We start from the raw sequence: 124,088 nt of genomic DNA, 5'->3' as shown, positions 1-124,088 counted from the left end.
ATTAAATTGGGACTCCTGAAGAGTCTAGAAAAATTATAAAGTGTTGAAGGAATTATTGTCTCGAGCTGCAGATCGAACAATCTACCAACACGAATCTTATCCATGATATTTATGATATTAAAAGAATCATATGGATTGAAGATTATGAGTTGAATACTCATATGATGAAGACACTAAGAATAATCATTTATCTTCGTGAGGGTAAAGATAAATTAATATTTGGTCCAGAAGTACCACATCTTAGTGAAGTATATGCTTTATTGTATTTGGCACAATACATTGAATGAAATAAAGCTTATTTATTAATATCTCCAAGAAATTATAGATATATACATACACATGAGTTAAAACAAACAAACAGGATGAAGCCTTCACAAAGGTTGCTCATGTGAAGCCTCAGTACTCGGAAGTACCCCAGAAGGGGGAGGCACTGGAGATTGATCATGTGGCACCCCAGTACTTAGCAAAACACCAGAAGGGGAAGGCATCAGTTGCTTTCGGAATCTAGCAACGAACCTCTGGTGATCACTTTGAATCCGACTTTCGGATTCCTGCAGTTGGACGAGCTTTCTTTTCATGCTCGTAGAGTAACTATTTGCAAGCACGTGTAACACCCTATTCTCGTGCTTGAGCCCTCTGATCTCTTGTTTAAGACTTGCCACCTCCGCCATCAATGATTCAACTTGGCGAGTTTGAGCAAGTAGGCGTTGGCCCATATTGGACACAGAGCCAGCACACTGAACACTGAGAGCCAAGGAGTCTTGAATGGCCGACTCTTCAGACCGTTCTGAAAGGATCTTGTTATCCCTTGGAGTGAGAAGATTCCTAGCTACCACAGTAGCGGTTATGTTATTCTTCATCACAGAGTCCCCAACCGTAAGAGGACCATTAGAAGATAAGAAGGACGGGCGCCATATATTATCCTGACGCTGCTCGTCTGTATCACTCATAAGACTCAAATCTAAGCAAATGTTAGATGGGCAAGTCATTTTTCAGAAATGATGAAGGAAAAACAGAGGTCAAATAAAATTTCAGAAGTGCAAGAAGGTGGAAATTTCTCAGGCAGCAACTTTCTGAGCATACTCTTGAACGCAATTGATGTCTCTATAAAAGAAGAGGCAACAGAGCCGCTTGTTCAAAGATCAAAGCGACACGGCTCTCCGAATTTCAAAAAGCCAGATTTTCCTGAATAAAGTTCGTTGGCATTTTTCAGACGTAATCCCAGCTTTTCAGATGTCGCGTGCAATTTTGTCAAAGATCTCTGACAAAGTTGAAAACGCGTAAATCTTACTGTTCTATTTACACCACAGTTGCTGACAAGAGTAAAAGCACAGCACCACCACTTGCTATTGAGAAATCTCTATATATGTCGACCTCTGTTCTCCATAACAAGGCAGACCTGCAACACTGCAAGAATACCTAACTCTTCCTCATCTCCGAGAATGCATCTTCAACATAGCATCTCGAAATACTCAGTTTTCTTCCTCTCCGAGAATACCTCTTCAAACATGTCACACCAGAGCAAGATTATCACATATCTTCAGGGACCAGAGCAAGATTATCTCATATCATGCAATCTCCCTGTCTTTTCCTTTGTCCATGTTCTTGCCTGCAAAGACAAGGATAAGGAAAGCAATATGTCGGAACCTCCACTCAAACTTCCGGTAAGGAACCGATTGCCTGGAACCTTTCCTGATTGCTTACCTAGTATTGCTCTCGAGTAGTCATCTTCAACGGTTGGAGTTGGGTCTCCAGTCACCAAGAAGTGATGAACCATCCAAATGCAAGGGTTTGCATTCCACTTCTGCACCAGGGGACAAATCCTACAAGAGAAGATGCCACATATGCATGGGGGGAAAAGCAGTGAAAATACTACTTAAGCAAGGGGAGCAAGTAAGGAAAGTGAAAATGATACATTGAAGCATGTGGAGACAAGCGCAACAAACGCGTGCTGATTCATCCCTGACAAAACTGAAGATCACTTGCCACATGAAGCTCCTCATGGTCCAATTTCATTCAAGATCAAGCCTCGAAGGTCCTTAAAGAAATCACAAGTCCGATTCAAGATCAAGTGTTCACTACTCTTGAATCAAATTCCGCTCCAGATAAAAGGAGTAAATTCAGACCTTTGGATGCTAGTCTAGCAGAAAGTCCTACAACCCAGTTCAAGAAAAAGCCTGTGGAAAGTTAACAACAAGTAAAGCAACTCTTTTAGCAACTCTTCTTACTAAGAGACTAAAGCAGAACGATCAACGATCAACCTAAATGATTTGAAATCTGGGGGAGATAGGGGGAGCATTCAAAACAAATCAAGATTTTAACGAGTCAATCGAAGACTTGTGGCCATCCAAGGGGGAGTGTTGTAGAAATGGATGTCCACTCAAATAATGGGCAAGTTGCCCTTCCACTATTTAGCATGTGATTTACTTGTATAAAAACAAGCCTTATGAAACACAACAAAGGGATAGGTAGATGTGAAGAGTTCACGGGAAAGAAAGAGAGGAAGGAAGGAAGAGGAAGAGAGAGAATAGAGGAAGATGAGAGGAGATAATAGAGAGAGTTATCTTTGTACTCCTATTATTTCAAATTATAATGAAAGCGCCGCTGCTGCCCCGAGGACGTACTCCAGTCACACTGACTGTAGAGGAACCTCGTAAATTTTGTGTCTTGTTTCATTTATTCCACTGCACCCACAGTCGATTTTACAACAATACCAGATTTTTGGTTTAAATTTTTACATGTATATATAGAGGGACAAGTGTGAGTTAAACTGTGTGACTTATATTGATAAGCTTACAAGGTAATATATATTGATGTCATTAAAAGATATGTAACTTCTTATCAATGACATCGGCATATTAGTTTAACATCGTATCAACGGTATATTAGTGTAACATCGTATCAACGGTATTGACATATTAGTTTAACATCGTATCAATGGTATATTAATGTAACATCGTATCAACGGTATTGACATATTAGTGTAACATCGTATCAACAACGTATTAGTGTAACGTCATATCAACAATATATTAGTGTCATCGATATAAAAGATATGTCATATCTCAACTACAGTCAAGGAACATCCACTTATTAAGGGCCATGTTACCTTATATATAACTTCATATGAGAACCTAGAACCTATTTAGGTACAATTGTTTAAAATGAAGGGACATACATCTCAACGTGGAATTTCAGTTAAAGGGAAGAGAGAAAAGAAAGTTACACATGAAACCTAAGCCTTTAGGTATATAGAATATAGAACCAATGAAAATCCCTGGAAATGATGATCTGATTCAGATGGCATATTTGGATGCTCCTTGCAGAGTGACCCAACTCATCTCTAGTTCTTTCCCTTCCATAATTAATTACATTATCATCCTTCTCCGATGCGTAGCTTAATTGCCAAAAGAGAAAGAAAAAAAATAAAAATAAATAAATAAATATATATATATATATATATATATATATATATTTGACTATGCAATTCGGATTTAATTAATTAATTTTACCTTTCCATGAGAGTGCCGTTAATTTCTTTTAATCAACTAAAACATCTGCCTTTTTACCCTAATTAATTGGTGTTACTCAAAAAAGTTTGGCACTGGTTGCCGATTAAGAGAGGACTAATTGCGAAACTGTAGTAGGTATTGGTAGGTATTTGTTCGGAGAAATTTTGTGACTATATATAACATGTAAGTACTATCTATGAAGCTATAAGTTTCCTAAAAATTCAGATATGTCACAAGATTCGGATTCGCACAAAAGTATATGCTGGTATTTCAGTTTACCCTTTTTTACTCACCACAAGTAAATGTATTGTTAATCCTCAACAGCTAGAGCATTTTTGCACAAGGTTGAGCTCATCAAATCCATGTCGTAGATAACAATATGCTTCCCATTTTCCAGAATAAGATGCCATTCTTCAATTATGCACACCCTTTAGACGTACAATTTGTCCTAATTATATACATGTAATGATAATAAACAAGTAAAGAAAAAAAAAACAAAAGAAAAAACTGATTTTCAAATTTGAACAAGATGATTTATTCTCTAAGGCATACGATGCTTGGCTATGGCTCTGAAAAAATGCCTTGAAAATTAATCATGTTAAAAAAGAATATCCCCCAATAACTTAATAAAATAATAATCACCTCAGCGAGCCATGCCATCCCATCCCTCGTTATCTCTTCAAAAAGCATTGGTTGCTGATTCAGTGAGAGCATATACTTCAATGAGTACCAATAATAATATTGGTTCAATGATAAGTGCTAAGGAGACTCTCAAAATGTCCATAGATTCTCTGACACCTCATGTTTTTCTCACAATGTTTATTCTATTTACATAGAAATTGACGTTAAACTGTGAGTTGACAAAGAGTCCATGGAAAGTCTCACTTTGAGAGAGTCTCCTTAGCGTTTTTCTAGTTTCTACTCTTTGGCTTGTAAGGAGTGGGGGTTGACCTAAGCCGCACCATTACTGCTAGGGTAGGGCGCCTCAGCCTCTGAACCGTACGTGGGACGAGTTTATGCCTCATACAGCTCGGGACGAAGATCGGAAGGAGTTTAGGAGAGATGGGAGGGTGGGTGTTTTGTTGGGGGGAGGGGGGGGGGGATTGTACAGGAGTATTATCCACCATGGAACTTTTGGCAGTGATTTTTTTAATAATGGAATATTTTGTTGCTGCTAGTATATGCTCTACTTTGCACCCTAACCCTACATATATGCATTACTTTGCATCTTACATATGCATTGTCATCCCTTAGCTTTGAAATTTGAGGCAGAATTTGATTCTCTTAAACGTGCTAAGAACCATCTAAATTTTCTCTAGTTTATTTGGGTATAAATTATAATGAAAAGTTTGATATGGATGTATGTGAAGTGTAACTGAACAAGTGACTGCCGGTACCATATGTCGGACTTTTAACGAAATAATCCACCTTGTTATGGATCAAATCCAATGTTAGGCCATCTCTAACCGATGGCTGGCTAGAGGGCTCGTTTGAGCCCTCTGGCCCTCCAAGATTCTCCAAGATATTAATATTTTAATGAACAGTACAGGGCCATATTTGCCTCCATCTCCAACCGAGGGCCAGAGGGCCAGAGGGCTCGTTTTAGCCCTGTCACAAAAAACCATCTCCAACCGAGGGCCAAAGGGTCATAGGGCCAAACATAATTTATTATTTTAAAACTACAACTTAAATTCAAATCCAACGGCTAAGTGAAGCCTCGAGTAGGCGTTTACGTTTTATGTTTTTAAATGTTTTTAAAAATGTTGTTTAAGTTTCATGTTGTTAAATGTTTTTTTTTATGTTGTATAATTTTTATGTTGGTTAATGTTATTTAATGTTGTTTCATATTGTTTAATGTTGTTTCATGTTACTTAATTTAATTTAATGTTGTATAATGGCATAGGAAGTTATAGGAAAAAATAGAATTGAAAGAAAATATGAAACAAATTTTGTGAAATAGAAGTTATAGGAAAAAAAAGGAATTTAAAAAAATATGAAACAAATTTTGTAAAATAGAAGTTATAGGGAAAAAATAGAATTTAAAAAAAAATTGAAACAAATTTTGTGAAATAGAAGTTATAGGAAAAAAATGGAATTTAAAAAAAATATGAAATAAATTTTGTAAAATAGAAGTTATAGAAAAAAAAAAAAGAATTTAAAAAAAAATTGAAACAAATTTTGTAAAATAGAATTGAAAAAAAATATGAAACAAAATTTGATTCATATGAAAAGGAAAAAAGAAGTTTAAATTCATATAAATAAAAAAACAGTTAATACAACGGCTAGTAGCCGTTATAATAAAAAAATTCAAACTATTAGTGTCGGTTATAACCGACACTAATAGTAATTAAAAAATAAATTGCCTTTGAATAACTATTACTGTCTGTTATAACCGACAATATTAAAAAATCCTTCTTTAATGTTGTTGGTTATAACCGACAGCAATAGGAAAACATTAAAAACAAAAATAGCCAACCCGGGGCTGGCCGGCTGGCCGAAAGCAGCCAGCCCTCTAGCCCTCTAGCCCTCCAGCCCTCTCCGATCCCGTGGGGCCCTCCCAGATTCCAGAGCCCTCTGGCCTAGCCCTCGGTTGGAAACGGTTTCAGGGCTATTTTCGGCCGTCTGACCCTCTGGACCCTTCGGTTAGAGATGACCTTAGGTACACGTATAGCCCCAGTTAATTATTTAATTAAGCTTAACAGTTTATGATTGCTAGAAACTGACTTGGATTATATTCTCAGATTCTTGATCGATCTGGATCATTATCTTCCAGAGTGTTGGAAGGGAAGGTATAATACAATAATGGAAATGGTCATCAATCTGATTCTTTCACTACCAACCTAATGAATTAGTACCATATGTCGCCCAAGTTTAATTGGAAGTACTATACATTATACTTGTACTTAATTAAATTTCATCCCAATAAATAAAGTTTGAATAAGCATATACAAACTGTGTAGCTCAAACTGTTAAGAGTGTTTACCTTTTAATGAGATTGCTGGGTTTTTTTTTTAAATTATTAAAGAAAAAATTTAACTATATATCAACCATCACATCATGAACGTAGTCTACAAAATATGATTTAAGTACATAATCATTCTAGCATCTCCCTTATATAAAATATGCTACACCATGTCAATTCCTTCTAGCCATCAGAATAATATGCTGAAAGCAAGATACTAATCGTGCGTTATATTTAGTGTCCACCCCAGAAGTAGTTTATAGTTTTTATACCTAGTATAATTTGACATGGATATTATAAGTTGCTGCATAGATTGAGTACTAGATAAGAGCCGGCTTCTTAATTAAGGGAATATGACTAATGCTAGGGGTGCAACTCGGATCGGTTGGGCAAGTTAGATGGTCACCTCAACCCTAACTCAACATTCTTAATTCTTGTTTGGATTGGGTTTAGATTCATGTCGGTTTGTTTGGGTTCATGTTTAAATTGAGTTCAGGTTTGCCTAACTTTTTTAAGTTCAATGTTGCAATACATTATTTTATAAGATAAATCTCAATTTTTTAATCAGATAATGTCAAAACTATTTAAAATTCATTTACACATCATCATCTATACAAAAGATAAACCAAATACTGTGTAACGCATTTTTAAAGTTTCAACCATGCAAAGTTGAAATTAAATTACACGGCAATACTAAAGTTTTAACCAAATGTAATGTCAAAGCAACATATCATTCATTATTCTAATGAAAACAAACAACAAACTTCAAGCATAGCCACTTAATACTACGGTCTAGTGATATTTCTCTTCACTTGTAAGTAAAAGGTCTTAAGTTCGATTATCGTCAAAGACGAAATTGAACCACATTATTATGGCAAGCCCATTGTAAAGCTTAGCCCACTGTCCCACCCCTTAGTGTAGATACTACCGTTTGTTCAAAAAAAAAAAAAAAGACAAACTTCAAGTCTAGCTCTTGTACCTAGCTTATATAATATAAAATTAGACGGGTTAATATGTGCATGAGAAATTCAAGCTAAAAATTGGTTGGATTTGGGTTGACATGGGTATGCAACAACCCAACACAATCCAACGAATAATTGGGTTGAGATCGGGTTGGTTGGGTGGATTTTTACTTCGTTCTAACTCGTCCAATCAGATTTGAAATCGAACTGCACATGAGTGGATTCAAATTGACCCAACTCAAATTGCACCCCTTAGTTATTGCTTCTTTTTCAAGAAGATGCATAGTATGACCATTAAATATATATGCTCCCATGATCCAAAATAAAGATCCCTGAAAAGGAAGATAAAATAATTGGGAATTAGAAGCTTCCGGCTGCCTAATTTGAACAATTTCCACTATGGCTTAATTGGGCCAGTTTGAGGTTTGTTTGAAACTATATACAGTTAAATCTCCCTATTTAATTAGTTGAGTTGAGATGAACAAAACTATGTGGTACTCAAGAAAGTTTATATATAGAACGGTATTGTACATTAAAGGGTAGGGGATTTGAGTTAAATTAAATTTAGGATCTAACTCAGTCACCATTCACATGAGTCGAATTTAGAACAAATAAAGTTAAGAATTTGGGATATTGCCTGCAGTCTCTTCCATTCAATCCAATAATATAGCAATTTTCATTTTATTAGCTTGTTTGGTGGATGTACATTACTATTAGAGGTCCTAATCTTTTTAAAAACCAATTTTGTGTGATTGGCTTGGACGTCTGACTCATAAAAATCAGTATATTTTTAGGGAAGTGTTATTGACACTCCAAATATCTCATTCTACACTGTTCACAAATGTATTTTTCTTTTCAAATATAGAAAGTTTGGAATGTAGAATGAGATTTTTGGAGTGCCAATAACAATTCCCTATTTTTAAGTGCGTGTATTAGTTTAGTCGATGAACCTAAAAACTGAAATCATGCTTCTAAACTTTTACCTTTTATGGTCGTGTGTTTCTAAACTTTTTTTTCTTTTATTTTTTTTTATGGTCATGTGCTTCTAAACTTTATAGTTTGGTCAGTTGCCACCACTTGAATTTGGATAAGCGCGCGTAATATAATTGCATGCCGATATCCATATTTTGGCTCCGAATCATGTATGAGAGACGGATGACTAACGTGTTCTTATGGATATTTGCATACGCATGCGCCTTTTAAATGTTTTCTACGTGCACGATTCATCAGCCAAAACGATCTGCACAATCATAAAATTAACTTGTACTGCCACAATTAGCAGTTTAATTAGTAGTTTCTCCGGCATGGTTTAGCTTATTAATCAATCATGATCAGATCAACTAAAGTCTAGTCTCTTTTAGCCTTTTTATCTCAATACTAATTTAGTAATTTGACATAGAATGCTTATTTAACTGACGTTTATGACCACATGCAATTAATAGATATACTTACTTGATGGAAGCAGTGGCGAATCCAGGAAATGATATTAGAGGGGTCAGTAAGAATAGCACGCGCATGGCACAATATTTTTTTTTTATCATAAATAGCATGTATATTGTCATTTCATCGAGTCTTGGTAGGCCTGAAGTCATTTGGAAAAGCATATTGCACACTGTTAATGTATGCAAGGGGTAGCACCCAAGGTATCCATGGACATTCATTGAGTCTTGGTAGGCCTAAAGTCAGTTGGAGGGCATGTATGAAGCCAACTCTAATCTTCAAAAAGGCAGCATCCAAGGTATCCATGGACGTTCACCGTAGTTTGGGGGGTCAGCTGACCCCCTGCCCCTCAATGCATCCACCACTGGATGGAAGAACCCCCACTTACATGCGATAGGAACTGGAAATACAAGTCGCGTGATATAACATTTTACATGTTATAAATGGACTATATGATTGATATGTCCATTTCTATGATATAGTAACAATAAACTCCACACGTTATAATTTGAGTGAAATATTAACGTCGTGGCCAAGTTTAGAGTACACTGAAAAAATTGTGCTGTCATGAGAAATAACTTAATTTCTATAATTAATAACGTGGCTAATCAAATTCGACTTGCCCATTATCGAAAGGACCCAGCATCAGAATTGGTTAGTTAGAATGCATGAATCCCTGTGCGGCTAACTAGAAAAAACCAGACCATATATACACCAAGAAAATCCAAATTTTAATCAAGATAATTAGTGGTATACAGACTAAGCATCCATTAGGAAATCCAAATTTGATCAGCTGAATGGTATCTTGTTCTCGGTTGAACTACTATTTCCATCTTTTTTTTCTCTCTTGGGAAATTTTAACACGCTTAGGGGAGGATTGAAGATGGTTATCATTTTTCAAAGAAAAACCAGCTGTCAACTAATATTTTCTAGCTAAGAGTAGCTTGAGATTAGTTGGAGTCAAAGGTTAGAGAGAGTAGCACACATTTTAAGGGTTCGTTTGTTTAAATGTATTTTTAATCATTTTAAAAGTACATCCAAACGAGCTCTAATTAATGTATTAAGTTTGGCAATATGAAAATGAAAGATAATAAGTGAAAACCAAATAAAAGATTTAATTAATGTATTTAGTTTGTTTGCATTTAAGCTCAAGGGCCTCAAAAGGCCAACAATTTCCATCTAGGACAAGGTGGATACATTTGGCAATCAGTACCATAATATTGATTGAAATACTTAATTGGCTGCCTACAAACAAATTACAAAGGTTAATTTTCTTGATGAATCAATCAATATACATTTTATTTTTGTGAAACAATCAATATATTTGTGAATCACACGATGGTGATCAATGAAAAGTTGAAATATCTTTGTGAGTCTTTTCAACTTTAAAAAAAATTAACAACTGTGACGAAGCTCTCTAACTACAATCGACTTGTTTTCCTCTTTTTTTTTTCTTCATAATCTCATCTGTATATAAAAGGCAAAAAAGACCAAGTCAACTTTACGAAAGAAAAGTTCAGATACCTTGACAAAGGCAACTTGCGACTCCTGTAATGGACTGCATGCGTTTCCCCACACAATCAAAAGGTTGCATGGCTAATTAAATTACGCTAACCAAAAAAGATAAAAAAGGAAGTAGCTAGGACAGGTTAGAGTTCACTTTTAATATATTAGTAGGTTAATATCTATAAAGATAACATAAAAATCATTGGACCGTCAGTGTAAACTTTAAACATCTTCGCCGCAACTAAAGTGAAAATCAAAATCAACCTCTTTGTGTTAATGTAATGTATGGACTCTTCACAATAAACTTCTCAAAACTCAATTTCTTCTTAAAAACATATAAAACAATATTGTGAAAGAAAAACCCAGACTGAGTGTTATCATTATGACGGACATTAACATTTAATAGGTAAATAATTTTTGTATTAACTTTACAAGTGGTGAATTGCCTTAGTGAATTGATCAGATTCAATCTGTTGTGCTCTATATACTCAAATTATCCCCATTTTCCTAGCCTTAGAGCATCTCTAATGAAAGATGCAAAATGTATTGAGATTGGCGTTTTCCGAATAAGCAAGATAGGATATATAAACAGAATTGGAATCCCAAATTTAGATCTCCCTCATTGTTGTAGAACTAACATTTCTGACATTTACACCTCCCATAAATGTAAAATAAAATGTAAGTGTGACTTTTACTCTCAAATTTGTATCTCTCCATTATAGAAGCTCTTATCAACTACCTTACAAAACTATGTTCAACCTCTTTTTAAAGTTTAGAAAAAAAAATAGCACTAATTATACAAGTCTTAATCAAAATCACTCATCGAATCACGTTCAATCTTTCTCTTCTCGAAAAGTGGAGGCAAATCTTAGTCTGTAAGGATTCAAACACTTGAGCTAAAGGCCAATGCAGAGTCAGCGTGTTGTCACTCGTCACTGCCCTCCCCATACGCAGGGAAACCACAAACCCTTTTTGATCACTTCGACATGGAAGCAACAACAATAATGCACCTGAACTTGACTTCCAAATGCTCCAATATTATTCCACTGCAGATTCAAACTGATTAGTTAGTCTCAGTTCATTGGACTGTTAGCATGCCCCATTTCCTCACAGTCAGAGAATGTTGCTTAGTTGGTCTCACCAAACCCTAAGATATGGAATACAAATTATACCAACTATATATGTATGTATTTAAAGGTGTGACTTTAATGTCATGTATTTTTTTGAACCATTAAATTTGATTTCCACACGATTTTGATCCACAATGGTTTTGATCTTTTATTTTTAATCTCTGTCAATCATTTTTAGGTATTACTTAGTGCTAAGTATCTATGCTAGCTACTGTGAATGCAAATTTCCGTTGTCTTATCCTTTGACGAAAATGCACATGCAAAATAATAACACCTAAGATTAAGGCCAAAAGCCTTATGCGCCCACGATGAATGGGGAGTGCTTTGGCCAAAGAATCTCCAATGCCAAAGTTAGAATTCGAGAGAGAAAGTGTTTAGGAATTTTTGGGGAGAGAATGGCCTAGCATTTTAGTGGGAAAACATAGGCTATTTATAAGGGAGTGACCGGCCCTGTTTGGAGAATAAGGGCTGGCCACATATGGTCAAATTGTGAGTGTAATTGCAAGATATTATGTGAAATAATATCTTGCAAACAATTAATCTCAAATTGAATAGGAAAATTGGGAGTTACTTTTTGAGTGAGGATTTGATGAGGAGTGATGAGAGGGTTTTGAATATATACCATTTTGATCACCTTTTACTCTTCCTTGATTGAGCCGTTATTGTCCGTTGCATGCGCGTGGGAATCCCGGTGTGCCTTGAGGGTAATTTTGTCATTTTTACCCAAAAGTACATGTGTCGTCTCCATAATTTACTTGATTATTTTTTGCTACACAAATGCCCCTACACCTGCTGGGTTGCTCGCAGGAAAGGGCAACATGTGTAGAGATCTCCAACTTTGATGCAGATTCCCACTTGGACTTGGAATTAGATTCTTCTAGAAAAGAGAAATAAATTGCCTCCAAAGCCTATTTAAGCCTACCTTAAGTAGAGGATTAAATCAACTTCAGAGATCAATTATTTATCCCTACAAGAAAGAGAGAAAGCTAGAGGATATTTGTTCTCCCTCCCCTAGCACTCTTCTTTGCTTACCCTTGCAAAGAACCGTCTTCAGTTGATTTATTTATCCTTTCTATGCCGCACCAATGTAAGAAAAACTTAATTTTCTTTGTCTTTTCTTGGGTGGTGCTGCCAAATGGCAATCATCGGGGCAGTGTGGCAAATGGGTGTCGAGGAATTAGTTTATCCTCACGCACTGGAGAGCAATTAGTTTATCTTCTCGCATTGGAAAGCAAACCCAGATGGGTGTCGGGGAACTAGTTTACCCTCTCGCACTGGAAATTAATTAGTTTATCCTCTCGCACTGGAGAGCAGACCCAGATGGGTGTCGGGGAATTAGTTTACCCTTTCACATTGGAGAACAATTAGTTATCCTTTCGAGAGCAAACCCATATGGGTGTCGGGGAACTAGTTTACTCTCTCGCATTGGAAATCAATTAGTTTATCATCTCGCACTGAAGAGCAAACCCAGATGGGTGTCGGGGAATTAGTTTACCCTCTCGCACTGGAGAGCAATTAGTTTATTCTCTCGCATTAGAGAGCAAACCCAGATGGGTGTCCAGGAATTAGTTTACCTTCTTGCACTGGAGAGTAATTAGTTTATCCTCTCGCACTGGAGAGCAGACCCAGATAGGGGTTTGTGTAGTTGTTGTTAGTGGCGGAGCCAGGAATTCAAACTAGGAGGGGCCTTTAAATCATATAAACAACATGAGACAAAAAAATATAGCAATATAACTAATGAGAGAAAATTAAAGGTTCATTTTTTGCATTGGCATGAAAAATTTTAATCAAACAAGGCTGGTAGATCTTTAACATGTATGAAAAATTTAGTATTAAAATAATTATATCATAAAAGCAAAACTTATTACGAGATTAACAATAAAGTTAACATTAATTTCAAACAAAAAAATTAAAATCATGGCTCAATACTATTATTATGAGATTTTCCTTCAACATAAATTAACCTTGTTCTGTGTCAACTAACCAAAAAACAATTGCTGATAAAGGAGGTTTAATAGCAAATTTCGAACCCCTGACAGCAGGAACACAAAACCCCCTTCAACCACCGAGCCGCAGATTCTTTAGTTACAAAACCAACAGATAGGGTATATAAACTAATATCTCAGGATAGGCCCGTGCCCATCTTGGTCTCCATGTGGCTCCGCCACTGGTTGTTGTAGACAGCAGTTAAGCCAGGCTTATGAACAACTTCTTGAATCTTCATTGAGAATAAAGAAATGGATCAACTGTGCTGGAAAGTATAAACTGCATAACAAATTGGATAATCCTCGGCTTGCGAGGTCTTGTTCGTTGAGCTGCTTGAGACTTCAAACTTATTTGGAAAAGCCTGAATGGGGTTCAGGGGGTGATGAAGATTTTCCCCAGCATTCCATCATGTTGCTACTTGATGAAAGTCAAATGCTTCATCTTTCAGAGTTGGTCGTATCTTGAAAATGCTCAGACCTGGCAAATATGCTATTAATTCGCATTGTCTTTGAGGAGGGTTCAGTGTTGGCTTTCGCTTCTTTTGTAGACCGTGTCATTGACCTGTCAAGATACTCGTCGCATCGACCCTCATTTGTCAGCTTCTCAAGGTACTGCTTCCACTTTAGGCAGTCGTTGGTAGTGTGGCATGGTCCTTGATGGAATGTGCAATACTTTGTCTGATCTAGCCTGGTAAGATCGCCCTTCATAGGTGGTGGCAGTTCGAACCAAGGTTCGTTCTTGAGCTTATGGAGAATCTGGTCGATTGAAACTGTGAACTTGGTGAATGTTTTGGGCACTGAGTATTCTCTGGTCGGGGAATGTTCCATGCGTTTCTTTTCCAACTCGTTTTTGCTAGACTGTAACGCCCCGGCCCAAAAATTTTATTTTGAAAAATAATTTCAGTGGTAGGCCAAAAATAAACTCTTGTTTAGTTAACTACCATTAAACACAATTCTTTATGTACATTTATAAATCACATACCAAATTTATAACCAAAGTTTACTTACCAAAAACATAAGATGAACCTTCATCTTATTCACCAATTTCTTTTCATCAATTCAAATTCCCAACAAAAATTTATTACTTCAAATTATTCAAGAAATTCTTAATTTCTCACAAACCTATATCTAAATTTATTTGACCAAACAGAGGTTAAATTTATACTAAACACCCAATCCTTTTTCTTCTTCCAAATTTTCGATAAAGGTTTATCTCAGTTATTTTTAAGGTTGCATCTAACTCCCGTTAGACTGCCTATGTACCCTTGAACGGGATTAAGCCTTTCGTAATTCACAATTCAATCTTAATCCATTTCCGATTATATTCCAAATAAACGAAATATCCAACATTAGTTCTAATGATTGAATCACCTCCAATGGATACCAAATTCGTATTTAGAATATCCAAATTTGTACAAAATGGCAGCATCGGCTCATTGGCCACGCGCTGCCGTGGGTGGTGGTTTCGGACGAACGGAAACCCAATTTTCTGACTAACTCTAAAAATTACCAAATTTTACAGGAAAGTAGAGTTCAATGAGAGAAACAACTTTCATACCTGGTTCAAAGTCCAATTCGGCCGGGAAACACCTCAAATCACCCTCGAACTACTAAAAACCCTTGATTTTGGGTGTTCTTGATTCGACTCCAAAACCATTCCGACGCCCCCAAATAATGTATGGGCTTTGTTCTAGACCTCAAGGGGAGTCCAAATGTGGTGGTAATTGAAGGGAATCATTTCAGAATTCACTGAAAAAAGGAGGAACCCGCCGGAACAACCGTGGGTTTATGGCTTCAATTCGTAAAATTTGATAAGAAATTTAACAATCTAACAACACAAGAATGTTGGGCTCGTCAAGAGCTTTCCATAGACACTGGAATTACTTCCAATGGACATCGGACGGGGAAGGTAAAACCGGGTCGGGTCGGGTCGCCATGGCAAGAGGATCCAGTTCTCTCTCTTTCTTCTCCCTCATTTCCCCTCATTTCCTTCCCCCTTGATTTGTTTGTGTCCCCCCCCCCCCTTTTCAATCTTTTCTTTTCCATCACAGCCATCCATTTCCTTCCATTCTTTTCTTTTCTTCTCATCTTAGCTACACACGTGGCATAATCTCAGTACTCCAGAAAATCTGGAGCCTTCTAAAGGGGGTTAAATTTACAAAAACGTCCCCGACTTTAAATGCTAATAACTCTTTTATTATAACTCCGTTTCACAAACGGTTTGTGCCTATGCGCTCATAGGGCCATGCTCTATCCAAATTTAACAAGAAATAATTTAATATGTATAATTATAAAATACACCCTCATATAATTACGTTAAACCCACTAAGGCCATTTCCATCTTTTCCACTTATCAATAAATTTTACGACGTAAAGTATAATCATTCCCGGTAACAAAATTTGAAAATTCCCCAATTAAATTTTCATAATCATAAATCGATTTATTTTCAATGTTCTCCATGTATTCATAATTATGAATATCTAATTCATATATTTAAATTTTCAGAGTATTACATAGACTGCTTGGCCTTGTCCCATAGTGTGTGTGCTTTTCCGCCAAAGTATAAGAAGCTGCTAGGATCAGTTTTTCTCCCATGATCAATTCTCTGAATAAAGGGTGTTCGGTGGGAAGCCCATTTCTGAATGATGCCCTTACTATGTCTTCGTTGCAGCCAGCAATCTTGGCCTTTTCTGCTTTGAACTTCTTGACATAGTTGCAAATTGTCTCCCAAGGGTCTTTTATGATGCTGAAGAGATGGTCGGATGTCCTTTTGATTGAGCAATTAAACGAATACTCCTTGGTGAAAACCAAGGAAAGTTCATTGAAATTCTGAATCGACCGCGATGACAGGGTGTGGTACCAGCCTTGCGCCTCGCCTAGTAAAGTTGTGGTAAAAATTTTGCACATAAATGCATCATTGTTCCTGTAAAGGATCATGGTACTATGGTAGTGCTTGAGATGTCGATCCGAATTTTCATCTCCCATGTATAGAGTGAAGTGAGACACAGTAAACCCGTGAGGTGAATCTGTCCACTGGATCTCATCAGTGAATGGTGACCTGCTTATGTTGGTCATGTCACGTCGAAGTGCATCGTCAGTAGTCTCGTTGTGCTAGAAATTACGCAATCGTTCGGTCAGGAGCCTTTCAAAATTTTCTTGAATTTTCCTCTGCTAAGGCAATGGAACTTTTAGCTGCCCCCAATCGTCACCTGTTAGTCTAGGTCACTCTTCCCTATGCTCACCCCGTCTATGCCTCGTTGCGGTGCAGGTGGCACGTTCCTGGCAAGCGAGTGGGCTACTCGCAGACTACCGGTTGAACTTGAGTCGGATTGAGTGACTACTTCTCTCCGTCCGCTATGTTGCCTACTCAGATGTGAGGTGGAAAATGTTCAGGACACCTTGTTCGGAGCACGCTGCATCTCGGTATTCTACAAAAGCTGATTCACCAAGGTCGTTTGCTGCGCGAGGGCACTAGTTAACTCTATGACTTGTCAGGACAAGTGTTGTTCACCATGCAGGATGGAAAAGCTTGGATGGTAGGCTTCTTCATATGTGGTAGAAGTGTAGTGGACTCCAAGTGCAAAATTTAAGCCGGGATAGATCAAATCCGCATAAACTCGGGGTGAAAATGCCCTCGGTTTAATCGTCGGTCTAAAAATCTGAAGCTTGAACTGTTGAACTGATCTTGGACCAGTCGGGATCACCAAGTGGGCCACATGAATGGGTTGGATTGCACTGCTAGGGTAGCGGCTTGGGTCGAGATGATTGTTAGCGCGCTTTGGGCCTATGATGCACCTTGGGCTTGGGCTGCTGGGGTAGCGGCTTAGGCCGGCTCGTGATGGGCCTTGCAGCATGGGCTACTTAGGCCGCCTCTTGGGCTGTTAGCGCAACTGCTCCCTGCTTTCTATGGGCTTGCTGCCACGAACTGACCTACTCCCCACTACCACGGTGGTTTCTGTGGTTGCCATGGTGGTGGTGCTCTGTGGTGGCAAAGTTGCTCTTTTTGCCATCGTGTTGAGCCTCGTGGATTGTCGTGGTGGGGCTATGTCTCGTCCTCCATCATTCGATCTGGATCTTTGAACGTAGGAAGTTCTGTTCGTTGTGGTTTCTGAATTTCCAGTCATTGTATTTTTTTTCCTTACATCTATTCAAAGAATAAAAAAAATTCTAGGAATAAGAAAGTACAAAAAATTTACGAACGAATGAGAAATGAGAAACTTTGAATGCGAGAGTCTTCTTCGAGCATGTGAATCGAACTCTCAATGAAAGCACCAATTTGTGGATGCAAATTTCCACCGTCTTCTCGTTTGACGAAAATGCACTTGCAAAATAATATCACCTAAGATTAAGGTCAAAAGCCTCATGGGCCCATAATGAATAGGGTGGGCTTTGGCCGAAGAATCTCCAATGCCAAAGTTAGAATTCGAGAGAGAAAGTGTTTAGGAATTTTTTGGGAGAAAATGGTCTAGCATTTTAGTGGGAAAACATGACTATTTATAGGGGAGTGACCGATCCTATTTGGAAAATAGGGGCCAACCACATATGGTCAAATTGTGAGTGTAATTGCAAGATATTATGTGAAATAATATCTTGCAATTAATCCCAAATTGAATAGGAAAATTGGGAGTTACCTTTTGAGTGAGGATTTGATGAAGAGTGATGAGAGAGTTTTGAATAAATACCATTTTGATCACCATTGACTCTTCCTTGATTGAACCGTTATTCTCCGTTGCATGCGCGTTGGACTCCCGGTGTGCCTTGAAGGTAATTTTATCATTTTTATCTAAAAGTACACGTGTCGCCTCCATAATTTTCTTGATTATTTTTTACTCCACAGCTATCACCAGACAAAGGAAGTGTATATATGAACTAGTGATCTGCAAATGGGATATGCATTATTGGAGTGTACTTATCCTAAGAAAAGTGATATAGCATTTTAAAAACCCCATCATCCATCTGTTCAATTATTAATCTAATCTTTTGGTTGATTTAACATAATTCTTATTTCTTGGCATTCAGGACCCCATCTGCTTTACTCATCACTCGATCACAACCTTCTTTTGGATTCTTTTGTGGAAAAAAGAAAAAAATGCTGCCCAACACAATCGAACAACTGCAATTTGCAACATACATTGCTTTTATTTTTGTCAAAAAAGAGTGATGGGATTGACCAAAATAGTTATCAACGTAGCCACAGTGGATGCATGATTATTTTCTTGCACATTTGTCGAATAATGGAACTAACCAATTAGGGTTTCTGTGCAATAATGTGGTATGTTGGCTGGTTAACAGCTGGGACTCATTTTTAGCTTTTCTACATTTCCTGTAACACTTATTCAGTTATTTTACGATTTTAGAGAAAGAAAAAAAAAACTTCGATATTCAATTTAGAATGTAAATTAATGGCTAAGGGGGTGTGCCAACATCACTCTGTCGCAATGAGAAAATATGATAAATGAATGAAGTTTGTCACCCACCATGAATTAAGATTTTTGTTAAGGGTAAATCGCCAAAATGGTCTCTGAGATTTGCATAACTCATCATTTTGGTCCCTGAGATTCCAAATCGATAAAAGTGGTCCCTGAGATTGTCCACCATCCATTATTTTGGTCATTCCGTTAAGTGTCCCGGAGCTCTTGGTCGGAAGTTTGGGCAATTTTCAAAGCTTCGTAACTCAATCGTTTCTTAACCAAATTCGACCCATAATATATCAAAATGAAGATAGGAAAGTGTAGAATATGATTATACCTATTTCAAAGCCCAATGGTTGCTGGAGATGGCCGGAAAATAGCCTTAAAGTTGACTGGTCTGAGTGAAAACTTGAAAACTCGCCGGAAACTGGGCAAACTTTAAACGTTCATAACTTCTTCAATACTCAACGAAATCACGTGATTCAAAAACAAAAACCATACTTCTTGATGAGACGAAGAGAATGATACCTTTTTAGATGGCTAAATCACCGTGGTTTGGCCGGAAAACGGCTCGAAATTGGCTAACTCGAGACCAAGACAGTCACTTTCGAGTCGTTTTCCGGCTAAACCACAGCGAGTTAGCCATAAAAAAAAAAGGTACCATTCTCTTCGTCTTATCGAGAAGTATGATATTTGTTTTTAAATCACTTGAATTCGTTGTGTATTGAAAAAGTTATGAACGTTTAAAGTTTACTTAGTTTCCAGCGAGTTTTCAAGTTTTCACTCGGACCAGTCAACTTTGAGGCTATTTTCCAGCAATCTTCGGCAAACATTGAGCTTTGAAATAGGTATAATCTTATTCTACACTTTTCTATCTTCATTTTGATATATTATGGGTCGAATTTGGTTAATAAACGATTGAGTTACGAAGCTTTGAAAATTGCCCAAACTTCCGACCAAGAGCTCCGGGACACTTAACGGAATGACCAAAATAATGGATGGTGGACAATCTCAGGGACCACTTTTATCGATTTGGAATCTCAGGGACCAAAGTGATGAGTTATGCAAATTTCAGGGACCATTTTGGAGATTTACCTTTTTTTGTTAATTCCTATTATTGTTATGTGAACCATGCTTCGTTGCTGAAATAAAAGTAACAAGTGCTGCTAAAACTCAATCACAAATGGACAAATATCTAGTGGCGAAGCCAAAAACTCATTCTAGGAGGGGCCTTTTTATTCCATATGAAATAAATTAGATAAAATATGGCAAATATAATCAATTGGGGAAAAGCTAACGTGTTTTCTTTATTCCTGGCAATGAAAATTTTAATCAAATACGATGATAAAACTTTAAAAAGTGTTTGAAAAAGTTAGTATTGAGATGATTATATAATAAGAACATAACTTATTTACGAGTTTTAATAAAAAAAAAGAAAAAAAAGATTAACACGTTAAATTCAATCATAAATTTAAAGGCATAACTTAAAATTGCTGGAACTCTCAAACTCAAATTGCCAATAGGCCACATGCTTATTGCTGTTATACCTTACAGACAATGTTATAAATACAATTCAGGATGGGCCTGCACCCATCCTAGTCTCTATGTGGTTCCGTCCTATAATAGTTTTCAATTTCAATTATTCAAATACATGTCTATTTGTAATTGATTTTTCAATTGCTTTTCTTTCAGCAGCAAAGTATGGTTATTGTTATGTTTTAAGGAAAACTAATAAAAAATGTTTGAAAATTTTAAATTTTAACGATAAGGAAAAAATAAAAGATAAAGTGAATAATACTAGGATTGACTTTTTAATGTAAAAATATGATTTTTTGTTAAAATAAACAGTACTGGTAACTTTTTGTTAAAGTTCATATGTTTTATTCGTGTGCTTTGCTTTCATGAGACAAATTCAGATTCACTCCCTTACTCTTCAACCCATTCAGGTCCACAAACAAACATCTGGTCTGCAATTCCAGGCCCATGGACCTTGACAACATATTTTGGAGACAACGAAGCGAGAGCCCATTTACTTGGACCAGCCCGTTTAAACAGAGTTATCCAATTGAAAGTGACAACCCAGTAAAATACGATTCATTGTTGTTCCAAGAAATTTGGCACATGATTTTTTACCCAGCTACTGCTATGCTATTGACTACAGTCCAAGAAATGCTGACTCATGTACGCCTTCGTTGTAATCCAAGCACTTGTAGAGCGATCCAACCTAGGGAATGTTAGGTTTAACATAAAAACTTGGATGTGATTCAATATCGGCGGTCGGCTCAGGTCTTTCAATATAGGTAAACATAGTGACACGTTATAAATTATTAACATGTCACTTATATTATTGACGCTGTCGATATTTCAGTTGCATGATTAAACCCAAAGTTATTCTCTTGATTTACATGTTTGAGTTTCTTTTGTTTCAAGTTATGCTCTTTCCATTCACCCAAAAATAAAAGTTACTCTTATTCTATCGTTTATTGCTAGTTGTTTATCTAATGAATCTATTTTTTCAAAGATGCGTAGAAGGAAACCACAAATCACTTATTCCAAATTTTTCCACGCAAGACATTGCAATAGCAAAAAATCAGTTTCAAAGTGAAGTCCGTAAAAGATTTGCAGCTCAAGTGAATACGAGATAATAAAGGCCAAATAGCTCCACAAATCACTTATTCCAAATTTTTCCACGCAAGACATCGCAATAGCAAAAAATCAGTTTCAAAGTGAAGTCCGTAAAAGATTTGCAGCTCAAGTGAATACGAGATAATAAAGGCCAAACAGCTCCTTATAACACTCATAGCCGTTAAAGTTAAACAAAGCTAAACAAAAAAAAAGACAGGGGAGAACACAAAAAAAACAAGAAAACTCAATGGAAAACGACCAATTCCAACTCCTCCAAAATCAAAGTTCAACAGCCCATCACGGCACCCCACGTGGCACACAACTGGCCTTCACCAACCCCCTCTCTCTCTCTCTCTCTCTCTCTCTCTCTCTCTGTGGTTGGCTTCTGCATACGAAAGAATGAACACTGCAGTTTTTGAGAAAATGGATTACTTTTCTCCCGTTTCCCGTTGATCTCCAAATCTGATAATTCCCCAGATTTCCCCACTGCCCAATAAAAATTCCCAGAAAGGGGAAACAGTCGGTTATTACAGTTATTCACGAAGCACATAGCTCATCAGGATTTGCTGCCAAGTATTGTGTCTCTACAAAATGCCATCGCAGCAGATTCTGCCCATAACATATCACCCCCCTTCAGAGAAATCGCTACGCAAAGAAGCAGAGGACGACCCGACAACCGGGCTTCTCTTGTACTCGAATTTCGAGGATGAAGAAAAGAACACGCCTTTCAAGCCCCTTCTCCCCAGGGTCTCCAGCTACACAACCACCAGCGCTGCCGCTGCCAACAACCACCAGCAACGGCGGCGCCGGACCGCCAGCGACAGCTCCCTTTCTTCCCACTCCGATGAGGGTAGCCGCCACTCCTTGGCCGGCGATGTGGAGCACGCTGCTGCCGAGACGTTCTTGGTGACCCGGTTGAGTTTGAAGCTGTTAAAATATCTTGGGTACTCAAAATTTCTCATCTTTTTTGTGTTTGGATTTGATGATTTAACTGTTTTTTAGATGTTTTTGAATAACCATTTTGTCATTTGGATTGGAACTTGAAGGTCTTAAATTTTGGTCTGAAATGAGTTAGAGCTGTAAAAATTGTATCTTTTGAAGTGACCTGTAGGAAAATTACTATGGTGGCTGAATCTCCTTTGAAATTGGATTAAATGTTGGGTTGAGATGAAGATCTTCAGAAAATAAATTTTTAATTAAGGAATAGATTTTGGTGGAAATTTAGATGAAATTATTGATTGGAAATTTGGAAGAAATCAGATATAGTCTTTTTACATTCATGTAACTAGGGAAACTCGAGCGTCAAGCGATTATGCTCACATAAGAACCAACACCATCCTAAACATTTCACATTAGAAAGAGAGAAGATTTGGCTTCAGAAGTCCCTTCTGTTGTGTGTTCTGTAAAAAGAAAGACGATTTGTTGTGTTACACGGTATTTGGAATTTCAACTATATGTATCTTGTACTGTTTCTTCGAGATTCTTTATATAACTTATCCGTGTGGTTAGATGCTTCCTGATCGTATATTTTTATTCAGGGTAGGCTACAGATGGATTACAAGATTTCTCGCCCTTGGTTGCTATTCGTTTTTACTTATGCCAGGTTTTATTCAAGGTTTGTTACTTTCGTACATTTATGCTTGACCTCTTGCATACCTTTTAGACATTATACATGCTTTTTTGGTCCATTTCAGACATTAAATTTGTAGGCATTATCATGACCATGACATAGAGGACTCGTAATCCAGGGGAGCATGACTTAATCCACCTTTCTTTTTGTAGTTGGCTATTATTATTTCTTCTCCCGTCAGGTTCGCAGAGGTATAGTTTATGGTGATCAACCAAGAAATAGGTAGGATACGAATATATGTTTTTTATGTATTTAGGAATTCATTTGTGTTGCAGAATTAATACCTGAAGTTTTGTTCTGCAGGCTAGATCTGTATCTACCCAAAAATAGCGATGGGCCAAAGCCAGTCATTGCATTTGTAACTGGTGGAGCCTGGATTATTGGGTGAGTGATGTTGCTCCTTGGCAGTTTAGTTTTTAATAATTCCATGAAAAGTCTAAGCTAGCAGTAGCTTACATTTCTGTTGGTTTTCGGAATGTTAATCTTAAGCAGTGTGGCTGAGAGGTAACTTTTCTGGGTACTGTTATTCCTTATAACTGAATTGTAGATTCAGTGTCATAGTTTTGGTTCGTTTGTTCAAATATGATCTTAGTTGCCTTGTTCTCATAACAGATTCCTGCTTATCTATTCTTAACATGTTTTTCGGTAATGCAGTTACAAAGCATGGGGTTCTCTTTTAGGACAGCAGTTATCAGAAAGAGACATCATAGTGGCATGCATAGATTACAGGTGAATATTTAAACTTCAAGCAAGCACACATACTACAAATAACTCATGTCGGGTGTCCGAATGAAACTCTGTTCTGCTGAAGTTCCTTACTAAATACACGGAGATTTGAGTCTTTCTTAAAAAGTTAATTGATTTGACATCTTCATGCAGAAATTTTCCTCAGGGTACTATCAGTGATATGGTAAAGGATGCTTCTCAAGGCATCTCATTTGTGTGCAATCATATTGCTGATTATGGAGGCGACCCAAATAGGTAATAAAATCTTTTCTATTGTTTGTATAATTTTTTCCGTTGTGGAGGCAATCCTAGTGGCTAAAAGTTGGTGTTTTTCCTGCTATGTTTGTGCAGGGTTTATGTAATGGGACAATCGGCTGGTGCACATATTGGTGCCTGCACCCTCGTTGACCAGGCAATTAAGGAGGCCGGCGAAGGAGAGAGCTCTTCTTGGAGTCTCTCCCAGATAAAGGCTTACTTTGGTTTGTCTGGAGGGTAATGACAGTTTAAGATTATTATGACTATTTCTTTGTTCTTTCATCTAATTCGAATTTAAGAGTTCTGCAAGGAATCATACTTATTTCTTTATTCAATCTTGTGTTTCTGATTTCACCTTCTGCACTTTTTCATGTATTTTTGTTAGTTATGAGTTTTCTGATTCCGAACAGGTACAATTTGCTTAACTTGGTGGATCACTTCCACCGCCGAGGTCTGTATCGTTCAATCTTTTTAGGGTACGGACTTCTTGGTCTCCTAAAATGTTAATCATACATATGCTCTTATACTCTCATAGTTTTAGTTCGAACTGCATTTAATTTTTATGACTTCAAAACCTCTCGCAGCATAATGGAAGGAGAACAATCTTTGCAACGTTTTTCTCCAGAACTCATGATTCAGGACCAGAATGTTAGAAATGCTGCTTCTCTCCTACCTCCTATTATTTTGTTTCATGGTACTGCAGATTACTCCATACCATCAGATGCCAGGTATACGTTTCTCCTGAAATGAATGATTTGATTGCCTGCAGTTATTTCTTAATCGAAATAGTGCAAATCTATAGTTGGCTCTTCAGAAATAAACTCTTATAGTTCAGTATCTAAGTTTCGTATCGCTTAATATCACTATATTAGAGTGGAAAATATACTATTCAGAAATATGGTTCTATTGCCACAGGCTTTGACAAACATGTTCTCTGTGCAGCAAGAATTTTGCAGAAACTCTTCAGAGACTTGGAGTGACAGCTGAGTCGATTCTTTATGAAGGGAAGACTCATACGGATTTGTTTCTTCAGGTAAGGGAGCACCAAAGATGGTTCATTTTTAATTCTCATGCCAGTTTTTCATTTTCCTGTTCGATAAGCCCCCTCATGAGGAAAGAAAGAAACAATTTAAAAAAGAAGAGTTTCATATGTTAAATTTAGTCGGTGGATGTGTTGTTCAGGATCCAATGCGTGGTGGTAGAGATGATATGTTTGAAGATTTAGTAGCTATCATTCATGAAGGTGATTTAGAGGCTCTCGCCAAAGATGCTGTGGCTCCGCCAAGAAGGCGCCTTGTGCCCGAGTGCATGTTGAAGTTGGCTCACCGTGTCAGCCCGTTCTAGCCAATTTTTGTTAATCATTTATCAACCCTAAAACCTAGTTTCTTGGTGATTGATTGTATTCATTTTGTACATATCATTAATGACACGTGAAGTTTTTACCCCTTAATTTTTGTCCAACGTTCAGAATTACCCAATTCTCGTCTCAATATCAAAGATTTTCTCTCCCTTATTCTTGTTCATACCAAACTTTCTGTTAGCAATTTATATTTTGTAATTTGAAGTGAAATAGTTTTTAAACTGCACGTAATTAGCTCATTTACTTGAACATGTTCGCTTAAATTTTGTAATCTCGGACCATGCCTTCGTTGCGGTTTATTTGAGTTTGATTCTAGACAAAACCAGCTCCATAGCTAAACATGAGTTGTTATTTCATTGGGATGGTTTACGTGGATTACATCAAAGTTACCATACTTACACACCTTGCTGATTACAAAATCCAAAAAGACAAAATATTACGAGAAAACGAAATGAAATCGTTGCTTTTGCTGCATGCTTCATCAGCAATTTGGTCAGTTCTTTGCTGCAGATTTGCCACCTTTACCCTGGTCAATTATCACCGGTTTGTTAGTGAAACCAAATTCACATGACGCAAGAAGATGACGGAAATGCAAAAACGAAGCCATGGTGTTTGTGAAAGTAACTGATAGTATATATATATTTATACCTTCTTCTTGGGTGCCGGAGACTTTGGTGCGGCTGCAGCCTTCTTTGGGGTGGCTTTAGATGCCGGAGCTTTGGCATCACCAGCCTTGGCAACGGCAGGTTCTTTCTTGGCCTGCCCAAACAGCTGAGTGCCGACTTGCCTTTCCGCCTTCATTGATGCCATACTTCTCTAAATTAACTCTCTTTTCGCAAATATACGAAAAATTTAACGTGTGTGTTGTGAATATTGGCTGCTTCTGAAACTACCCTTTTTATAAGTGCAGGGCACAAGTGTAGAAATGGAATTAGAATAACGAGTTATGATAAAAGGTGTTTGGAAGAGAATGGAATAACCAGTATTGGCAAAGAAAGCATAGCTGCACTTAAAAGGCTGTTGGCATCAGATGCTTTTGCTTGCTTACTGATATATACTGAAATTATGAGAGATCGAATTTCACCAAATGGGTTGTGAATGACGTTTTACAGGAATAACATGCGATCAAGAACTAATTATATGATTCTTTTCATAAATAATTGTGTGATTCTTGGACTTTTTGGGTCTTCTGGAATTTCATTATGTAATAGCAAGTGCATTTAGTAGTGAAATTACACTAATCAAGAAACACTATTATGATCCATTGCTCCTAATCCGATCAACGAAACTTCTGTAAAATTAAGTAATATCCCAATATTTACATAACTAAATGTTGAAGACTAGTCTTTGGGGCTCAAAAATCACATCCATTGGCAAAATTGAAAACCCGCTGAGTGATAGTGTAACATACATTATTCAAGCAATACTCTAATCTAATCTAAACGACGTGGATGGGAATTCGAACTTAGGTGCAAAGGGGTTTGACTGCTCTATCTTGTCAAATTGGCTATGCACAGGTCCTCACAGAGTGATTTAAATTATTAATTTATGTATGGTGACAGTATATACAACATTCTCTAAGGGAAGGGCTGAGTTGAATGCTCATTTCCATACATTCTTAGTTTCATTTTTTATGAGAAAAAGGAGATCCTTTTGTATGAGTTGTAGAAATGGAGATCGTTAAGTATTTCTTCATTGTCTTAACTGGCTAGGAATGAAGAAGGTCCTTGTTATTCTTCTTCCCTATTTTGATTTTTGCATTGACATTGTAACTTATTGGGTTGCATATATCTGATTTTATCGAATAACAGGCCGGTATATGCAGAGGATCTTTAGCCAACTAGAAAACAGAAGAAAAAAGCTTGGTGCATGTTTTTCATGACAGCTTATACAGCACTGCAGAGTCTCTCATATTTCCCGGTCATACGATGCATCAAAGTTCGCAAATTTAGTGCCGCGTAATCTCATAAATCTGCTTTCTATTTCACCTTTTATCAATTTCTCTTTAGCATATTATTTTATGTTTTACTTTCAACATGCGTTCAATTCTGGCATTTATCTGTTGGACTAGTCATCCTTTAATTTTTAGCACAAAATCAAACCCCTAATTTGTACCAAGAAACTTCAGTTCTATTGAATTTTGATATCTTTAATTTCTTGTGATCCTTGTGATCAAAGTTGTTCAGTTCACTTAAAACATTGTCTAATATTAGAAAGTAAATGGCCGATTCCTTTTGGAGGTCTTCGGATACTGAAAACATACAGAATCTGCCCATTTTTTAAAAATATTTTTTAAATGGTTTAACACTTGAACTTTCTCAGTATCTTCATATTCTGGTTCATATTTATGAACACCCTTCTGAATGCTTTATGTTTGCAAATTAATATTTCATGTAGTTTAAGCAAATACCAAGCAAATGTTCCTCTAAAATAAAGTTCTCTTTTATTTATCAGGCCAAGCCTAAAAGGAGAGACATATTATTATCAGAATATGGAGGACCACAGTGATTCAGCATCTTCATGCACTCCTCGCCTCACACCGTTTCTTTCATCTAATTCTTGGCTGCAGGCTTGCTTCCTGTTGTCTGATAAAACCGTCGCAAAACAAAATTTAAGGTGTTAATAAGCACATGTTTGGTGCCCAATAAATATGAAAATATATGGATCGATGTATTTAGGCACTTACCCTCTTCTTAAGCTCCCTAGGCTTTGTCTCAGCCTTCTTAGGGTCGGGTTTGGAGGCTGGAGCTTTGGGTGTGGTACAACAAGCTTTTGGAGCAGGCTCTTTCTTGGCCTGCCCGGCAGTGGGTTGAGTGGAAGTAGGTTTCTCTTGCTTGAGTGATGCCATTTCGGTTTTGTTAATCTTACACGCTAAAGTGTTTGCTTCCTGTTGTCTGGCCTCAAGTGTTACCTCTACTAGGGTTCAACCATTTTATAGTCGAAGTTCATAATTGTGACACGGAATTAGAATCCCTACTTGCAGCAGATATGAGGTGAATAAGATGTGATTACACGAGCAAAGGGGGATAAAATGGACTGGTGGCCTGTTGGGAGATGGTGCTGAATCGGATGCTTAATCGAGACATGTGTAAATTGACATCATTTGATGCGTATTCGAGTGCGTGTATTGGTAGATAGTTGATTTTGATATGCTTAATTAAACCTACAGAGAAGTACAAACACTTCCTATAAAGAAATTATGTACATTTTCAAATTATGTAGACATCAATCCTATTAGAAATGTATTTTTCATTTCATCAAAAAACAATAAGATTACATTTGAGTATATATACATGTAAATCAAGTCTAACAAACTATCCTAACTAAGTCCAACAATGACTAACTGTCCTAACAAACCTGTAACAATTACTTAGTCTCTAAGTTTTATCTAATGAGGAGATATTTACACTTTCATCCTTAATAGCCCCCCTCAAACTAAACGGAGGAACCCAAAGAGAGAGTTTGTGTCGGGAAAGGTAAATCTGGACTTGGACAGAGACTTGGTAAAAATATCTGCAACTTGATCTTGTGTACACACAAATTGGATAGCAAGTTGCTTGGCTAACACTTTCTCCCTTATGTAGTGATAATCTATTTCAACATGCTTCGTGCGAGCATGAAAAATAGGATTCTTCACCAGAGAAATGGCAGAGATATTATCACACCACAACTGAGGTGAACAAGGAGGAAAATAGCCAATATCAACTAAAAGCTTGGAGATCCATGACAACTTTGCGGCATTATTAGCAAGAGACCTGTATTCGGCTTCAGTGGAAGATCGTGCTACTGTTGGTTGCTTTTTAGCACTCCAACTAATAATAGAACTGCCAAGGAAAACACAGAAACCACCAGTGGATCGCCTGTCTAAAGAGCATCTTGCCCAATCAGCATCAGAGAATGCTTGAAGTGCCAAAGGAACAGGGCATTTAGAGAACCATAAACCCATATCAATAGAGCCTTTTAAGTACCGAAGGATTCTTTTAACAACTTGAAAGTGAGAGACTCAGGGACTATGCATGTACTGACAAACAAGATTAACAGCAAAACTCAAATCAGGTCGAGTCCAGGTGAGATATTGTAAGACAGCTACCAAGGACCTGTATTAAGTAACATTGTCAAGAAGTGGAGACTCATGATCAAGCTTTTCTATATTGAGAGGTGTGGAACATGGTTTTGCTCCATCCATGTGAGACTGTTGCAAAAGATCAAGAATGTATTTGGTCTGATTAATAAAGATCCCAGATGATGATCACTTGACCTCAATGCCGAGGAAATAATGCAAAGAGCCAAGATCTTTAACAGGGAACAAACTACTCAATTGTGTAATCACCTTTTGACATTCTACAGAAAAGGGTCTAGTGACTAAAATTTCATCCACATAAACCAGTATGAATACCAACTGCGAATCCCTTTTGATAAACAGGGAATGGTCATTTTGGGAGCGAATAAACCCCAAAGAAATCAGAGCACCATTCAATTTTTCATACCAAGCTCGAGGAGCTTGTTTCAAACCATAGAGAGACCTGTGAAGATGACAAACATGATTTGGCTTGGTGGAATCCTCAAAACCAGAAGGTTGTTGCATAAACACATATTATGTGAGTGTACCATGCAAAAAGGCATTGCTAACATCAAGTTGGTTAAGAAACCAATCAAATTGACAAGTAAGAGTGAGAAATATTCGAATGGTAACTGGTTTTGCCACTGGACTAAAAGTCTCAGAATAGTCCAAGCCCTTTTGTTGATTGAAACCTTTAGCAACTAATCAGGCCTTGTATCTGTCAATAGACCCATCTGGCTTTCTTTTGATTTGGAATACCCACTTGTAGCCGACAATATTATGAGAGGATGTAAAGGGAACTAAAGACCATGTACCTGTACTGAGAAGAGCATTATATTCCTCCTGCATTGCTTGGCGCCAGTGAAGATGTTTTGATGCTTGCAGATAGGTGTTAGGAGTATAATATGAAACAATATAAGGTGAAAGTGGATGCTTTATGGCTGTGAAAGCCTTGGGTTTAAATATCCCAGACTTTGATCTTGTCTGCATTGGGTGATGATTAGAGGAAGGTAAGAGATATGGTAAGGTTGGATTAGAGGGTGATGAAGCCTGTAATTCTGTGGAGAGGGAAGTAGGTTGCGGATAACTAGATAAGGCAAAGGTTGTAGGTGGGGGTGATGGTAGGTGAGGTTGAGGTTGTAGGTTGGAAGTGGGAGTGGTAAATGTGAGAGATGATGGGAATTGCTGAAGAGGAGAATTGAGAGATGTGGAAGAAACAGGGACTAAAAAATTATGAAAAGGAAAACTTGTTTCATAAAAAAGAACATGTCGGGATGTGTAAACTTTCTTGGTCACAGGGTCAAGACATTTATATCCTTTATGATGCAAGCTATATCCTATGAAAACACATAATTTGCTCTTCGGATGTAGCTTGGAATGAGAGTATGGTTGTAACAAAGGGAAGCAAGCACAACCAAAAACTCGAAGAGTACTGTAATTTGGCAACCGTTGAAATAATAACTCCCAAGGTGAAAATTTGAAGGCAGTAGGTAATCGATTGATCAGATAAATTGCAGTTTCAAATACATCAACCCAATAGAAATGAGGAACACGAAAAGCTGCCAACAAAGTCATTGCAGTTTCAACCAAGTGCCTATGTTTCCGTTATGCACACCCATTTTGCTTAGATGTATGAGGACAACTAAGCTGATGTTGAATGCCATTGGCAATAAAAAATTGAGAGAAAGAACTACTCAAGAACTCACCCTCAGAATCAAATCTAAGTGCAATGATTTTAGTACACAGAGAGTTTTAAACAAGATTCTTGAAGTTAACAAATATAGAGAATACCTCAGATTTGTATCTCAAAGGGAAAAACCAAGTATACTTGGTGTAATCATCCACAAAAAGTACATAATATCGAAAGCCATGGAGAGAAGACACAGGTGCAAGCCCCCAAACATCAGTGTGAATAAGCTTTAGAGGTTTACTGGTAGTGCAAGTTACAGATACAAAAGGAAGTCTAGAACACTTGCCTAATGCACATTCGAAGCAAAAAGACTTATTTTTACTATGAGAAACTAAGATACATGATATTGCAGCCAATTTATGTAAAATCTTCACAAAGGGGTGGCCCAACCTTTGATGCCACACTTTATTGGAAGCTTTAATAGTTGCAGTCAAAGCTTTAGAATGCACAACATGAGATGAAAAGGAATGAAAAGAATAGAAACCTTATCTGACAGGACCTTTAAAAAGCATCATCCCTGAAGAAAAATCCTTCACAGTGAAGTGAAAAAGATAAATATGCATTAAGCACCAGTTATCAATCAAAAATTGATTTGCAGAAAGTAGATTTTGCTTAAGAGCAGGGACATGAAGCACATTATGTAAGTGAAAATAATAATGTGCAGTAGGCAAAATAGAAGATCCATAATGAGAGATAGGTAAACCTTTTCCATTGCCAATGTGAACTTGTTCAAGTCCTCTATAGGCTTCTGAATTCTGAAGATTGCCAGATGAGTTGGTCATATGATAAGTAGCACCTGAGTCTACAATCCAAGTATGAGCAGAATTGGAGGTGTTGGCCACCATTGCAGAGTGAGATGATGGAGCACTGTAAATTGCATTTATGCAATGAAGACAATTCCAAGCTTCGTGATCAAATTGTCTCCAGATTTGACAATGAACTTTCTTGCCAAAAAGTTGAAAAGTGTTTCGACCTCCACGATTATTATTGTAGCGTTACCGCTGATTGTTGTTGTGATATGAATTCTGCCATTAATTGTGATTGTTGTTTGAACGAAAATTGCCTCGATTTTGAGAATAATTCCTGGAATTTCGATCCATGCCACGACTGTTGTTTGTAGAATTTGAGAAATTTTGAGCAGTGAAGGCTTGAGAATTAGGGTTTGGGTGTGACAGTGTAGGCAGAATACCAACAGACGATGAAAAAGCTTGAAAAGGTGTCGCAGATGACAATTTCTTACGATGATTGAGTTGAATCTCTTTGCTTATCAACAGGTCATGAAGTTCATCAATCGTTGTAGATCCAAGTCGGGAATTGTATCGCATCCACAAACGAATCAAATTCAGGAGGCAAGCCATGAAGACTGACGGAGATGAGATTAGAATCATCAACCGGTGCTCCAGCACTGGCAAGTGCATCAGCAATTTCTTCAATTTTCTGGAGATATTGAGCAGCAGTGGATTCACCTTTGGAAAGATTGAGAAGGCGAGAATGGAACTTATGAATATGCGACTGAAAGGCAGTGGCAAGACGTGATTCCAATTTAACCCAAAGCTCACGAGCAGATGTAACGCCAATAGTGTAGGGAATAAGAGACTCCGAGAGCGTTGAATTTAACCAGATGAGAATGTTCTGATCATTCTCAAACCAAGTCACAAATTCTGGTTTCAAGGTTGTAGTACGATTTCCTAAGGCATCAAAAAGAAATTTAGGCGGTGCCGCCATGGATCCATCGATCAAACCAGGGAGATTATATCGACAGAAGATCGGAGCGAAAAGAGCACTCCAAGTCAGATAATTCGTAGTAGTGAGCTTAATCGGAACTAAAGATCCAATATTCTGAATTGTGATTGAGGTAATTGCAGAGGAATTAAGGCTTGGAATCTCCGAATGAGAGAGATGAACATGAGAATCTGCATCAGATAATGGAGATGCACCAGTCGCACCAATCGCCATGGCTAGGGTTTGAAGGCAGCAAGCAAAGATGAGGCAAATCGGAGAAGAAGATCAGAGCAGGAAACGAAAACGTTGAGATCGAGAAAGAAAGGCGGTCGTTAGACCAAAAAAGGCGGTGATACCATATTAGAAATGTATTTTTCATTTCATCAAAAAACAATAAGATTACATTTGAGTATATATACATGTAAACCAAGTATAACAAAATGTCCTAACTAAGTCCAACAATGACTAACTGTCCTAACAAACCTGTAACAATTACTTAGTCTCTAAGTTTTATCTAATGAGGAGATATTTACACTTTCATCCTTAATAAATCCGTGCATGTCGACTAACATGGATGAGTCTCGTTTGAAATTTTGGTAAATTTGCAATTCAATAATTGTCTGAAGTTTAGGCGCGTACATTTTCAAATATGAAGCATTGCAGAACTTTTTACTGCATAAAGCAAGTAAAAAGTCAGCCAAGCTCATGAAATGCACCATGTTGATGCACAAAATCGGAGGGGTCTTGGAACAACGTAAATCCGACCGTGAATCTGCAAGAAAGTAAATAACACAAGATGTATCGTGGTTCACCCCAATGTCTGGGTTACGTCCACACTGATTATTGTATTTCTCTGAGAGGATTGTGAAGGAGAGAGATTTGTTCTGAATATGAGAGGGGATCTCAGGCCTAAGAAATTGGCATTTCCTAATGAGGAGGGTGAAGAGTCCTTTTATAGAATAAGGGCTCATCGCTTATTACATATTTGCCCCTTCCTTTATTACATAATTACATTTGAGTCCCCCGAGTATTTATATGAGATCTAAATATGGAGGCCCTAAGTATGGTACAAACAGTAGTCCCCCAAGTCTTCAGTCAAGAGAGTCTTTTGAATCTGAGGTACCCATCATTTACCCATGTGCTTTTGTGGTGGAATCTGGGGGATAAATGCATGCTTTTTCTTTTCACCTGCAGACATACTCATCCGCAGCCTTTCTTTTTCTTTTTCCTTTTCACTTTCTGCCTTTTCGACATGTGAACACATGACTGCACCCCTTGAAGTTTGATCATTGGTTGGTGCTTGCCTCCCGCAGGAAATCCAGACATGCATGGAACCTGAGGCTAGATAAATTGTAGCTGGGAAAACTGCAGAGCAAATCCCCTGAATGACGGATGATGTTGGCGCCACTGAAGATGCAGTGCAGCAAATATCAACTAGACCAAGAACACAAGATTTACTAGTCTGAAATGCAACATCATCAGCATCCTCTCCTCTCTTTATTACTGCCCTGCTCCAATTATACATATTTATAACAATTTTCCCTGCTGCTTCAAGGGCAGTTGGACATTTTGAAGCATACCGAGGAATGAGATCAACAACAATGCGTTGTACACTCGTACAACCTCTGGAAGCAACGATGAAAGAGAGATAAGCTTGCTCGAGCTCCGACGTGAGAGCAGAACCTTCATTAGTAAGTTATAGACTCTGACTGTAAGACTACCACCTTTGCGAAGGAGAAAACCATAATGATGAAGAAGCCCATTAGAGTGGCGTAAATCTCTTGCTTCAACTAGAGCATTGAGCAGACCAAGAACAAGAGGTGCTGACAATTTCGGACTTCCCACTGCAGTGCCTCGCTCCACAGATTCAAGTACATAAAATGCGTCATCAATTCTCCGTGCCACGCCCAAACCCTTTAAAATGGTTCCATATGTGATAGTATCAACGCCACAGTTTCCTGGCTCAGCCATTTCGTCGAACAACATGAGTGCAGAGTCAATATCGCCGAAATGTACACAAGCCTCAACGACCGCGTTCATCACAACCGTGTTCAGCTTCCCGAATCGTTCTTTAGCGACTCTATCTCCTTTTGAGACAGAGATTGCGGAGCTAGGGTTTGCAGTGGTGGCGGTGGTTGTAATAATGACGGCGATGAAGGCAGTTCTGGTTGGGATTCGTGCAGCTTCTGCTTCTTCAGAGGTTGCTTTCTCGAGTCTATGGCCGGAGAGAGAGAAAGGGAGGACGGTGGCTTGTTGAGATTCTGGTGAAAAAGCGATGTGGCCGGCGGTCGAGTGCAGGAGTCCACATGATCCTCTGGATGAACAAGATGCGGCTTATATTGGTGAACTTTTTAAATCTGTTCAGATGGTTATAGATGCAATGGAAGCTCTTGTCAAGAGAGTTTTACTGGCACAATCTGAAATAGACAGCGACTACGAGCTGCAGAAAACGAACAGGAGAGCGGCGTCGTTCGGTAGGTTGCTGACGTCAGTGCATGTAGGCTTGTAGACGTCGATGGAACCGATTTTGGTGTCCATGGGTTTCTGAAATGGGTTTTGATTGTACTAAAAAACTGTTCTTGAAAACTACTCGGAAAACTGAAAATATGGGAACTTTGCAATGGGATTTGAAAACTGGGATTTGGGTTTTTCTGGGATTTATGGAATTTGGTTTTTTTTTGCAAATTCACGGCGGATGTGAGAAAATGAAAGAGAACAGACATAGTTTTTTGTGTCAATTCCCACAGACGGCGCCAAATGTTGATGCACAAAACTGGAGGGGTCTTGGAACAACGTAAATCCGACCGTGAATCTGCAAGAAAGTAAATAAACAAGATGTATCGTGGTTCACCCCAATGTTTGGGCTACATCCACACTGATTATTGTATTTCTCTGAGAGGATTGTGAGGGAGAGAGCTTTGCTCTGAATATGAGAGGGGATCTCAGGCCTAAGAAATTGGCCTCTCCTAATGAGGAGGGTGATGAGTCCTTTTATAGAATAAGGGCTCCTCACTTATTACATATTTGCCCATTCTTTTATTACATAATTACATTTGAGTCCTCCGAGTATTTATACGAAATCTAAATATGGAGGCCCTAAGTATGGTGCAAACACACCATATTGCAGCACTGCAGAACTATTTATTGCTTTATGTAGCACTTGAAAATCACAAACAATATAAAACGATAAGAATATTTTATGAATAAAAAAATAGGGAAACGTTGCCGAGGCGACTATATAACTCGAAGCGATTACATCTTGACAAACTTGTTATTTTACGATTTACAGAGCATCCTATTCATAGAGAAAAACTAAAGAACACCCTAATTATTAACGGCAGATAACTCATAAACTTGACGGGCAAAGAATCATTATCTTTGGCCCACAAGAAAACCAATAAAATAACAATAATAATAAAATGAAATAATTTTCCAACAGTAACAACTTCTGAACTTTGATCAATTGCTAAAACATGACGGTTTGGTTACCTCACCTAAACAAGTCCAAGTGGTTCAAGTAAACTCATGTAGCATCCCCCAGAAAAACTGGTATATAGCCTTCAAGTTCAAGAAACTGAGCTCCGGATACGGAAGACCTGGCTACGTACATTTGTACGAAGCTAAATACAATTCGATCAAGAACTTGAAATCAACTCCCTTAGGTTTCGGTGTGGGGTTGAGGAAGTTTTTATTTTGATCCCTTCATTTTGTGTTCTTTCACCAGCTTCACTTGAAGAATCTTTGCTAGTAAATCGTCTAATATATTCACATTTTCACCCTTTCGCATTTTTAAGCATGGATTAGGATCATAAGTTAGAACTTTGGCAAACACATTAAGGGGAAGGACATGGGAGTTTAGGAAGAAGAGACTGATAGTTTTGACTGGAAAATTTACAGATTAAAATTCTCCCTGTTTATTTAATGGGTTTTGAGATTGGGTTGGGTATGAATTTACTGCTTTGGGTCGATTATGTCGAGCTCGTTTCAATTAAATTAGTTCCGTCAATACCTGCCGAAATATTTTGAAAGGAACCGAAATATTATGTAAACAACCTTTTTGTTATTAAGGTTTTTTATTTTATATATTTTTTCTTTGTTCGGATAATGGAATAAGGCATGTCATCAGCAAATTGAATTTTTTTCAACAAATCTAACTATTTATCATTACCATCATATCCATTTCCTTGTAACGGAATACAATTCATTACAATTTCTCCAGCCAGAATGCATGAAATCTTGGTTCACAATATCAGTTCAAAACCTTCGATTACTCGATAAAACTGGATATCCGAACGTATGTCATCAAGTTCTCTTGCTGCAATAATATGCTGCATGTCAGTTTCTGATCTATCATCATCAAGATTCAAGAACTCAGTGAGGTTGCCCCATCCTCAATGCCACATAAGCCAAAACCCTATATCCCACCAGCATCACAGCCAATGCAGCTACATCTATCCACATATCATCAAGACCTACACACTTAATACCAGGAAAGTCCAGCACCCTACAATGCACCCCCATCCCACACTCATAAACCTCATGCACCGAGTATTGCACTCCCACAAGAAGCTTGTAGCAGTAATGGCTGTACGAAATGTACTTCAACCAAGCTATGAAAGGCGGCATGTGCTGAATGTAATATCCGCCTACAAGTAAAAACACCAGCGTTGTCACAGAAGCCAGAGTTGTGCCTTGTTTCACATCCATTAGAATGGCCCCTAGTGCTAGCCCTATGCCTTGGGCGACTAGCACATTGTAAAGAACAATGAAAAGGGTTAGTGCAAATGTGACTATTGAAGGCTTGAGACCACTCATCCAATAGCATATTGTTACGAAGACTGTTGGGAGAACAAGCTCCATTGGCAAATCACCAACCGTTCGCGCAAAAAAATAGGATGAGAGACGGTACATGCCCGAGGAACGTTCTTTTATCAGCATTGGTCTTTCCATAGGGAATGAAAATATGGCATTGGATAGAGGGAAGAAGCCCCAAAATATGGAGAAGAAGAAAAGAAGTCCCACCTGTTCAAGCTACCTTATTAGTATTGCTTCTTATTATAAGTCCAAATCTAGCCTGGTTTTTTAAGTCAGTTTTCATTTTAAAGAAAAACAAAAACTAGTTACTGAAAAAGAAATCTTTAACAGACGAGGAGAGATGAGAGGAAATTGGAGTACCTGATCTTGTATATGCGAAATGTTGGAGTGCCACCACAAAAGGCCGGAAATAATTGAAACTGACATGACTTGGAAAATCCTTAAGCGAGAGAAAGATTCATGCTTCCTCTCTTTTAAACCCCTTTCCAGCAAAACGCTAAATTGCTCCCACCAGCTGGTTGTCCATTTGTAATTTCCACTACCTACTTACCGTATACATGCACAAATGAATATTCCAGCGGAAAATCTAGTTGAAAAATAGAGACTTATTGATTGGAGGTTACCTCTGGATGATGGTGTTCTTGAAGAAGAAACAACCGTGTCTTTATGAGTTTGCTGAATCTCTATCTTCAATGCAGGGTATAGATACTTTTTATAGGAAGATATTAAGAACTGCTTGGTTGTGTTTTGATCTTCTTGGTGGTCTAATCTGCCATTATACTCTACTTCCTCATCCTGTTTTGCATCAGGTGCTATACCTGCTTGTCAAAAAATATTTAAGAGATTTTTATTAAACCAATCATCACAGAAAAAGGATTAAATCTCAAAGAAAGAAAACAATGTCTGACCCACTATATTTATATTTCTTAATGGTGAATGGTGATATAAAGTTCTTCATTTTGTTTTTGTTTTGATCTCATCAAACTCACATGCAATTGGGACCCCGATGTAATTGTATCTCAAGTTAATAATGTATTATATGTTTTAATCATATGACATCGCTGGTTTGGAATGACACTACCTTTGACATCCTAGTTGCTTGTAAATTCCTCTGTCCACAACTAGATACTTAGGAGTTCACCGTCACATCGATTTCAGATGATTAAAAAAAAGAAAATTAATGAAAATGACTTCAAAATTTTGAGTTTTAACGATAAGTATAAAATAAAGAGTATAGTGAATAGTACTAAAATTGATTTTTTAGTGTAAAAATATGATTTTTTGTTAAAATGAACAGTACCATAAACTTTTCATTAAGATACAATTTGGTACGTGGGACAGGACTAAAATGAGTGGAATGAGACATTCCGTCCTACATTTGTTGCGCCTAAAACAGGTGGAACGCGCTGTTCCACGGGACGAGTTTTAGATGAATTTTCGTTCCGTCTCACCCCCTGAAACGACTCGTTCCACATCCGTGGAACACACAATTATAACCTCTCCGTCTCCTTCTTCTTTCTCCTTGTTTCCATCCGATGGCATCTTTGCTCTCTCTCCTTTCCATCCTATCCTGTCCCGTCTCATTCTGTTCCATCATATTCTATCTGCATACCAAACGATATCTAAAGTTCCTTTATCAAAATTGTCGGATGAATGAAAATGATGCAAATTGCAAAACAGATATTTTCGGATGAGGGGTCAAATCAGACTGCACAAGTTTGTACATGCATATAGGTGTTGTAGTTGTAACATTGACTCTGGCAAAAGTTTTTGGTGCTTTGAGTACCCGGTACTCCAAATTTTTATATTTTTAAACAAAGTTTTGACAGTTAAAATGTCCAGAGTACTTAAGAAAGTCCTTAATTTAGGTGTTTGTTGGATAAAAAGTAAAAAACCCTAATTTGGGATTAGGCTTTAGGGTTGGCAACAAGTCCACATGTCCATGTGAATCCTCCTTGGCTAAGAGAGTGCTGAAAGGTTCCTTTCAATATTTTTGTGCTTTGATCGACTAAGATTAAGAGCCGTGGTCTGCCTTTGCCCTCTATTGTATTCACGGAGCCGTCGGTGCGATGAAACCATTTTCTTTGTGGACCACTCACTCACTCACACGCACTAATATTGTTGTGAAAAAAATGGACTCGTACCTGAATGATTAAGTGTTAAAAGTTCCTCATACTTACATTAATCATATGTCCAGTTTGTGACTTGTGGGTAAGCCCTGGGGTTGACATGTACTAATTAAGACTTGCGTATATGAAATATATCTTTAGGTAATAATCTAGGAATCTTTTTAAAGGTGAGTAATGTTTTCTTATCCGTGTTTGAGATGTCGATATGTTAATTAAAGATTGTCAATCCAATCTTCTTTTTTTAAAGTAAAATGTGATTTTGATGACGTAGTATGTCAGAATCTCTAATGTTTTTATATATAAAAAAATGCATAGTTACCACATTTTGATAATTAGTGCTAGAAACTTAAAAAAAAAAGGCTACGCTAATAATGAGAGAAGATATTTCATACCGTTAGCAAGATCAAGCAAGACATCAGCCGGGTTGATGAAATTGAACCCGACCTCATATCCAATGGACCCGAAATACTCCATGACCCGATCAGCATGCCCGCTATAAATTGGGTACCCGTCCGACAACACCATTACTTTATCAAACATCCTATATAGCCTGCTTGACGGCTGATGGATGGTGGTGATCACCGTCCGACCACCACGGGCCAGTCGCTGCAACGTCACGATGATACGTTGGGCTGTGGTTGAGTCGAGCCCAGAAGTGGGCTCGTCCAAAAGCAAAAGACTCGGGTTGACAAGCATCTCTTGCCCAATACTGACCCGTTTTCGCTCACCACCCGAAATGCCTCGTAGTAGAGGCCCACCAACTACAGTATCACTACACCGATTCAACCCGAGCTCCATTATCACCGTTTCGACTTGCTCTATTTTCTCTTCTTTTGTAAGCTGCTTGGGCAGCCTTAGCAAGGCAGTGTAGGTTAGGGTCTCCAGAACACTAAGGTGAGGATACAAGACGTCATCTTGCGAAACGAAGCCGATGTTGTGCTTCATGGAGCTTGAGAAGTTCTGGCCATTGTATGTTATCTTGCCAGAGATTTTACCTGGCAAGCGGCCGCCCAGGGCGGTCAAGAGAGTGGTCTTACCGCTCCCGGATGGCCCCAACATTGCGAGTAGCTCACCCGGTAGAACGATTCCACTCACTCCATTGAGTACAGTGCGTGTTGGTTTTGGCTTATGTGAAGCAACACAACCTCCGTTTGTTGCTTGCAGCTTAATGCTGTATCCAACATCTTCAAACTGCAGGGAAATGTCAAATTAAATACATATATTACACAAATGTTAGCTTAATAACTACTATAATAGTACCACTATTTTTTTTCTTAAACAATTTAGTTATTACATACTTACCCACATAACATGTCAAATTATCTAATTAAAAAGTTACTCATAAAATATTAAATGCGAATTATCATTAATTGGCCCTTAAGTCTTACCTTAAGTGTTACAGGGTGCAACGACTGGTGCAAAATTGAAGCTCTGGCCGAGGTTGGTCGGGGCTGGTCCGCCATGTCGTCACCCAAACATGGGCTCACATTAGTCCTCGACGAAGCGGAGGGTTCGGCATGAACCGAACAGTTCTGATCAGGCCGGTTCAGATTAGATAGTAGAATGTTAGGTGGAGTGTTTGACATGCTGTTTTCCTGCTCAAGAGGTATCATAATTGCAGAAAATGTTGCACTATGATGATCAAATACAAATAGAGAGTCAATATTAGGCAAACGGGTGTCTGCAGGTCGACCAGCGAGAGGGAGAGAGCGGGAGAGAGAGGGAGAGAGAGACAGAGACAGAGAGTGGTGGATGAAGGTAATGGAGGGACTCAGAGGAAAGGAGAGAAGAGGTTTGGCGGGGAAGAGAGGAATTAATAGGGGAAGGAAGGAGGATCACATGCAAGAGAACAAGACATGTGGTGATTCTTATAAAGTGATCGAAGGCACGAGATTTAAGCAAGCAGCTGATCACTACTACAAAAATTAAATTAAAAAAAAATAATAAAAATGAGTAGTACTGTTTGTTAGATCGATTTCTACCAGAAAGAGACCCCAACCGAGTTGGACTGAGCATATAGGCCAGGGGTAATGCATTCCAATTAATAAATTAGTGTTTCTTTCCTACTAATTGGCTTAGGTGCGGTACGTGTTTGCAAGGCATTTGTTATATTCTTGTGTTTTGACATTTCAACTTATACTGCAAATATAAATTAAGTATAGAATACCGTTTGTATAAAAATACATAGATTTTTATTGTTCATGCCTTAATTAGTTAACCTCTTATCACTATTTGTGAATGATCGGAATTTTATAGGAAATGATAGCGTACACACCTATTTTAACTTTTCACACTTATATTTAATCATGTATGTTGGTTTCGTTTAACTTATTCATTTTGATGATTAAAAATAAAGAGAAGTGTGCGATGAGATGCTAAAAAATGTATGAGAAAATCACTTCGCTTATATGTTGTATGTATTACTATTACTGTATTTTAATATTCCATAAGCTTTGGCAAAGCTAATAATCAAAGGGTATATATATTATACTTAACGTATAAATCTATGTTTATTTCGAAAGGGACCAAAAACAGGTCCTACTTATAAATTCACATTCCCATTTTTTTTCTTATACACTAGATATGATTTGAATTTGATGTCAACGGAAATGTTGGATGTATCGTAACTTAAAATTTTCTGTCCAGTTTCTGCTTTTGGTTTGGCCATTAGACTACTTTGTGCTTGAGGCTGAGATTATATACAATAAAGGGTGAGAGATATAATTCAAGAAGCATCACGCTCCGATTCCTTTTCCAAAATTAGAACCACCAGACAGAGAAAGTATGCATTGCCCTTTATTTCTATGCTGCTAGCTAGCTAGCTTATTTGATATTTTCGAATGCAAAAACTGCTGTGGTCCATAATCTTTATTTCGTTCGTCCTATATTATTAGATTGGTCGAAGATGTTCCCTTGATGATTCTTTCTTGTTCAAGATATTTAATTGTAGGCCATGGCCACCGAACAAGTATGCTTGATATTATGTGTCAAAGTTTATGATGAGACAGTCTGACCGTTCACTTTTATTATTTTCAACTTAATCACCTATGCAAACTAAATGTAAATTTCGTGAAAAAAAACCTTGTTAGAATTAGTACTAAAAGGAGGATTTAACTTCATCAATTTTTCAGTGTGATATGTTTAACATTATGGCACCAAAGATTTGACACCCAAAGGCTAATGCATATCATCAATACTGCGAGACTGTGTGTTTATTCGATCAATTAATTAAGATTAATGAAGCTGCTAATACATCATCATCTTCCACTTATGCGTTGAATGCATAGAAATTCAAGTAACCAACCCTATATATTTCTTTTTAATTATATTGGCTTTATTTTCTTTGTAGGGTATCTTCTTTTGTGGTGTGCCTTACGAAAGAAAGAAAGGAAATGTTGGGTTCCTCGTGCCCTTTATTGGTGTCAAATGCCTATTCATTAATACAAGATAGTGGCTCAGATCGTGTCGTCTTTACTATATAAAAGGCTTCGTCTCTAGGTGGTGTCACCGGCATTGAAAGGCTGCCATGCTTTTCTATATTTTTGTTGGAATTGGAATCACCATGTAGCAATTTGGTTGGTGGTCATTATGCTAAGAGAGCTGTTAAACCCACTCCGTTATCTTATTTTTTTTCATCCACATTATATTTGCATCTACTATAAAAAGTTAAAAAAATTTAAATGTTATTTTCTCACCCAATATTATTCCTAAAATAACCCTTAATATATATATAATTAGAGATAAAAAGTCACAGAGCTATGCTTCTATTATACGATATCGACAAATCAAGATGATCCACATGAAATTATCTTTTACCTCTTCGACGGAAACATAATCATCTACTTCTTTCATAGAAACATCATCTTCTAAGTTCATTCTTTTTGCTTTCTCTAAATGAAAAGGAGATGGGAATGATGAGTTAGGGTTTAAGGGACACAAATCATCTAAACATAATGCGAGAGTTATCACGCCCAAACTTTTCTTTTTTATTTTTTATAAAAAAAAGTAATGCAAAAGGGGTAACTAAGGTCCTTATTAGTCATTTTACAAATTGACAAATTTGTAATTAAAAATTTCATAAAAAAGTGGGTAGGAAGATAAGACATTGTGGTTGGAATAACCGCTCTCTTATGCTAATTACTATATACCTCACTAATTTTATTACTTGTTACATGTCGATTGTATTATTCGACCGATAATATAATGTAGATATCCGTCGGAAAATTGAAATGATAATCTGTTAAGATCTTTTGCTTTTCAAGAGAAGATTCGGGTACACAATTGTGTTAAAGTTCTATTATATTTGCCACGAATTAAGGCCTTGATATACATAATGCGACAAGCCCTAATTAAAAAACCTGTACAAGCCTCTTCTCACATTGAAATATACTGAGTGGAATTAAACTAGCTTTTGCGTTAATAAAACTTAAGCGTGCAAGTTTGAATGGTGTTTCCAAGATTCGGACTATAAAATTTCCAATTTCGAACTAAAAATTTTAAATTCGAATACTTTCGAAAAAATAAAACGGAAATTGGAATGCATATAGAGATTTGAGAATTCTGAAATTTCGATCTGAATTTATTTTAAGTGTTCTAAACTTATTTCGATATAAAACTTTTGAAACATTCTTATTTTTTTTAGTTATTTACTCAAAATTATATATTTTGTAACAATTTTTTATATTTTATTGTTTGTTTTGGATACATTTTGTATTTATTTTATTTTATAAATTTTGTTAACGCAGTGTCCTTTCCAACCCCAACAGACCCAAAGGAACACATGTCCAAAGGAAAAGGTTCAATGAGCGTGGAAAGATGAAGTCGAATGCTTTAAAGAGCCCATGGACTTCAGGCATCTAATCAGTAATCAACCCGAGCACTTCCTCGTAAGGTGATTTCTAAGCACTAGATGGCAAGGTGGTCATTGACAGCTCTAAGGCACGACGTCCTAGGAGCAGAAAGAGCGTGCCTACTCAAATGTCAACTCTGAGCTGCCAAAAATAAAGGCTGACAGGTAGGCGCTCAAGTACGAGTCCCCACCAACTCCAAGGCCAAGCAAGGCGATTGACTATGTCATCTCGTTGTCACATGTCGGCCAAAGAATAGAGGAACATCTAGCAGCTCTAATCTATACATTCGACCCATTAAATATGCAAAGGAAGTGATAGACTTGAGCCCAAGGAGGCTGAAGACTCAAAGAAAGCCCATGCAAGGAGGATGAGTACTCCTTAGAGAGGGTCGGACGAATTGAGAGAGAACTTGTACTATACTGGCCGAGCGTTACTTGTAATCTGGTCCTTAAAAAGGATAAGCATACTAGTATAACAAAAAATAAATCAAATATTTGCATATACATATACCAAATATTAAGAAAGAAAAATAAATTGCATAAATGAAAAAGTTGGAGTGTATTCAAAAACTTATAAAATATATAATTTTTCGAATTATATTATGATATTTTCTAAATTAGTCAAATTTTGAAATTTCTGAACCAAATTTGAAAGTTGTGATCTGATTTGATCCAATTTCAAAATTTTAAAACAAAAATTGGAAAAGTTGTTTCCAATCTGGTCCTCCCAAAATACACGCCTAATATTGGAAGAAAAAAATACACCTCTAATAAAACTATTTACAACAGATAGTTTTTTGATGTTTTAAAAGAGAACATGTATTCGAACAAAGTACCATAAACAAGAATTCCCTAATAATATGCATGTAATCCACCATGCAGATTGAGTACTACTCAAAGCTAAGCTTGATCGAATAATATAAAGGTTACAACCCTAAAACCGTAGAAAAATCTATTTATAGAAAGTAACACACAAAAATCACGAAATATCACAAATATTCTCATACTTAAATGTCGTTTTGGGCTAATAAACAATAGAATTCAACTAAAAATGGCCGTATGCTAGGTTAAAGCATACAATGTCGATGCACACATTATTCTTTTGTCACGAGAAAAAGAGAAGGGGAAGCCCTTTTTTGTATGCTTTTTACCCTTTACTATATACTGCAGTTGCATATACTACAGTAAATTTGATTCGAACGCACTTTAGAAGTCTTATCTTGGGAGCTCTTTAAGTGCCAGGTGTTGCGGTGCTTTGTTTGGAGGCCCTCTTTAAGACGTATCCTTTCCACATTGCCATGAAGGAATGGCGGATAATTGATAACAACTTTGACGTTAATCCACACATTGCCACGTATACCATTGTTCTTATGCCTTTTCCCCATAATCTTTCTTTTTTCCTTTTTTGCTATCCAAGTTTTGATGTGAGTGGCCAATGAACAGCAATTATGATCAGATTCTTTACTTTAATCGCAATTAGAATAAGATCTTGATTTGTCTTCTTGACCATAACCATATAAAGAAATGATAAGCATGGGATGTTTACAAAATCTAATAATTTGATTGGTTAGAAAAGAAAATGAGTCATGACTCATCCTTTAACATAATTTGTTTTATCGATTACGGATAAAATAAATATCAATTTACAATTCTAATAATGAAAACATATTTTTTACCATCACCCTCATATTGGACACTCACATGTGGAGATCTCTTGGGGGAGCTTGGAAAGATTTTGTAATAATTAATCCTTCTTTCACTTTTTTCGGGTTTTAGGTAAAAAATGATCAATAGCTCGAAGTCTGACTTGTAAATTTCGAACAGAAAACGTGTATGCATATATTTTAATTTTCAAGGAAGAAAAAACCCGTTACTTTATCCATATACATATAAAGGGGAGAATGTCAAAATAGTGAAGATTCCATAATACTCAAAATGTCTTTCTCGCATTAAAAATTTGATAAATGAAATTCAAAAAACATGTAAGGTGGTTAGTAAGTTTATTATTTTATAAAAAAAACAATATTTTAAATAAATAATATTAAAATAATAATAAAAAACCAATTGCCACACGCTAGTGGACAATAATTTTCAGCACTCAAGTTTTAGTGACCTTCAAGTGCACTTTAAGAAAATTCTAAGCTCTCCATTTAATCACAATGTAGGGTCTTGATGACCATGAGTCATTATGTTCTTGTTTCAATTAGAAGGAAATTAACAACTATTGTTGGTCAATAGATGAATAAATATTTGTATAAGTTACAGTGTTAAACTTACATCAAACAATAACGAATGATGACCCACATGAGCAATTATTGTTAATATTGTTCAATAGCTTCATCTTTTCTAATATTGCGTGTGTATAATGCATGTCATCCTATCAACAAGTCAATTCCATGAGATATATATAATAAAAGATTTTGGGGACAACTAACATATGGTCTCGACGAGCCCTTTTTAATGGAAGAAAGAAAAAGTATGCGAAGAAAAATAAGTAGTGATAAGGTTTATTAGCATGCATGTTAAGGAAGTTAGGGACAAGGTTAGTTAACTTTTTTTTTATTGAAGTAAAGTTTTTCCCAGATAATGTTCATCAAGAATTAGATATTGTTGCAAGCGTATACGGAATCATGTTAGTAATATTATTAGGATCATGCACGAATCGTCGGTCAGTCCATTTGGAAGGAGAGAGTGAGGAAAGTGCAGGGTATCTAAAACGTAATAAATTGTTCTAAGTCTAAACATATGATTTGACTCAAGGAAATTAGTTGCATGCACACATGCATGTATGCATGAAGCAAATGACAAGGCTACATCTGCACTGCTTAGTCCTTATGCATTGTGACAATTCAGTGCAATAAATGAGCAAGTTATTTTACAAAATATCAACCATGCAAGCTAGCTAGCTAAGATCTATTTTGTTATATATATTCTCTCATGTCACCGATATTTTTTGTTCTTTTCTATGATTGTGTGAGACCAATTATATGTAACAATATTGTACCTTAACCCTATGAGCTTTCCCAAATTAATTTGTCGAAATGAAAAGGCATACAGAAGTAGTTGAACATTGGGGACATGCGCATATATACCAGATAAGAGCAAATCGATCATCTTGTCCAGACAGCTTTAGGGACACATTAATAAGAAGCACAGGATGCAGGCGGCAGGCCCCCTGCATTGCCTGTGCATTGCTTCTTATATTATGCTCTTTTGCCTCTACTGAAAACCTCATCGATATCAAATGAGTAAATGCATTTGGGTATGCAAAGTTAAATTAATATTATGGGTCACTGCATGCATGCTATACTAAAGGGAAGCATTCCACCCTATCAAGTTGAGTATGACATCTACAAACATTTCGATTAGTGCCTTCTTATCTTTGTTGTAGAAGTCTGCTGCATGTACCAAAGAGCACGGAAGTTAACCTCAATATATATTCCCTATTGGTTCTTTGTTTATCTCCAAGTTTAATCGATTGTCCATTAGGGTTCTTGTCGCACGTCAATTTTTCCTTCCATGTCTTATTTATCATCAAATAATTACACGGTTTGGTTCAGTAGCGGAGCTAGAATTTTAGTCTAGGAAGGGCCCAAATGTTGAAATCCGAAACGCTCACTGAATCTTACAAAAATTAATCTACCATGTCGTGAGCAACCTACCAACGTTGTTTAGGTCTGGTATGGCGTCCATCTTATCATCCTCTTCCTTAAACCTAAACCCCAAGCCTCTTTGACGTTATACTGATTCCCAGATCAAAGTCCTCCTCAAAGCTTACAAGCAACGAATTGCCTGAAGTCCATAAGAGTCACCAACCTCAAATCAAACCCAATGAAAGAAATTAGAGTAAAAATGTCGGATTGGGGCTCTGAGCCTATGAAAAAACCTTGAAAATCATAAGCATAGCACTAGATTTTTTCATGTAAAAAATATCAAGATGGTTCTGGGATCATCCTAGTCCTTCCATGGCTCCGCCTATGGTTCGGTTTGCCGGATTATGAGATTTTAACGTTGGGGACTGATCATTCCCTAAATATGGCTCTGTTCTTTTAGAGTCAGTAGCATATGGTAATCAGAGGTTTGCATAAGGTGCTGGGTTCAGTCCTCATTTCTCACCTTTTTTTTAAGGATCTTAAGTTTTGGGACCAATGATAGGAGCTTAAGTTTCAGGACCAATGATTGTCTTAACTTTAATGTTGTATTGCTATAGAGTTCGATTGGTTTGGTTGAATATTGTATATGCATTTAGCGATACATGAAATGCGTCTGCAACGTCGGGCTCATTTGAAATTGCTTTTATAGAAAGTATTTCTATTTGTAAGCACTTTAATTAAAGTGTTTTCATCATAAACACATTGAATTTTTTTTATTAAAAATTCAAGTCCTACACTTGGAAGTGATTCATCAAGAAGCATTTGGAAGGTGCTTCTCTAGAATGCTATGATCCAAAAGCACTTTTAATTTTTTTTGTCAAACACGATCAAATGGCTACATTTCCATAAGCATTTTCAAATAAGCCCTTTGTAATAATTTGGACGTCCGAATAAAAGAATAGTGATATTATGCATAATATATATATATATATATATATTAAGAGCGTATTCAGTGAACTCCCTAATTAAGCTGGTAGGCTAAAATTTAAGAAGTTAAACAAACAAACTACAATTATGCTTTCTCTCCACCTCCTAAAGGAGGAACTTATTAAGCTCTTAGGTTAATATTTAAGAAGTTAAACAAATAAACTACAACTATGCGTTACTAGGGAGCATGACTCCTTAAATTTAACTTAAAAATTAAAAGTACATTGGATATGCTTTAAATTAAATAGGACATATGTGATTATGGAATCTCTCGGTATGTGCTAATTATGATTACTTTGAATTAGAATCCATAGAAGGCCACCGCATGCAATGATAAGAAATTAATCTCAAAGAAAAATTGGCAGAAAATCATTGATCCTTAAGATCCACAAATTTAATCTTTAAAAGCACATGTGTGCCACTTTCCACTAGCAAATCTAATCTAACAAATCTACCATTTGATAAAATAAAAAATAATATATATATATATATATATAAACCCTAATTCTTCAGTTTATCGTGATATATACATGCCATCGTCAAGGGTTTGGTTTCGACATTAGTAGGTAGAGTTAGGCCAAATTGTATGTACTCTTCAATTTAATAATCGTTAACTACATTGCAATGTTTGGGAATTGAAGGGAAAATCAAGAAGAAAGGATGAACACAAAATGATGAATACAGAGAGTTTGAGAGAGAGAAAGAGAGAGAGAGTTTAGAGAGAGAAATAGGGTTTGTATTTAACTGACTAAATGAAGATTACACACACTGTTTTTATAAGATACATCATAACTACTTTTAACCAAATACTAACAACCTTACTAACTGTATTTCTAATTGTATTACTTAATACTCTCCCTCAATCTCAACTGGGGAAACCCAGTTTGAGATTGGAAGAACATCTACAATCGCTACTATAAAACCCAGAAAAACAGAATAGACTTGAACCAATTGCAATTTACTAGCACTGCTCAATTTTCCATGCTGCCCCTTTCCTGTCTTACTTTTCATCTTCTTGGGCAGATCCAAATAACCAAGTTTTGGTTATGGAGGTACCCCACATGTATTTTCATTAGTTTCCAAATAGGCTTTGCTTATGCAACTTATTTTCCTTGATCCCAATCTGAGACTTGAAATGATCCCCACTTGCGGCTAATAATTCGGTTTCCATCAGTCACAAACAATGGTCTCATACTTGGACTAGATGCACAAACTCAATATCTATCCATCAATTGCCTTCAAAGTCTTATCAGTGCCCAAAATTCTGTAAGTCCTCTGCTGAAATAGAGAATCAGAACATTGAAAATGGTAGAAGAATAACAGTAGCTGGAATTAACACCCTTCATCTGCCTCTAACAAGAGTTTCTCAAAGGACAAGCTCTTATAAAGTTGTAACACACCCTCATGCTGGTTATAACAATTTCTTGCAGGTTTACCCTTCGTGGGATTTACTGTCAACAATCTCATTCAACTTGGCTTCGGCCTTTAATATTTCAAAAAATAGAAAATCAACACACTATAGTGTGGCATCGGCCTTAACTATAGCATCACGGGATCGCCCCTTGAGGATTTTACCAAAAAAAAAAACAACTTCTTTGAACAATGACATCGGCCTTCACAACTGAAAATCAACATCAATGTAGGATTACCCTTCGTGGGATTTACCTACTCAAAACACGGGATTACCCTTCATGGGATTTACTGTTAACAATTTCTTCAAACTTCATCGTATAACCAGACTTACTATAGATTCATGCTAACAACTGAGTTGGTTAGACTCTGAAATTATAGGCTGAGATAAGCTTATGAACAATTTAAACCCAATGACGAGACAACAGAAATTCAAGGACTTACATAGTAACTTCACCAGCAGGACACCAATTTGTTGGCTGTTTCAAAAAAAAAAAAAAATCTTGACTCAATGTAGTTGCATCGACATGATACCATAATTGCGTACTAATCAGCAATTGAAACACTATTCTTTCATTCAACAGTTCAGGTTCAGACTAATTCAAGGCATCCAGTTGAAAACAGTGCTAGAAAATTTTCAGAGATAAAATCTTTCTTAGATTCTCATGGAATGCAAGTCAGTCAAATGCCTCATTCTTGTATGGTAGCTTCGGATCAAGAAAGGAAGTGCTCCTCAGTTCCTACACAAGTATTTAACAAGCCACAACAACAATTGCACTATTCACAGTCATCACTTGGTATGCATGGAAATGTTGGTGGTACTTTTCACCTGTATTCAGGAACAATGGTCAATACTTCAGCATTGCCTGTCAAACAATAACCTTAGATTTGACAACCTGTGATCATTTCCTGCTTCTATACATGCAATTGGTAATGATAAGGATTGTCCACCTTTTGAAGCCTCCTAAAAAACAATTGTTATAGCATCTATATTCACCACAATATTTGGTGTGTTTGTACCATACTTAGAGCCTCCGTATTTAGATCTCATATAAATACTCGGAAGACTCAAATGTAATTATGTAATAAATGGAGGGGCAAATATGTAATAAGTGAGGAGCCCTTATTCTATAAAAGGGTCTCCTCACCCTCACAAACCTCAAGCTCATCCTCACCTAAAAAGCTCTCTCTCTCTCACAATCCTCTCACAAACAGAGAAATACAGTATCAGTGTGGACGTAGCCCAAACATTGGGGTGAACCACGATACATCTTGTGTTCTTTACTATCTTGCAGATTCACGGTCGGATTTACGTTGTTCCAAGACCCCTCCGGTTTTGTGCATCAACATTTGGCTCCGTTTATGGGAAACGACACGAAAAGCTGTGTCGGTTCTCTCTCATTTTTTCACCTTCGCCGTGGATTTGCAAAATCTGCAAAAACCCAAGAGAACCAAACACCACACCAATATTCTAATTTGTCCTCCGCACTGCCAGTGCTTTTCCATTTACTTTCCGATCCACCTTCTCTTGCTTAGACTAAACTCCATCAGAGGTGCAACTGGATTATAGACGCCATCTTTTTCTCTCTCTTTCTCTACACTTTCTCTCTCTCAAAAGCTAAAAGAAACACCACCCCCACTACCACCACCGAAGGAGAATCGGAAAACCCTGGAAACTACGCAGAACTCGAGGTTTTGTCTATCTGGAATGACGTAATAGGCCTTCCATCTGCTCTAGATTCGAGTTAAAGTCAACACCCGCCTCCATCCGGAAGTCAACTGTATGCTCTACGTCCGCAACCTCCCCTTCAACATCTCGAGAAATGAGATGTACGACATCTTCGGCAAGTACGGCGCAATACGGCAGATTCGCATTGAGACGAACAAGGACACCAAAGGCACCGCATTTTTCGTTTACGAGGACATCTACGACGCCAAAACGGCGGTGGATCACCTCTCCGGCTTCAACGTCGCGAACCGGTACCTCACCGTGCTCTACTACCAGCAGGCGAAGATGGGCAAGAAGTCAGACACAAAGAAGAAAGAGGAAGAGATCGCCAAGATGCAGGAGAAGTACGGCGTCTCCACCAAAGATAAGTGATTTCTCTGGCCGCTCTTCTGGTTAATTTTGTGCTGTTTGGATGCTGAGATTATCTGATTATACTATTCCAGATTATTTTTATTCTGGATTGTGTAATATGCTATTTGGGATTCTAGATTTAAAGGTGTTAGTTCCTTTGTTATCCTCTGCGCCGTGGCTCGGTTCCTAGAAAACAATGGGTTCTCCAAAACCTTGAAAAAGTTCCTTTCTGAAGCTGGAATCGAGAAAGATGAACTGAAGGATTTACCACTGGATTTGAAAGAAATGTACTGCAAGTATTTTGAGATGTGGTGTTAGTACAATTATGGGCCCTCAAAAAGGTGCAAATTGGAGCGTCTGACAAAGTAGTAACGGAAAAAGATAGTGTGCACATGCATGACAACAAAGCAGAGACAGAGACATTGAAAGGTGCATTGGAAAAGAAAAATAAAAGTAGAAAGAAGAAAGAAAAAGCAGAAAGAAAAGCAGAAAGCAAAAGAAGATAAAAAGAAGCAGACATAATTGCGGTGGTGATGGCATGCAGAAAAGGGAATTATAGGCGTGACCCATTGAGCAGAAGGTTAGATTTATTTTTGAATGATGTGATTTATTTATCTTTCGGAGACATCTGTATAACCCCACTAGAGGGTAATAATAATAATAATAATAATAAATAAATATAAATATAAATATAAATAAAAAATGGCAAAGCCCAAAATAATGGGCTGGAATGTTATATTGAGGGCAAATGCCCATATGCCCAAAAGAGTCAAGCCCTCTATTATCATCAACCAGGTGATCAAAAGTACGTCCAGTACTACAAAAAATTATTCGACAGCTTACCACTATTATCACCAATTAGGTGATCAAAAGTACGTCCAGTACTCCAAAATTATTCGGCACTCTGCCGTTATTATCACCAACCAGGTGATCAAAAGTACGCCCAGTACTCCAAAATTATTCGGCACCCTGCCACTATTATCACCAACCAGGTGATCAAAAGTACGTCCAGTACTCCAAAATTATACATGAGCATCACTCATGTCAATTATACATAAACATTCATGAGCATCACTCATGTCAATCATACATAAACGTTCATGAACATCATTCATGTCAACATTCATGAGCATCACTCATGTCAACATTATTCATGAGCATCACTCATGTCAACATTCATAAGCATCACTCATATAAACATTCATGAGCATCACTCATATCAATCAGTTTCGAAAGCTTCATTTACAAAAGCTCCAGCTTCAAAGCTTCACTTGCAAAAGCTTCACCTACAAAGCTTCAGTGCAGGGTATAAAAATACCGTCTCGGAACAACCACCACTTCGGCCCATACATGGATTCAATTTGAAGTCTCCAGCCAACAGACTCTATTGACTGAAGACTTGGGGGATTACACTATGTACCATATATTGGGCTTCCACAACTGGGCCTCATGAAAAATACTTGGAGGGCCCATTATTTATGTACTGAAGAGCGAACCCTTATTCTATAAAAGGGACTCCCTCACTTTCATTAGAGAGCACCAATTATTCATGTACTGAGGAGTGAACCCTTATTTTATAAAAGGGACTCCCTCACCTTCATTAGAGAGTATCGCTGCCAATTAAGCAAACGCCTCGCCGCGAGCATCACTCCTAACCCATCACTTGTGTATTGAGAAGCGAGCCCTTATTTTATAAAATTGACTCACTCACATTCATTAGAGAGCATCACCGCTAGCTGAGCAACCGCCTCGACGCGAGCATCACTCCTAACCCATCACCTATGTATTGAGGAGCGAGCATTTATTCTATAAAAGGGACTCCTTCACTTTCATTAGAGAGCATCGCCGCCTGCTGAGCAACCGCCTCGCCGCGAGCATCAACTCTTAGCCCATCACTTATGTATTGAAGAGCGAGCCCTTATTCTATAAAAGGGACTCCCTCACCATCATTAGAGAACATCGCCGCCTGCTGAGCAACCGACTCGCCGCGAGCATCAACTCTAGCCCATCATTTATGTATTGAGGAGTAAGCCCTTATTCTATAAAAGGGACTCCTTCACCTTCAACGCCACAAGCCGAGCCAACCCAGGCAACATAAGCCACAAATAGAGCAGCCTCACAACATGTGATACTTCTAGTTGAGCATCATTTCAGATTGAGCATCGCCTCATATCGAATGTCAGTTCAAGACGACATCTAGTTACTTCGGCCCACACATGGACTGAAGACTTGGAGGACTACTGTTTGTACCATACTTAGGGCCTCCGTATTTAGATCTCGTATAAATACTCGGGAGACTCAAATATAATTATGTAATAAATGGAGTGGCAAATATGTAATAAGTGATGAGCCCTTATTCTATAAAAGGGCCTCCTCACCCTCACAAACCTCAAGCTCATCCTCACATAAAAAGCTCTCTCTCCCTCACAATCCTCTCACAAACAGAGAAATACAATATCAGTGTGGACGTAACCCAAACATTGGGGTGAACCACGATACATCTTGTGTTCTTTACTTTCTTGCAGATTCACGGTCGGATTTATGTTGTTCCAAGACCCCTCCGGTTTTGTGCATCAACATGGTGCATGTCTTGGAGAAACATTCCTTATCTGGCCACAAAGAAGATCATATGTATTGTAGTCAGCAGCAAAAGAATGAATTTCTACAAGTTGTATTATTTCAAGTTTTCTCCTCCACCTTGTTGAAACCCAAAAGACTCTCAATTTTAACATTGCTTGACGATATATCTTCACCAATGAACACAGTTTCAACAAATGAACAACTTTTTCAGAATCTTGAACTAGTAGACTCTTGGCAATCAGCCTTTTTAAATGTAAAATATCCAACAAATCAATGGCAATCAGCCTTCATTTTCTTTTCAATCAATTAACGGCAATTGGCCTTCAAATTCTACTAATCAATCTTTCACTTAGAGGAAATGGCAATCGGCCTTCATATTCTTCTAAATTAGTAAATGGCAATCAGCCTTAATACACAAATTAACACAGAATTTTCCACTGAGACAATCAAACAAATAGTTAGAGTGCAAAAAGAAAGATGAAACCTGAATCTTCAGTTCTTGAGCGAAAAAGCCCAGAAAACACACCGGAGATCAGCAACCATTCAAGATAGCACATCGAAAGTAATCAGGGCCAGGTGTGTTGCAAGTGTGGGCGTGAATGTAAGCATGAGTGTCCTTAAGCAAGTCATCAAAAAAGTTGTCCATTGAGCAACTACACGCAAGTTCACCACCCATGTTTGCACCCGGAAACACCTCCTGGTCATCCATTAGGGTGAATAACATGAAGACCAAAGAGGAATAAGCTCCAATCGAGTGAAAAAGCACCAAAATTTCAAAACTTGGCCTCGACCCAGACCAAATTTCAAGCGCGATACTCTTAATAGACTGAAATAAAAGAAACCCAGATGAAAATTTGAGGTTCTTGATTCCTGTTTTGCATGAACAGAGCCAAATCCATCGAATCAATCACGACCCAGATAGGAATTCAACAACCCAAAATCTAAAATCGATTAGAATTGGATGAAAACAAAAGATTCCTAGCGTGGACGATTAACAGTATCAGCAATTCAAAAGGGTAAAATGATAAAATAGTAGAACTTTTCAAAAGAGTAAAATGATGAAAACGATGAAATCTAATGAAAAGCGGAACCACCAGAATCCATGGTGTGAGCTAGGTGGCTCTGATACCATGTTAACTACATTGCAATGTTTAGGAATTGAAGGGAAAATCAAGAAGAAAGGATGAACACAGAATGATGAATACAAAGAGTTTGAGAGAGAGAGAGAGAAAGAGAAAGAGAGAGAGTTTAGAAAGAGAAATAGGGTTTGTATTTAATTGACTAAATGAAGATTACACATACTGTTTTTATAAGAGAAATCGTAACTACTTTTAACTAAATACTAACAACCTTACTAACTATATTACAAACAGTATTTCTAACTGTATTACTTTATAATAATACAACACATGTCATTAATTTAAGTAGGTTAGAGAGTCATTTTTGTTGGAAGTTTTGAGACTCTTGTCCCACATTGGTGAAAACAAGATTCCAACGTACCTTTATATATGTTTTGTCTTCTACAATATTAGTTATGTGTTGGACCACTTGGAATGGGAATTGAGGCTTGGGCCACCATTTCTGTGGATTGGGCTTGATGATTATACCATAATATTAATTAATCAAGACAAGGGCCTTGGGGCACTTGGGGCCTAAGAATTAAAATTAATCTGATCAATTAGTTTTAATTTCGAATTAAGTTTTTAATTAAATTAATTAAAAACGTTTTGATTAAAGATACAACCTTTTGTACAGAGTTGTAAAGCTTCAGATACATCCAAAAGGTATTTGAAGAGGTATGAAAGAGCCTATATAACTGGAGTCCTCAGTTCATCATCTATCATCTTTTCTTCTTCCTTTTCTTCCGTACAAACTTTCCAGAGAGAGTAAACACACAAAGCAATTCGCTAGAATTCTATAATCCAATGCGGGTTGTAGGATTAGGTAGTTGTATCCTGGTCGAGCAGACGTTATAGAACCACAAGCACAAGAGTGGGACGGAATTACTGTTCGAATAACATAGCTTTTACGTTAGCCTCTACCTTCTGTAATCAAGTTAGTACTGTTGATATTCTTATATTAATTTCTGTATTTATTGTATACTTTTCATTCTGTATAGCAAGTACTTTTTGTGAAATAAAATTGTGAATTTCAAGTTCTGTTTATTTCTGTTATATTGTTTATTTCTGAATTGTTCTCCAACAATCTTCGAACAGTATGGAACAATCAGGAACTAAACCTCTTTCTGAGAAGCCTGAGAAATTTAAGGGCGGAGACTTCAAACGATGGCAGTAGAAAATGTTGTTTTATCTGACAACCTTGAATTTGGCTAATGTTCTGCGCGAGACTGAACCTACTGCAAATGGAGAAAATATTTTTTCTGCAGAAACTTTGACGGCTATAGATGCCTGGAAACATAATGATTTCCTCTGCAGAAACTATATTCTTAATGCATTAGATGATTCATTCTATGATGTCTACGTGGTGTGCAAAACAGCCAAGGAACTTTGGGAATCACTTGAGAAAAAATATAAAACCGAGGATGCTGGTTCAAAGAAATTTGTCGTGGGCAAATTTTTGGACTACAAAATGGTGGATTCCAAGTCTGTTGTCTCTCAAACTGAAGATCTCCAGAAAATCATCCATGACATTCATGTTGAAGGGATGGTAATCAATGAGTCTTTCCAAGTGGCGTCCATTATAGAAAAACTGCCACCTTCTTGGAAAGAGTTCAAGAGTTATCTCAAGCATAAACGTAAGGAGATGACCCTTGAGGATCTCATTGTAAGGCTGAGAATTGAGGAAGATAACAGAAAGAATGAGAAAGGCCTGGTTTCGAGTATGGAAGCCAAGGCGAATGTTGTTGAAGGAAGTTCATCAAAGCAAAGGCCAAAATTCCAGAAAACTAAGAAGAAGGAAAGCCACTTTATCCCTGATGCGAAAGGCAAAGACTTCAAGAAAATCAAGGGAAGTTGCTGGGTTTGTGGAAAGCAAGGCCATAGGGCTTAAGAATGTCGCCATCGAAAGGATCAAAGTCCTGGAAATCAAGGCAACAACAACCGCGCAAACCTGATTGAAAACAATGTGGATGCACTGGCTGCAATGATTTCTGAAATTAACCTGGTATCTGACCACACTGATTGGTGGATAGATACTGGTGCAACTCGCCATGTATGTGGTGACAGAAATATGTTCTCTTCGTACCAGAAAATCGAGGGAAATGAACAGCTATTTATGGGAAATGCATCTGTATCTGTTATGGCTGGAATAGGGAAGTGTGTTCTGAAATTCACTTCTGGAAAGGAATTAACCCTTCTTGATATGCTGCATGTCCCCGATATAAGGAAGAATCTTGTTTCTGGTCCTATCCTTAGTAATAAGGGATTCAAACTAGTATTTGAGTCCAATAAGTTTGTATTAACTAAAGGGGGAATGTTTGTGGGAAAGGGTTACCTTGCTGATGGATTATTCAAACTCAATGTACTTGCTAATGCTATGAATGAAATAAATAATGCTTCTGCTTATATTGTTGATTCTTCTAATTTATGGCATTCTAGATTAGGACATGTAAATTTCCGTTCTCTTTTTAGAATGCATAATTTAAGTTTGCGACCCAAAATTGATTATCTAGATAATGTTAAATGTGAAACTTGTACAGAATCGAAATTTGCAAGTCAAAGCTTTAAATCAGTGCATGAAAAATCCAATGATTTGTTAGATTTAATTCATAGTGACTTGTGTGATTTTAGATCATATCCAACTCGTGGTGGAAAGAACTATTATGTAACATTTATAGATGATTTCAGTAAGTATTGTTATGTTTATTTACTTCATAGTAAAGATGAGACCTTGAATATGTTTAAGACATATAAGGCAGAAGTTGAAAATCAACTTAACAAGAAGATTAAAGTCTTAAGGTCCGATAGGGGAGGAGAATATGAGTCTCATGCCTTTGCTGAATTTTGTGCCACACATGGCATAATTCATCAAACAACAACCCCCTATACACCACAACAAAATGGTGTTGCCGAACGGAAAAATAGGACTTTTAAAGACATGATCAATTCCATGTTGAATAGCTCTGGGCTTCCACACAATATGTGGGGCGAAGCTTTATTTACTGCAAATAAAATTTTGAATCGAATTCCACCTAAAACGAGAAAGGAGTCACCATATGAATTATGGAAATGAAGAACTCTAACGTTTAAATTGCTTAAAGTGTGGGGTTGTCTTGCAAAAGTACAAGTTCCATTGCCAAAGAGAACAAAATTAGGGCCTAAAACTATAGATTGTGTTTTTATTGGTTTTGCATCTAATAGTTCAGCTTATAGATTCTTAGTTTTTCATTCTGAAGTAAGTGATATACATGTCAATACTATTATAGAATCTATAAATGCAATATTTTTTTAGGATATTTTTCCATACAAAATAGGCAAGTCTAATTTATTGAAAAAGAGATTACATGATGATGTATCTGAGGTTACAAACGAACCTAGAGAACATGATGATGGTTCAACCTCATCTAGAGTTCAAGAAGAAGAAGAACTTGAACCTAGAAGAAGTAAAAGGTCAAAAATTCGAAAGGACTTTGGGCCTGATTTTGTGACCTTATTAACCGAGACAGAACCTCAATCATTCAAGGAAGCCATGTCCACTCCTGAAGCTCCATTTTGGAAAGATGCAGTTAACAGTGAGATAGATTCCATTATGCAAAATCATACATGGGAATTAGTCGATTTTCCCCCTGGCAATAAGCCAATTGGGTACAAATGGATCTTTAAGAAGAAATTAAAACCAAATGGTACAATTGACAAATATAAGGCTCGTTTGGTAGCTAAAGGATACCGTCAAAAACATGGTTTGGATTTCTTTGATACATACTCACCTGTAACGAGAATTACCTCAATAAGACTATTGATTGCTATAGATGCACTCCATAACATGGAAATACATCAAATGGATGTAAAGACTGCGTTCTTAAATGGAGACTTAGATGAGGAAATATATATGGAACAACCCGAGGGGTTTGTAGTTAAAGGAAAAGAACACAAAGTGTGTAAACTTATGAAATCGCTATATGGGCTTAAACAAGCTCCTAAGCAATGGCATGAAAAATTTGACCATGTTATGATCACACACGGTTTTAAGATAAATGAGTGTGATAAGTGTGTCTATACAAAAACTCAAAATAATGCTTGCGTTATGTTGTGTTTATATGTAGATGATATGCTTATAATGGGAACTAACAAAGAGATAATAAATTGGACCAAGAAGATATTGAAATCAAATTTCGATATGAAAGATCTTGGACTAGCTGATGTGATTCTTGGTGTAAAAATAAAAAGAAACCAAGAAGGATATATTCTTACTCAGTCCCATTATATAGAAGCTACACTTAGGAAATATGGTCATTTGGAAAGTAAAGATGCAATTACTCCTTTTGATGCCAATAGCAAACTTAAGAAAAATAAAGGTGATGCTATATCTCAACGTGAATACTCACAAGTTATTGGAAGCCTTATGTACATTATGAACTGTACAATGCCTGATATAGCATACTCCGTGAGTAGACTGAGTAGATATACATGCAATCCTGGGCATGATCATTGGGAAGCTTTAATTCGAGTTTTGAGATACTTAAAGCATACAATGAATTATGGATTGCATTATACGAGGTATCCTCCCGTGCTTGAAGGATTTACAGATGCGAATTGGATATCAGATAGTACTGATACGAAATCCACAAGTGGGTATGTATTTACTCATTTACTTTGGGAGGAGCAGCAATATCTTGGAAATCTTCCAAACAAACATGCATAGCCCGATCAACTATGGAATCGGAATTTATAGCTCTTGATATGGCTGGAGGAGAAGCTGAGTGGCTAAGAGATTTTTTGGAAGATGTTCTCATCTGGCCTAAACCTGTAACGGCAATATGTATACACTGTGATAGTTTAGTTGCACAATATCGAGCTAAAAATAGTGTATACAATGGGAAGTCTAGACAAATTAGATGAAGGCATAATACAATAAAGCAATGGCTTTTTAGTGGTGTAATTTCTATTAACTATGTCAAGTCAAAAGATAATATTGCAGATCTGCTTACTAAAGGCTTATCTAGAGAGCAAGTTAAGCATACATCGAGGGGAATGAGTTTAAAGCCAATAGATTAAAATGAAACTGCCAAATGGAAACCTAACCTAGTTGATTGGAGATCCCATGGTCTAGGTTCAATAGGCAAACTGGTTTGGCTAGATTCAAGAAGAAACACACTTACATACGCATTCCTATGATGGAAGAAGTGTGGTGACTGCTGATGAGTATAGGATACATTAGTTTAATGATATTGATACTTGTAAGTCAAGTGGAATAGTAGCAGCCTATTCTTAATCAATATCACCTATATGAGAGAAAATGTGGGGTCGCATTTATGAGAATTATATGGCTACATTCTATAAAGCTCTCATGAATCCAGGATTTGTTCAGGACCAAAATGAACACAAACGTATGAATTTGCGATGTGTTGGTGTGGCATATGTTTTGCTTATTGTCTTGGTTTACTGCGGAGATGAACAGTTCAAGATTTTATATTCACTGCGTCATCTAGTAAATCCGATAAGTATATACTAAGGTAGGTTCAAGTCCAAAAGACACCTCTCCTGATGTCTGTCACATCTATTGTTTACTCTCGTATCTTAGTTTCTCTAGGACTAAATAGTCGTCTCAAAATGTGGGGTATTGTTGGAAGTTTTGAGACTCTTGTCCCACATTGGTGAAAACAAGATTCCAACGTACCTTTATATATGTTTTGTCTTCTACAATATTAGTTATGTGTTGGACCACTTGGAATGGGAATTGAGGCTTGGGCCACCTTTTATGTGGATTGGGCTTGATGATTATACCATAATATTAATATAAATTAATATTAATTAATCAAGACAAGGGTCTTGGGCCTTGGGGCACTTGGGGCCTAAGAATTAAAATTAATCTGATCAATTAGTTTTAATTTCGAATTAAGTTTTTAATTAAATTAATTAAAAACGTTTTGATTAAAGATACAACCTTTTGTAGAGAGTTGTAAAGCTTCAGATACATCCAAAAGGTATTTGAAGAGGTATGAAAGAGCCTATATAACTGGAGTCCTCAGTTCATCATCTATCATCTTTTCTTCTTCCTTTTCTTCCGTACAAACTTTCCAAAGAGAGTAAACACACAAAGCAATTCGCTAGAATTCTATAATCCAATGCGGGTTGTAGGATTAGGCAGTTGTATCCTGGTCGAGCAGACGTTATAGAACCACAAGCACAAGAGTGGGACGGAATTACTGTTCGAAGGACATTGCTTTTACGCTAGCCTCTACCTTCTGTAATCAAGTTAGTACTGTTGATATTCTTATATTAATTTCTGTATTTATTGTATACTTTTCATTCTGTATAGCAAGTACTTTTTGTGAAATAAAATTGTGAATTTCAAGTTCTGTTTATTTCTGTTATATTGTTTATTTCTGAATTGTTTTCCAACAATTTTGAGAGAGTTTTCTTAGCTTTTTTCTAAGAAAAATAGGCCTTAGCAGTGAGCACTACATGTTGGGGTTTGACTATTCTAAAGAAAATAAATTTTAAATTGTGAAATTGATGGCTGCCCTTAGTCCACCAGAATATTGTTTAATATGGTGCAGCTTTTCAAGCACAACCAAACGAATGTTGCCAAACGCATATATCCAGCTAGAAAAATATATAAGATATCAATCTCTACATTTAGATTTTATGTAAGTTACTAGCATTTTGTTAAATTTACACTATTACAATAATTTAGCGATTTAGCGCACGACACATCACTTATAATTAAGTTTAATTTTAACTACAATTAAGTTTTCAAAAATTTAGAAAGAAATTGCAAACAGAAGTTAACCCTTTTTGCTGTTTGTAATTCAAGTATATTGATGCACACCCTATTCCATTTTGGCTTGATGGGGAGATTGGATTCGATGTCAACGACTCCCCCTACTTCAATTTCTTCCCAAAAGCATTTTATGCATTAGTTCTACTTTGATAATCTTCTCTCATTATGTGGCCCAGCTGGCAAAGTCGATTAAATTTCGAATTCCCTGTGATGCTTTTGTGGCAAACATATGTTGTGGATGATGATGAGGAGGGGCATTCTGATTTTGTTTATAAGATTGGACAAATTATTAGGTTCTTGAAATATTGGCTGCTTTCTAATTTAGAGCTCACTAACTAGATTAATTGATTTTATTCTCATAATTAAAGAAAAATACCCAATAGCTACTGATGATGAGGCAAATACGGGAAAACTAACCAAGAATTGTAAATCATAACGGAAAATTGAGTTAACTTATGTTTGAAATTTAATTTAATTTTTAAAATTTCTAATAATTAAACTTAAATTTAGTTATAGGTGATGTGTCATGCCATAAATCCTTAGATTATTATATGGTGGCGATTAAATGAAATGCGAGTAAATGAGCGAAGCCTAAATGTACAGTCATGGGATCTAAGAAATATAATACTACAACGTCACCAAAACAGTGTGTATCCTCTCTAGAGTTGCGGCATTTATACAGTTTAGCCGCTTTACAATTGTTTTTTTAATTATAATCTATGTACATATCCTCGATGCTTAATGGTGCTTTAATTATTTTAATTATTCTCTGTTTACAGTTTGGATTAAACGAATAAGAGAAGAAGAGCACACTCAGTACTATTTATGTACGTGTATGGTGATAATTGCAGTTGCTATAGAAATTAGAAAACTGCAGTTCTTAATTTTACTGCGAGATAAGGTGGCCGGTGGCCGGTGACAGATGTTGCTGTTGATTATTGTTAATTATCGTGCATTTAAAATAGTAAAATGCATAGTGAAAATTAATGGATTAAGTTGGAGCTTAACCACTGCTTAGTCATTGCCAAAACATTAAACCCATTAATCTCACCATGTCCATTATATCACATTTTCTCAGTTTACAACCATCCATGGCTCTGTATAATTCCTTCTTTTTTGTTCATTGTTGAGGTTATATGAGTGGTACTTTTGGTGGCCGGTTTGACCAACAGAATTTGCCTTAAGCGCACAAACAAGACAAAAAATCTCCATCGGACAAAATATATACCGCCATATCAACATTTGCTAATTATTAGATCCTTATTTACGTAGCACCATTAACTAAGAATCGATGTTGGATTAAAAGGCAACAAAAAGAAAAGAGAAAAAAATAGTACCAGTAAAATTCAATCAGAACATTTAAGGAAGAATATGTATTTCAGCAAACCTAATTTCATTACCATATGTATTACACCATTGACTCAGGTGGTTTCTGTGCCCTAAGGCCATCTCCAACCGAAGGCTGGCCAGATGGCTCGTTTGAGCCCTCTAGCCCTCCAAGATTCCCCAAGATATTAATATTTTAATGAACAGTACAGGGCCATATTTGCCTCCGTCTCCAACCGAGGGCCAGAGGGCCAAAGGGCTCGTTTTAGCCCTGTCACAAAAAACCGTCTCCAACCGAGGGCCAAAGGGCCATAGGGCCAAACATAATTTATTATTTAAATTTAAAAACTACAACAACTTAAATTTAAAAACAACAACCTATATTTAAACACTACAAATTAAATTTAAAAACAACATTAACTTAAATTTAAAAATTACAACGACTTAAATTTAATATCCATAATCAATATTATCTTCATCATCCGCCATTGTAGGAGTATAGTCAGAGATAAACAATTGCCGCCGAGCCATAATTTCTTTTTTTTTCCTATCAAAATAGGCCTTACTCATTGGAGTGTAATTCGAAGTGTTCCTTTCCATATTCTTATCATCCATCTCTTCTTGTATTTGTTTGGCTCGCTCTTCATGTCTACACTTCCTTTCTTCCGCCTCACGGGCATTTTGCTCCGCCAGTAATCGAAATGAGGACGCCACTTCATGTTGAGCGGCGTAATCAGCATTTGCCTTGCCCTTTTCCCTCAACCTTCGGGCCTTGTTTCGTCCCATAGGCCTAGGTAAAGAAATTTCGGACGGAGTCGGATTTTCTACCCTTGTTTGTTGAATGGTAGGAGATCCATCTTCATTCATATCTACAGATGGGGATGCAGCTTCCAAAGGATCCACTATATGTTGAGGTGGATCTTCAAATAACACCCACCCTTTACAAATTTCCCTACAACCGTGAAACTGAAAGGGTTTTGAGCTGCCCTCCATATACAATTCCTCCGCTTGGCATACCTAGAAAATATAATTAAAAAAATTTTAGGAAATTAATTCACGAAATTAATGTAGTATAATTAAACATTTAAAATAAACTGTAAAAACACTAACTTCGTCATAGTAATTGGCGCCGCTTTCATGTCTACTTGCTGCTGCTAATAGTGCTTGATGCCATTTATTCAAACTTGGATGAAGATGTTTCTTCCATCTTGAAGAACAACTTTCGTGGTTTCGGGTATTCGGTGGAATGGTGCCTTCGTAGAACTCTAAGTATTTTTTGGACACACGAGTCCAAACACCTTCACTTGTTTGAGAAATCCCCCTCACACTATCTTCTGAGATCCATCTATAAGCCTTGCAAAGAGCTTCATCTTCTTTTCGAGTCCAAGCCCTACCTTTCATTGCAGATAAGGCCATTTTTTTTTCAAAAAAAATGAAGGAAATATTGCAAATGAAATGAAGAAATATTATAGATGAAGGAAATATTGAAAAATTGAAACAAATATTATAGATGAAGGAAATATTGGAAAATATATTGAAGGAAATATTGAAAAATTGAAACAAATATTATAGATGAAGGAAATATTAGAAAATATATTGAAGGAAATATTGAAGGAAATATTAAAAAATATTGAAGAAGGAAATATTGCAAATGAAGTGAAGAATTGAAAGAACTTCACCATATTTATAGAAGAAAAAAATGTTTAAAATAAATTAAAAAAAAAAAAAACTAACGGCTAGTTCAACGGCTAGCTGACTCAGCTAGCCGTTACATTCAAAAATATTTCAAACTATTAGTGTCGGTTATAACCGACACTAATAGTAGAACTATTAAAAAAAAAAAAAAAGCTCTTCAATGTTGTCGGTTTTAACCGACAGCAATAGGAAACATTAAAAAAATAATAGCCAGCCCTCCAGACCTCTCCGATCCCGTGGGGCCCTCCTAGATTCCAGAGCCCTCTAGCCTAGCCCTCGGTTGGAGACGGTTTTAGGGCTATTTTCGGCCCTCTGGCCCTCTGGACCCTTCGGTTGGAGATGGCCTAAGCTAGCTAGCCAAGGCCACTGCAGTGATTTGATTTAGATTTTTCTTATCTCAACTGATGTATCAAGGCAAAGATTAATCCACCACGTATATTGAACATAAAGGGGTGTCTCAAATGATGCTAGGATGCACTATCAAGGACTTTTAACCACACATATATTGTCTTTTAAATTGTATCTTATCACCTGCATAACACAAGTGTCGGGTTTTTGTTTCTCACAAAAAGTCTTAGTGATAATAGGTAGAACAATTCATTATATATTGGATTTTAAGTTGTCAATTTTTTGATATAATCCTTACATTTTTTAACACGTACGGCATTTGTCATACATGAATTAATGATGAAATATCTTAATGGACTTGGTGGCCATCCAACAAAATATATATCGATCATTGTCTGGAATCTAAGTTTAAAACAAAAACACACACTGTGTACATGGGGTGGATATTCAAGGTTGACACGGATGTCACTCGCATAGAATTTAGAGACCTATAACCAAAGGCACCACCCCCATCAGTATCAATTCCATACGCAACTTGCGTTTCGTACGGCAGTATAACCATGTTGAAAAGGAGGGCAGATCCCACTTTCCGTGCCCTCTGTGCTCTCCTGTTTGTGTGGTCACAATTAAGTCACGTCAACATTTTATATTACTATTCATTTTTGTCTTATTAGCTTTATAAAAAAAAAATATAAAATATTGACGTGACTTAACCGTGACCACACAAAATACAAGAGTACAAAAAATGAAAAAGCGGAGAATCTGCCTCCTGTTGAAAAAACTACGTTTGAAATTTGAAGCATTTTTTAATAATTATATATGGCCGGCCCCTCACAGGGCTGCAGATTTTTTTTACTTGTAGTCGTTGGCATGTTGCCTTCACTCAAAAAAAAAAAACATTTATTTGACTTCTGTCAAAGCTTTTCGATCGATGGCTCCATGTTCGAAATGGCATTTGATAGAGTTAACCTAGTAGTGGAAAATGAGTTGATTGTTTAGTAATAGTAGTCCCTAACGGTCAATGCTGCAGCTTTGAGGAATAATAGTGGTGCTCCTGGATTGAAAGTTTCTATATCATTGAAAAGGGCTGAAACCCTAGTTAGAACTCTTTGGAGTTTGGACTGCATTGGATTGCATTATTGAGTGGGATAATATAAAGCAGGGAAGTATGCAAGATAGTACTAAAGTAGCCGGTGCAATGATGTAGAACATAGGGCTAAAATGATTGAAGTAGTGACGGCTTTGAGGAGAATCGAATTGATCGATCGCACAGAGTTCCAAAATTAAAGGATCCCAAAAATTTTGCTATGTAACATATAGCATTATTATATCCAAATGTGACTGATTGAAATTCAAGTGGGACCTATAATTGTCTCTTTTCCATCTTTTCTACTTTTCTTTGAAATAAACAAAAAAAAAACATTTCCACTTTTCTTAATTTTTAGCAAATTAATAATAATTAAGTGGATCCTACAACAATTACAAATAATACTTACAATCAAACATGTTGCCGGAAGAGTTAAATGGGCTTGTTTTGACATCCATTGAAAGTGTGTTTGGGGCAAAATTGATTATGAAGTTTAATTGATGATTTTGCAGGAAAGTATGCACGAGGAATCATCTTTAAGTGAAACTTCAATGTTGGATTTTTTGAAACTCTTGTTCATTTGGTTTCTTAAGATTGAACTAATTGTTGATTATTTTGTAATAGGGTTGTTTTTTGTAGCCTTCTATTCTATGCATTTAATGATATTTAGAAACCGACAATTATTGTGAGTTTTAAAGTTTGTTTTAATTTTACTTACTATTTTTTAGCATCAAAACATTGTTCAATTTTTTTAAAAGACTGTCTTAAGAAGGGCCATTTATGAATTCCACACAGGGCTCTGAAATCTCAGAGACGAATAGTTGGAAAGACGTACAATCGGTTGTAAGATTCAAGCATTGCATTCTTAGGCTCCGGTTTCTGATTTGGACCCGTAACACACTGTTTTGTAGAATACGACGACATCAGGAACAAAGTGTGACGCTTTACTGAGATATATGAGCATTTTGATCGAATTCCGTTGTTTACTATCCAAAATGGAATTTTAAGATTATAAGATATTTTCGATATTTTTTTATTTCTTTAATCGTTTCCTATTTGTACTTCTACAAAGTCTAGAGCAAGTGATTTAGGGCGATAGGGCTGTTATCTCTTGATCCATCAATAAATTTGAGATTTTCTTATTCCCTGAATTATTTCAGTATGCTAATAGATTCTAACTTAGGGTATTTCGTTTAGTTTCTTTGTTATTATATTACGTTGTGTCATGCTTCGAGATCATGATGACCGAGGATTCTGTATGGGAAATCAAATCCGAGGCATGGACCTAAAGCTGTCCGATCACGGAAAGTACTGAAATAATGCAAACACACCATTTTTTTCATTTCAGATGCTAGCTGAGAATTTAACGCCTATAGCTTACTGTTAGTAGAAAAACCGACCTGTAAGCTTAATTTGACACAACATTCTCACAAGTCGCTTTAGTGATTAAGTTCCACTTTGGTCATTGCGAGCAGCTGGTTCGCATTTTGTAGCTTTCCAAATGAAGAAATTGTGGTCATCAAAAGAACAGATTCCTCAAAATTCTGTCCTATTTTTCGTGAATCAAGATCATGTTAGCTAGCAGCATCAAAACAAAATGGAACCCTACCTAGCTAGCTTTAGTTATAAAAAAAAAAATTAGTTTGGCTGGGTCGCACGGCACCAGCTGTGTATGTGATGAACATCTTCAATCATACAGTTGCACGTAAAAGTTATTGAATCTAATTGTATGGCTTGGTGAAATTTATAATGGAAGTCAGAATCCAAGAAAGAAAGAAATGAAATGACTTCCCACTAAAAAAATGCATAATACAAAACAGGCTGGTGCAATGCTGTATAATTGTGGCACTACTAGGGCTGATACCAGCAGTTTAGATTCAAAATTGGGTGTAAAGCACTACTATATCAACGTCGAGAAAGAAAGAATTTGTGGTTGCTCCAGGAAGCTTCAACTAGATTTTGTTTTTTGGAGGTGTTGATTGAACTCACTTCCACAGCTGCAGGCATGGTATCTTCTTTAAGCAACATTTAGCATCTTGTAAATTTAAAAGAAAAGTTTGTCAAGAGGACAAGAGCTTGTGGATTTTGGAAATCAGGTTCTAATTTTAGTGGACAGTACAGAAAGTCTACTTTCCAGAGAGGATTGTAACTCAAGTAAACATAACTGGCAGGCTGCTTTCTCTGTGTTTGTACTGGCCTTTTTATTTTGTTTAATAAAATCTGATCACCAGTAACCACAATAACCACAAAGAGACAACATTGCTCCAATGGCTTCCATTATGAAATTCACTAGGATTTAACAAAGCTTTTGCTCAAGTGCTATTAGATGGGGTGGGGTGAGAATGGTAAATCTTTTTCTTTCTTCCGACACAACGATGTTCCAATTACACTAATTTACTAGGAGGGGGAGTCGAATCTAGATATAAGGAGACATGCACATTATCCTGATCAATTAGTCTAACCACATTTTCGAGAATGGTAAATCTTGGATTTAATTCGTAACGTAGACTTTAATTGTCTTTTTCTTTCTTTTTATTTTTATTTTGAAAATGGCCCATGATAGTAATAGGGCTTTGGTTACTATTGAATTGGCTTCAGTCTCGAGCTGGAGTTTGTTTGGAAGTTTGGTATTTGGTTTCAATGATACAAGTGTTCAACCGTTAGATTTGTTTTTTAAAATTGTTAAATCTTTTATGTTCAATCACAACTGTTCTTTTTTTGTAGCATTGAATGATATGTATCATTCAAGCAAAACTAAGAAGTTTGGGGCCCTTAGTTCTCAAAGAAAACTTTGTTCTAGACTTGTTTTTCATGTTTTAGCTACCGTGAGATAATGAAAAGAAAATATTGTAGGCGTATCCAGGTGCAAATAAAAGAAAACATTTCAACATTTCGCCATTGCGGTGGAACTATCTGTATAATATGTCCATGAAACCGACTGAACGATGCATAGAACGTTTCTCACGGACTTAGCCTCCGAATTACAGCAACCCTTGTGATAAAGCAAGACTGAAAAACAGAAAATGTGGAAATGTTCAGTAAAATAAGCTACATTCAATGGCTTCACTCAGCCTGTGTTTCTCATCCCTGCGGCGATCCCATTTATTGTGATGAGCAATGCATCCCTGAGTTTATTGTTATCGTCATCGCATCTCAGTCTCTTGAGTACCTCAACCTGCAACATGTTCATAGGATTGAGAAAGGGGAGCCTGCTTTCAATTAGCTTCCTCAAGCTCCGATTATTCTCAGATAGTTTCTCGTGCCCACTAACCACCAATACATACTTCTCTGTAGTCAAGAGCTCCTTTCGCAGCTCAGAACCAAGATGTCGCCTGCTTTCTGAGACAAGGACTTCGTCGTAGTGTTTGGCTATAGGAGCGTCTGCCTTCCCCAAAATCATCTCTATAAGGTCAAGGGTACATTGAAAGAAAGGCCATTCTCTGTACATGGCTTTTAAGTCTTCGGTGTGTCCCTTCTCGCAAACCCCCCTTAAACCTGCTCCAACTCCGAGCCATGACGGAAGAACAAATCTGGTTTGGGTCCATGCAAACACCCATGGAATTGCACGAAGATGTCCGATTCCTGTGGAGCTCTTTCTTCTTGTGGGGCGGCTTCCTATGTTGAGGAAGCCAAGCTCAGCCTGAGGTGTAGCCTCATGGAAGTAGGCAAGGAATTCTGGATTTTCATAGACTACGCTCCGGTAGTTCTGGCAACTAATTTTTGAGATTTCCTCCATGAGGTTACGCCACTTTTCTTCACGAGGTGAGTGTGGAGGGCGTATGGTTGCTAGCAGCACAGCTGTTGTGTATATTTCTAGCTGCCTGACAGCAGTTTGTGGCAGCCCAAATTTTGCCTGAACCATTTCTCCTTGCTCAGTTGACCGTAGGGTACCCTGGAAATTTTAGAAAACATTGTAGGTTATACATCATTAAGTAGAAACTACAAAGGTTTTTATTTATCTAGCCATCAGGCATAAGGTTAGACAAATTCCGGAACCGCAGAAAGAATGTACACTACAGAATCAAACCTAGACAGATTTAGTTGAGTACACGAAGATATCAAGCTATCGACAGTGTCTAAGTTCCAAACATAAGTAAAACTGTGAACTGAAGTAGGTTGCAGATTTGAGTAAGTCTTTATTCAATGCAGATCATGATTGAGCATTTATCCCTTCAAACATTTTAAAGCTAGAATGCAATCAAGATACAACAGACTAATGAATGAAAGAACAAGTAAACTTACCATTACAGAACCAGGCGGTTGGGATTGAATGGCAAGATATGTAGGGCCACCTCCACGACCAATACTTCCTCCTCGTCCGTGGAACAGGGTAACCTTAATACCGAATTCATTACATGCGGCCACAACATCCTCTTGGGCTTTGTAAAGTTCCCATGCTGCAGTAAAACGCCCAGCATCTTTACCAGAATCGGAATATCCAACCATCACCTGCTCAGTATAACTTTGTAAGCTCCACGAGATTCATAGGACCCTACCAAGGTTTATTCAAAACTGATGAGATAATTACCTCTTGAAGGCCATTATGGTTCTTGATTATGTGATCCCGGTACCAATCAATGGATAATAATTTTCTGATCGCCGAGCCAGCTTCTCTCAAGTCCTTCACAGTTTCAAACAAAGGAACCACCCGCAGCCTATACCAAGATGCATGAAATCCAGTTGTGATATTCATTCTAAGTGCGATTTATGCAGTAGGAAGGGCATTCCAGGAACAACTTAAAGGATACAAATCAATTATTACCCTATACATTCAGACAGCATCTCAATGTTCTTACTCATAAAAGTTTAAGATGGTAAATAAATTGCTGAAGTAATCTAGGAATATCGACATAGAGGTGTGCAAACTTACGTTCCACCAGGACACGGCCCTCCTAGCCCCCCACTAACAGCTAGTCGTGCATCTTTCTGCAACAGCTCGACCGCGAGAACATCACTTGCCTGCCAGTTATAAATTGAATGGCAACATTGATGCCAATTTTATCACTCAAACACATTTATGGAAACACTAATCTTGGAAAGAAAAAATCTCTTGATTTTAATGTGCACAAATTCTGCTTTATGGTGCACAACTTCAATATGAATATCGTATAGAAGTGGTATGACATACGTTTGACGCCATAGAAATCACATAGGCTCCAAGGGAATCACTCCCCAGCTCAGCAGCAATGTGGAAGGTATCAAGTACTTCCTTAACATCAGGACCAACCTGAAAAGATTTTCATGAGAAAAGCCATAAGTCTCACAGTGAATCACGAGCTCGGCAAATTGACAGGTAAAGAGTGTAAATTAGAGGCTTGATGCTGATAATACGAAGGTTCATGTTCAAGGCCTGCATCGCCATTGTTCGAAGTATACATTTTCAACATTCTCAAAACTCTTGGAATGAAATTTTCGATTGAAGTAATTAGGTTAGTAATTCTGAATTACGTTAGCACAGTTATCCTGATGCTAAGAACCTTACCTCCATGCTTTTTGGAACCAGTGGTCTCTTCCCCTTGAGCTCTTTAGTAAGAAATTTGAGTTTCTTTTCTTCATCCCACTCACTGTATGTACCCATATCCAAATATTTGGTAACAGCATCAAGTGTTTCAGCATGCCTACCAGATTCCTGTCTCGTTTAAATCTTCAGTTAAAATATGCTACCAGAGCAAGGTACAAATTATATGCCAAAATAAGCACACCTGACGCAAGTCGAGCTTCATTAGTACCATCCCAAACGTAGCAACTCTTCGGATCAGATCAGCAAGCCGACCGTCAGCTAGCACCCCAGATCCACATGATTGCTGCAAAAAAAATATGGTTGTCAACATTAGATAGAAGTTTGTACAAATGTTCCGCAATCGTGTGTGTGACACAGGTAGAGAAGGGGAGGAGGCATGAGTTAAAGAGAGATTACCAAAGACTCATAGCATAGGAGCAGCGGTTCTAAAAGTTGATCTGTAGTGTCATAGCAATCCCATGGGTCATAGTCACAAGGAAGATTTTCAAGAAGAAGCTCCAAACGTGTTCGTGTCTTCATAAGCTGAACCCGCGGAACAAATACAAGCATTAGTAATAGCCAGAACATACAACGACCCAATAGTCAATCCTTTTTAATAAAGCCTAAACCAACAGCACAGGAATATAAATAGAAACTTCTCTAAGCAGACAACGACGACATACTTGACATAATTGAAGAATGAGTTGATAAGCAATACCTTATCCTTTACATTACCAAGAACCACTCTATACGGAGCAATTCCAGATCTCTGAGGAGGCCTTGGCTCTAAAAGCTTTTGGAAACTAGACCTTCCAATCTGGGACTCTGCAAACATTTTCCTTTGGTTAAGAAGTCGACTTGAATTAGAAGGGGGAGACCCTGAAGATCCATTTGGTATTGTATGCCCATTGCGAAAAGGATTCTGGGATGAAGGATTTGACATTGGAGAGTCCTGACCGTCCTGTCGTAAGAGTGATATAAAAGTTAAAACAAAGAGACTATTTATAAGTAACTACAAACCATGTAAGAATCAAAACCGATGCTAGACTCAAATGCCAGCATCATAGAACTTCTTCACCTGATGGTTCAGCAGGTAATTAGCCCTCGGAATTTCAATTCGAGGAATGCAGTCTACATCAAAGGAAAAGCAAGAATCAGTAGTATGAAATATAGGTGAGAGGAAAAAGTTAGCTTGCTATATTACAGACACTAAATAATGTTTTTTCAAAATTCGATTCCCTCCACACTTGATAATGAATTAAACTCCAGTGGGATCATTTTCATAAGCACTGCAACGATGAAGTATTACTTTGGGAATTGATGTGGGTTACCACATGCATGATTTATGGTTTGATGCAGAACTAAACAATTGCAGTTTTAAGAGGATAATTAGATGTCACCTGTGCACGAGGGTTGATCAGCTCTGGCTGGAAGTTGTGATGGAAGAGCTGCACCTTGTTGCTTCGACTGATGTCTACCAAAGTACTGATGCCAATTCTCATGGCGATCCTCAGATGAAGTTTCTGGAGAGAAATTTGATTGCCTTAATAGTTCAAAGTGAATCACAAATATTGTGAACATATATATTATATATATATATAAATAAAGATAATGAATCCTCAAGCATTCCAATGGAGATGACCAGTAGGCAGTACATAGTTTCAAATTAGAAGGCTTGGGATAAGCAGGTCAGATTACGTATAGGCTACTTACAGAGTATTGTAAACAAAAGAGAAAAGACCACAATTCATCAATTTAATTACTCTCAAGTGAGTAACCGTGCAGTCTATCCCTGACATAGTGAAACTAAAGTAAGCGTTTAATGGCATATCAGTGTCTCGCAACATTTTTTCTTCTGCGTGACAGAGATTTACAATTGTTGATTAGAACATCAAACTAACTCAATCAGGTAACACTGTTACCCCCCTCCTCTCAAGCTAACGCTCAAGTAATTGAAATCTTATTGTAACCGCAAGAGAATAGAATTATTGACATAATCTGTTAAGCAGTCGATATATCAATGCAAAAGAACTGCAACATGCCAAACCTTGCTCTAGAATTTCATCTGCCAGCCTTGACAGTCGATCACTGCAACGGTTCATGGATAGCTCAAATTTGAGGTTATCAAGTTCTCGAATGTAGAGATCAATAGCCATCCACTTAGATAAAAGTGAGACATCTTTTGTGACCTGACAATAAAAAGAGAGCAGATCAGTAGTCGTCCTCCTAAACGAAAAATAACAGAACATCACACAAACAATTATAAAAGAATAAATTGAGCTACTTACAAAATTTTCGAAGGAATAACGTATTTATTGACAGAATAGACTTGTCTTGACTTCAAAGGAACAAGTAATACAAGTAGGAGAAAATTTACAAATCAGAAAACATTCGGACCTAGAATTACCTTTGCTGTTACATTGGGATTTCCATCTCTGTCACCCCCCATCCAAGACCCAAATTTTATAGGTGTGCAAGTTAATGGAAGTGGTTTTCCAGTATACTGACAAATATATCAGAGAAAGAAAATCTTGAGATAAAATTCAGAAAGACAGAAGAGAGTGTATGCACAAAAAGAAACTAGTAATAACAGAACAGAAATTGAAGACGAACCTTCTTCAAAGCATTGCTGACTCGACGTAGATAATGAGGTACAGCTTTCCAAAGGGATTGCTCCACAATGTTCAAACCTGCGGTATGATGTATGCAACTCTTTCTGTTAAGAACCAAAGAACTTGAATACCATTAGATAGTAGGTACAAATCTAATATTCAACTATTTTACCTGCCCTAGCTTCATCAACCGGCGTAGGTTTATGGCGCCTAAGCTCATCTGTTTGCCATATTGAAGTGATTTCTCTCACCTTCAAAAGCAAGATACATTAGCCAAACGGAAAATTAGAAATATGACATTTCTATGTCTTTTAGAATAAAGGAATTAGGCTGGAAAAACAATACCAGATCTTCAATCAGCATTTCTTTGTCTTCATCGCCAAGATCAGGTCGGTGCTTGTAGTCTAAAAGATGCTGCAGGAAAATATATATCATCAATCAAAATAAATGTTCGAAATGTTTAAGAATAATGAAAAGCCGCAAACAACTTACAGCAATTCTTATATGTTTGTATTGTAAGGTGCGACGATTAATTTGTGTAGGATGTGCAGTAAGAACAATTTCAACCTCCTGCAGCAAGAAAATGTTTGACATTGAGAATAAATAGACTGATAACTCTTTACCACAAAAACATTGACTATGCCTTAACCAAGCGAGTTCAACGTATACTCAGAGACCCAATTGAGCAATATACACCCTTTACTTCTCAACCAAGGCATACAAACCGAGATGAAAAGAAGGTAGAAGGAAAGGAAACAAGAAGAAACCTGCTTGCAAACAGTATTATAAAGCTCGTCTGGGGAAACACCACCATGAACAAGCTGATTAAATATATCGTCACAAGATTTCGATAGAGATGCCTCATTCGAGTCATTTCGCTGCTTGCGAACCCTACACAAAGAAACAAAATTTCAATAATAATAACCATAAAGCTTATAAAACTCAAAGATGCAAGAAATTTAAATAGTTGTCTTTTCTCCAAGTCAACATTCTCTTATTTTTCCTATTTCATTGCCACAACTGGAAAAGAACGAAACTTGCATGTAGTTATAAGAAACTGGGCTACTCCCCGTATTGTTATATGGTCATACGGTGGAACCTCAACTTTCTAAACAAAACCGCGGATTTGGAGAAGGTGAAGAGATTACCTGTGATGGGTTTCGGCAATGCCCATCAAATTAAGGTAGTGGCTGAAAGTACGAGCGAGGATCAAGGCCTCCTCCAAGCTCATCTTTGATATTTCCGACGCCAGTTGCTTCTCCAGCACCTCCGCAACGTCCTCTATCCCCGCATTCCTCATATTACAAGCACTCTGAAAACACACACGCACACGTTCAAACAAGCAAAAAAAGCCCGATTTAAGCCTCTGTTTGGTTGGCAAGAAAAGCCAGGAAATGCAAGGAAAGTTGTCGAAACACAATACTCTCATCGCCATTTTTTGTTTTCTTTAGCTTCCTCTGTTTTTCTCGGCAACCAAACAAGGTTTAGGAAGTTTCGAAATGCAAAGGGAAGGAGAGAGACAGAGAGTGTGAATTACCTGAGCGAGGATTCGGGTCCTTTCAACTTTCTCCATGATTTGGCTTCGGACCTCTCGCTGCAACACCTCCTGCAGAAGGCTGCCGAGCATTCTGCAGTCGTCTTCGAAGCTCTGGAAGGAGATTTCCTCCGCTATGTCGTCCGTCGTATCCGTCATTGTTGAAGGGGATGGAGTTCAACAGAAAGAATGGGATAGTGGAGTTCTAGAGAGAGAAAGTGTGGTTGTATAAGTGTATGAGAGTGTTTCTGTGTGTGTGTTTTAGAGAGAAAGTGGAAGCGGGAGACGCAGAGGAGGAGGAGGAGGAAGATGGTAATGGTGGAAGTTGTAGTGGTGGCAGGAAAACAGAGAGAGGGAGGGACAGAGTCTATGCGTACGGATACTCTGGGGTGAAATTCGGACACACTTTTACCGAATGGAATGCCAAGGCTTGCTCCCAGGTGGCACTCTCCTCGGTTTTTAAGGACAGCTCTGTGGCTCCGTGCCTACCTAATTCGGGAGATATTTTTATTTTTATTTTTTATAGAACCATATATTTACATCAAATCATTTGTAATTCGAAATTTAAACTACCATTAGACCTTCAAGAAATGTTAGGTAGATTAAATTTACAAAACGTGTTATTTTAGCCAATACAAAATAAGTTATTAATTAATATTTAAATAATAATTCATGTTAACGGTCAAATATGGTGAGGCTAACAAAGACCAATATGGTCGCGTGGTTGGCCCTTGGTGGGTTCGGGATTGAAATGATAAAAACTAAACAACAAGATTTAAGTCGTTCACCCTTAAAAATTGGCCTACATCCGAATATATTGACAAAGGCTTACAAATAGCACTTGGCTCAATACAATTTTTTTTTCTTTCAATTAGTTAGACCTATTCTAATGAGTACTTATCTTCCTTATATAGGCCCTCAATTGAGCCCTAAGTCTCTGGGTTTGAGTCTTCCACTTCCTTTACATTTAATGCGCCGAATACGTAGACTTAACCTGCTAGCTATCCCTCATTTCTTTAATGGACACATGACAACGAAGTGACATTCATTCAAGTCCACTTGCATGTTATCTTGAGACAACGTGTACCGAGCGCCTTGCTCGCCCCTAGGTTGGTGAGAATCCACACCCGAGTGCTTAATGTGTCAGCCTCTACGTTCTTTCATAGGCAAACCCCTTTGTTCTCTTTGAGAGTGCTTAATATGCCAGTCTTTATGTTCTCTTTGATAGTCGCCACGTGACTTAGAGTTGATGTCTGAATAGGCATATCTCTATGTTCTAGGGACTTCATGCTATAAAGTTGTCAATACCAACTTGATGTTGCTGGTCGAAAAGCACTTTATGGAGAAGCGCTTGGTTTCATTGTAGCAGACAAACCAGACTGCTAAGCGATTGTCTGTAGCACTCAGGCTCATCCTTCCTAATTCTATTGAGCCTTGGTCTTTCGTCTCTTGGGCCTTTCTTCCTTTAAGCATGTGTTTCTTTAAGACTCTGGGGGTAAGAATGGACTCCGCATTAACACGCAAATTATCAATAACTATAATTTATAAAATTTGATCTATATAATTAGTCTCCTTCGCATTACATTAGATCACTAGACTCTAGAATAAGTGGTGGGACAAAATCTAGTTTTATTCATAAAATGAATAAATAATTCAACAAATAATGGAGTAAATAAATATAATAAAAAACTGGTGGGATCATACCGGTATATTCCTAGCACAGATCTTATCCTGATCAACAAGTTTGACAGATAATTGAAAGGAAAAGAATCTTTCTTTTTTGTTTTCTACTTAAAAGATAGTAGCTTACTAATTAGTAATGAAAAACGAAAAATTTTAAAAAGAAATGGTGTATTTAGAGATGGAAGGTTTTTATTTTTATTGTTTTTTTTAAGAATATTTTTATTGTTTGTTGTTTATTGTTTATTGTCACCTATATCCAACTCTAATTTACACTAAAATTAATATGTTAAACTAAAATATTTACGTAGTTGAAAATATCAATGTGTAAATTTATAAAAATATAGATGTTGATATTTCGACAAATTATGAAAATTTGCAATGAGGCAATATATCAACTCATTCAGATTTAGTAGAAACTAAAGAAAATTTTCTAAAATAAAAATTTTAAAATTCGAAATCTGTAATGAGTTCATCAAAATTTCTGTTGTGAATCGATAAATATCATCAGTGTTCATTAATTTTTCCATATCTCATCAAATAGGATGAAGTTTACATTCCACTTTTTATTTCTGTATTGATCTTTAATCTTTAAATATTTCAACGAAAAAAATGATAATTTCGTAAATAATTTAAATATTGATTGTGACTTTTATTTAACTTTTATTTTATCACAAGAATTGGTTGTGAGACTTGAGTGTGTGACAAAGTTGGTTAAAAGAGGACGCGAAGGGCTAGTCCTCGTGATATATTTGGTCAATAAAGTACTTGCATAGTTGCATTCAACTGCCAAAAAAAATTTGATCAACTTTTTAGATATTTACTTTTGGTGCAGCCACTTGGCAAAATCTTTCTTCATCTACCATTCTCGATCAAAGCTGAAGAAAGAGGATCCGGATTTTCTTTGTGAAGATGTTTGAAAATTTTCAGTCATATTCGTTCATCGTATATCGTGTGATTATAAATCATTGTAATAATTTTTATTTAAAATTGAATATAAACAGTACCTGATAAGAATTGATCTCATGATATATGATAAACGGATATAATTAAATATCCCAAAATTATCACAAAGAAAATCCAACGAGTATCATCGTTCAAAGCTGAATACCCGCATGAAGAAAGCGACTGTTTCTGACACCTATTTGGACGGGCATTGTTTTTCCTTCTTTTGGGTAAATTGGGGCTCCAGGCCCAACAAGCAAAAAGTCCTTGACAAGGCCCATTTTAGTAATTTGGTCTTCTTCATCCACTAGGTAAGTTGATCCAGGTTTGCCAAACCCATTAGTTAATTAGTTAACAAGCCTCATAGCAAAGCAATCTCATACAGTTATCTACGACTGTTAATTTACGTGTTATAATAAGATTTGATATTTAACATTAATAACATCATGTGATACTATTTAAAAACATATATAAAATATTTGAACTACATAAACTCGTTAAAAAAATAAATTAGCATGTAGCATGTCACAGTCATGAGCCATTTTATTCCACATTAAACATTATTTGAATCAAGTCATACAACGGGCTCAATACAATTAAATATGAAAAAGAAATCTCCATTTCGCTTACAAATAAAATAAAATAAAATAAAAAGAACGACATAATGATAATTTTCTCGAACAATTTTCTTAAAAAGAAATTATTAAACTTTGTTAGTGAGGCTGGGTAAGTCCAAAAGCATTTTTGCGTGTAGCACAAGCATGACGAAATGTACAATAAATACTTATTTTTCGTTGGTGTTATGGACTAACCGCGTATTTAAATCCTAAACCCTAAAGTTTCAACAAAAGAGATTCAACGTCAATCAATCGGTCAACTCCCAGCATTCGTGGCGGGAAAGCCCTAAAGCAGAATGGGGTCGAAACGACATCATTAAACAGCGTTTTGACCGAAGGGTCCACCGCAAAACAGTGAATCAGCCTTGCTTTTAAAGTGAGTCGAGTCCTGGCGTCGGGTCAGGTGCGTTGCGTACAAGAGCAGAAACAAAATGGAAAACGGGACTACAGCCGCCGCCGCGAAGCCTAGAGTGGCGGTGGTGGTGTTTTTGCTGAGAGGCAAAACGGTGCTGTTGGGACGCCGCCGCTCCTCCGTCGGCGACTCTACCTTCGCCCTCCCCGGCGGCCATCTCGAATTCGGTAATTCTCGCATGGGTTTTCTCCCCCCTTCTGTCCTAATCCCAAATTAATTACTTAATTTCGTTGAATCAGTTCCAAATTTTCAAATTTCCACGGCCGCGTTTTGTAATTTTTGCAGGAGAGAGCTTTGAGGAGTGCGCGGCGAGGGAACTGAAAGAAGAAACTGGGCTGGACATTGAGAAGGAGAAGATGGAGTTGCTGACGGTCACGAACAATTTGTTCTTAGAGCCGCCGAAGCCGTCGCATTACGTGACGGTTTTCATGCGCGGAGTGGCGGCGGATCCAGATCAGGAGCCCCAAAACCTGGAGCCAAACAAGTGCGATGGTTGGGAGTGGTACGAGTGGGACAATCTCCCAAATCCCCTCTTTTGGCCTCTGGAGAAAATGGTCAGGACCGGATTTAGTCCTTTCCCCAAAACAGTGGAATAAATGGAGATTCAGCAACCATATGTATTGCTATGTAATTTTACATGCAGGATCATGCATGTGTATTATTGTACCATTTTGAATGCTTATGAATCGGTAAAAATTGAGGGGTTTATTTTGTTTCAAGATTTGGGTTTTACTTTTCCGAACACTTACTTTTATGCTCGTAACTACTTAAGTTGCAAAGCGTTTGCAATTTAGTTCGTTTGGATCATAGTTTCTGACTGTGATACTAGTCAAAGCCAGAGTTAGTTAATCACCAAAGGGATTTCTGCGTCATCACGTGGTGTTACAAGATCATCGTTGCGGATTAGTAACATCAACAGTTTCCAATCAGGCTTAGACCATGTCCATAGAAAGGAATATTGCATCAGATGATGTGAAAACTTCATCTCAAACCTTTTTTTTTTTTTGTAGGAAAAAGCTGAAATTCATTAAAACTTAAAAAGTAAATTGGCTAAATAGCCAAAATGGTCATTGAGATTTGCATAACTCATCACTTTGATCCCTAACATTTCAAATCAATAAACATGGTCCATGAGATTGACCACCATACATCATTTTGATTTTTCCATTAAAAACTTTGTTAAGTGTTCCGGAGCTCTTGGCCGGAAGTTTGAGCAATTTTCAAAGCTTCGTAACTCAATCGTTTCTTAACCAAATTCGACCCATAATATATCAAAATGAAGATAGAAAAGTGTAGAATAAGATTATATAGCCCAATGGCTGCCAGAGATGGCCTGAAAATAGTCTCAAAGTTGACTGGTTCGAGAGAAAATTGGAAAACTCGCCGGAAACTGAGTAAATTTTAAACGTTCATAACTTCTTCAATGTTCAGCGAAATCAAGTGATTCAAAAATGAAAACCATACTTCTCGACGAGAAGAAGAGAATGGTACCTTTTTAGACGGCTAAATTGCAGTGATTTGGCTTGAAAATGGCTCAAAAGTGGCTAACTCGAGACATAGACAACCAGTTTTGAGCCCTTTTTCAGCCAAAACATGGCAAGTTAGCCATCGAAAAAGGTACCATTCTTTTCGTCTCATCGAGAAGTATGACTTCCGTTTTTGAATCACTTGATTTCATTGAGTATTGAAGAAGTTATGAACGTTTAAAGTTTACCCAGTTTTCGGCAAGTTTTCAAGTTTTCCCTCAGACCAGTCAACTTTGAGGCTATTTTCCAGCCATCTCCGGCAACCATTGGGCTTCTAAATAGGTATAATCTTATTTTACACTCTCCTATCTTCATTTTGATATATTATGGGTCGAATTTGGTTAAGAAACGATTGAGTTACGAAACTTTGAAAATTGCCCAAACTTCTGGCCAAGAGCTCTGGGACAATTAACGGAGTTTTTAACAGAATGATCAAAATGATGGATGGTGGACAATCTCAGGGACCACTTTTATCGATTTGAAATGTTAGGGACCAAAGTGATGAGTTATGCAAATCTCAGGGACCATTTTGGCTATTTGGCAAAGTAAATTACAAAGGCAACCAACAATCTAAGAAAAATAGTGGGAGGCCCAATCCCACATTGACAAAGGCCTTAAACAGAGGGCACACCACAAGCAGAAAAAACCTAATCTCCAACAGATAGAAGCAGTCGTTGAACTCTCACCAGTAACCACCAGAGTGATTGCCATGTAGGAACCAAGACGAACGGAGGATCCATAAAGAGTTAAGCACAACTAAAAAAGCCAAAAAAAAAAAGGGAAAGAAAATCCAACGAAAAAATCAGAACTTAAATCTCTACAATTGACCAAGTCATCTAGATCCGTACACCCAACCACCACACATGCAGGAAGAGAACCAGGTTAACACAACATAGGGGTGGATGGAGCAAGGGGTTGTGTAAAACACCCTTAATTTTTTTTATTTTTTATTTGGTAAACTAGGAATTGCATTCCAAGGCAAAGATGCCAATAAGATACAGGAAAGCCTACCGCGAGGCAATCAACAAGCTAGAAGGACCAAAAAAAACAATGTAAGGGGATACAACAATAGTGACGCTTCAACCAAGTGAAAACGTCACCCCAGACACTGCCAAAACAAAACTAATGTGGACAGGGAAGACCATCATTGTTCAATACAAAAACCAACAAAGATGAGGGCTGATCGACCCAAACAACATCACATATCTCTGGGCAATCAACTAACGCAAGACCATCCACCGCCATATTGGCTAATCTTGGAACCCAAGACTAGCGACAGTTTTGGAAAGCTCCCCCCAGCTGTTCCACCTTTGCTAAAATAGGAAAAGCCTCATAATTGCCATTTTCAAGAGAATCATAGAGGCAAAAGACGACCTCAAGAGAGTCCGATTCGAAAATTACCGAGCAAATACCCATAGAGGCACACAATTCGCACCCATAAAGCAGCACCAAAGCTTTAGCCTCCACATCATTGGGAGCCTTAATCGAGTACCTCACTACTGCAATAAAATGCCATTCTGCATCTCTCAAAACTACCCTAGCGAACCCTGACATGGACGCCTTAGACCATCTAGCATCAACATTAATTTTTGTATATGGGGAAGAATGAGGAATCCATAATGGAACCTAGAGTGGAACCTAGCCATTCACAACAATCACCAGTGTCCCAATTGCCTCGGGGGCCTTCATTGCATCCAATAACGATCCCACCGCATTGGATATTGCCAAAACTACCTAGGTGGGATTGATTGACACTTGATCAAACACAAAGTTACAACGGGCTTTCCAGATAAACCAATGGGTGAAAGCCACAATCGACCGAACCCGTCTTCTGTTAGCATTGAACCTGAGATTAGAGTTAAAAACATCCTGCAACCAGAGCACCCACGATGAGATACTGTTATATCAATTTTTTAGCTTAAATCACCACCGAACCATCAATGGCGGATCCAAGAAATAATGTTTGGGGGGGGTCAATAAGGATAGCGCGCAGCGCGCAATTTTTTTTTAACAGAAACGGCATGCATATCGTCATTTCATCGAGTCTTGGTAGGATAGCGCGACCGGCTACTCCAAAATCCTTGTTCAAAGGTCCTGAACGTTCAAACCTGGAGGAAGAGATTGCTTCAACTTGTCGGCCTTCTCGGAATCAAACACATAAAGTCTGTAAAGGTACTTGGAGCACCGAACCTTGAACTTGACAGCATCCTTGGTCCTCTTGATTTTGACATTGCGGGCATCCTTCCTTCTTGCAGTTAGAAGGAAATCCTTGATCTCATTGATCTGCTTCGGCATTTTACTTGTTGCTCAGTCGAGACCGGAGGCTGCGAGTTCTCTCTCAAAGTCCGCATATTTCTATTTTGATGTTTCCTGGTATGAACTACCAGTACACTTTGATTTCAAATAGTTCTGAAAACAGAAGTACTTCTGGTGGAAATGATAATTCCTGTTGATGCACAAAATCAGCGAAGACTTTGGTACAACAGAAAGTGTCAGGTTTTGTGACCTTCGCTTGGTTGCTTCGGTCACTAGTGAGGATAAGTACGTAAATAAATAGAGACAGAGAAGCAAACACAGAATGTACGTGGTTCACCCAGATTGGCTACGTCCACGGAGTAGAGGAGTTCTTATTAGTAGTGAAGGGCTTACACAAGTACAAAGGATCAAGCTCTCAATTTAGTGAGTTCTTGTGAATGATTTAACACAAAATGGCATTAGGCAATATTGTGGGGGGATGACCCCTATTTATAGAAAAACTTGTAGCTTTGTCACATTGACATGTGTCATGTTATGATTAGTTCTTGATGTTGACACGTGCTGCGCTCTGATTGGCTTCTAATCTTGACACGTGTCGAGTAGTGATTGGCCTCCTGGTCGGAGGGGAACTCTTCTGGGTCCTTGACAGTATAGCGTTGGCCGGTGCTCGGTAGTTTCGGGATTGGTCAAGTATGGTACAAACAGTGCTCCCCTAAGTTCCCGAGTGAGGGAAACTCCTCGGTTGGGGACTTGCAAGATCCAATCCCTTGAGTAATCACGAAACTTCTAAGTACCGAAGTGTGGTCTGATCTTCATCTGCCCTTCTCTGGAAGTACCTTTCCTCCATCCGGGAATGGTGTATTTAGCTGATGTTGACGCACAAGGTAATGTATCAATTTCACTTGAAGCTTAGTTGTAGTTTCGGGCTTAGTCAAGTGTGATACAAACCCTATAGTAGGAGTCCCCCAAGTCGCCGAGCTAGGAGATCTGCCGAAAGAGGTGACAGACAAGGTAAGCAGTCAAACTTCCAAGTAAGCAACCCAGGATCAGAGGTTTGACTTCGGCTTCCGGTTGATTGTTCTCATTCTCCTTGTCTCTCATTCAACTGCCAGGATAAGGAGAAGCAAATGGATAAGAGATGATATGAGATACTTTTGCTTTTGAAGAAGTAACTTTCCACAGGCTTATTCTTGAACTGTGCTGGAGGGTTTTCTGGTGCCCTTCAGAGTATAAGGCCGACTCAAAAATTTGAGGGTCAAAACAAGTCCATCAAATCTAGAGTACGTTCGACCTTGATGATATGGGATACTTTTGCTGTTAACGGAATAATGAATGTGGTATGGAAAGGTGTCGTGCTGTAGTGATCTGTTTCAGCTCACCGTTGAACCTTCTGCTTCAATCTTTTGCATGGCAGAAGTGGTGTGCAACCTTTGCATTTAAATGGTCCTTCAGAACATTCCTTCATAGTGACTCATCCACGCTTGGCAGCTTCAGTGTAAAGAGCCAATATCTGATCAACTGTCATGAGGCATTTGCCGGTGGAATTCGTGACCTTGACAGCAGTTGAGGATGAGTACTCGAGAGCAATGCTAAGTAAGCAACCAGGCAAAGGCTCCAGGCAGTCAGTTCCAAATTGGAGGTTTGATTTCAGGTTCCGACTGACTGCTCTCTTTCTCCTTGTCCTGCAGGTGTGGACAAGGACAAAGACAAAGACAGGGAGAAAGCATGATATGGGATACTCTTGCTTTCGACCCTGATGATATGAGATACTCTTGTTCTTGGTGTGGCTTATTTGCTGAGGTATTATCGGGGGGAAATAAAGCTGAGTATTTCGAAAGGTTATGTTGAGGGTGCCTTTTCGAATGCGAGAAAGGGTTGAGCATTTTTGCAGGTTTGCCTGTCCGTTGAGGAGGGAGGTCAATGTATATAGGGATTTCCCAATAACAAGTAGTAATGCTATTCCTTTACCCTTCTTGGTCACAGCAATGTAGTGCGAGCTGCCAGCTTCACGTGTTTTAATTTTGTCAGAGCACTTTGAAAAAGTGGTATGTGGTATCTGGAAAGCTGATATTACGTGTGAAGATTACAGACAAGCTTTATCTAAGGAAATCTGGCTCTCGAAGTTCTGAGAGTTGTGCCTCTTCGGTTTTCGAACAAGCAATCCCGTCGAGGATCTGACTCTCGAGATTCGGAAAGCGGTGCTACTCCGATTTTTTAGAAAGTAATTATGTTGGGAGTCTTTTCTCGAATGTGAGTAAAGGTTGGACGTTCTTGCCAACCTGTCTTGCCGCAAAACACGGAGGTCGACACACATAGGGACTTTCCAGTTGTCAAGCAGTGGTGTTGTTCCTTTACCCTTATGGGTAATAGTAGGGTAGCTGGAACTTCGAAATTCTCGTGCCTAAACTTTGTCAGAGATCTTTGACAAAGTTATATGTGGTACCCGAGGAGTTGATGGTGCATATGGAGAGCGGTGATTGAACAGTAAGATTCACGTGCTTTCTACTTCACCAGAAATCTTCGACAGAGTGCCCGTAATTTCCGCAAAGCTGATTGTGCATGTGACAGGTGCTGACGAGGCTGAAAAAGCAGGTGCTTCTTCGATTTCTGAGATCGGCCCTCGTGGTCTCTGAGCAGCCCAGCTTTTGAGAAAGCAAACGCCTCTTCGATTTCTGAGATCGGCCCTCGTGGTCTCTGAGCAGCCCAGCTTTTGAGAAAGCAAACGCCTCTTCGATTTCTGAAGCTCCGTCGAGTGCAGATTTTTATAGAGGCTGACATTAAGTTCCACAGCACACTTGAATCTCTACCAGTAGAAGCTCATTTCTTGCACTTCTAAGATCTTGATTTGTCTGACCTCTTCCTTCTTCAACACATTTGAAAATGTCTGGACCCTCCGACCGTCGTTTTGACTTGAACCTTGGAGAAGAGACAGCCACGCCTTCTCCAGACAACATATGGCGCCCATCCTTCATATCCCCTACTGGTCCCCTTACCGTTGGGGATTCTGTGATGAAGAATGATATGACCGCTGCAGTGGTGGCCAGGAACCTTCTCACTCCCAAAGATAACAGACTACTTTCCAAACGGTCTGATGAGTTGGCTGTTAAGGACTGTCTGGCTCTTAGTGTTCAGTGTGCAGGTTCTGTGTCTAATATGGCCCAACGCCTATTTGCTAAAACCCGCCAAGTTGAATCATTGGCTGCTGAAGTGATGAGTCTCAAACAGGAGATTAGAGGGCTCAAGCATGAGAATAAGCAGTTGCACCGGCTCGCCCATGACTATGCTACAAACATGAAGAGGAAGCTTGACCAGATGAAGGAATCTGATGGTAAGGTTTTACTTGATCATCAGCGGTTTGTGGGTTTGTTCCAAAGGCATTTATTGCCTTCGTCCTCTAGGGTTGTACCTGGTAATGAAGCTTCAAATGATGAACCTCCAATGCCTCCTCCTTCTGGGGTTTTGTCAAGTACTGAGGCTCCGGATAACCACCCTCCGGTGCTTTCTCTTTCTGGGGCTCTACCGACTGCTGAGACTTCCCCTAAGCAACCTTTGTGAAGGCTCCCTTTTGTTTGTTTATTTTGACTCATGTATATGTACATATTTGTGGCTTATCGAAAATATTAATAAATAAGCTTTGCTTCATTTCAACATATTGTGTTAAATACACCAAAGCCTTCTTCATAAAGTTCTTTGAATTTTTGCTTTTGTTGAAACCTGTATTGTTGAAGCTTTGTGAGTGAAGCATGTAGTTTGAGGTAGTGTTCCCTTAATTTCCCGAGTGAGGAAAACTTCTCGGTTGGAGACTTGAAAAATCCAAGTCACTGAGTGGCTGTGAGACTGCCGAGTATCAAGGTGCAGTAGCATATGGTGGGAGTCCCCCAAGTCTTCAGGCGAAGAGAGTTGCCGAATGAGGTGTCTCGCGTGTTACTAATTTGTCAAAGTAACGAATCCTTGTTTCGATGTCACACATTCGTATATGCTTTATCTAAAAATATTTCCAACTTTTGTGTGTTTGATGCTGCATGCTATTGACTAGACAAGATCAAGTGCAATTAGTAGCTTTTCTCTCTTTTTCATCTTTTCTTTGGTGGAATTGCTTTTCGTTTCCACTAATCAGCCTGAGTGGATGCAAGATAACACCTTTCTCTATAGCTCAGATTGCAAAGTCGTCTTCATGAAAGTTTTTCCTTATCTTGTGAACTACAACATATCCAAATTGGAGATCCATCGGAGTAGTACAACTTCAGAAATTCAAGTATGATGAGTAACTGTTCATCAATGTTCTGTTAATCCGTCAGACTTGTTGTGAGCTTCGAAACTCCATTTTCTCTTGTTCAGATCAACATACTTTCTTCATCGAAGTTGTTCCTCAGCTTGTGAACTACAACATATCCAAATTGGAGATCCCTCGGAGCAGTATAACTCCAGAAATCCAGGTATGATGAATGACTGGTTATTATTTTTCTGTCAACCCGTCAGATTTGTTGTGAGCTTCGAAACTCCATTTTCTCTTGTTCAGATCGGTATGCTTTCTTCATTGAAGTTGTTCCTCAGCTCGTGAACTACAACATATCCAAATTTGAGATACCTCGGAGCAGTATAACTCCAGAAATCCAGGTATGATGAATGACTGGTTATTATTTTTCTGTCAACCCGTCAGATTTGTTGTGAGCTTCGAAACTCCATTTTCTATTGTTCAGATCGGCATGCTTTCTTCATTGAAGTTGTTCCTCATCGTCTCTTTCATAACATATCAAAAATTCAGAATGAACTAATGGTTAAATATTTCCAGATCTTCGAAACATCACAGCAGCTTCGAAATCTGCAAGAATCCGACTGTCATGTTTGGAGCTTCAACACTTTAATTTCCGTCGCTCAAACAGAAATGGTTCCTTCTTGAAAGTTGTTCATATGCTCAAGAACTATAGGGTGTCCAAAATTCAGCTCCATTGGAGAAGAGCAGAGGTTGCAGAAATTTGATAGATGAAAGGAGGCGGAAGAGGGAGAGAGAGAAAAAGTCTCTTGGGTTGGATTTCTATGTTGGGGCAGATTCCAATTTTTGTAGCACATTCATTATTGATGAATTGCTTGTACTTTTGTCCATTATGAAACTTGGGACTTTGGCTTGTTGTTGGATCTATTATAATATGTTTGGGAACATATATAAGTGAATAAATAAGAAGGAAAATTTTGGGCCCTTGTGGGTGTAAAACAAAAAATGTTTATGTTTACCCAAGTGTTTTTGTACAAGTTCAAGGGCATCTTGGGTTTTGTGAACAAAATTTGTTTATTTGGAGCAAGGTTTTGTGTTGAAGCTTTGTAGGTGAAGCTTTGGTGTTGAAGCTTTGTAGATGAAGCTTTCGAGGTGAAGCTTTGATGGTGAAGCTTTGTAGATGAAGCTTTCTGGGTGAAGCTTTGATGGTGAAGCTTTGTAGATGAAAGTATGTAGAGGGAGCTTTCTAGGTGAAGATTTTTTAGGTGAAGCTTTGTAGGTGAAGCTTTTTTAAGTGAAGCTTTTCGGGTGAAGTTTTTTTTGGGTGAAGCTTTGTGGGTGAAGCTTTTTAGGTGAAGCTTTGTGGGTGAAGCTTTGGAGGTGAAGCTTTTCGGGTGAAGCTTTTTGGGTGAAGCTTTTTAGGTGAAGCTTTGTAGGTGAAGCTTTTTTAAGTGAAGCTTTTCGGGTGAAGTTTTTTTTTGGGTGAAGCTTTGTGGGTGAAGCTTTGGAGGTGAAGCTTTTCGGGTGAAGCTTTTTGGGTGAAGCTTTTTAGGTGAAGCTTTGTGGGTGAAGCTTTGGAGGTGAAGCTTTTCGGGTGAAGCTTTTTGGATGAAGCTGTTTTTTTTTTTTTTTTTTTTTTTTTTGGCGCTTGACACGGTCTTCATTTGCTTGTTTTGTAGTGACTGTGGAAGACGGATTGCTTTCTGATTGAGAAGGGTTCCGGCATCGCTTGCTATGAATGTAAAAGAGTGAGGGCTGAGTTGGCTAAATTACCTCTTTATTGAATTCATTGCCAAATGGCCTTCATTACATAGGATGCCGAACGGCTATAGCTCAACACTTGTACATCGTGAGTCTATTTGTAGTAGTACTTCAAGTGATCAGCGTTCCATGGATGGCCAAGGGTCTTGCCATCGGAGCTTCTAAGTGTGTAAGAGCCAGGGCGACTGATGCCAATGACTTCATACGGTCCATCCCAGTTTGGACTAAGTGTGCCTTCACTCGGGACTCTGTCGCAGAGTAATCTTTTCTTTAAGACCCAGTCTCCTATTTTGAAAGAACGAGGCTTGACCCTAGAGTCATAATAATTGGAGATGCGCTGCTTGTAGGCGACATTCCTCAAGTGAGCTTGGTTTCTGTGTTCCTCGACTAAATCCAAGTTGAGGGTGAGTTGTTTGTCATTTTCACTTTGAATGTAGTTCTGGACTCGGAATGTTGCTTGCTCGAGCTCAACAGGGACAACCGCCTCTGTGCCAAAGGCAAGTGAGAATGGAGTTTCTCCTGTTGAAGTCCGATATGAAGTGCGATATGACCAAAGAACTTGGGGTACAAATTCTGGCCAACAGCCTTTAGCTTTGTCCAAGCTGGTTTTCAAAGTGCGCTTGATTATTTTGTTGATGGCCTCAACTTGTCCATTAGACTGGGGATGAGCTGGAGAGGCAAAGCATAAGTTGATGTTGAACTTAGAACAGAACAACCTGAACTTCTTGTTGTCAAACTGTCGCCCATTGTCAGTGACTATCGCATTGGGAATTCCGAATCTACAAAGGATGTTCTTCCACACGAAGTCTTCTATCTTTGCCTCAGTAATGGTTGCCAAGGGTTCTACTTCGGCCCACTTTGTGAAGTAGTCCACTGCAACGACTGCGTAACAGATTTTGCCCTTCCCTGCCGGCATTGGGCCGATCAAATCAAGTCCCCACTGGGCGAAGGGCCAAAGGCTGATCATAGGAGTAAGAGGCTCTGGAGGGGAATGAGGAATAGTTGCATATCGTTGACATTTGTCACATGAGCGGGATACTTTGATGGCATCCTGGTGGAGTGTTGGCCAGTAATATCCTTGGCGAAAAGTCTTGTGTGCTAGGGACCGAGATCCAGCATGATCTCCACAGACTCCCTCATGTATTTCCCGAATGACGATTTCCGCCTCGGCAGGCGTAAGACACCTTAAGTATGGCAGGCTAAAACCTCGCTTATAGAGTTGATCATTGATGATCAGGTAGCGGGTAGACTTGTATCGAATTTGCTTAGCCTGGACTTTATCATTTGGGAGGGTGCCATGAGCAAGGAAATTATAGATCGGGGTGATCCAACTATCCCCCTGTTGTAAGTTGCATACTTCTGCGGCCATGGTGCTTGGTGTTGCCAACAGTTCGACATGAATTTTTCTTCCAATCTTGTCTTCCACAGCTGAGGCGAGGCGAGCCAGGGCGTCTGCATGACTGTTTGCCGCTCGAGGAACTTGGGTGATCTGGTAGTGGAAGTGCTTGAGCAAAAGTTGTGTTTGCGCAAGATATGCTGCCATGGAGCTGTCCTTAGCATCAAAGTTGTTGGTAACCTGGTTGACCACTAATTGGGAGTCACTGAAAATATCAATTTGTTTAACCCCGAGGTGTTTGGCCAAACGTAATCCTGCTAGAAGGGCTTCATACTCGGCCTCATTGTTTGATGCCTTGAATTTGAAACGAAGAGCATACTCCATTGCTACTTTGTCGGGCGTAGTCAAGACTAGTCCCGCTCCACAGCCCTGTTGGTTGGATGAGCCATCAACATACAGACTCCATGCTGAGGTCGTTGATTCTACTTTCTGAGCTTCCGATGGTAATGAAGCTACTGCTTCAGGTGTAGAAGCAATGTCAACAGGATATGTGAAGTCGGCGATGAAATCTGCTACTGCTTGACCTTTTTCGGCTGGTTTTGGTTGGTAGGAGATGTCAAACTCACCGAATGCTATCGCCCATTTGATCATTCGCCCAGACGTGTCAGGACTCTGGAGTATCTGTCGAAGAGGGTGATTGGTAAGCACGATGATGGCGTGTGCTTGGAAATAAGGGCGAAGTTTCCGAGCAGACATGACCAATGCTAGAGCTAATTTCTCAATGTTGGAGTATCGTGTCTCCGCATCTTGTAGGGCCTTGCTAGCGTAGTAGACGGGCCGTTCGACACCACTGTCCATTCGAATAAGAACAGAACTGACTGCTGAAGCCGAAACCGATAGATAGATGATGAGAGTGTCACCAACTTCTGGTTTGGAGAGCAGAGGGGCTTTACTCATGTACTCTTTGAGGTTCCTGAATGCCTTGGCACATTCCTCCGTCCATGTAATGTACTTCTTATTTCCCTTGAGTGCTTTGAAGAAAGGAGCACATCTGTCTGTGGCCTTAGAGATGAATCTGGTTAAGGCTGCCACCTTGCCAGTAAGGCTTTGGATGTCTTTTGAAGTTATTGGCTCTTTCATGTCGAGGATTGCTTTGATCTTTTCAGGGTTAGCTTCAATGCCTCGTTGGCTAATCATGAAGCCTAAGAATTTGCCAGAGCCCACGCCGAAGGCACATTTGTTGGGGTTCAACCTCATTCGATACCTCTTTAGAATGGTGAAAGTTTCAGATAGGTCGGTGATGTGTTGGTCAGCATGTTTGCTTTTGACTAGCATATCATCAACGTAAACTTCCATGTTCTTCCCAATTTGTTCGGCGAACATTGAATTGACCAGTCTCTGATAAGTTGCTCCTGCATTCTTTAGGCCGAAAGGTATGACTTTATAGCAATATAGTCCCCTGTCAGTAGTGAAGGCCGTGTGTTCTTGGTCTGAGGGGTTCATGAGGATTTGGTTGTATCCTGAATAAGCGTCCATAAAGCTCAAGAGCTCACACCCTGCCGTAGAGTCTATAAGCCTGTCAATAAGAGGAAGAGGGAAACTATCTTTCGGACACCCTTTGTTTAGGTCGGTGTAGTCAACACACATCCTCCACAAGACCTTTTGAAGCGAAAGACTTTCTTTGGTCGGATTTTTCCTAACAAGGACCACATTTGCTACCCATATCGGGTAATTGACTTCACGGACAAAGCCTATGCCTTTGAGTTTTTCAACTTCTGCTTTCATTGCCTCGTATCGTTCAGCGTCATAAGATCTTCGCTTCTGTCTCACCGGCTTGATCTTGGGGTCAATACTCAAACGATGACAGATGACATCGGGAGAGATGCCTGGCATGTCCTCGTATGACCAGGCGAAGACTTCAGTGTTCTCTTTCAAAAAAGATATCAATGCTAACCGAAGGGGTGGTGACAATGTGGTGCCAATATTCACCATGCGGCCTGGATGATCTCTTGAGATAGGTACCTTCTCCAACTCTTCAGCAGGTTGGGCTTGCTGGGTGAAAGAGTCATCTCGAGGATCATCGGGTTGATTGTTGCTATCAGGAAGATCCAAGGTCGCTTCATCTAGGCTGGTCTTTGTGACTTGGTCATGTACAGACAGGGTTTCCTTGGGTCCGGGCAAGTGTTGTTGCTTAACTGAAGTGTTGTAACATGATCGTGCACTAAGCTGATCTCCTCTGATGTAGCCGTTGCCATGGGGGGTTGGAAATTTCATCAACAGCATATGCGTGGATACCATAGCCTTGAGATCATTGATGCCTGTGCGCCCAAAGATGACATTGTATGCCGTTGGGCAGTCAACCACTAGGAAGTTAGTGGTAATGGTAGCCGTGTAAGGGCCTGTACCAATAGTAAAGGGTAAATGTATGCTCCCTAAAGGTTGCACGATATCACCGGAGAAGCTTATCAGAGGAGAAATCGAGCGATCGAGCAAGTGTTCAGCTACACTGAGTGCCCTGAAAGCTTCGGCAAACATGATATTGACCGAAGCCCCTGTGTCTACGAGGATTCGTCGAACATCAAAGTTGGCTATGTGAGCCTCCACGATCAATGGGTCGTTATGAGGGTAGATGATGCCTCTTTCTTCCTCAGGGTAGAAACATATCGGATCCCAGTTAGGTTTTTGATACTTCCCTCCCCTGATGTCTTCCACGTGAAACACTTGGTGACCAGGCCTCAGACTTCGTTCACTGTTTTTCATGGCCCTATTGGAAGATTCAGATATGGGTGTGCCGCCGCTTATGGAATATATGACATTCACCTGGCGTTGGTTACGGTTATCCCTTTGAGGGTGAAGAAGGAATTGATCAATTTTTCCTTCTCGTGCCAAAGCTTCAATACGATCACGGATGATGATACATTTCTCGCTATCATGGCCGTTATGCTCATGGTAGCAACAAAACATGCCCGCGTTATTCGGGGGCGTGTAATCTGGGTGCCTCGGCTTTGGCTTTGGTATCAAGTGAGCTATGCTGGGGTAAATGGCCGCGCATGTGGCATTCAAGGACGTGTATGTCTCATACCTTGGGGTATGGGGTATCTTGACGCGGGTTTGACCCACTGCATTGACTGCCTGGGGGCGAGCGTTATTGTGGCGATACCCTTGGTTATCGGGATAGTGTCCCTTACTCTTTTTACTGAAAGGAGAGTGGTGAGGATGGAAATCCTTCCTCTTGCCTTGAAATTGATATGTCTGTTGATTCGGTGAAGCATTATGCAAGGCATGGGGAGGTGCCACTGCTGTTTGGAAAGTCGAGGTCTTCTCATTTAGGTGAGTCTGGCTTCCACCTCCCACTTGTTGATAAAGGATGGTTGTAGGGGGTTTCTCCTGATATGTCTTTGCCTCGGCGGAGGCATGGTTATAAGCATGCGCCATCACCTCAGAGTAAGTCTTCCAAGTATTGGCATTGATCATGTATTTAAAGAAACAATCACGTAGGCCTGCCGTGAAGGCTTTGAGGGCAGTCTTGTCGTCTGCCTCGGCACACCGGGAGTATTCATGGCTGAAGCGGCCAGCATACATACGTAATGACTCGTCTGGCTTCTGGCGGATAGTGTACAAGTCATCTGCAGAGTGCAAGCGATCGGTTTGGAAAATGTGTTGGGAAACAAATAGTTTCCTCAATTCCTCAAATGAGTCCACCGTCTCAGGTGTAAGACGACAATACCAATTTAGAGCTCCACCAGAGAGGGTGGAGGGGAAGAGAAGACATCGCTCTTCGTCGGTGTGCATCCGGTATGCCATGGTGGACTCAAAGAGGTTAAGGTGCTCAATCGGGTCCTCTTTTCCAGTATAAAGTTGCAAGCCAAGCTTTTGCTTTGTCTTTGCTTGAAGGGGGGTGTTGAGGATCCTCCTTGTAAGAGGGCCAGGCCTGGGTTGGTTCCAGTCAGGTATTTCAGCCTGACGTTCAGCCTTCAACTTGTTTACTTCCTTAAGAAGTTGTAGGACAAGGGGGTCCCGAGCGGAGTTATGTGTCACTGGAGCTTTCTTTCGTAAATCTCCATCTCCTCTTGGAATTAGGAAGGTTTGATCAAGGGCATGTGATTTTTCCCTGGACTCGCTGTACTGGCTTCCAGGGTATGTCTGTCGGAACACCTCTGAGTCCCCTGTACCCTCATGTCTCTCTAGGACTTGTTGCCCCTTCCCCAAATTGGTGGCCGGCTTGGGCCGTGGTAGGGGACCGAGTCTCTCAGAAATCCTTGGGTCATTAATCTTTGAGCTTATATGGATGGAATTCTCTCGACGTTGCTTCAGGAAATCCCGACAATCGCGAAAGACGGCTTTCAATCCTTCTGCCCCTTCAGCAAAGAGGTGTCTCCCTCCACTTCTCATGGTTCGGGTCGAAGCAACTGGGTTAAGAGAAGCCTCATGTTGATTATCAAGTCGAGGGGTAATCTGTTCCCTATCAGGGATATCTATGTCGAATGCATGTGACCCTCCATGTTGGAGGGCACCCAGTTGATGGTTGACTTCCACGGGGGCAACAAGCTCGCGTGTCTGAGCTTGCCTAGCTTCGTGGAGTGTCTCGAAGAGCTTCTCATATTGCTCCTGGAGGACCTCATTCCTCATTGCTATCTTGTTGTTCTGAGCTTCCAACTCATCGACTTTAGCTTGAAGAAGAACTCGTTTTCCTTCATTCTTTCGTTGTTTCGCACTATGTGCAAGGGGGGTGTCATTCTGTGTGCTGTGGCTTCCTTCGCTTCCCATGTTGGAGAGGGATGCCTGGTCAAAAGAAAGTGTACGAATGATAGAAACCAGCTTGACACAGCTGAAGAGAGTAGGAATAAGTGTCGTTTCCCACAGACGGCGCCAAATGTTGATGCACAAAATCAGCGAAGACTTTGGTACAACAGAAAGTGTCAGGTTTTGTGACCTTCGCTTGGTTGCTTCGGTCACTAGTGAGGATAAGTACGTAAATAAATAGAGACAGAGAAGCAAACACAGAATGTACGTGGTTCACCCAGATTGGCTACGTCCACGGAGTAGAGGAGTTCTTATTAGTAGTGAAGGGCTTACACAAGTACAAAGGATCAAGCTCTCAATTTAGTGAGTTCTTGTGAATGATTTAACACAAAATGGCATTAGGCAATATTGTGGGGGGATGACCCCTATTTATAGAAAAACCTGTAGCTTTGTCACATTGACATGTGTCATGTTATGATTGGTTCTTGATGTTGACACGTGCTGCGCTCTGATTGGCTTCTAATCTTGACACATGTCGAGTAGTGATTGGCCTCCTGGTCGGAGGGGAACTCTTCTGGGTCCTTGACAGTATAGCGTTGGCCGGTGCTCGGTAGTTTCGGGATTGGTCAAGTATGGTACAAACAATTCCAATCCCACAAGTTCCTTGAATATAAAGAGATTTTGTTCTGTACTCTCAAGAGAAGTGCGAAATCATGCATTTGATCTCAAATACTCAAGCCGTTGTTCTCCTGCCAAGAACTACACTCCTTTGTTCGCGTCTGATTTGGCTCGTGTTGTTATGTTGAAGCCTATCGAGTGTCTGAAAGATGCGAAAAGGTTGAGATTTTTGGTGGAATTTGTAAACAACAGCAACGTCTGGTATCGAAGGCCATTCGATCCCAATACAACTTTGATTAGAGAAGGCTCATGGGATGCAGAGACAAATAAGTTGTCTTGTGCTGCATGTCGATTCTTGGATGCAGCAGGTTCTTGGAACAATACTCGTGTTGGTGATTGTTTAACAAGAATTACCTTGAGGTTTCCTGCAGTATGGACAATCGGGAAGATAAGTAGCATGGCAGGGGAGATTTGGAGCAACAAAAATGTTACAAAGTTGGGTTACTTTGAAAAGATCATGTTCGAAAGTCCTCAGGATGACATCGGAAGGGTTCTTATTCCTGGTGTGAAGTATGAGTACACCAAAACCAAACAAGTAAGCAATTCGTCTTCAACCACCCCAGCCGATGAGTTATTTCAGACCTTTCGTCGAACACTTGATGTGCAGCCAAGGGGTCTCTAAGGTTGTTTCCATGGCTTCCAAGGGGTCGTGCGACCCCATTGACCCCACTGTGGATCCGCCACTGCGAACCAGACTCGACCCACAGATATAGAAGAATAAGATGCTCTGTTGTTTCACCTTAACAGAGGAAAATGAGACATGTTGGGGAAGGGGCAAATCGTTTCTTAAACATAGTAGCTTTAGTGGTGAGGGCGTTGTGTAGTGAACTCTATAAGAAATGGCGAATCTTAGGTGGCACCTCCAGTTTCCATATACTTTTCCATAACTCATCTGGGACGGATCGAGCATGGAATAGGCGGTGATCCTTCAAACCAAAAGACCTCGATTGAATCTATCAATACCCTTATTTGACCGAGTACCTGCCATTCTTGTTTGCTGCCCAAATCAGTCGGTCATTCTTTCTTGGGTCACCAATTGGCATTTCTCTAATTGCCTTTTGATCTGCCGCCGAAAGAAACGACTACAGAAAATTAATATCCCACTCTCGAGAGAAGGGACAGATGGGAAAGCTTACCCGCAAACTTCTAGTCACCTCAACCTCTCCAAGCGGAGTAAGGTGCCTTGAAGGGACAGATGATAACCAACGATCAACCCAAACTCTCACATCCTTCCCCCAATGATTTTCTAGTGAGTTCCTTTAAGTAACAAATCTCGTCCCATGATGAGGCTACTTCAAGCCCAAGATGCCCAGCCTCCTTTTTTAGCTTCCAAGAAAAAAGCAGTTTGGGAAGTAACGGGCCTTGAGAACTCAAGCCCAAAGCAAGCTCGGATCACAAATTAAGCGCCAACACTGCTTGGCTAGTAGCACGTTATTGAACTCCTGAAAGTTCCTAAAGCCCATTCCACCCAATTGCTTTGGAAGACCCAAGACCTCATTCGACACCCAATGTATATTTCGCCATCCACCCGTGTTCCCCCACCAAAACCCTGCAACTAAAATGTCCAGTTCCTCATAGACTATGGTGAAGAATTTAAATATGTACATGGGGTAAGCCGGAATAGCCTATGCAACCACTTTGATCAGGACTTCCTTCCCCGCCTTTGATAATGTACTTCGTTTCCACCCTTGCAGTTTCCCCATAATTCTCCCATTCACATAGGCAAGGCCCCGTTTCTTCGATCGTCCCCATAAAGCAAGAACACCTAGATAAGTGCATGGGTTTTCCACCACGAGCATGCCAAGAATATTGCCCAACTCATCAGAGACCCTTGCCGAATTATTTACCCTAAAGTACACACTGGATTTTTGCACATTCACTTCATGTCCCGAAGCATCAAAATACGTCTGAAGAATCTTGACTAGATTTTTGCAGTTTGTCTCATCGGCCCCAAAAAAGATTAACATGTCATCGATAAAGAAAATGTGAGAAAAGGTCGACCTCGAGGCACCTATTCTCACCACATCCAGCGTTTTCTTATCCACCGCCACCTAGATGATTCTCGAAAAAACCTCTCCAACCAAAAGAAAGAGATACGAAGATAGAGGATCTCATTGCCAAAGGCTCCTAGAATAAGCAAACTTGTTTCTGGGTTGCCCATTGAGGATGACTGCAAACTTCACTGAGGTTTGCAGCCCATGATAAGCTTTCTCCACATACTGCAAAAACCCATTCTCTCCATGATCGCATCACGAAAGTCCCATTCCACCCTATCATAGGCTTTTTGCATGTCAAGTTTAATACCAAGTTCAAACTTGTTTTTCGTCTTTCTCCTTTTCAGAAAGTGAAATACCTCATGGGCGATCCCAATATTATCTTGTATTTGTCTACCCGCCATGAATGCATTTTGAGAAGGAGAAATAAGTTGCGGCAGAAAAAATTTCAGTCTATTAGCCAGAACTTTGGATAGTGCCTTATAAGAGTAATTACATAGACTAATAGGCCGAAAGTGCGACACTGACTTCGAGCCCTTATTATGACAAGGGCCGCAAAACATTTTGCCCAAGGAGGTTGCCTCAACTAGAGAGGAAAAGAAAAAATGAGGTTACCTGCCAACCCCAACCAAAAGAATGAGTTGGTGGCGATGAGCAGGGGAGCCTTTTGTGTGAGAAAGAAAATAAGCTTTTTGGGCAAGAGAGCAGTACATAATATTTTTTATGAAGGGTTTAAACCATAGATGTCAAATCCTAACTGGAATGCTATGTAATCAAATTTAAAGGTAGGAGCAAGCTCCCACCGATATGACATATGAGTTTTCATATATCAAATTTGACATATGAGAAAAGGTAATGTCAAATATTTTTTTAATTATTTTATTATGTAGGTCTCATTGATGCACCAATTATAGATCTTGAAAATTTATTTTAATTGATTTCTTTTTAAAATGGGTCCTACAAATATCATTTATAACAAAAAAACATATCGGTTGGAAAAAGAGAAAATTTGACATTGCCACGTCATTCATCAAATTAACATTTGACATTTATCTTTTGTCATCTCCATTGGAGATGCTCTTAGTGACCATTTTTCAAACATAAATTAACCTTCAGTTTTCAAATATTCAAACACTAGTGTGAAAAGAAATTCGTAAATTTGACACAAGCAATTTAATTAGTATTGTTGAGAGTATATCTAAAATTGAAAACAAAAACCTCTAGCATAAGTGCTTACAAAAATCTTGTACAGCTCCACTCATTTTCAATTTAATTTATTTCGAATTGGATACTCATACTCTAATGACTAACGCATATAAATTATTAGAAGCTTAATTAATTCGATTTAAATGGAAACATATGTGAGCACAGTTTTGGCCTATTTTCTTGAATTCATACTATGCAAGGCAATCATGCAACAACAATAAGAGCTCATTTGGAAGTGCTTTTAATAAAATAACTGAAAGTGTTTTCGGTGAAAATGTTTTTGGCTTAGTAAAAATGTAAGTAAATTCTGAAAAATCACTTAAAGTGTTTCCTGGAATAAGCACATAACTGGTGTTTCTTGTAGAAAGCACTTAAAGTGTTTTTGGTACCCATATTTTTTTTCTCTAAAAGCGCTTTTAGCCACTTTAAAAGCAAATCTAAATGAGCTCTAATATTCTATTGTGCTAACATGTGAAGTTGCCTAGCAAATGGGGAAATATCCAGTTTGGTTTATAACATGATGCCTCCATTCCCATTTAATTTGTTATTTGAGTTAAATTTAATTTGTAAATTTATTATTAATCTGGCGTACTCGAATATAGTTATCATTATTTTTTCTTTCATCGATATTCTGTCGGATCTCGTTTTCGGTCTCGTCCCGCATCAAAAGTCTATCTGGCTTCCCAGCAATCAACTCAGATATCAAGATATTAATTAAATAAGACCATGTGATTAAATAAAGACAAAAAAAAATTAGAAACCCTAATATTGTTTAGCATTCATATTTAGTCAATTCACACGCGGAAAAAGTGTTATACACAATATGGCAATACATGAAATGGCATGACGATCGATATCGTTCGAGACCAAGTTTTCCTCTTCGGGGTTTGATTGACCGATCAAGCAATAATCAATCCCCTATAGTCTATATATAGAAAGTGAGGCAGTTAGGCTAGGACATCCAATGCAAACTAAGACACAAAAAGTGTAAAGATACCAACAGGTACAAAGAAGATGTATTCTTGCATAAGAGAGAGAAAGATTCATCTTTGAATCTTCTCTTAGCAGTCACCATGATCCAATATGAATAAAGAATTCAAAGAAAAATTCACTTAGACAAAAGATCAAACACCTGGTGTGCACTATGACAACCACCGAGAACCAGAAAAGAATAAGGGAATGAGAACCCTAAAAAAACAATCGAGAAATGAAAGAGATAAAGCTGAAGCAGAAGAACCAAGATCAATTAACCTTCAAGCACGAAGCTTTTCCGGCGAATGATACCATGTAAATATACCAACAGATACAGAGAAGATGTATTCTTGCAAAAGAAGAAATATGTATACGAAGAGAGAGAAAGAGAATTTTAGACAGAGAAGATATTTTTTATTTCTTGATTTTTTTTCATATCATACAATGATGGTTATGTAAAGTATATATCTAACTAGATTGCTTACTTTCTAAGCTATTACAAAGATTACATGATGACTACACTTGTCACTATTACAACCACACGATCACAAGCTGTTAAGCTTGGTTTGTATACTGTTATCATCCCCCCTCAATCACAGGAGGAGGTTTGCTCAACTTGAGATTGTAACAATGTGTCCTAAACAATGGAGTAGACAATCCCTTGGTAAGAATATCGGCAAATTGTTCATTGGAAGAAACAAACTGAACTTGAAGTAGCTTCTTGGCAACCCTTTCTTGAACAAAATGAATATCAACTTCAATGTGCTTTGTCCGTTGGTGCATAACTGGATTATAAGCCAAGGCTGTAGCATAAAGATTGTCACAGAAAATAGTGACTGGACATGAGACATCAATCCGAATAAACTTCAGAAGTTGAGTGATCCAGTCAATCTCTGCAGTTGTGGATGAAAGTGCTCGGTACTCAGCTTCAGTTGAGGACTTAGAAACGGTATTTTGTTTCTTGGATGACCAAGAGATGGGACTAGAACCTAAATAGACCACCAAACCTGTAGTAGACCGTCTGTCATTTGGATCCTCAGCCCAGTCAGCATCACTAAATGCAGTTAAACATAAATCCCCTTTGCTTAGTTGAACACCATAATCCATTATGCCCTTCATATATCTGAGGATTCTCTTCACAACTATAAAATGAGATTCCATGGGACAGTGCATAAACTGACACACTTGATGCACAGAGAAAACAATGTCAGGTTTTGTAAATGTAAGATATTGCATAGCACCCACCACACTTCGATACAATGCTGGATCATGAAAGGGTTTTCCATCATCTTTAAGTAACCTGGTATAAGGCAGACAAGGGGTATTACACGGTTTTGAAAGACCCATATCAGTCTTGTGAAGCAAATCTGAAACATACTTAGACTGTGAAAGGAATAATCCAGTAGAATGATGAGTAATTTGGATCCCTAAGAAGTAATGGAGGGGTCCCAAATCTTTAGTATCAAATTCTTGAGCGAAAGCCTTATAATATCAGAAATAGCTGCAGTAGCACTGCCTGTGATGATTATATTATCCACATATAGCAAGAGAATGACCATAGAATGTCCAACATGTTTCACAAACAATGAAGAGTCTGAATATGTTGTAAGAAAACCCAGAGAAGGCAAAAAATTGGTAAACCTCTCATTCTAAGCCCTTGGGGCTTGTTTCAAGCCATATAGGGATTTATGTAACTTACAAACATGAGATGGTTGGTGAGAGTTGAAAAAACCTGGTGGTTAAGACATATAAACCTCTTCTTGTAAAATGCCATGAAGAAAGGCATTCTTCACATCAAGTTGCCTTAAAGACCAACCAAAATGTGCAGCTAAAGCCAAAACTAACCTCACAGCTATAGGTTTAACAACCGGACTAAAAGTCTCCCCATAGTCAATACCTTCTTCTTGATTGAAACCTTTGGCAACAAGTCTTGCCTTATATCTAGAAATGTTCCCATCTGCATCTCTTTTAATCTTGAAGACCCATTTACACCCTACCACATTCTTGTTTGCAGGAAGAGGAACCAAGGACCAAGTTCCTTGAGAATGTAAAGTTGAGAGCTCTTCTTTCATAGCTGTACTCCATACTGAGGATTTAAGAGCAGACTTGTATGTTGAAGATTCCACCTGAATGAAATCAAAAGGATTGTCCTCTCCAATTGTTGAGAGAAAAACTTTAGGCTTGAAGATGCCACTTTTGGATCTTGTCTGCATGGCATGTGTATTCATAGGTTGGAGAGAAGGAACCACTTGCAACTCGGAAGAAAACTCAATATGATCATGATGATTAAATCCAGAGGACAATTCTGCAGCCACAGGGGAATAAAGCAGAATAGACTGTGTTGGTGTTGCAGTAATGGATTCAAGGTATGGTGAGTTAGGAATAGACTCAAATGTAGGTAAGTTAGAGGCAAATGAGATGGAGACAACCTGATTATCATGTGTGACATAAGGCATTGAAATAGAGGATGACAAAATAGAAGGAGGAAAAGATGAGGAATTTGAGATTTTGGAAGACAACATGGCATAAGGAAATTCACTCTCATAAAAAATAACATGCCTAGATATATACATCTTTTGTTGACTCACTTCATAGCATAGGTAGCCTTTGTATCTAAAAGCATAGCCTAAAAAGACACATTTTGTTGTTTTAGGTTGCAACTTGGTGTTATTGTAAGGTTTTAACAGTGGGAAACAAGAACAACCAAATACCCGATGATGATTGATAGCTGGTACATCTTTAAACAACAACTCAAATGGAGATTTGTTGTGTAAAACAGGTGTTGGCATTCTGTTAATAAGGTAGACAACAACTTAGCATGCAAAGGACCAGAATTTTGGAGGCAATGAGGCAGTTTGCAAAAGGGTTATAGCTGTTTCAACAATATGCCTATGCTTCCTTTCAGCTAGGCCATTTTGTTCAGGGGTGTATGGACATGAAAGTTGGTTTTTAATACCCTTGGTCACAAGAAACTGTTGAAATGACTTGCTAATATATTCACCTCCCCCATCATTTTGTAAGGTTTTAACAGAAAGAGCAAAGTGATTTAACACAAAATTGTAAAAGGCAATGAAAGTGGAACAAACATCACTTTTATTGATGAGAGGAAAGAGCCAACAATGTCTAGTGCATTCATCAATGAATGTCACATAGTATCTAAAACCCTCCACAGAATTACAAGGGGAAAGACCTCATACATCACTATGAACAATATCAAAATGATGTTTGAACTTAGAGACAGATTCACCAAATGGCAATTTACAAAATTTCCCTTCTAGACAAGAGTGACACATCTCAGACTTATGATCAAGTATATCAGATACATTCCATTTTCTTAAAATTGTAGATACTATAGAATTGGATGGGTGGCCTAATCTATTATGCCATAGACTCGAAGATACATGTTATCCAAGGAAAGCAGCTTGTACTCTGGGTAAGGAAGAATGATATGAAACTGGTAGGGGAATAGGGTTTAATCCATTACTGCAATGTCCCTTGAAGAGAATCCTCCATGTGGCTTTGTCCTAGATCCAAAAAAAGAAAGCATCATATATTAACCAGCAGTTATTATCCAGACACAATTTATGCACAAATAACAAATTCTGAGTTAGTTTAGGCATATATAGAACTGAATTAAGATGCAATGCTTTGAAAGGTGTATGTAGAGTTGATGAACCAATGTGGGAGATTGATAAACCTGCACCACCACCCGCAGTTTGAATTGTCTCATTGGAAGGAAATGGAGAAGCCAATGACAACTGATTTAGGTCAGCAGTCATGTGAGATGTAGCCCTAGAATCTGTGAGCCAAATTTGTTGAGGATGAGCACTGGGAACAGAGGATGGAGCAGCAACATGCATAGCTAACACTTGCTGAGTTTGTAGGTTGGCATTTCGAAAATGGCAGAAAGAAGAAATGTGGTTCCTTTTTTCCACAAATTTGACAACCTTCGGGAATAGAGTTCTCAGTATTTCGAAACCGGCAAGTAATAGCTAGATGTCCAAATTTTCCACAAATTTGACATGGAGTCTAGAAAAATCCTTGTGCCTTTGGTGGAGAGGTACCAAGAATACTAGGAGCATTGTTATGAAAAGAACCAGGCTTTGCATTACCAAACCGGGAATTGTAGTGATACTTGACTTTACCCTTGTTGTTGTTGTAAGTAGATTTAGAACCAGACCCATTGGACTGATAAAAGCTTCCCTGAGAACTATATGAACCGCCATTTGAGGAAGAACCATTGCTGGAGTAATGAGGACGAGTCGAATTGGACTCAAAGTGAGGAGGCTTAGATGCAGCAGACAAATTGCTAGCTACCATTGCAGATAGGAAAGGAGTAACAGGAACATTAGCAAGCATTGCTTCCTCAGCAAGCAATTGTGAGCGAATATCCTTCATAGAGATAACATTTTCCCTACCTCTAATAATAGACCTCAATGTATTGTATTCAGAAGACAGACCATTAAGAGTTAAAATCACAATATCATCATCATCAAATAAAACTCCAGCCGCAGCCAAGTAATCACGAGCTTTTTTAATTCGTTGAAGATATAAGGAAATAGAATCTATACCTTTCTTGATATTCTGCAACTCATATTTCATCTAAAAGATTATGGCCCAAGTAACAATGGAAAATTGTTCTTTAAGACGCACCCATAAATCTCGAGCACTAGTGCTACCGATAGCACATGAAATCGCAGTAGGAGATAATGTGGCTGTGATGAGTTGCATGAGAGCCCGATCATGCATTTTCCAAATCTTAAAAGCATCAATGTTATGCAAATCACTGGAAGACTCAGTTGAATCGCTATGATTCGCAGGACAAAGGTTTATACCATCCACAAACCCCATAATACCATGGCATTCGAGAATAAGCTCCATCTGAAAATGCCATGTGAGGTAATTGGAATCATCAAGTTTCACAAAAACAGAGGATGAAACTGATGAGATGAGAGAGGTAATAGGAGATTGAAAAATCTACAATTGCGTAGCAGTCACCATGATCCAATATGAATAAAGAATTCAAAGAAAAATTCACTTAGACAAAAGATCAAACACCTGGTGTGCACTATGACAACCACCGAGAACCAGAGAAGAATAAGGGAATGAGAACCCTAAAAAAACAATCGAGAAATGAAAGAGATAAAGCTGAAGCAGAAGAACCAAGATCAATTAACCTTCAAGCACGAAGCTTTTCCGGCGAATGATACCATGTAAATATACCAACAGATACAGAGAAGATGTATTCTTGCAAAAGAAGAAATATGTATACGAAGAGAGAGAAAGAGAATTTTAGACAGAGAAGATATTTTTTATTTCTTGATTTTTTTTCATATCATACAATGATGGTTATGTAAAGTATATATCTAACTAGATTGCTTACTTTCTAAGCTATTACAAAGATTACATGATGACTACACTAGTCACTATTATAACCACACGATCACAAGCTGTTAAGCTTGCTTTGTATACTGTTATAAAAAAGCACTGTTGAACAGACACAAAACATGCAAAACGGGATTGCGGCGCTGAGAGTGGTGGTTTTGCATGGTGTGCCTGTTGAAAGGGAAAAGGTGCTCTTAGGATGCCATCGTTCCTCCATTGGGGACTGCTAATTTTCCCTCCCTAGTGGTCACCTTGGGTTCGGTAAATCATTCTTTCATTTGAATACCTGCACAACGTACTATACCGATACTCTGTCACAAGTATTTGCATCTTACCAATTTCACAACACGTGATTTTGTATCAAAAGACATCTCACTAGTATTAGAAATGAACTATTTATTGTATATTGTAGTTTATTCTGTCAATTATCTAATACGAAATTCGTCTATTATTCAACATCTATTGCTTCAATGTGGGATATTCAATTTGATTTTTGTGTTTGTGCATGTGAGAACTTTAAGGAGTGTGCAGCAATAGAACTGAAGGAAGAAAGTGAGTTGGACATCAAGAACATAGAGTTGCTGACAATCACAAACCATATGTTTCTAGTGGAAACGAAGCTGTGCCAGTACGTGACCATTGTCATTGTTAACCATAGTGCAATAATTTCTAGTATTCCACAGAGAAGGTTATGAAAGCTTAGAAGGAAGAAGAAGATCGAAGAAGATGAGGAGAGAGAGGGGGGAGAGAGAGAGAGAGAGAGAGAGAGAGAGAGAGAAATCTTTCTGCTTATATTTTCTTAATGATTCTGATCAATACAGTCACTATATATCTTGTGTAGGATTTAAATGCTTATATTTTCTTAATGATTCCGATCAATACAGTCACTATATATCTTGTGTAGGATTTAGTTATGTTGATGCATAAAACCGGAGGTCTTGGAACAACGTAAATCCGACCGTGAATCTGCAAGAAATGTAAATAACACAAGATGTATCGTGGTTCACCCCAAGGTTTGGGCTACGTCCACACTGATTATATTTATCTGAGAGTATTTGTGAGGGAGAGAGTGTGAGAGCTTTGCTCTAGATAGGAGAGACTTAGGGTTTGTGAGGGTGAGGAGGCCCTTTTATAGAATAAGGGCCCCCTAATTACATATTTGCCCCTTTCTTTATTACATAATTACATTTAAGTCCCCCGAGTATTTATACGAGGTCTAAATACGAGGCCCTAAATATGGTATAAACAAGTTACATCTTATCCTTATCTTCTAAATCCATAACTAACTAACCAACTCTTGTAATCTAGCATTTCACACATTGACAAATGTCACAATCCTAATGGCTTGATTATATACTCTAACATCCCCACTCAAACACATGTTTGGATACACCAAGCATGAGGTTGCTACAATGTGTGCTAAAGAGAGGTGTACTAAGTCCTTTAGTTAAGATGTTTGCAAATTGTTATGAAGAAGAAACAAATTGTACTAGTAACTTCTTGCAATCACGCACGAAATGAACATCAACTTCAATGTGTTTTGTGCGTTGATGATTTACTGGATTAAAAGAGAGTGTTATAACAGACATATTATCATAAAATAATATTGGAGGATCAGAAATTTTTATCTACAAGAATGTAATCAATTGTTGAATCCATTCTAATTCCGCCGATGTTGAAGATAAAGATCTATATTCAACCTCAGTGGATAAACGAGAGATAGTTTGCTACTTCTTAGAGGACCAAGAGATTGAATTGTTGCCAAGAAAAACAACCAAACCCGTAGTTGAATGTTTATCATTGGGATCCTCGGCCCAGTCAGCATCACTAAAGGCTTTAAGAAACAACTCTCCTTTACTATAAGTCATCCTTTTAGACAAAGACTCTTTGAGATACCTCAATATCCGTTTAACTACGGTGAAATGAGATATCATTGGAGCTTGCATAAACTGATTAACATGATGCACAGAGAAAGCAATATCAGGTCCAGTGAACACAATGTATTGCAAGGCTCCAACCACACTCCGATAAAAAGTATGATTATTGAAAGGCTGGCCATCATCTTTGAGGAGTTTACTATAAGGCATACATGGTTTAGCTAAAGGTTTGGCATCTGTCATGTCAGTCTTCTTCAACAAGTCAACAATATACTTTTCTTGAGACAAAAACAGTCCATGAGCAGTTCTGGAAATTTGAATTCCCAAGAAGAAATATAAAGGACCAAGATCCTTCAGATCAAACTCTTTGGTTAAATCTGCAACAACTTGTTGAATAGCAGATGATGCACTCCCAGTAATTATAATATCGTCTACATATAAGAGGAGAACCACAATAACACCATCAACATGTTTAACAAATAATGAAGAATCTGAATGAGTGTTTTTGAACCCCAACAATGGTAAGAATTCAGTAAACCTGTCATTCTAAACCTTTGGTGCTTGTTTAAGTCCATATAACGACTTATGTAACTTGCAAACCAGATATGGGTACTGAGGATCCTCAAAACCGAGAGGTTGAGACATATAGACCTTCTCATTTAAAATGCCATGAAGAAAGGCATTCTTTACATCTAGTTGTCTCAATGGCTAATTATAATGCGTAGCAAGGGCAAGTATAAGTCTCACAATTGTTGGTTTAACAACCAGGCTAAATGTCTCACCATAGTCCAAACCTTCTTCCTGACTAAATCCTTTGACGACCAAGTGAGCCTTGTGTCTAGCAATACACCCATCAGCATTTCTCTTGAATTTAAAAATCCATTTACACCCAACCAAATTCTTGTTAGGTGGAAGATCAACCAAGCTCTATGTTTTCTGTGAATAAAGAGCATTAAGTTCCTCCTTCATTGCATTGAACCACACTGGAACCTTCAATGCAGATTTATATATGGCAGGTTCAGTGGTAGTCAAATCAACCACTGTGGATATGTTTGCAGCAACAAAAAACACATTTTTCTTCATAATTCCACTATTGGAACGAGTTTGCATGGGATGCAGGTTCAATGGTGGTATGTCAATGACTACTTGTAAACTTTTAAAACTATATTCAGGAACCACAAGAGTTGAAGAATCTTGGGCAGCAATGAACTGAGGTGGTGATGATGGCTGAGGGGATATATATGGTGAAGAAGATTGTGTTAGGGAAGACTGAGAAGGTAATGAATCAGGTTCATGGAAAAGAGAATGAGTTGATGATGGAGAAACAATGACATTTTGCAAGGTAGGCATCACAACATGGAGGATTGGTGAATTACTATCAGGTTTTAAACATTGAGACTGTGAACACTGTGACTTAGGACTCAAAGCATTGTAAGGAAAGTCAAGTTCATTGAAAATGACATGTCTTTATATATATAGCTTTCCAAGGTTGAGTTCAAAGCATATAACCTTTATAGTTGGAAGCATATCCCAAAAATATACATTTTGCAGACTTAGGTTGTAATTTGTTGCTGTTTTAAGGTTTTAAAAGTGGAAAGCAAGCACAACCAAAAACCTTTAAATGTTGGATTTCAAGAATAACAGAGTATAATAGTTCAAAAGGTGATTAATTTTGAAGAATAGAAGATGGCATTCGATTGATCAAATATATGGCAGTTTGGCATGCAAAAGACCAAAACTTAGAAGGCAAATTTGCATTTTGTAACAAAGTAAGGGCTGTTTGAACTACATGTTTGTGTTTTCTTTCAGCCAAACCATTTTGTTCAGGTGTATAGGGACAAAATTTATGATGAGAAATGCCCTGTTGAGCAAGAAAGAACTGCATAAGTTTACTAATATATTCACCCCCCATCACTATGTAGAATTTTATTTCTTGCTGAGAATTAATTGAAGACAAAATGGTAGATTTTAACAAACACAGAACAAAGATCAGATTTATTGATTAAAGGAAAAAGCCAACAAAATATGGTACACTCATCAACAAAAAGGACAAAGTATTTGAAATCATCCACAGATACAATAGGTGTAGGTCCCCACAAATCATTATGCACAATTTCAAAGGCTATTACAGATTTTGTAGAAGTATGAGAAAAATGAAGTTTACTAAATTTCCCTTCTAAACAACTCTGACAAACAACAGGTGACACATATGTTTTAACAGCAACTTTTGACTTTTGAAGTATAAAAGAAACTATGGGGTTGGAAGGGTGACCTAATATGCAATGCCATAAGGTTGAATTCACAGTATGTCCAAGAAGAGCAATGGGTTGATTAGCTCGTAGGTGAGATGATGAACCTGATGGTAAACCAGGAAAGGAAGGAATTGGATATAGTCCATTGTTGTAGAGCCCTTTATATAAGATTCTCCCTGTGGTTTTGTCTTGAATCCAAAAACAAGAAGCACTAAATATTAGCCAACAATTGTTGTCAAGGCAAATTCTATGAACTGACAACAAATTATGAGACAATTTGGGAATGTAAAGAACAAAATTCAATCTAAGAGACTATGATGATGTCCGAATAAGAGAATTCCTAATATGAGAAACTTGCAAACTTTCCCCATTTGCTGTTTGAACAGTCTTATTACTTGGATATGGAGAGGCCAGAGACAAATTGCTAAGGTCGTTTGTCATGTGATTAGTTGCACCAGAATCTGTCAACCAAACTTGTGGGGAGGTAGAATTGGACATGACAGGAGTATAGGAAGTGGAAGCATGCATATAAGCAAGGGCATATGCATTAAAAGTAGCCATATGTGAATAAGGGTTGAGATTTTGTGTACAAGTCGAAGACATCATGTTCATCGTATAGGGCATGTTAGGGGAGGCCATAGGCATCATAGGTGACATATATGGAGGCTGCATATATCTAGGAAAAGTAGCTTGCATAGCAGTCATTTGTGAGGGTTGAGATCGATTCTTATTCCTATAGAAGTAGGTTTTTGCAGTATGGTTACTTCGATCACAGATTTGACAGTTCTCAAAAGACTCAAATGAGTCAGTGTTTTTGTACACACAAGTAGCAGCATTGTGTCCTTGTTGAGAACATAATTGACATATATTAATAGACAAAGATGAACCATTATGAAGCTGAGAAGGATTACCAAGAATTCCAGGAGTAAAATCATGAACAACAAGTTTCAGATTGAAATACCTTTGCCTCTGATTGTTATAATAGTTCCCAGCTTTGCCTTAACCCTTGTATTTAGTTTTGTGACCTCCATTAAAGAAAAGAGATTGACTAGAGTTCCCATGAAAACCATTTGGAGCCTGGAATCCAGAATGAAAGACTCCCTGAGTTTCAGAAGATACTGCCCCAAAATTAGAACCTTGATTCTTGGCAAACAATGCAGTAGAAAATTGTAGACTTTGACTGTTCTCAATAATTGCTTCCTCTACAAGCAATTGAGCCCTGAATTCTTTAAGAGAAATCATATTCTCTCTACCACGAATTACACAGCGAAATGTGTTATACTCTGCAGGCAAACCATTTAATGCCAAGATAACAATATCCTCATCTTCAAAGTTAATCCTTGCAGCCACAAGATAGTCCCTTGCTTCTTTAATCTGTTGAAGACATTGAGTGACAGAATATGCCGCTTTCTTGATAGTCTGAAGATCAGACTTGAGTTGAAAAGTTGAAGTCTTGCTAACTGTGGAAAAGTGTTCTTAGAGACGAACCCATAAATCTCTAGCACTGGTACTCCTAATTGCAAAAGAAATGGCAACAGATGATAATGTTACAGTAATAAGCTGCATAAGAGCCCTATCATGCATCTTCCATACTTTGTAATCATCCGACTCAATTCTTGAACCAATACCACCAGATGAAACTTCAGAATTACTCGAGGAAACAGACGAGTATTGAGGCAGACAACAAGTCGAGCCATCAACAAAACCCATTATCCCATATCCTTCAAGCATCAATTACATCTGAAAATGCCATTGAAGATAGTTGGAATCATCCAACTTAACCGACACAGATGACGATATAGAGGAAATTAGTCCAGTAATTGAAGACTGCAAAATTTGCAGTTGAGAAGCTGTAACCATTGTGAAGAATTGTCTTTGAGGAATAAAAACAAATACTTGGTAGGCAAGAAAAACTCAATCGAATTGAAGACCTTAGGAGTGAAAAGAAAAGCCCAGAAAATCACAAAGAAATCTCACAGAGATAAGAGATGAAGCGGAAGCACAAGAAACCAAAAACGAAGAAGTTGTCTAAGCAATTTGGGCGATTGATAACATGTTAACCATAGTGCACTAAATTCTAGTATTGCACAGAGAAGGTTATGAAAGCTCAGAAGGAAGAAGAAGATCAAAGAAAAAGAGGAGAAAGAGAGAGAGAGAGAGAGAGAGAGAGAGAAATCTTTCTGCTTATATTTCTTAATGATTCTTATCAATACAGTCACTATATATCTTGTGTAGGATTTAGTTACATTATCCTTATCTTCTAAATCCATACAACTTGGACTAACTAACTAACCAACTCTTGTAATCTAGCCTTTCCCACATTGACAAATGTCACAATCCTAATGGCTTGATTATATACTCTAACAGTCACCAGAGAAGTGTCGGCAGATGAAGATCAAGAGCCTCGTAATAGGGAGCCAAACATGCATGTGTGATAGTTGGGATTGGTATGAGTGGGACAATCTCCCTAAGCCACTCTTTTGGCCTTTGAAGAGGGCGTGCCGGATTTAATCCTTTCCGTCCATGATTGAATTAGTCCAGGGAATATTTAATCTGCTAACCAAAAATAAAAGAGGACCAATTAATCTATGTACGTGAATAAAGATGCTAGAGAGTTCAGCTCCGAATTAGCATTGGTGTGTTATTGTTTTATTTTTTGGTATATGATAACATAGACAGTTTGTAGCTATTGGTTTTTTGAAAAAATTAATGGATTTTCGAAGTTATGTTTTTACTTAAAAGAAAATTGTAATTGGTTATATGGGGTTTTGAAAAAATCCGATGATGATTAGGAAAAACTAAGACAAATTTCATGATCAGAACCCATTGCCAATCTTAAGCTTTTTGAGGCCCTGGGGGACATTGAAAATATGCCCTAGCATAACTTCACATAAAATATATTTATTTTAGTATTAATACGTATGTACATAAAATATTAAAGAAAATATACATTTTCTCGTTAGGGAATTTTCTAGTATTAATACGTATGTACATAAAATATTAAGGAAAATAGACATTTTTTTCTCATTAGGGACATTTTTTTTTTTTTGCAAATGATAGGATAATCTATACGAACTAATTAAAACTATGGGGAGAGAGATTTGAACACGAGACCTTAAGTGCAAGGACAAACACTATAGGACCTTTGAAATGAATTTTTCATAGTTTAAAATCTCTAATTTTTATACGTAAGCAATAAATGAAAACGAAAAACAGCTACTACCAAAGGCCACATATATTAATTTAACTACTGTTTTTTTTTCTTTTTTGAGTTCTTATGAAAGGTCACACTTCACTCCAAATTTATAAAAATCATATGGAAAAATTATTGAAGTGTAGGATAATATTTTTGAACTGCCGATAACAACACTTTATTTAACAAAAAAATAAAACACCTTAAGTAGGATTTGAACCTAAGATCAGTAAGTTAACAGTCAACCACTCTACCACTGAGCTACTAAGGAACAAGGGATTTAAAGAAGTTGACTCTCGTTCTTGGACCAACCTTTCCTGTTGATTCATTGTCTGCTTTGGATTTTTTTAATTGCATCGACCTTTTTTCTTTTTTTTTTTCCCTAGGTGAATTAGATCTCAATCTTTTATTTCATATTAAAGGTTCCCAACAGCTTATTTGTTCTTTTTATATTCACACAATCATATGAACCTGATTTTGCAAGTAAATTCTAAATTTAAAAAATAAAAAAAATAAAAAAAATAAAAAAATAAAAAAAATACTGGAAAATGCCACATTTAATAACCTAATTACTGTTTCTTTGTTATCTAATGTAAACATGAAAAAAAAAACAAAGAAAAAGAAAACTACCCCCTCTATATTGAGAGAGGGAATTAAACTTGGTGGTCGGCACGGAAACAAAAACCTCAGAAAAGCACTCTGGCATATAAGATAAATTGATAACAATGATGAATGTTTATTATTTATCTAAAACAAACCAAAACCTTATATATATGAAGCAACATAATTTTTTTTGGTGGAAAAGCACTCTGGCATATAAGATAAATTGATAACGATGATGAATGTTTATTATTTATCTAAAACAAAACAAAACCTTATATGTATGAAGCAACATAATTTTTTTTGGTGCCCTTCAATTTTTGGGGCCAGAGCGGCCGCCCTTGTCGGAACCGTGTATTATGAGATTTAAATGATTAAAATATGTTAGTTGCAAAGGCTGAGTAAGATGGCACACCCATGTGTTGGATCCAAGTTGTCCTTAACGGAAAATGATCATCTTCGGATTCCTTCCACCTAATTTTTCTCATAAAACAATTTTGACTCTTGAAATTTGATCTAACGGTTAAAAATACAGACCCATTTTAAAAGTTATAATAACTTTAGCCGTTGAATCAAATTTTAAAGGCTTGAATTGTTTAATGAGAATGATTAGGTGAAAGGGATCCGTCTGTCCCTAACTTGATACCAGCTTATTCTTGTGACACTTGTCCAAGAGCTATCCAAGAAAAATTAGAAACCGTACGTAAGTATTGGTTAGCATTCACATTTAGTCAGTTCACACGGGCAAAAAATGTTGTATACAACATGGTACTACAATAATCAGTCATGAAGTTTTGGACCAAGTTTTCATCTTCAGGATTGACTGACTCACTGAGCAGTCCACTATATATAGAAGGAGAGGCGGTTAGGCTACGACATCCAGTGCAAACTGACACAAAAAGCATGGTTGAGCAAACACAAAACATGCAAAACGGGATTGCGGCGCCGAGAGTGGTGGTTGTGGTGTGCCTGTTGAAAGGGAAGAAGGTGCTCTTAGGACGCCGTCGTTCCTCCATTGGTGACTCCAAGTTTTCCCTCCCCAGTGGTCACCTCGAGTTCGGTAAATCATTCTTTCATTTGAATACCTGCACAACACTAATACAGATATTGTATCACAAATATTTGTATCTTACCAATTTCACAACACGAGAAGTTTGATAATTTTGTAACAAAAGACATCTCATTAGTATTAGAAATGAACTATTATTATATATTGTACTTTATTCTGTCAATTGTTCGATGTAAAATTCGTTTATTTTTCAAAACCTATTGCTTCAATGTGGGATATTCAATTTGTATTTTGTGTTTGTGCAGGTGAGAGCTTTGAGGAGTGTGCAGCAAGAGAGCTGAAGGAAGAAACTGACTTGGACATTAAAAATATAGAATTGCTGACGGTCACAAACCATGTGTTCCTAGAGGAAACGAAGCCGTGCCACTACGTGGCGATTGTCACCAGAGCAGTGTTAGCAGATGAAGATCAAGAACCTCGTAATATGGAGCCAAACATGTGTGATGGTTGGGATTGGTATGAGTGGGATAATCTCCCTAAGCCACTCTTTTGGCCTTTGGAGAAGGCGGTGCAGACCGGATTTAATCCTTTCCGTCCATGATCTAATTAGTCCAGGGCGGATTGAATATGTTAACAAAAAATAAAAAAGAACCAATTAATCAATTAATCAATCTACGTAAATAAAGATGCTAGAGAGTGTTCTGCTCCGAATTAGTGTTGTCTGTTATAGTTTTTTTTTCTTTTGGTATATGATAATATAGACAGTTTGTTGCTATTGGTTTTTTGAATAGATGGATTCTCGAAGGTATGTTTTTACTTAGAAGAAAATCGTAATTGGCTATGGGGCTTTGGAAAAATCCGATGATGATTAGGAAAAATTGAGACAAATTTCATGATCGTAACCATATATGTATTTTCTCAATCTTCATTAATTTTAGAAAAATATTTGCATTCACTTCTTAAGATGTCTTGACCCTTGAAACCAATGTACGTTAATCATAAAAATTTCAAAATCGAAACAGTATATTTTCTTAATCCTTATTTAATGATTATTTCTATAAAATTTTAATCAAATCGGATATCGTTGAGTTACCTAAACAAATCAACGATGTTAGTATCAAGCAACAAATTTATGAATGTTATCCATTTATTTGATACATATAGATGACCAAACAATCTCGAGTTTAAATGAATTTTCATAGAGAAGATTTTTAAATAATAATCAAGAAAATACATTATTTTGATTATAAAATTTACGTTGTAAAAAAATGTTAATCGCAAGGAATGAATAAGATGGTACACCATATGATGAATGCAAGTTGTCCCTAACTTGATAATGGCTATTTTTTTTACACATGTTCAAGAGCTAACCCGTAACCCCTTAAAAATACACGTTCACATCTAAACTTTAATTATTGGATGGTTTAACTGATCAATACACGTTCATATCTCGCAGAACTGAAAAATCATGCCAAAAAACAAATTGATTTGATGTGAAAGCAAATTCTTATGTGCGCGCGCATGTGTGTGAAAGTGCAAAGGGTGATATGTCCTTATTATGAATTTATGAGATGAGCAACTAGCATTTATGAAATTTTCAACACTTTCGAAAGAGTTGAATAACGTAAAGGCTTCGAGAAAGTTGAAGTTGGATAAAATGTGGCCAACCAAATTTAATGCCACAATAATTTTGACTTTATTTAGGAACTCCTACGATGAAAGCCATCATGCGACAACAATAGCTAAGGTTATTAGCCTTGTAGTTGTCGACAGAGAACACAGTGTGCAAAACGAAGAAAATGATGTTCGAAAATCAATTTTTTAGTAATGAACTTAAAACATGACGTGTTTGTAATGTTAAATTTTGCAGTTACATTTATGTGATTAGGGCGCGAAATTTATAAAATGGCCCATTTTTAAGATAGTTTTTTCTTAAAAAAAAAAGTAAGGCAGTATGTTGTTACTAGAAATTAATAACTTAACTCAAAACAAACTTTAAGATTCACTGATTGTAAGTTTACAATTGTCATTAAATAATAAGTAAAAATAGTTGCAAACATAATCTTCACTAAATAATTAAAAGCAGTTTAATCTTAAGCAACCAAATAAGAAAAAAAAAGCTTTTAAAAACTCTAGCTTTAAATATATAGCATTATTATATAATAAAATTGAAAAGAAAATCGTTTTTTAATGTGTTATTATTGACACTCCTAATATATCATTGTGCAATTCTAAATTTTTATACTTAGAAGGAAAAAAATTTACACTTATAAGAAGAGTAATTTTTTGTAATATATAACATTATTACATATAAATATAAGATACCAAATTTTTTTTAGAAACCCTATGTAATTACATCTTTTGCTTCCTCTCAACGCTGCCTCTGATCTAACTCAGATGGAACTAGTTAGTTTCCAGCCAAGTATTCATTGTCTCAATTATATGATGTGATTTCTAGGTCGACTCATTAAAGCATTACAACATGCAAGAGAGGATTATCTCATACTTCGAGTCTTCGACCCAAAATGCAAGAGAGGATTATCTCATACTTCGAGTTTGCAATTTTTTTTTTTAACAAATGATATTATTTATATTAAAAGAAAATAGATGGGTTTAGCCTTATAATGGACTAATAATAATGTGGTTCAAATTTGTCCTTGACGAGAATCGAACCTAAGACATTTCACTTACAAATTATGAAAAATATCACTATATTGTAGTATTAAGTGATACTTCGAGTCTTCAATTAGACCCCAATCGGCGCTGGACCGGTCATTTTTTGTCACACTTCAGCGTCAACCATTAAATGTCTATCGATGTCTGAGACGATACCGGTGGCCGCCCAGAAAACTTGGAAAAGGTCACACCGACAACGTTACTAGTATTTTTCCTAAATGCATACAGCTTTTTGTATTTTAGTCTCATTAACTTAACCGACTGAAAGATATATGTTAATATTTATATCGAATTTTGTGTTTATCTCTATTAATTAATGAAACTCTAAAATAATGGGCACTAATGTAATTTCACAGGTTCAAATTTTACTGTTTTTTATTGAAACCTCACATATAGATGATATTAAAATAAGGAAAACTAATGAAAATTGCTTGAAAACTTTGAGTTTTAATGATAAGGACAAAATAAAGGGTAAAATGAATAGTACCAGTATTGACTTTTTAATGTAAAAATATGATTTTTCGTTAAAATGAATAGTACCAGATGCTTTTCGTTAAAGTTCTCATTAAAATATCTATAATATTTAAAAGACAAAAAATAAAGACAAAAAATAAAAACCTCACACTCTCCCACGTTTTCTCTCTCTCTCTCTCTCCCCCCATCTCCCTCTCTCCTTCTCATTTTCTAAAAAAAAATGTGTTCATATACACAAAGTATGTAGGTAAATGCTAATATATATAAATGTAATGTATTTTAATCTCATCTTATGCCAAACTGAACCTAATATAATAGTAATGATGTGTTGACAACTCTATTAAAGTTTCTCTCATATATACATGCAAGTATTTTTTTTTTCCCCATAAGCACAATACTCTAAGATGGAGTACCTATATAATATCTACGTCTTACGTCAGTTACTGCATGGATCTACTACACAAATATCATTGCCTTTTTTTAAGGGTTATCTTATACACAAATTAAATACAATCTGAAACGATCAAAGATTCAAAGGTCATTGCCGAGATAGAAAATAATAATACAAACCATAACGGTGTTCTGACCAAGAAAGTCCATTTTCAAAATTCGACTTCTAAGCTGGCCAGAGAGAGTGGCTTGAGCCTGAGCACTACTCCATCATCTATATATATGAGTTGGCAGTCATGCCACATCCACCGCAAAACTATAACACATTCTATATATACTAAAACCCAAACATGTGGTTACTGTTCTAGGGCAGTGTGCGGACCAAAATGCCCCTCAAGTTAGTCTTCAGCCATTACTTTTTGTTCTTTTTGTACAGTAAAATCCCGAATTTGCCCTCATTTGATTCTATCTGCCGGTTATGCATGGCTTGGACTTTGTTTCACTTTTTTTATTGGTTGTATTTGTTACAACCTTGCCCTGCTGTCCACGCGTCCGTGTGCTATACGAACTCTAGAGGTTTCGATTTGGTCCATGCGTTGATCATCGTTGGATGCCCTATTTTGACTGTGTTTGCTTTACCTTTCGTTTTCCTTCTTTCTTTTGCAAATTTGCTTAAGTTGCTTACCGCTCTGTGTTTCTCTCACTCTCAAACGTTTTCCACCTGCATCTTCCTTCGGTTTAACTTTCGATTTCGTTTTGCTTTGTGCTTTCTCGCTGTCAAACGATGTTCTATTTTTGTGAGAGTCGTCATCCCAAAATGTTGTTGTCTTTCTGTGAGAGAGTTGTATAAAAAAATTCCAAATATTTGTCTCTCTCTGAGTCTGGGATTTGGGTCTATTTGGAAGGCCTCTTCGCATCTGTGAAGCTGAGGAGCAGCAGTTTGAGATTGTTGAGTTGAGTTGTCTCCAAAAATCCAACCCCCACACTGGATCAGGATCCATCACCATCTCGCGATGCCTTGCTCAGATCGGCTCTACACTCATCATCAAGACTCTGCCTTCACGGAGGACTCCACTTATCCCATCACTGATAAAGGTAAAGCACAGCCACCTCTCCCTTTCTTCGTTTTCATGACCTAATGTCAAATCAAGCGACTCTGACTCATGCATGTGTGTATTCTGTAAAGGGGTTTCTCAATCTGTTGTCTGGACTGAAGAAAAGGAGGATGGGGCTCTCAAAAATTTCATATCCGAGAAAAGACAAAGGTATAGATTTTGTTTAGTTTCTTTGTATCTTTGAATTCATTGGACTTGATCATCGAGTATAATATTTGCAGGTGCAAAATCATTTTGGGTTTGCATGCAACCAAGCCTCTCTGATGCAAACCAACAGATTGAGAGAATATTATGACCAATTTCAAAATTTCAGAGCTTTGTTTTGTTTTTTATCATATTGGACTTGAATTTGCTTTTTTGTTGTTTGATTATATTGAAATAAGATTTTGGGTTTACACTTTTATTTGGATTTGATTATAATTTTCTATACTAATTAGCTTGTGGGTTGTGAAGTTTCTTATTCTTCATTTTTGGTGTTTATCTCCTCTGTCATCATAAGTGTTGGTGCTTATGTTGGGCTTTCATTTTTAATTTTTTTTAACAGGACTTTAAGGACATCCTCAAGGTGCAGCGGTAGAATCAAACTCTCAAGGTTTGGATTTTTTTCCCCTTTTTTTTTTTTGGAGTAATTTTTAGGGTTTCTTCTCGCTTTTATTATGACGATAAACTATTGTGGGCTAAAGCGTCAATTTTTTGTGAATTATGAAATTGTTTGTCACACTCTGTTTTTATAAGGATTTTTGTATTGGTTGTGTGAACCTTTTTGTGCAACCCCTTTCATATTACAATTGCTAATTTAGCTTTTTCAATTTTGCAGTTGTGTTTGGTTACTCCATCAAAACTCCTACCCAAATTGATTTGTTCTCAAAACAATCTCATAAAATAACAATAGTGAACAACTAACAGAACTTCGACTGAAATTGTTCTTGGGTTGCTGATAAAAAGGTTTGAAAAGAAAATGAAATAACAGAACTTAAATCTTTGGTTTTAGTTGACTAGCTGATTTGGGTTATTCTATAATTCTTTAGTAATACGAGCAACTAAAATCATGTTATTCAAATTTGTACTCTTTTTTGTCAGTCTCCTCAGCAACCAAATGGAGGGTTAGTTATCTTGGAAATATTTATGTGCATTGAATTAGGTAATTTATTTATTTTTTGTTCAATTTGAAATCCAAAATAATATAGAAGATAAGAATAATTTTTGTTTTAGGTTTCTTCAGAACTGCTGGAGTTTGGATTTGCATATGTTCAGGGGATTTATTTGTTTGATCTTATCGATATTTAGGTATGAATCGGTAGAAGATTGTGCAGACGATGATGAAGCAAAGCATGTGATTTACAATAAGTGACATTTTCTTTGTTCTTTATTGTGCTATAGATTGGAATTTATCATTGTACATTTTTTTATTAAAATTTTTCTGTGCAATTTTATGGTCGGATTTTCTGCAGTGTGTATGAAAAACATTTGAATGCTGAGAACCTATTATACTCGCAACATGATACAAGAGATCAACACCTTCATCAGCATGTAAGTTTCTCTAATAAATACTTTGGACAAATGCTTTATGAATTTGAGTTTTTATCTTCTGATTATTTTTTGCAGAGGTGGTATTAATTTTCCTTTGACTAGAAATTTAGAGGCTTAAGGTACAATGTTATCAAACTCAATTTTTCTAATTTTTGATTCTGGGGTACTGCATGGAGTGCTAATATACTGTTTTTCTGGGATTTTGGTCTTTGAAATGGGTATGTTCTGTTTTTAACGTTTCGGTTCTCGCATGTTCCGCTCTTTTATTCTGTTGTCTGCCTGCTTCCGCGTTGCTTCTTAATTTTCATTTTTCAACATTGGGTGATGGAAATTTGTAAAAATAGTTGTAGTTTCTAAGTTGGGGGTTTTAGTTATATTTCCTGTGTAATCCCAATTGCAAGACTGAAAAAATAATTGAAATGATGGTTTTTTTCTTTATTCAATTTCTCTTAAATGTTTTTTCTTGAATTTATTCAATCTCTCTAATTAGTTTTATATTCTCTCCAACCTTTTTGTCTAATTTTATTTTTCATTTTTTTGGTCGCTTTCTGCAAAAGTTAGCATGAGATTTTCACATGACATGGATGATGAATATGAGAAACTCATCTGGGGAATGAACCCACCACATGACATGGATGATGAATATGAGAAACTCATCTGGGGAATGAACCCACCAAGGTATATGCAAAAATCATTCCTTTGGGTTCATATAGAAGTATGATTGAACATTAGAATCATAGAATGTAAATAAATTTTAATATAGATGAGAATAAATTTAATATATTTCACATGTTTAACACAGTTTTAAAACCCGCGGCATCGCGCGGGCTCAATTTCTAGTATATACTAAGTTTGATATCAAAACATGGTTAACGGAACAATACAGGGTTCCGTGCCGAAAGTGGCAGTGGTGGTGTGTTTGTTGAAAGGGAAGAAGGTGATGTTGGAGCGCCGCCGTTCCTCTCTTGGCGACTCCACCTTTTCCCTCCCTGGTGGCCACCTCGAATTCGGTAAACACACAATAATTGCATATGTACTTATTTTCTTTATCTTAGTTTTTCCGTAAATAGTTATATGCTATTTAAACACATAAAATTAACAGGTTAATTACTGACCAACTCTCTATTGCATGTATACCCGTTTAAATATTTGTATTTTTGTGTTTGCGTAGGCAAGAGCTTTGAGGAGTGTGCAGCAAGAGAAGTGACGGAAGAACTGGGTTGGACATTGAGAAGATAGAGCTGCTGAATGTCATAAACAACATATTCGAAGACAAAGGCAAGCCGTACCACTGCATAGGGATTTATGTGCGAGCAGTGGTGGCAAGTCCCGATCAAGAGCCTGGGAAATGTCGAGCCGAACATGTGCGATGGTTGGGATTGGTACGAGTGGGACAATCTCCCCAAACCACTCTTTCTGGATTTAATCCTTTTCATGCATGAGAACGAATGGTAGTTCTGCTTATTCGATTACCTCAATAAAAATGCTTTCTCATGTTTAGAATGCTGGTTCTAATTTTTACGTGTTGTTGATATTGGTTTCTTAAAATAGTATGGTAAATGATAAAATAATTAGCAAATTTGGAATTAGATGATGTCATGACACACGAACGTTCCAACATTTCGGTACATACTTTTGATGCACATTTGACAGTCATTTTGTAAGATCTATTTCGTAATATATTTCAACGATCTAAACCGTCTATATTTTGTAAACATGATTTTTGAGGTAAGACGTAAAAGATAAACGATTAAATCATTGAAATACATTACAAAATGAGCCCTAAAAAAATCTCAACCGTCTATATTTTTGTAGACATAGTCT

At 37.8% G+C, this 124,088-nt stretch overlaps 8 protein-coding genes, 3 long non-coding RNA genes and 2 pseudogenes across 14 annotated transcripts; 8 read left to right on the top strand and 5 right to left on the bottom strand.

Moving 5' to 3' along the window:
* The first annotated feature begins 21,888 nt into the window (after positions 1–21,888).
* LOC126594881 (probable isoprenylcysteine alpha-carbonyl methylesterase ICMEL1) lies at positions 21,889–25,595 on the top strand. Its single transcript, XM_050261141.1, has 11 exons — positions 21,889–22,478; positions 23,073–23,149; positions 23,317–23,386; positions 23,468–23,548; positions 23,819–23,893; positions 24,044–24,145; positions 24,242–24,382; positions 24,556–24,621; positions 24,730–24,873; positions 25,088–25,178; positions 25,328–25,595. Exons 1-11 carry the CDS (start codon positions 22,126–22,128, stop codon positions 25,487–25,489), a joined length of 1,362 nt encoding a protein of 453 aa, XP_050117098.1. The 5' UTR covers positions 21,889–22,125; the 3' UTR covers positions 25,490–25,595.
* A 241-nt stretch (positions 25,596–25,836) lies between these two features.
* Positions 25,837–26,474, bottom strand: LOC126594882 (uncharacterized). The gene is made up of 2 exons (XR_007613460.1): positions 26,154–26,474; positions 25,837–26,031 (listed from the first exon to the last, which is right to left on the bottom strand). It is a non-coding gene; the product is annotated as an uncharacterized LOC126594882 (long non-coding RNA).
* A 1,451-nt stretch (positions 26,475–27,925) lies between these two features.
* Positions 27,926–28,477, bottom strand: LOC126594880 (uncharacterized). The gene is made up of 2 exons (XR_007613459.1): positions 28,192–28,477; positions 27,926–28,090 (listed from the first exon to the last, which is right to left on the bottom strand). It is a non-coding gene; the product is annotated as an uncharacterized LOC126594880 (long non-coding RNA).
* An 8,540-nt stretch (positions 28,478–37,017) lies between these two features.
* On the bottom strand, positions 37,018–41,788 carry LOC126594879 (ABC transporter G family member 21-like). Its single transcript, XM_050261140.1, has 5 exons — positions 41,310–41,788; positions 40,314–41,112; positions 38,416–38,610; positions 38,153–38,334; positions 37,018–37,999 (listed from the first exon to the last, which is right to left on the bottom strand). The coding sequence occupies exons 1-5, from the start codon at positions 41,532–41,534 to the stop codon at positions 37,349–37,351; spliced, it is 2,052 nt and encodes a 683-aa protein (XP_050117097.1). The 5' UTR covers positions 41,535–41,788; the 3' UTR covers positions 37,018–37,348.
* Positions 41,789–51,173: 9,385 nt separating this feature from the next.
* On the top strand, positions 51,174–53,153 carry LOC126596758 (splicing factor 3B subunit 6-like protein). Its single transcript, XM_050263423.1, has 3 exons — positions 51,174–51,234; positions 51,345–51,436; positions 52,499–53,153. Exons 1-3 carry the CDS (start codon positions 51,174–51,176, stop codon positions 52,859–52,861), a joined length of 516 nt encoding a protein of 171 aa, XP_050119380.1. The 3' UTR covers positions 52,862–53,153.
* A 4,565-nt stretch (positions 53,154–57,718) lies between these two features.
* Positions 57,719–58,429, top strand: LOC126596757 (uncharacterized). Its single transcript, XM_050263422.1, has one exon. The coding sequence runs from the start codon at positions 57,719–57,721 to the stop codon at positions 58,427–58,429; it is 711 nt and encodes a 236-aa protein (XP_050119379.1).
* Positions 58,430–70,648: 12,219 nt separating this feature from the next.
* LOC126594878 (phosphoenolpyruvate carboxylase 4-like) lies at positions 70,649–77,917 on the bottom strand. 2 transcript variants are annotated; one of them, XM_050261138.1, is made up of 20 exons: positions 77,428–77,917; positions 77,039–77,202; positions 76,658–76,781; positions 76,383–76,460; positions 76,236–76,304; positions 76,063–76,141; positions 75,892–75,968; positions 75,686–75,781; positions 75,326–75,467; positions 74,679–74,801; positions 74,357–74,409; positions 73,997–74,239; positions 73,696–73,821; positions 73,481–73,582; positions 73,261–73,407; positions 72,907–73,005; positions 72,649–72,704; positions 72,307–72,433; positions 72,021–72,227; positions 70,649–71,670 (listed from the first exon to the last, which is right to left on the bottom strand). In XM_050261138.1, the coding sequence occupies exons 1-20, from the start codon at positions 77,581–77,583 to the stop codon at positions 70,846–70,848; spliced, it is 3,093 nt and encodes a 1,030-aa protein (XP_050117095.1). In that variant the 5' UTR covers positions 77,584–77,917; the 3' UTR covers positions 70,649–70,845. The 2 variants fall into 2 exon arrangements, with proteins under 2 accessions (XP_050117095.1, XP_050117094.1); XM_050261137.1 differs by having other exon boundaries at positions 72,649–72,737; positions 77,428–77,915.
* A 3,139-nt stretch (positions 77,918–81,056) lies between these two features.
* Positions 81,057–81,797, top strand: LOC126594877 (nudix hydrolase 1). Its single transcript, XM_050261136.1, has 2 exons — positions 81,057–81,245; positions 81,364–81,797. Exons 1-2 carry the CDS (start codon positions 81,098–81,100, stop codon positions 81,672–81,674), a joined length of 459 nt encoding a protein of 152 aa, XP_050117093.1. The 5' UTR covers positions 81,057–81,097; the 3' UTR covers positions 81,675–81,797.
* A 2,873-nt stretch (positions 81,798–84,670) lies between these two features.
* On the bottom strand, positions 84,671–84,903 carry LOC126594875 (60S ribosomal protein L38-like). The gene has a single exon (XM_050261135.1). It carries the CDS (start codon positions 84,897–84,899, stop codon positions 84,690–84,692), a length of 210 nt encoding a protein of 69 aa, XP_050117092.1. The 5' UTR covers positions 84,900–84,903; the 3' UTR covers positions 84,671–84,689.
* Positions 84,904–88,844: 3,941 nt separating this feature from the next.
* On the top strand, positions 88,845–90,697 carry LOC126594876 (uncharacterized). 3 transcript variants are annotated; one of them, XR_007613458.1, is made up of 5 exons: positions 88,845–89,296; positions 89,380–89,477; positions 89,653–90,281; positions 90,339–90,495; positions 90,626–90,697. It is a non-coding gene; the product is annotated as an uncharacterized LOC126594876 (long non-coding RNA). The 3 variants fall into 3 exon arrangements; XR_007613456.1 differs by having other exon boundaries at positions 89,653–90,495; XR_007613457.1 differs by lacking the exon at positions 89,380–89,477 and having other exon boundaries at positions 89,653–90,495.
* A 16,199-nt stretch (positions 90,698–106,896) lies between these two features.
* LOC126596755 (geranyl diphosphate phosphohydrolase-like) lies at positions 106,897–113,804 on the top strand (annotated as a pseudogene).
* A 2,023-nt stretch (positions 113,805–115,827) lies between these two features.
* Positions 115,828–117,034, top strand: LOC126594874 (geranyl diphosphate phosphohydrolase-like). Its single transcript, XM_050261134.1, has 2 exons — positions 115,828–116,130; positions 116,385–117,034. Exons 1-2 carry the CDS (start codon positions 115,857–115,859, stop codon positions 116,678–116,680), a joined length of 570 nt encoding a protein of 189 aa, XP_050117091.1. The 5' UTR covers positions 115,828–115,856; the 3' UTR covers positions 116,681–117,034.
* A 3,197-nt stretch (positions 117,035–120,231) lies between these two features.
* Positions 120,232–123,767, top strand: LOC126594873 (geranyl diphosphate phosphohydrolase-like; annotated as a pseudogene).
* Positions 123,768–124,088: the final 321 nt, after the last annotated feature.

Source organism: Malus sylvestris, chromosome 13, assembly GCF_916048215.2.
Source record: "Malus sylvestris chromosome 13, drMalSylv7.2, whole genome shotgun sequence".
Lineage (NCBI taxonomy): Eukaryota > Viridiplantae > Streptophyta > Magnoliopsida > Rosales > Rosaceae > Malus > Malus sylvestris.
This window is presented reverse-complemented; position numbering and strand designations above follow the sequence as displayed.

What these genes read in the sequence shown, in the direction of transcription:
- LOC126594881 (XM_050261141.1), top strand. Translation starts at nt 22,126, where the DNA reads ATGCCATCGCAGCAGATTCTGCCCATAACATATCACCCCCCTTCAGAG. An exon ending in TATCGTTCAATCTTTTTAGG is followed by an intron (nt 24,622 to 24,729) that starts GTACGGACTTCT and finishes AACCTCTCGCAG; the next exon opens with CATAATGGAAGGAGAACAAT. An exon ending in ATACGGATTTGTTTCTTCAG is followed by an intron (nt 25,179 to 25,327) that starts GTAAGGGAGCAC and finishes TGTGTTGTTCAG; the next exon opens with GATCCAATGCGTGGTGGTAG.
- LOC126594875 (XM_050261135.1), bottom strand. Translation starts at nt 84,899, where the DNA reads ATGCCGAAGCAGATCAATGAGATCAAGGATTTCCTTCTAACTGCAAGA.
- LOC126594874 (XM_050261134.1), top strand. Translation starts at nt 115,857, where the DNA reads ATGAAGTTTTGGACCAAGTTTTCATCTTCAGGATTGACTGACTCACTG. An exon ending in CAGTGGTCACCTCGAGTTCG is followed by an intron (nt 116,131 to 116,384) that starts GTAAATCATTCT and finishes GTGTTTGTGCAG; the next exon opens with GTGAGAGCTTTGAGGAGTGT.
- LOC126594877 (XM_050261136.1), top strand. Translation starts at nt 81,098, where the DNA reads ATGGAAAACGGGACTACAGCCGCCGCCGCGAAGCCTAGAGTGGCGGTG. An exon ending in CGGCGGCCATCTCGAATTCG is followed by an intron (nt 81,246 to 81,363) that starts GTAATTCTCGCA and finishes TAATTTTTGCAG; the next exon opens with GAGAGAGCTTTGAGGAGTGC.
- LOC126596758 (XM_050263423.1), top strand. Translation starts at nt 51,174, where the DNA reads ATGACGAGACAACAGAAATTCAAGGACTTACATAGTAACTTCACCAGC. An exon ending in CACCAGCAGGACACCAATTT is followed by an intron (nt 51,235 to 51,344) that starts GTTGGCTGTTTC and finishes TTCATTCAACAG; the next exon opens with TTCAGGTTCAGACTAATTCA. An exon ending in TAGATTCTCATGGAATGCAA is followed by an intron (nt 51,437 to 52,498) that starts GTCAGTCAAATG and finishes CATCTGCTCTAG; the next exon opens with ATTCGAGTTAAAGTCAACAC.
- LOC126596757 (XM_050263422.1), top strand. Translation starts at nt 57,719, where the DNA reads ATGTTGTTTTATCTGACAACCTTGAATTTGGCTAATGTTCTGCGCGAG.
- LOC126594878 (XM_050261137.1), bottom strand. Translation starts at nt 77,583, where the DNA reads ATGACGGATACGACGGACGACATAGCGGAGGAAATCTCCTTCCAGAGC. An exon ending in GGACCCGAATCCTCGCTCAG is followed by an intron (nt 77,203 to 77,427) that starts GTAATTCACACT and finishes GTGTGTTTTCAG; the next exon opens with AGTGCTTGTAATATGAGGAA. An exon ending in TCCTATGCTATGAGTCTTTG is followed by an intron (nt 73,583 to 73,695) that starts GTAATCTCTCTT and finishes TTTTTTTTGCAG; the next exon opens with CAATCATGTGGATCTGGGGT.
- LOC126594879 (XM_050261140.1), bottom strand. Translation starts at nt 41,534, where the DNA reads ATGATACCTCTTGAGCAGGAAAACAGCATGTCAAACACTCCACCTAAC. An exon ending in AAGAACACCATCATCCAGAG is followed by an intron (nt 38,335 to 38,415) that starts GTAACCTCCAAT and finishes TACGGTAAGTAG; the next exon opens with GTAGTGGAAATTACAAATGG. An exon ending in TTTCGCATATACAAGATCAG is followed by an intron (nt 38,000 to 38,152) that starts GTACTCCAATTT and finishes TAGCTTGAACAG; the next exon opens with GTGGGACTTCTTTTCTTCTT.